General features: G+C 50.0%; 4 protein-coding genes and 1 long non-coding RNA gene across 16 annotated transcripts; 3 read left to right on the top strand and 2 right to left on the bottom strand.

Moving 5' to 3' along the window:
* The first annotated feature begins 13,243 nt into the window (after positions 1–13,243).
* PLA2G3 (phospholipase A2 group III) lies at positions 13,244–19,130 on the top strand. The gene is made up of 7 exons (XM_008543495.2): positions 13,244–14,265; positions 15,245–15,377; positions 15,636–15,770; positions 16,060–16,358; positions 17,033–17,162; positions 17,271–17,387; positions 17,988–19,130. The coding sequence occupies exons 1-7, from the start codon at positions 13,752–13,754 to the stop codon at positions 18,199–18,201; spliced, it is 1,542 nt and encodes a 513-aa protein (XP_008541717.2). The 5' UTR covers positions 13,244–13,751; the 3' UTR covers positions 18,202–19,130.
* A 110-nt stretch (positions 19,131–19,240) lies between these two features.
* On the bottom strand, positions 19,241–29,392 carry INPP5J (inositol polyphosphate-5-phosphatase J). 4 transcript variants are annotated; one of them, XM_070628491.1, is made up of 14 exons: positions 29,360–29,392; positions 28,647–28,845; positions 25,879–27,029; positions 25,394–25,510; positions 25,168–25,276; positions 24,848–24,964; positions 24,388–24,563; positions 23,839–23,950; positions 23,589–23,698; positions 23,264–23,447; positions 20,672–20,809; positions 20,434–20,511; positions 20,202–20,306; positions 19,241–20,005 (listed from the first exon to the last, which is right to left on the bottom strand). In XM_070628491.1, the coding sequence occupies exons 2-14, from the start codon at positions 28,827–28,829 to the stop codon at positions 19,499–19,501; spliced, it is 3,087 nt and encodes a 1,028-aa protein (XP_070484592.1). In that variant the 5' UTR covers positions 28,830–28,845; positions 29,360–29,392; the 3' UTR covers positions 19,241–19,498. The 4 variants fall into 4 exon arrangements, with proteins under 4 accessions (XP_070484592.1, XP_070484591.1, XP_070484593.1 ...); XM_070628490.1 differs by lacking the exons at positions 24,848–24,964; positions 29,360–29,392 and adding an exon at positions 24,965–25,080 and having other exon boundaries at positions 24,388–24,666; positions 28,647–28,898; XM_070628492.1 differs by lacking the exons at positions 24,848–24,964; positions 29,360–29,392 and adding an exon at positions 24,965–25,080 and having other exon boundaries at positions 28,647–28,827.
* A 6,987-nt stretch (positions 29,393–36,379) lies between these two features.
* On the top strand, positions 36,380–38,970 carry SELENOM (selenoprotein M). Its single transcript, XM_070628503.1, has 5 exons — positions 36,380–36,625; positions 37,847–37,882; positions 38,086–38,120; positions 38,476–38,554; positions 38,634–38,970. Exons 1-5 carry the CDS (start codon positions 36,506–36,508, stop codon positions 38,790–38,792), a joined length of 429 nt encoding a protein of 142 aa, XP_070484604.1. The 5' UTR covers positions 36,380–36,505; the 3' UTR covers positions 38,793–38,970.
* A 169-nt stretch (positions 38,971–39,139) lies between these two features.
* Positions 39,140–61,636, bottom strand: SMTN (smoothelin). Of its 9 annotated transcripts, none has more exons than XM_070628496.1 (21): positions 61,171–61,636; positions 59,308–59,438; positions 54,522–54,670; positions 54,039–54,132; positions 53,868–53,946; positions 53,690–53,787; positions 52,489–52,809; positions 52,328–52,400; positions 51,661–51,732; positions 51,062–51,580; positions 50,696–50,868; positions 47,480–47,632; positions 47,317–47,392; positions 46,033–46,197; positions 45,877–45,939; positions 45,595–45,661; positions 44,517–44,690; positions 44,201–44,318; positions 43,452–43,603; positions 42,329–42,493; positions 39,140–39,442 (listed from the first exon to the last, which is right to left on the bottom strand). In XM_070628496.1, exons 2-20 carry the CDS (start codon positions 59,356–59,358, stop codon positions 42,349–42,351), a joined length of 2,742 nt encoding a protein of 913 aa, XP_070484597.1. In that variant the 5' UTR covers positions 59,359–59,438; positions 61,171–61,636; the 3' UTR covers positions 39,140–39,442; positions 42,329–42,348. The 9 variants fall into 9 exon arrangements, with proteins under 9 accessions (XP_070484597.1, XP_070484598.1, XP_070484596.1 ...); XM_070628497.1 differs by having other exon boundaries at positions 44,201–44,315; positions 61,171–61,585; XM_070628495.1 differs by lacking the exon at positions 42,329–42,493 and having other exon boundaries at positions 44,201–44,315; positions 61,171–61,585.
* On the top strand, positions 61,469–117,268 carry LOC139084685 (uncharacterized). Its single transcript, XR_011542252.1, has 3 exons — positions 61,469–61,574; positions 84,853–85,085; positions 116,351–117,268. It is a non-coding gene; the product is annotated as an uncharacterized lncRNA (long non-coding RNA).
* Positions 117,269–134,939: the final 17,671 nt, after the last annotated feature.

Consider the following 134,939-nt stretch of genomic DNA (forward strand, 5'->3'; position numbering starts at 1 on the left):
TCCACCAGCTGAGGAATGGATAAACAAAATGTGGTACATCCATACGATGGAATATTATCCAGTCATAAAAAAGGAATGATGTACTGATATCTGCTACAATACAGATGAACCTTGAAAACATTAACTGAAAGAAGCGAGTCACAATAGACCATATATTGCATGATTCCCTTTATATGAAATGTACAGAATAGGGAACCCTGTAGACACATAAAGTAGATTAGTGGCTACTGAGGGCTGGGGGAGGGAGGAAGGCAGAATGACTGTTACTGGTTGTAGGATTTTGGAATCTTTTTGGAATGATGAAAATGTTCTGGAATTAGGCAGTGGTGATGGTTACACAACTGTGAACATACTTAAAAACCATTAAATTGTACACTTTAAATGGATGAATTGTATGGTATGTGAAATTATATCTCAATAAAGCTGTCACAAAAGAAAAAAGGTCAGGTGGTGCTGTACTTGTCTGTAGGCTTGATTGCGGCTTAAGGCTCTGCTTCCAAGTGGCTCACTCATAGGGCTGTTGACAGGAGGCCTCAGTTCCTCACCACATGGGCCTCTTCACAGGGCTGACTAAGTGTCCTCATGCCGTGTCAACTGGCTTCCCCAGACCAAATGATCAGAGACAGAGCAAGGAGGAAGCCACAATGCCTTTCAGGACTTAGTCTCAGAAGTTATGTCACTTCCACCATATTTTATTTGTTGGAAACAAGTGACTAAGCACGAGTCTAAGTGACTCGTACTGAAGGGGAGGGGGAGTAGGCGCCATCATTGGAAGGGAGGAGAACCCAAGACTTTGTGCATATCTTTAGACCACCACAGCTTCTTTTTTTTTAAAGAGAGATTTTATTTTTCCTTTTCCTCCCAAAGTCCCCCCAGTACATAGTTGTGTATTTTTTTTTTTTTTTGAGGAAAATTGCCCTGAGCTAACTACTGCCAATCCTCCTCTTTTTGCTGAGGAAGACTGGCCCTGAGCTAACATCTGTGCCCGTCTTCCTCTGCTTTATACATGGGATGCCTACCACAGCGTGGCTTTTTACCAAGCCTTGCTATGTCCGCACCCCAGATCCGAACCGGCGAATCCCGGGCCGCTGAGAAGCAGAACGTGCGCACTTAACCGCTGTGCCACTGGGCTGGCCCCATAGTTGTGTATTTTCAGTTGTGGATCCTTCTGGTTGTGGCATGTGGGATGCCGCCTCAGCATGTCTTGATGAGCAGTGCCATGTCCGTGCCCAGGATTCGAACCGGTGAAACCTTGGGCCGCCGAAGCAGAGCGTGCAAACTTAACCACTCGGCCACAGGACTGGCCCCCACCACAGCTTCTAATGTTGCTCAATTAGGTAGAATGGTTTCTGTAGTCTCCCTGACTCCCCATCTCTCCGTCTCTCTTCTATTCCTAGTTTAATAAGCTATCGAATTGAATCTAATGGGTCTCTTCCTATCTACTGATACGTCTAGTTTTAGACACATTTGGGTCTCGTTGTTTACTCCCTTAGACCTGCGGCTGAGCTTAGTTTATGCTAGGTGTGCTAGGGCTGAACTCCTACCTAGAAATCTTATGAGGATGGTCTTGCACCCACAGATTCCTATTCCTTAGCCCTGGGATCTCTTGGATGAAGACTGCCTCCTGGGCTTCCTCTCCAGGTCCCAGGTTCCATCTGCCCCATTGGGTTTCCTGTCCCAGTCTGCAGTGGGGGCTGTCCCAGTCAAATGGGGGGCGGGGAGTAAATTCCCAGGTGTGGCAGCCATCAGTTGCAGCACCTTCAGCCTCTGCAGCACTGGAGTGGATGCCACTGTCTTTCTGGGCAGCCTCCAGCTAATGACTGGGCACAGCTGGGGCACTAGAGCCTGGCCATTTCTGCCCAGCTGGGGCTCTTCTATGGGCAATCTGCACCTGAGCTCCCTGTTGGCTGACTGAGACTTTCACAGAGCAGCACTGCGATGTGAGGCTTTTCTCACCCAGCCCTCCTTCCCTTCTCCTCTGTCCCCATACATGTCAGATCTGCAATGGAATCCAAAGGCTTTCCCTGCCCAATCCTGCTTCCTCTCCTTTTATCTTTCACAGGCATTTCCTCCAATAAATCTCTTGCACTTCTAACTCCATCTTGGTGGTGGCGGCTTTCTAGGGGACCCAACTGATACGCAGGCCCTGGTTCCTCCGGCTGCCAGATCCCTTACCCCTGGGGATGAGTTCCCTCTCCATCCCCCATCTTGTGCATGCTCTCTCCTCTCCTCCCTCTGTCCAGGGCCTTACACAGTGCCTGGCACATAGTAGACACTCAGTAACTGTTTTTGAATGAACACAGAATGTTCTGGAGCTAGGCACTGCCTGCACCATTCTCCTGGCACAGAGAGCTTCAGAGAGCCCTCTGGGTGGGACCAGGAAGGCTATCCCCAAAGAGCAGAGGGAGGGGACCCTCTGGGCAGTGGGAGGAAGGCCGTGAGGGAGGCTTTGGGGGAGCCAAGAGTCTCCCAGGGCCAGAGGAGGCACTCTCCACGTTGCCGGCACATTAGGTTCTTATCGTTCCCCGGGATGGAAATCAAGAGAGACAACAAACGGGAGTAGAAAAGTAAAAGTTGATTAGCTTGTGCACAGGAGAGGCACAAGGGAGTTGGTGTGGAAAGGAAAGGGTCAGGTGACCAGCTCGTTAGGTAAGAGGATTGTGGGGCTTTTATTAGGCAAAAGCTGGGGAGGAGTGACTTGTCATGGCCTGTAGCGGTGGGGTTGTGCTTGTGCCTGTGTTGTCATGTAGCATGCTACTGCATGTGATGCATGTGTCATTAGCATGCTAGATTTCCACCCCTGGGTGTGATGCTTACTATGCTAATGGGGCTAGGGTCACCTGCAGTGGACGTCTGGGTGCTAGGGCACATGGGTAAACCCAGGGAGGTCTGGAGGCTGCAGAATGTGGATCTTGGTGGGCTCTATCTGATTCTCCTAGCTTGCCAATTGGTTAGGGGCCTTATCTTGTTAGGCCAGGGGCCTTGCAGATGGCCCTGTCTCTTCCTGTCTCACCTACATGCCAGGGGAAGTCTGACCTGGCTTCTTTCCTGTTCTGTTGTATGACTCCCCACAAGTCACTTCTCTTTTGGGGCCTCAATGGGATGAGCAGCCCTACCCTGCCTGTCTCCTTAGGGAGGGGCAGGGGTTGTAAGCATGAAATGAGGTCATGGCTGGGAAAATGTGAACAGGAAAGGGCGAGGTACACAGGTCTTGGGCCTGGGGTCAGGGTGTGGAGGAGAGCAGAGAGGTAGGAAGAGAAACGCATGAGGAGAGGAACAAAGAAAAAAGAATGAGAGATAGAGAAAGAGGGAATGAATGAGAGGGAGAAGAGGAAAGGAGGAGAGAAACCAAAAAACACAAAGAGACAGAAAGACAGAGGAAAACTGAGAGAGAGGGAGAGAAAAGGAAGAGAAATTAAGAGAGAAATGGGAAAAAGAGGGAAGGAGAGAGTGGGAAGAGAGCACAGAGAGAAACCCATAGAGATGGAAAGGCAGAAAAAACGAGACAGAGAAATAGGGAGGGAGGTAGGCAGAGAGAGATTGAGAGAGAGAGAGTAAAACAGAGGGAAGGGCAGTGAAAAACTGTAGAGAGAGACAGAGAAAGAAATGGGGCAAGAAAATAAAATGAAGAGTTAGAGTCAGAGAGAGAGAGGGAGGGATGGAAGACGATGAGGATCAAGGCTGCCCCAGGGCGAGAAGGCCAAGGTGTCCTGCCCTACGTATCCATCTGTGTCATCCTCCTGGAAGCTTAGGACATCCTGACCTGACTCGTATCCAAAGTTATAGGACCACCCAATAACCAGACCCCCACCTGCACTGATACCACTTTAATGACTTTTTTTACATAATCTTTCCTTTGTCTTATAAGAAATAACTCACATACCTATGCCTTATAAGTTTAACCCTAACCCTCAACCCATTGCAGCTCTTCACTGCCCAAGAGTCTTGTACTCATGCTATTCCACGCTATTCTCTGAATAAAGGAGCACCACTGCCAGACCTTGAGAGTCCAAGAAATCTTTCTTTCGACTCCTCGACTCACCAGGTCCTCATCATTTCTTCTGGTGGCCCATATGGGGATCTTGCTTCATTGGCTTGTGAGCTTAAGTTCTGGTAAGTGCACTTTTCTTCCTTGTGCCTTCCTCTTTTTCAAGGATGGATCTAAATTCACTTCTCTTTCTGGAACCTTCTCGGACAGCTGTATGAATCCAGGTTTGCTGCCCATGGCTACTCTATGGGGCAAATCATGGCATTCAGCCTGAAAAGAATCAGTACCTTAAGCCTGAGGGTGATGAAGAATGAATTAATCCATTCCTTCCTAATCCTATCTCTAATATATAAATTTTACATGGGCAGTGGTTGACCACTTAAGTCATTAGGACGGTCACCAATCTCCAAGACTCCTGTGGCAGGTTTCTTTTCCTAAGGCTGGATTGGTATCCCTCCCTATGGCTCCTGACCACACTCCAAACCACGGGAAAATCCCAAGTGGGCCTCTGGTTCAAGGAAAGTACCAAACTCTAACCTTTGGTTTAGTATGGGAACACATTCTTGGGAGAACCGCTCCAGGACACAATTGGATAGAAGTCCCCTGGACCGGTGGAAAATTCTTCTCTGTTTATCTCTATTCTTTTCTCTCTGGGATCATTCACCAGGCACCTATTACTGCCAGGCATAGTAGGGAAGATATACAAGGGATGCAATGCAGGGGGAAGCCCCCATCACCCCTTCCTACAGGAACCCCACAGGAGGAACAACGGGTAGGATGCTGCCCTAGGTTCAGGAGCGATTTTCAAGGTAATGGACCCTTTTCTTTCATCTCTCTTAGAGTTACAGAGGCCATTTTGGTCTCCTTTTGAGCTTTTCCACTGAGAAACAAAGAAATCTTTAAAGAGTCAAAGGCTCCACCCCTTGGAGCCCCCACTTTGGTTTCTGGGCCTGATCACTCCAGTGACCTCAAGTGGGGTGCCCTCTCTTGGCGGTTGAGTTGTTGAGTATTTTAGTCACCTACTGAGTCGGTTATGAGGATAGGAGACCTGTGATTCATTCTGTGAACAGTCCTGCTGGGGTTGTGTGTCCCAGCATGGAACTGTTGTGTAACTCTTACCTTGATAACCATTGGGGAGAGGCCATGAGGGCAAGGCCTGATCTCTTCCTTTCTTTGTCTGTTTCATTCATCACCTCCTCTGTTGTCACCAAGTCAAGGTTAAGTTCAGGCTGGACCTGAGCAGAACCTGGACTTTCTGTAAGTTTGAAAACTTGAAAAGCTTTGGCCAGGGACTTAACTCTCAACCCTGGCACTGGGAGACCCAGTCCCCAGCCAGCTCCAGGCCTTTGCCTCCTGCATCCCTGGCTTGCCTTGTGCTGGCTCAGGGACTAGATGCCCAGGCGGGGTGGGACTTGACTAAATCTTATAACTATGTTGACACCTGCAGTCGGGCTCTGCACCCTTTCTCCAGCCACAGTCAGTTAGACACTGGCTTTACCACCGTGGGGAATGCCCCAAGCATCCCCAGAGACTCACCTCTTGGGTGCATTTTAATTAATTGGAAACACTTTCAATTGGATGGGTTATGCCCCAGAAACTCCATCTGGGAGAAAACTTGAGGGGTTTCTCTGTGCCTTTGTGATATAGTTAAACAGGCAGATCAACCCATAATGTCATTTGAGTTAAAACCTAGTTCCTGAGAAACCAAGAGCAACTGTCCTTGGAAAATCCTTGTAAGACTGGAAAAGCAGCTGTAGAGGCAGTTCAGGTTCCACCCACTTCCCTTATCTCAAAGAGCATGCAAATCCTCTGGGGACTATCTAGCCCATCACTGATTTCTAAGACCGAGGGAAAAAAAGGGAAAAAGGAAAAAATGGCCATAATTGTGCCCTTGCCAAAAAATCTAGCATCTTGAGTGTCTTCTCCACAAGTATTGGTAAAAAGGCTTAAAACAAAATTTGTATTCATAATTAGGGAGCTTTATATTACTGTACCTGATTCATGGCAGTAATTTTAAAACAACAGTAGTGGAGATTCTGTGTATGTGTGTTCATGTATGTTATATGTGTGTGGTATTTTGCCTCTGAATGGTATGACCAAAACTAAGCGCTCTGTTTAATTGCCTTAAAGTAAGCGCTTACATAAATTCTAAATGTAGTAGAAATTAACCCAATGTCTTTCAAGTTAACATGATAATCAGTTAACCCTTGGTAAATGAAAGCTTGTTTTAAGTTTGTTGGTTTGATTGAAATAGGCATGTTGTCAGAGTTGTCGGTATTTGGATATGATGCAGGCATGCAACTTGGGTTGACTAGTCAAATAAGCTCACGTTGTCAGAAATTCATCAGCAAAATAATAACTTTAAATGATGGCTAATTTTGTCTAATGTCTCATGAAGTTTTCGTGGGTAATATGAACATAATTGTTGGAAACAAATAATTTAGATAGATGAAAATGGGTAAGAGTCTGTGGGTACAATAACTGTTTTATGGTCTGTATACTTGGGGGAAAAAAATAGCTTCCAAATTCTTTTTGGTAACAATCTTGAATTTTGCCAAGTTAAGTTAAATGATAAAAATCTGTTGAGTATCTGGGCCATTTTTGGATAGAATGGAACACCAAAACATTATTGCTGAACACGTCTAGGTTATCTGCTTTTGGCTTCTTATTGCAGAGAGGCTAAAGGATGTTTGAGTCTATTAGTAAACATAACTGTGTTTTACTACTGTGAAGTAGCATGTTTCTAGAAATTATGAAAAGTGTTTAGGATGCTGATATAAAAGACAGTTCATAATTGCTTAGTTTTTCAGTTTTTAATAGGTCTGTTAAGGGTCAAAAATTTTAGGGGCCAGCCTGGTGGCACAGTGGTTAAGTTTGCGCGTTCCGCTTCGGCGGCCCGGGGTTCGCCGGTTTGGATCCCAGGTGCGGACAAGGCACCGCTTGGCACACCATGCTGTGGAAGGCGTCCCACATAGAAAGTAGAGGAAGATGGGCACGGATGTTAGCTCAGGGCCAGTCTTCCTCAGCAAAAAGAGGAGGATTGACAGTAGATGTTAGCTCAGGGCTAATCTTCCTCAAAAAAAATTTTTTTTAAATTAATATATGTAGTTAAAGCTATTGGAAATTAATAAGGAAAACAGCTCTGTATACAAGGAAATTAAAATGTATGTTTTCAGTAAAGAAGGTATAAAGAATGGAAGTGTTCTTGTTTGTTGGGTTAAGAAAGATAAATCTGTCCTAAAGTACTAGAAGGGGATAGAGCAAGCATGGGACAAATTCTGAATGTAAAAAGAAAGTTGTAGAAGGTTTTTTTTAAAAAAAGATTTTATTTTTCCTTTTTCTCCCCAAACTCCCTGGTACAGAGTTGCGTATTTTCAGTTGTGGGTCCTTCTAGTTGTGGCATGTGGGATGCCGCCTCAGCATGGCTTGATGAGTGGTGCCATGTCAGCACCCAGGATCAGAACCGGCAAAACCCTGGGCCTCTGCAGCGGAGCACACGAACTTAACCACTCGGCCATGGGGCTGGCCCCAGAAGGTTTGTGAAAGAAATTCAAAAAGGAGTTTTATGCTGGTCAATTAGACTAAGATTAAAGTAAGTCCAATTAAGTAAATGAGTTTTAATGTTAAAATAAGCTGGTGCAAAAATTAAAATTGGGTTTTCTCTCAAAGGATAATTTTCTTGAACTTTTGGCCTGCTCTAAGTCTAGCTAAAAGACAGACAATCTATGTTTTGCTAAAATAACTTCCTGTGTTCAGAAGGACTGAGGTCTCTGAAGATTTTTTTGACTGTTTCTGTTGTCACTTTGAATAGATACCCGAGCATTGTTTTGCAGTGAGCATTGTTTCCTATATGAAGAAGTGTTTTAAAATCTTTTGATATTTTTGACAAGCTTCTCAGTCAAAAAAAAATTCAAATCCTGGGGTCGGCCCCGTGGCTGAGTGATTAAGTTCACGTGCTCCGCTTCAGCAGCCCGGGATTTTGTTGGTTCAGATCCCGGGTGCAGACATGGCACCGCTCATCAGGCCGTGCTGAGGTGGCATCCCACATAGCACAACCAGAGGCACTCACAACTAGAACATACAACTATGTACTGGGGGGCTTTGGAGAGAGGGAAAAAAAATTCAAATCCTGAATGAAGGCTTTCTTTTGACCTGGTAGAAGGAAGAAAATATCTATGAGGATTTTTTCAGAGAGCCCCTGAGACTTCTCAAAGAAATTTGCTCTCTCTTCCTCTAAGAAGAAGATACTAAACTTATTAGACTTATTTGGTCTGTTAAATTACATGGGAAGCATTGTCAAATAAGTGATGATAAACTTTCTTAGGTGGTATTACATGGGTGAATGTCATTGATATAAATGTTTTAAAATTATATAGCATTCCTAAAATTCTGATCTGTCCTGTTGTCTGCCATAATTCTAGTTATTATCTTGATGTTGCAAAAGTAGCCAACTTTATTTGTTAATTGCCCTTTTGAGTCTTGTGTCATTTGCAGATAGTTGCTGTTTTACTCTGATGCATTTTGCTTTCGCATATGTTTCGTCTTCAGAGAAATCCCTGGAAAGGATTCTAACACAGGATTCCAGAATACAGGTTTCTGATAAACTTTCAGATTGTAAAACTGAACTGGGTAAGAAATTACAGAAATCTACAGAGAAACTGATGACCTCATAAAACTGCTAACAGAAGATTAAGATCAAGAATCTATTATACAGGTCTGTATGAACCGATGAGGATGGTCATAATTTTTATGACTTTTTTTTTAAAGATTTTATTTGTTTTTTTCTCCCCAAAGTCCCCAGTACATAGTTGTATATTCTTCGTTGTGGGTCCTTCTAGTTGTGGCATGTGGGACGCTGCCTCAGCGTGGTTTGATGAGCAGTGCCGTGTCCACGCCCAGGATTCGAACCAACGAAACACTGGGCCGCCTGCAGGGGAGCGCGTGAACTTAACCACTCGGCCACGGGGCCAGCCCCTAATTTTTATGACTTTTGTTTGAAATATTATTGAGGGGCCAGTGCCATGGCCAAGTAGTTAAGTTCGAGCGCTCCAGTTCAGTGGCCCAGGGTTTCACTGGTTCGAATCCTGGGCATGGATATGGCACCGCTCATCAGGCCATGCTGAGGCGGCATCCCACATGCCACAACTAGAGGGACCCACAACTAAAAATACACAACTATGTACCGGGGGCCTTTGGGGAGAAAAAGGAAAAAGAAACCCAATTTGCTTGGGACTGACTGGGCTAGACGGCCCAGCATATGTTGGTTAGCCCCTAACGGCACTCAGTGGCTATGTGGCTCCAACTTATGGCCTTGGCTGCCACCTGGATGGATTGGACGATGCACCCTAGGCTTCATCTGGATGCAAGGTAGAACTACATTTACTATATCTCCTCCTGCTAACCTACCCAACATATAACAATGCTGGACCTGTTCTGTCTTCTACTAGTACGATCACCTTGCCTCAATTTCCCTTCCCCAATTAGGAATCAAAAGTGTAATCTGGCACATGGAAGCCCTAAACTAATTTCCTATCTGATGAGTTACCAAATTAAATCTATGTCTGACCCTACCTTATCCCTAAATGATTGGTTGGACTCCTGGTCAGGTACAGGTCTCTGGACTACTATCAAAGCTTTATTCATTGGTTTAATCATATTGCTAGTATTTCTTATTATAATTTGTTGTCTGTTTCGTTGTTTGTCTTCCACATGTCAACAAAATTTTGCCTCCTGGACCACTTCTCATCGAATGATTCTCTCATCTCCAGAGGATCTGTACACCTTGTCAGCCTAGGACTCCGAGGGTGCAAACTTCTGGTCCGCTGAACTTCCTGCCTGTACCCTTATGGCCTCATTTATTTTATTTTATTTATTTTACTTTATTTTATTTTTAATTTATTAATTTAATTTAATTTATTATTTTTTTTGAGGAAGATTAGCCCTGAACTAACATCTACTGCCAATCCTCCCTTTTTTTCCTTTTTTTTGCTGAGGAAGACTGGCCCTGAGCTAACATCCGTGCCCCTCTTCCTCTACTTTACATGTGGGACGCCTACCACAGCATGGTTTGACAAGCAGTGCCATGTCCGCACCAGGGATCTGAACTGGTGAACCCCAGGCCGCTGAAGCAGAACGTGCGAACTTAATGACTGTGCCACTGGGCTGGCCCCTTTGGCCCCATTTAGGGACAGCTCTATGACCTTGTACAGCCAGAAGTAGTTATAGAAGATTGACCATCATCCATATCCCCAAAAGATTTCGAGGCCAAATGGGTTCTGGGGGGATTTTATGATGTGGATCAAGACTGCCCCAGGGAGAGAAGCCCAAGGCGTCCTGACCAACATACCGATCTATATCATCCTCTGGGAAGCATAAGACGTCCTGACCTGATTCGACCTGATTCATATCCAAAGTTATAGGACCACCCAATAACCAGACCCCCACCTGCACTGATACCATTTTAATGACTTTTTTACATGATCTTTCCTTTGTCTTATAAAGAAATAACTCGCATACCTATGCCTCATAAGTTTAGCCCTAACCCTCAACCCATTGCAGCTCTTCACTGCCCGTGGGTCCCGTCCCCATGCTATTCTCTGAATAAAAGAGCACTGCTACCAGACCTTGAGAGTCCAAGAAATCTTTCTTTCAACTCCTCAACTCACCAAGCCTGCATCAGAAGAGACAGGAAGAAATTATGAGAATCAGAGTCAGAGAGGGAAAGAGACCAGGAGACAGAGGGAAGAGACAGAAGCCAAAAGGAGGCAAGAGTGATGGGGCTGATGGAGGGAGACACAGATAGACAATTAGACAGGGTGGGAGAGGGAATGCTTTCTCCCAGGGACCTCCACCCCTCCTCCCCACTGGCACCCACTGTGCACCCTGCCCAGCCCCAGACGGGTGGGGACCAGAGGAGAGCCTCAGCCCCTCTTCTGTCTGCAGGGCCCAGATGGTCCTGTCCTGTCCTACTGGTTTGGCTCCTGCCATCCTCCCTCCAAGACCTCTGAGGGCCACCCGGTGGGAGGCAGGGCTCCAGAGTCTGCCTTATAGGCTGGCTGACGTGGCCACTGGGTGAAATCTGAAAGGAACTCAGTGACACTCTCTTTAGAGGCCTGCACAGGCCCCAGCCTGCCTTCCTTTGTGGCCCAGACAGGACAAGAGCTCAAAGGTCAACTGCACTGTACCTCTCACTGTACCAGCCCAGAAAGGGGCAGGTCACACTGTCAGGCAATGGTCTAGCCAGGACGAGCTATCGCAGATGCTGCAGTCTGAAGACTTTGGGACTTGCTTTCTCCTGGGTAAACTGCTTCCTGCCCAGGGATGTCTTGAACCTTTAGTGACAATGTTTTGGACGCCAGACACTGTGCCAAGAGTCTTGCCCAATGACAAGAGATTTTAACAGTGAGCTATATGGAGTAACTTTTCAGGTTCAGAACTGATTTGGCTTGAACTAAAAGGCCTAATTTATGGCCTGTCAAACATACATTGTACATCTGCTTTAACCATTACAGTGAAGAATGCACTCTCTTAAAATAAGAATGCATACTTCCCCTCATACGCCATATTGGCAAGCTGGATTAGTCCCTTTCTTGACATCAAGGTCATGTTGACCTGCTAATTTGCAACTAAATATTTCTTAGATACTTTGAAGAAAATGTATCCTGGGTGTGTTTAACGTATGTTCTTTGTTCCAAAAAGATGTAAGACTGTACCAAAAACTATGCTTCTCCAGAACACTTTCTAAGGTCTTCCCGGGTTATAATTCTCACTCTGGCTCAAGTAAGACTCACCTTATTTCTCTTCTCTATAGAATAGTTATTGGTTATTTTACATTGACACCAACATCCTGTGACATGACTGCCATGATTATGCCCATTATACAGATGAGAAAACTGAGGCTCAGAGAAGTTAAGACGTCTAAGCATGAGGTCACACAGTACTGGGACCCAAGATAGGTCTGTCTGACCTTGAAAGTTGGGTTCCTGCCGTGGCATCTCCCACCTCCCCGCATTCTGGGCAGGGAAGGGCTCTGTACTATGGAAGAGGGAGGGGCAGAGGTTAGTGGTCTTTCCTACAACTGGGGAAAGTTATCAGAATGATGGTCTCCAAATATCAGAATTCTTCTGAGAGAGACCCATTTGTGTTCAGTTGCGTCCCTGCCTTTGGGGATCCCAGGTCTCCCTACTCTTCCTGCCCCTACTTGCTCTACTCCACACCCACTTTCCCAACCTCTAGAGAGAAAGAGTTCGGCTCCCAGGTTACCCCACCCTCTCTTTCTCTTCTCTTCGTTATCCCCAGCTGCGACCTCTTGGGCCACAGGCCCAGGCTGATTCTGAAGCCACAGAGATGGGCCTGCACACGCTGCAGCGCCCTTCTCCCTCCTCTGCAGAGTGGGCCCCCCTTCTCCAGCTTTGCCTCACGGGGGCTCATCCTCCTGGAAGAGACTCGGATGGAGATTTCGGAGGGTCGTGAGGGAGCGGTAGGCTGGCGGGCAGATGGACAGACAGACAGAGTCACTGTTCTGGCCAGCTCTGACCTCCTAGCAAAGTCCCCCAAGAGCTGCACTCCCAGCCTCTAACATCTCCCCAGCTGAGGCATGAGTGTCACCGGAGGTTTCTCACGCTCGCTGACCCTTGATTTCTTCATCTGCACCATGGGCGGCTTCCCAGGATGGCTGGAAGCTGAACGATACATCGACTTTGACACACAGAAATGTGCTGAGTGCAGCCCCTCCCTGATGGAGAGACCACCCCTGTCTCTTGGAGGAACACATGATGCCTGCTGTGCCCCCCAGGTGTCTATAGTCCAGGGATGGAGGTGGCCTGCTCTGGCTGTGTCTCCACCATCTATCACACCAGGAGGGTTGCTGCTATGCTTGGAGTCCCAGGAAGTGGAGCGCCCTGCAGCACTGTCCCCTGCATATGCTGAAAGCCTTTTTAAGAAGCAGGACTCAGGGGCCAGCCCAGTGGTGCAGCGGCTAAGTTCACACGTTCCGCTTTGGCGGCCCAGGATTCACTGGTTCAGATCCCGGGTGCGGATGCTGTGGCAGCATCCCACATAGAAAGTAGAGGAAGATGGGCACGGATGTTAGCTCAGGGCCAGTATTCCTCAGCAAAAAGAGGAGGATTGGCAGAGATGTTAGCTCAGGGCTAATCTTCCTTTAAAAAAAAAAAAAGAGGCAGGACTCAGGGGAGCACCCGAGGTGGCCAGAAGCCTCAGGAGCTCCCAGGGGTGTGGCCACACAGCCCCAGCCCTGTTCTCACCTCTTTTACCCAGCTCAGGTAGACGCCCATGGCCCGCTGCTGGCTTCAAGGAGGTGGGTGTGGCAGCCACTGCTGGGGTAGGGGGATGAGGATGAGTTCTGGGAGCCTCCTCTGAGCCCCTGGACCCTCTTCCCTCCCCTGGGAGACACAGATATCCCCCCAGCTCCCACTCCTAGAGCCCAGGGCTTTGGCTCCCACAGGCCCTGTCCAGGCGGGGTGGCAGAAGGTGACTGGATGGCTTTGAGTAAGACAGGGTGAGTAGGGGCGTGGGCCTTGGCAAGTGCACTCCTCCTTGGCCAATCAGCGGGCAGCCCAGCCGGTGGATTCAGTTACAAGCCCGAGATCACCCCATACTCCAGCCTCTTAATCACTCCTCCCAAAGCTCCATTCATTGGCCCTGCCGCACTGGGTCTGCTGGGCACTACTTCCTCTCAGCTGCTGAACTGCTGCCTTGGGTAGGGATCCTGGGGCCTTTGTCTGACTGGGCTGGGCAGGGTGGAATGGGGGTTCTGGTGGTGCTGTTGGGGATGCTGAGCATCCAGGAGGTGGCTCTGAGGGGCTCCCCTGCCCTCCATTGGGACAGCACCTCCTGCCACTTGGCCAGGCCCATCCCCGGCAGCTTCTTGGGGTCCCTGAGCTTCCTGGGCAAGGATGCGCATGGACTGGCCCTGTTCCACGCCCACTGGGATGAGCAGGGGAGGCTGCAGGAGTGTAGCCGGCAGGATGAGCCGGCGCTCACGGCAGCCTTCAGTGCCCTCTGTGCTGGTGAGATCACCCGGGGCTCCTTCATCCACACCCCTGGACCTGAGCTGCAGAGAGCCCTGGCCACCCTTCAGAGTCAGTGGGAGACCTGCCAGGGGTCTGAGGAGAGTCCACCAGGGGCCAGGCAGAAGCGAGCAGCAGGGCAGAGTGGAGCGCCTGTCGTGGGGCACCAGCGGGTGAAGAGAGGCTGGACCATGCCTGGCACGCTGTGGTGTGGAGTTGGGGACTCTGCCAGGAACTCCTCGGAGCTGGGTGAGCCATGGGAGTGTGGGCTGGGGGGCTGAGCTGGTGGGAGTGCAGACTTTTGCCCTGGCACGCACCCTCCCAGGTTGTGTGTCCTTGAGGGAGTGACAACCACTCTGAACCTCAATTTCCTTATTTGTACAATGGGGGTGGGCATAAGTCTCATTATGGGATGCTTAAATGAGGTCATAGATGGGAAAGGCCCTACTCAAACCGAGGGAGGGGACAGGCTGGGGTGTGTTCAAGGTTGGCAGAGCCAAAAACTCGCTACCCACGAGGCTTTATGGGCACAGCATGCCCAGTGGAGGGAACACTGAGACCCAAAGGGCTGGGTTCAAATTCCACTTCAGCACGTCCAAGCTCTCTGAACCTCCTTTCATCACCTATACAATGGAAGTGACACCTCCCTCACAGCGCTGCTCTGAACTTGGGTGTGGGAAGTGCTGGGCACTTGGGAAATGCTCAGTAAAAGGGCACTACTGCTCAGTGGTGAGAAACACGGATGGCTTTTTTGCACTCTTAGTACAGCTGTCTGTGTATATGCTTGGAGGGTTGGGGGAGGACTTGGCACCTAAGTGGCAGCAGGTTGGCACCGTGGCAATGCCTTATTGTGTTGGCAAGAAAGGTTGCACCTTGTCTGTCTGCCATTCCATTTCACATACATTCATCGCTTTGCAGTCTTATTTGGCGCGTGAGCTTGGGAATACTGGAGGCAGACTCCGGTTCCCCCAAGGAAGACCTTTCCATGGGCAAGGGCTTCTGGAGGAGGGGGTGCCTGGCACTTGGAGTTGTCTAGCAGAGGCTGCGCCTGGGTGCTCTCTTCAAGCTGTGAAACTCCCACAGAGAAGAATGACTGGCCTGAGGTCACCCAGGGCATTTGTGTCAGGGCTGGGGCGAGAACCAGGTCTCTGATCCCGATACCAGGTGGGCATAGCTGGCGGGTGGTGCCCAGGACCCTGCTGAGTTGTGCCCCCTCTGCTCCCTGCAGGGGTCTTCCAGGGCCTTGATCTCTGCTGCCGGGAACACGACGGCTGCCCACAGACTGTCTCGCCCTTTCAGTACAACTATGGCATCCGAAACTACCGATTCCACACCATCTCCCACTGCGACTGTGATGCCAGGTTGGCGGTGGGCAGGGGGTGCTGGGGGTTTAGGCATGAGGCAGAGTTACCCAGTTCCTGGGTGCAGAGGCGGGAATTCCAGAGAATTCTAAAGGACCAGCCAGCCTGGATCCCACTCTGCAGGTGGGAAAGCTGAGGCTTGAGAGGAGAAGGGACTCTTGGACCCCAAACCACCTGGCTGGTAGTGACTGGGTGGACTGGGGGAGGAGCTGGGTGGCCTTCTGTGGTCCGGGGACCTGAGTGCTGGCTCTCGGGCAGGTTCCAGCAATGCCTTCAGAATCAGCGAGACTCCATCTCTGACGTTGTGGGCGTGGCCTTCTTTAACGTGCTGGAAACGCCCTGCTTCGTTCTGGAGGAGCAGGAGGCGTGTGTGGCATGGTACTGGTGGGGTGGGTAAGTGGCTGCCCCCTTCAAGACCCTTCCCCACCAGAGGGGAAGCCTGTGTTCCAAGCCTGGGGAGGGAGACCTGTCTGTATGTCTGTCCTCCAGGGAATGTTGCCTCGTCCTCTGCGTCCTCTCCTCAGGGCAAGGACCAGGATGCGTGTCCTCCCTGGGTGCCCTGCACGAATCAGCGGGATGAGGGATGGGAGTGGCAGAGCCTTGGTCTCCATGAAGAAGAACTCAGGGGCTTCTGGGACCAGGGATTCTGGGTTACCAGTTGCCACCCATTGCCACCTCCCAGGTGTAGAACATATGGCTCCCTACCCGTCGCCCGCCTCCAGCCCAGGACCCTCTACAATGCCTCCTGGAGCTCCCCAGCCACCCAGCTGACTCCCAGCCCCCAGAACCCAGCTCCCAGCAAGCGTCCATGGAAGCAGCACCCTCGGAAGCGGCCACCACAGTGGAAAGAGTCCAAAAACCCCAGCAAAGCCAACACCACAGCCCTCCAGGGCCCCATGACCTCCCCTAGGCCTGATATGGCCCCCACTGGGGGCCCCCATCCAGGCCTCCAGGGGCCATGGGGTGGCCTAAAACCTCAGGGTGAGCTCAGAACCTAACCTTAGCGGTCCCTGATGTGAGGAGGCGTCCCTGCCTCTGTGAGGGGTGAGGGTGGGGGGCGTGCATTCCTTCCCTTCTTGCTCTGAACTCCTCCTGGAGCTTCCCAACTTCTCTCATCAAATCGTGCTACAGTTCAAAGGATTTTCATAAGCCCCAAATTTGACTATGTCACTCCCCACTGAGCCCCGACTATGGCTCCTCTTACCTCAGCAGACATTGCCCCAACACCCAGGGAGCCTCAGGTGCTGGTCCCAAAGGCCCTACTCCCCAGTTTCACAAACTTCATTTGGTTCCTCAAAAGCAGCTTGTTCTCTCCCACTTCTGGGCCTTTACACATGCTGTTCCTTCTGCCTGGAGCACTCTCCCCTCCTCTTCCTCTCTCCCAGCCTCCGCTTAGCAACAACTGCCTCCAGGAAGCCTTTCCTGACCACTCTCCACACTCTGGGCATCCCCCATGGCAGTACAGCCATGTGTGTGTGTGTGTGTCAGTGTGACTCCCACGTGTACATACTGAGGGCATGAATAGCACGAGTTGGAGGGAGACTTTGCATGTGTGAGTGAGCACGGATGCCAGCGTTTCTTCTGAATGGCAGTGGGCACATCAGTGGGGCCTCCCTGGGGGACTGGGCTCCCTTCACCACCACACCTGCCCCCAGGTGCCCGCTGGGCCTGCCGCAGCTTCCGCCGCCTAGAACAGTGTGAACGCCAGATCAGGCCTCAAGAGACCAAGTTCCAGCTGCTCAATAGTGCCCACGAGCCCCTCTTCCACTGCAATTGCACACGCCGGTGAGGCCCATTTGTACCCTCAGGGGTGGGCTGCCTGTTGCCAGGCACTGGGGAGGGCCACTTGGCTGGCAAGGCCCTGCCCTAGCCTGAGCCTGCCTCTACCCTCAGTCTGGCACGCTTCCTGAGACTCCACAGCCCACTTGTTGGCACCCACATGCTTTGGGAGTTGCTGGGCATGACCTGCTTCAAGCTGGTCCCTCCACTGGACTGCGCTGAGGGCAAAGGGTAAGCAGAGCCAGGAGGGGTGGGGGATTTTCCCAAGGGGTGGGTTGCCTATACCCTCTTTGTGCGCCTGGCCCAAGGAGTGGGGGAAAGGGTTGGGGACCTCTGAGCTCCACTGTCATCATCCCCTACCCTCTGGTGCCCTGGGTTCAGCTCTGCAATTGGCCCATGTGAGTAGCATATTGACTCTGTCATTTACTTCCGAGGTGACGTTGCAAGTTGAGTCACCTCGCCACAACACCATTTCCCCATCTGTGAAATGGTTGTAGAAGCCCAGGAAATGGTGTGTGTGATGCATGTAGCCCAAGGCCTGCCGGGCAAGTGGCAGTTGCTTAACTCCTCCTAATCCACAATCTCACTTCCATTCCGATTCTCAAAGTCAGCCCCTTGTTACTTTTCCTATTTCACAGGTGAGGAAACTGAGGCCCAGACTGACTCAAGTTTCCGTAGCCAGCTAGTGGTTTATTCTTCCCCCTTCTAGGTGTATCCCACCCCTCCCCAGCCCCAGCCCTGCTCCTCTCTGGGCCTTGACCCCGCTGTCTGCAGACTAGGGTGGGATCCTTGGCAGCGACAACTGCCTGCCCTACTTTTCTCTTCCCACAGCTGTTCTAGAGACCCTAAGGCCATCAAGGTCTCAGCTCGGCACTTGCGGCGACTTCAGCAGAGGCGACTCCAGCTCCAGGGTGCAGGCACAGAAGAGGCACCGGCATGGCTTTCAGAGCACCCAAGGGCCCCCACATCATTCTATGACCGATGCCTGCAGCTGATGCAGGCAGCCCGAGGACCTGGGGGGCAGCAGAAATCTTGGAACCAGTGACCTCAGTTCCAGCTCTCCTGGGCAGCAGACTGGACCTTGCCCTTGGCTTTGCCAGGCCCTCAGGTTGGCCTCTTTTCAGTGTGTTAGACTGAAGCTTGGCACAGGCTCTGTGGACAGCCAGGACACTGGATGGGGAAGGCAGGGGAGCAAGACCCAATGCTGGACCATGTCTCCTGCTGCGCTGGTTGATCTTGGGCTGGTGACACAACCCCCTCTGTGCTTGGATGTGGTGTCCAGCAGGCTCATTCTGATCCCCTGGGCTTAGGCCTTGCCAAGGAACTTCACATCCAGATGGGAGCGGGGAGGGGGTAGCTTACTGCAGCAGCCCAGCAGAAGTACCAGAAGGAGGTACACGTATCTCCATGTTGCAAAATTAATACATGTCTCAAGGACCTGCCCAGGGGAGTCCCAGCGCCTGCCTGCTGAGGCTTGGGGCAGCAGGTGGGGAATGAGGATGTCACAGAAGTGCCGATGTCTGGATCTAGGATGGAGGGGCGCTAGAGGGGCTCCCCACTCCCCTCCTCCTGGGGGATTCCTTCTCTTAACAGCTGCTGTGCCCTTCCTGGCCCATTTTTTTCTGCTCTAAACCTAAATTCTAATCTCTCCCGTGCCTTTGAGCAGGGGACCTCCCTCTCCCACTCTGAGCCCTAGTTTCCTGCTCTGAAAAATGAGCGTGTAAACAGGATCTACCTCATAGGGTTCTTGAGGATTACGTGAACCAACACACGGATAACGCTTAGCACCCAATAAACGTTTCCTCCCTCCAACACACAGCTAAACTGTGCTAGGCATCTGATTTTGAGAGGCTCACATAACCTCTTGGAGGCCTCAGTTTGCTCACCTGTGAAATGGGTCTAAGAATGGCACTGACCTCAACACCACAACTCAGGGTCACGGTACAAATTAAAGGAGATTGCGTGTGTAATGTATACAGCTAGTGCCTGGTAATTGTCACATCTGTCATCCTCTCGCCTCTTTAGTCCCTTCCTCTGACTATTCCCACCCCCAGACTGCTAACAAGTTAGGAAGGAGTCAGGAGTGAGGCTGGAGAATTTAATTCCTAATCGATGACCTCCAGGTCGCGCCCCAATCCCAGATGGGGGCTCATATAGGGCTTTGCTGATTGTCACAGTTGAGGTGCCAGGACCGAGTTTGGAGGACCCCAGTTGGCCACCCCTGGCCAGGACAGAGTGGCAGGTGCGAATTAAGCTGGAGTAGCAGCAGGAGGAAGGCAGGTGGATTTACAGAAGATTGGGGCAGAGTGGGGGCCACCTGGGCCCTCCTGTCCACCCCACCCTCAGGGCCCCAGGCCCCCTTCCTCTAACCCCTGCCGGCCCTGGGGGCTGGGAGACAGGCTGTCGGGGGCTGAAGCCTCCCGATCAGGTCCCCAGGGGCCGCCACCCCCAGGGTCTACAGTCTCCAGGCGCAAGGCAGGCAGCAAGCCCAGGCTTCGAGGCACAGATGACGGGAAAGCCCAGGTGCCAGGCAGCCCAGAGGGCCCCTCCTCACTACTGCCCCAGCTGCTGCCATCACTGCCCGTGTCAGAGGCCACCCTGGGCACACAGCGGCTCTGCGGCGAGGGGCTGCGGCTGGTGCCACGGCGTTCGCGGGATGAGGGTCGCAGGGCGAGGCCAGGAAAGCGGGCCAGGCCCGGGCTGCGGCTGCGGTGCCGTTTAGACTTGCCAGGGCTGGGGCTGCGGGACTTGGGTGCAAGCAGCTCCAGGGTGCTGTCATCCTCATCCTCCGAGCTGGCACCTGAGCTGTCTGTGCTACTGCTGGCCGACTCTGAGGTAGGCAGCGAGATCTGGGGGAAGACTGGTCACTGAGGTGCCTTGCTCCCCAACCGGCCATGGAGGCCTCTTGGAACTACTCCAACCCTCCCCACCGGCAGACCCAGGAAGGCCAGGCTACTTGTAGGAGGTCACAGAGTAGAATGTAGAGGATGTAGCATGTGAACAGGGTCTTATGGCACCCCCGACCGTGCAGTCTGGCCTACTCACCTGGAAGGGCTCAGTGACCCCAATGAGGATGCTGTGGGTGTGGCTGTAATAGCCCAGGATGAAGTCTCCATGGCCCTTGGGTAGCGACTCTTCACTGAATGTCACCTGGTGGGCCCCGGGGGTACAGGCCCAGGTTGGAGTAAGGGAGGCAGCTTCAGGACCACTCAAACCGAGTCCTGAGTCCCTAAGGCCAACGGGGACTTCTTCCCACTCTCCTCCTCCTGTTAAGTACCTGGAAGATGTTCCCGTCCACATCCTCGTGTTTGGCCCAGACATAAGCCACATAGTCCTTGCAGTGACGGAAACCCACCTGGGGAAGAGGAATCAGGGTTGTGACCCCTAACCGCTACCCTGAGGAGCCTTTTGGTGTGGAATCAAACTCTGCAGAAGCCAGTGATCCCACCTGGGTGCCCGGCTGCTCCTCCAGGCCCTTCCTTCCCCAAGTCACTGCCCACCCCTGCCCTTCTTACCCGGTACAAGCCGATCCAGTCCCAAGAGCTGCGGGCGAACACTGTTTCCATGCGGTACCTCACCACAGCCTGCTCTGGCCGCACCCACTCGTCTGCCACCTCCAGCCGCACCAGTGGCATGTCATCCCTGAAGGCGAACTGCCCAGGGGCAGGGGGCAACATCAGGGGAGGCCCTCTAGCATCCCTTGGCCCTAGAGCCCTTGGGCCTGAGTCAGCACAAACTGGCTGAGATGAAGGGCCTTTGAAGCCACTGTACAGACTGGGAAACTGAGGCAGAACAGGTCTAGGATAAAAGCCAGGCTTCCTGCCTCCCAGCCCAGGGCTTTTTCTGTCCATAGCCTCCTGAAGGAGTAAGTGAGAACACAAGGTTTGAAGCTAGCAGACCATGGGTTTGGCCCTGCCTCTGCCATTAACAGGCTGTGTGAGCCTGGGTGAATTTCTCGACCTCTCTGAACGCCAGAGCTCTTATCTATAAACTCAGATGATCTTATTTAATTCTTGGGATTATTCAGCAGATTCAATGAGACACCATTTGTAAAGCATCCCATAAACTTCCCAGTACACAGTACATACTCAGTGAATGATTCGCCTATATGCTTGCAAGGGACACAGGTAAAGTCCCATGATGCACTGGATTTTCTGGTGTAAGCTGAACAGCCCCTGAGCTGACAAGAAGAGCCCTGGTAGAAGGCTAGAGACCTCAGTTCATTTCCAGGTTTTGCTACTAACGTGCTGCATGACCTCAGGTAAGCCCCTAGCCAAGCCAAGACCCAGTTTCCCCACCTATACTAAGGGGCCACCATTACCTTGTTTGTCATCGGTCCACGAAGACAGTTATAACCATGAGTATCCTCTTCCCAGGGTCACCCCAGGCCGATAAAGGGGTCAGCCATGTGGGTGGTGTTGCTGCGGTGGCTGGGGTGGCAGGTGGCCAGGGTATTGGTTCCACCTCTGTCCCTCAGGGAAGGACAAGGGTGGTGCCAGCCTCAGGCTTTTGTCTGCTCCCCTTTCATCTGGTTTCAGGTTTCCCTCTGTCCTCAGCTTCTAAGCCAAGCTTCTCCAGAAGAAACCAGCACATCCCCTCCCGCCCCTGGCTTCCTAACAGTGGGTCTGGACAGGGTGTGCTCTTGGAAATACCCTTCAGGGCCTTGCGGGGTCAAAAGTTTCAGTGAGCCCCCTTCTGACTGTGTTGCCTTGGGTGAGAGACTTAAGTTCTCTGAGCCTCAGTTTCCCTCACCAGTAAAACTGGGAGGAGAATTTGGACATCTCAGGGCCTGCTAAAGCACTCAGAGGGATGACATGTGAAGTGCCCCGCACAGGACCTGGCACGTAGCAGGTGCTCCAGAGGTCACGTTTTGTGAGGGACAAAGTTCAGGGTAGGTCGCCCAAAAGGAGTGGTTCTCCAGGTGAGGTCTCTGACTGAGGGCTAAATGTCTCACCCAAGCCTTTTACCAAAGCTCACAGGAGGCCAGACATGGGAGATTTCCATCCCCGGCTGAGGATATTGGCCAACGCCCCACCGACTGACCGTGTGACAAAGTTACCAAGGAAAACACTCTCTGGCCTGCAGGGCTCCCTCTTCTCAGATCAAGAGAATCGGAGAGCCCAGGGTTGGGTTTCAGAGTTGAAAAGATGGGACCTACCCAGGCCTGCCCCTGAGCCTGTGTATGACTTGGGGCATGTGCCTACCCCATTAGGGGCCTCAGTTTCCCCATAGAAAAACAGAGAGTTGGACTACATGGTCTCTCAGGTCCGGTTCTGACATTCTGGGATTTCTCCTTTTTACTTTGTCAACCAGGGACCTCAATCTAACACAATGCTAAATTATAGTACCTATTTAGAGTTAAGCTTTGTATTTTTTATTTATGTACTCTGTGCCCCCCCCCACCATTACTACCCTCTCTAATAGTGCCTGGCACATGGTGAGATGGTAAATAAATAATGAATGGATATGAATGAATGCTACCTGAGGTTTGAGTAAATGTTTTGATTTTGCTGGTCTTATTATCTATGTGAATTTTTTTTTTTTGAGGAAGATTAGCCCTGAGCTAACATCTGCTGCCAATCCTCCTCTTTTTTGCTGAGGAAGACTGGCCCTTAGCTAACATCCATGTGCCCATCTTCCTCTACTTTATATGTGGGACGCCTACCACCTGGCTTGACAAGCAGTGCGTAGGTCTGAACCTGGGATCTGAACCAGCAAACCCAGGACTGCCGAAGTGTAATGTGCAAACTTAACTGCTGCACCACCGGGCCAGCCCTCTATCTATGTGAATTTTAACATAAATTGCCCTAAACCTTTCTCAGAAGAAGGGAGTTAGAGATTAGCGGAAAAGGCATGGGCTCTGAAGTTAGACTAGCCTGAGTTCAACTCCTAATTTTTCCCTTTACTAGCTGTGTGACCCTGGGCAAGTGATGCTGTGTCTCTGAGCCTCAGTTTCCTCATCTGAAAATGGAGATCATAACCCACTCCCACTCTGCTATGATGAATGGACGCTGCTGAAGGCACGTGCAAAGGTTTCTGGTGGAGAGTGGGATGCTGAGCTGGGCTTACATGGGGATGTCATGAGGGGAGATGAGGCCAGGACTCACTTGCAGAATGAACTGGGCAGCCACGGGCTTGTGGTCACTGACTGTGTATTCCATGTGGCTGCGGTAGCTGTGCTGGGTCACCTGAAGCCGGTGGCTCTCCCGTCCTGAGGGGCTGGGACCCCCACCTGGAGGCTTGACCTTCCATAGGATACGGTCTGTCCAAGCTGGCTTCCGCTTCTTGGCACTGCAGTGGGCAGGGGTAGCCCCAGTTTCAGGGGCTGGGGCTCAAGGCACAGCCCCCAGCCTTGGCTTCCGCCCCTCTTCCCAGTCTCCTTTATCCAAAGACCCCAACCCATGTCCCCACCTCATCCAGCCCTGAGCTCACCTGGTATCATATTTGTTAGTACCCACATCAAACTTGAAGGTAGGTGCAAAGTTGAGGGGCCCTTCCTGGAAGCCCTTCAGGATGGGCCAGGTGTTCTTGGCCATGTTGAGCTGTGAGAGTCCAGGAGGGTAGAATTGGACAATAGCTTGGGCAGGCCAGGTGAGGGCAGGGACCATAGTCTAGGGAGCAGGTGTTCCTGGGGCATGCTCTGTGTGCTTGGGGTTTTGGGGTGCAGATTGGGATTCCGCACCTGGTCCTTCTCCCAGAGCTGATGGAGTTGGTCACTGTCGATGGCAAACTTGACAAAGTGCAGGTCGTAGCTCTCGATGCGGAAGTTCAGGTCTCCGAACCAGAACACAAGGCTGTTTGGGGGAGGGGATCAGCAGGGTGGAAGAGCCCAACCAGATCCTTCTCCACCCTTATCCGACCCAACCCTACTGGCTGCCCTAGGGATGATGCAGTGGGAGGGTGGTGGTGGCAGAGCCGTCAGCCCTCCAAGAAGCAGCAGGGGAGGCGAGGGCCAATCTAAAGCAAATTTAGGTTCCGACCCTTAGCAAGGCCCTGCCTCTCAACAAAGCTCCACCTTGCAGGCTTCCTCCTGCACCATCAAATTAACTAGCATTCTTGTTCCTAGATGTAGTTTTGGGGCTCACCCACCTCTATAGGCCCCTCCCTACAAGGCTCGCCCAGGCGGATACACAGCTCTTTGCGGCAAGTTTTCAGAGACTATAGCCTCTGAGACCCACCTCTCCTTCACTAGCCCCGCCCCAGCTCCATTCGGCCCCGCCCCTGCCCCTACTCGTGATCCAGGATGCCTTGCGCGCCGGGCCCCTGGAACTGCTGGAGGCTGAGGATGGTCTGGAAGTTGTCCTTGCGCTGCTCGGCCTTGTCCATGTGCGCTGGCAGGTGGCAGTTCAGGAAGCAGAGCATGTGCCCGAAGGCTGCCAGTCGCACGCTCACTCCACCTTTGTTGCCCTTGGGAAGCAGTGTGGGCGGGTCATGGGCGTGGCCTAGGTGAGGCGGTGAGACACTGGGCGGGGCGTGGAGAGGTGCGGGGCCAGCCAGCCAGAGGAGAAGCCTGGAGAGGGGTGGGCTCTAGGAAAAGGGAAAGAACACGGACCGACAGGAAAGGGGCGGGGTACTGGATGGGGTTGGGGAGAGGCGGGCGTCAGAGTAAGGGGTGGAGCGTTGGGAGGGGACTTTGCCAGTGCGTGGGTCCGAGTCCGGGGGACTAACCTACGGACCCCTCCGGTGCTCACCCAATAGCCACCCAGGCCAGTGCGCGTGCAATCGGTCTGCACGTTCCTCAGGAAGGGCAGGTGGTAGTACTTGGCGAACAGCAGCAGGATGACGCCCTGCATCCGCACAGTACTCACCTGCGGCAGGAGGCGATGTGGCTGAGGGACAGGACACAACTCCCCCGCCCCCGACTTTTCCGGTCCTTAAGGTCTGCTCCTCCATCCTCCCATTTCACGCACCCGGCAACAGAAGCCTAGCGGGCCCCACAGTGAGTCAAGGCAGAGCTAGGGCCAGGAATCCAGGGGGTCTCCGTCCGTCCAGGGACTGAGAGAGGCGTTACCAGCACGAAGTTGAAGGGCCCCAGTGCGTCCATGAAGAGCTCGCTCCACTGGTCTGTGAAGAGCGCGTCCTTGAGCCGCTTGTTGATCATGGAATTCACTTCCTGCAACCTGGTGGGGGAGGGGGGAGGAGGGGAGTTGGGGGGCGCCCTAGAAGCCCCTCCCGTGAGTAAGGGTCTAGGAGGCACGAGGGGCTCAGGGCGGGGTCCACGCGCCCTGCCTCCTTACCCTATGGCAATCATGTCTGCCCCGTCACTGTCATCGCTGCTGCTGCCCAGGTGGAGGAGGGAGGTGACATCGTCGGGGGGCATGGCAGTGCCCACATTCCACGTGACCACAGTGATCCTGGGGGTAGGGGTATAGGAGGGGTTATTGCTGGGTACTACTCTGTCGTCCTCAACCTCCCTCCCACAGGGCTCTTTCCGGGGACAAAAACTGAGGCAGCTGTGGGTGTAAACCCTCAGAAGGACCCACACTGGGCCCAGTATTCCTCCTCCTAGGCTCTCCCTGGGGAGATCAATTGAGGTAAGGGTGGGTAAGTCCCTTAGGAGGGGATGCTGTCTTCTGAGGGTCCCAGACTGGTGGTCCCAGCACCTCCAAAGGTACTTCCTCAGAGAGGTAAACTGGGGCAGAGTAGGGCAAGCCACCCTGAAAGGATGGCTCATCTTAGAGCTCAAGCCCCAGCAGTCTTTCTTAGGAGAGGGCCCCCTTACCGGAAGCCGGGGTCGCTCTTGCAGGTGGGCTGAGCTGACCAAGAGGAGGATGACGAGGTGGATGTAGAAGGGGAGGTGGTGATCAGGGTTGGGGTTTCTTGAGGCTGAAGGCTGGGGCTCAGGTGCCTGCCAGGCCCTGCACCCTGGGTGCCAGCCCTGGGGAGGGCCATCTCAGGGGCTGAGGGGACACCGGGGGAGCGGTTGGGGGAGCGGCTGGGGGAACGGCTGGGAGAACGGGGCGGCTTGGGCAGAGTTGGAGGAATGGTTTGGGTTGAGGGGGCCCCTGGCCGGAAGGTGGGGGACAGAAGTCCTGGGGAGCGAGTGCCAGGCTCTGGAGGGCCCTGGCCCACATCCAGGGGCAGGGTCTGGGGTGGCCGGGGCAGGACGGGATCCTCAGGGCTGCTGCGGGGGGCCTCAGGCCGGGCTCTGAAGGAGGGGGAGATCCGGGGATCCGGGGGGGCTTGGATCAAGGATCGGGAGCCCACAGGACCAGCTTCCTGAGCGGGAGGCTGGAGATGCCCTTCAGAAGAGGGGAGAGTTCTAGGCGCTGGGGCAGCCCTCTGTTTATCTGGTGTCCATCCCACGGAGGCTGGGGCTGATGTTTTGGATGCTGGAGCCAGGGCCTGTTCCTGAGAGGGCAACAGAACTGGACTGGGTGCTGGGGAAGAACTGGAGGGGGGCTGTGGGGGCTTTTCCTCAGATGCCAGGGCCAGGCTCAGGCCCGAAGCGGCCAGTGCTGGCTTGGGTCCCACGGAGGCAGGTGGCGCCTGCTTCTGGTCCCTGGGCCCCATGGTGACTAGGGGAGGCCTCGGCCCGGCTGAGGCAGACATCACCAGCTGCCCCAGGGATGTCGGAGCCAGGACCGAGCCTGAGGTCGTTGGAGGAGGCTTCGGCCCAGCCGAGGCAGACATCACCAACTGGCCCACAGATGTTGGAGCTAGGCTGGAGCTGCGGCGGGCAGGAGCTGTTTTCTGTCCTCCAGGGGTAGACAGTGGAGCCAGGATGGGTCGGGGAGATGCCAGAGCCAGCCTTGGGCCCTCTGAGGAAGGTGGCATCGCTGCTCGTGGCCTCACAGGTACCAGAGCCAGCCTTGGTTCCGAGGGCACTGGGGCTGCATTCTTCTTTGCTGGGCGCTGAAAACTTGAATCCACCTTGTAGAGGACAAGTCAAAGAATCAGGGTAACCCGAACGAGGGGGTCAGGTCTTGACTTCCAAATAGACCCCAGCAGACTCCATCTAGCTAAAAAGGGAACATCTTCCCAAGGAAGTTCTTCCTAATTTCTCCCCTCAATCCATTCTGCTTCCAATCATCTTCTCTTTTGGAGGAAACAGGACACAGGCCCCTATTCTCTCCCTCAAGTCTGATGCCTCTTTCACAGATGGGGAAACTAAGACCCCCCCCGACTCAAATGAGGCAGAGTGTGAACCTGACCCCATGGGCTGTCCTTTTCTTCCTGGCTGGCACTCACTCCCTGGCCACCCTGGAGCCAGTTTCCCTGGGCAACCCTCCCTGCCGTCCCCGCTTCTCCCCTGGCCAAGGGCAACTGACCTGACACCCGAGATCTGCCCACCCTGGGTCCAGCCTGTTGAATACCCTTCCCTTCCTCCACCATGCCCAGGACCCCTCAGGTTGCTCCTCCCCCTTCCAAACATCCCAAACTCCTTGGCCACAGCCCTCCCTGACCTCCTCACTCATTCCTAGAGCTCCAAGCCGGAGCAAGAGTCCGGGGCTGAGCCTGGCCATGTGGATTCCAAGCCCAGTTCTGTGTGACCTTAGGCAGGCACCTCTCTGCCCAGGGCCTCAGTTTCCCTGTCTTTAAAATGAAGGAAACTGCAAAAGGTCGCTGGCCATGCCTGGTCCCTGGGAAGACTTGGTCTCATATTCTCTGCATTTATGAGCCCCACGTTTGCTCGGATTTTGCTTGAGCCCCGTGGAATAGTCCCTTCTCACCAAGTGTGATTCTAACATTCAGAGGAATTCCAGGGTTCTGTTGATCCCAACATCGCACCTCTCTGTGCCCAGGTTGTACCCTCTGACCCTCTTCACCCTCTCCCCGACCTGTGAGGACAGGCAAGCAGGGATCTCCTTTTGGTCCAGCAGGTGGAGTGGGGGTCACGGTGCCCTGCAGGGACCTCCTCTCCCTTTTCCATTCCTCCCCTGTTTCTGATGCCCCTGCCTCCAGAAGACAGGATAGAGTGTCTTTTGCCAGGGAGGGCAGAAGGTTTACACTCACTCTGGGTGGCCCCATCCCTGCCTCCAGAGGTGCAGTTCTGTCTGCATCCTCTGTCCTTCTCAGTTCAGAGAACCTGAAACTCAGCTGTTTGAGGCAGCATTTTGGGCATCTTCCTTGGCTCCAGGTGTCCCACACGGCACTCCCCCCATCAACCACCACACCGCCTCCAGCACTAACAACTTAGACATCCCAGATGTCACAGTTTTAGTCTTCAGGGACAAGCCTCCTCATTTTGCGTTGGCTCAGAGAGGACAAGCAACTTGCCCAAGGTCACACAGCAAAGCTGGAGCACAGCTGGGTCCCCTGACACCCAGTCCACCCAGCCTGGGGGCTTCTGGAGATGGCTAACTCCATCACTCTCTGGGTGTCCTGTCACTGCCCCCTCAGCCCCCAAGGTGCCCTGTTTGCCAGCCCTGCTTTGTGGGCAGAGGAGAGTGCCAGCCCCTCAGATAGGGGCACCAGGGTGCCTTCGGTGTGTGTGGGGGTGTGGGACCAAGGATCAGGAATGTGGGGGCTGGGTTTTCGGAGTCTTACCTTGGAGGGTGCCCCAGTTTGGGAAACCCCATGGGGCATGGGCAAGGGGCCCAGGCCAGCCCGGGTCCCTTGCCTCCTGCGGCTACTGCTGCTCTGGCCCTCCATGTCTGCAGCCCCCGGCAGCTCCCGGGCTCCCAGGGCTCTGGCTCCAGCCTCTCCGCTCCCGGGAACCAGTGATGTCATCAGCCGTTTCAACCTGCTGAGAATTTAAAGGCACAGACGCCCACTTCCCAACCTAGAGATGGCCAGGGCCAGGTGGCCTACCCCCTGGGAACCCTTCAAGGTGGCTGCTGAGGCTGGAAGGGCCATGGGGCGGGGAGGAATGTGCCTGTTAGCCTGGCCAGGTCCCAACTGGCAGCATGGAGGAGGCTGTCTGTCTGTCTGCACCCTCCTACCTGTGGGCCTGGCCAGCCCTTGCCCAAGGGAGGGGCATTGACATACCTGAGGGTAAGCTAAAGGTAAGTAGCTCAGAGGTCATAACCCTCTTCAGGGCCTCAGAGACACCTGAGTCCCTGCCCTGATCCATGACCTTCCTGATGCCCTGCCAGCTCAGAGCTTGCCATGGCCCCCACCCTTGCCCCATTTTCAGGCCTTGGTGCCCGCTTCCCGCCTGGCTGTATCCTTCCCATCTCAGAGCCAGACACTCAGGCTCCAGCAACTGGAGTCTTTTCCCATCTCAGCCACAGCACTGGCCCCTCCTCTTCTGCAGATACCTGCCGCCTGCCCTCAGATGTCCGCAACCAGGCCCTTCCCTGCCCAGCTCCTCTCAGCTTTCCTCTCTCCGTACTTACTGGGTGTGGTTTGGGAGAGGGACTTTCTCAAGGTCACCTGGTGAGCTGGGGAGGTCTCCTGAGTTTCAATGAGGAAAGGGACCTCCCTCAGTGACCCAAGACCAGCACGAGCCAATTGGGGTATCTGGAGGAAGGGAACTGGGGTGGAGAAGGGCCCAACAGTAGGGGAACAGATTGGCAGGAGGGTCAAAAAAGGCCTGGGAGGTCCTTTGGCCAGGACCCAACACAAGGTCTGGTCTGCAACAGGCCTAGGGAAGTGTTTATTCAATGAATGAACGAATGAATAAATGAGAAGAGTGAATGAGTGACAAGTTCAGATATGGCCAGGGAGGGCTGTGGGCCCCCTGCTTCTGCCTCTTCTCCACTCTCATTCTTATCTGCTAAGCAGTCCCTGAAATGCCAATCCCTCCAGAATTGCTGGATTGCTTAGAGAGGATTGACCCTGCTCCATTTAGGCAGAAAATGTTTAGAGTTTTATGTTCAGAGCTCCCTGTTGGCCAACAGTCACCTCTGTATCCTCTTGGGCCTGCGTGGTCCCCTACATGAAAGTCATGTGGATGATGCCTCAGTCCTCTCTCCTGGATGGGCTTCCCACCTCTGCTTGACTGTCTCAGGGTCTAGTCAGTGTTTCTGGGCCAGCATTTCTGTGAGGCTGGAATTTGCAGGGGTGAAGACCCAGACCATATTAGAGCCCTGGAGTAGAAAGGATTTTGGACAGTGATTGTGGAGGTTATGATGGTGGTGATGAGGAAGTGATTGTAGAGGTGGAGATGATAATGTATGTAATTATGATGGAAGTGAAGGACTGAGAGTGATGGTGGAGGTGATGGTGCTGGCAAAGGTGGAGGTGATAGTGATGGTTCTGATAAATGGAGATGGTAGAGGTAGTGGAGGTGATGATGATTGCAATGGTGGAGGTGCTAACAGAGGTACAGATGGTGATGGTGGAGATAGTAGAATGAAGGGGTGGTGGTAATGGTGATGAGGGTGACAGTAAAAGTGGAGGAGCAATGAAGGCAGAAGAGGTGGTGGGGGTGTTATGTTGCTGGAAGAAGAGGTGGTAGAGGAGTTGGAGGTGAAGGTGGGGTGGTGGTGTAGAGTGGACATGAGGGTGGTGCTCTGGCCACCAGAGAGTGAGGGAAAATTTGAACTTGCGCAGCCCTCTGACTTCTATTTTACAGCTGAGAAAATGAGACCTCCAACAGTACCCGGCTTCTGATACAATCCCGGAAGGAGTTGGGAGCAGATCCAGGCCTCCAGGACCAGTCCTAGGGCTCAGCTATCTGAGGCTGGGACAGGGCATCAGTGCCCTTTGGAAGCCAGGCAAATGTCATGCAAGTGAGTGTATGGAGGGCTCCTCTGCCCCACCAGGGCAGCCCAGGATTTCCCGTCATCTCCCCTCCATCCACTCAGACGCGCAGAGTCCTTTGTTCTGGAGTTGCCACTGATTTACTTGGGAGGTCACTCAGATTTCTGAATTGTGTAAAGGAGATAAAAACAGTAGATACCTCCTAAGATCGCTGTGAGGATTCAATAAGATAAGACATATGAAGTGTTTAGCACACAGCCTGGCACAAGCAAGCTTTCGGTAAGGGCAGCTGCTCTGGTCGTCATCATCGTTGTTGTCATCATCATCATCATCATCATCATCATCACCATCATCATCAATCATCATCTACTCCAACCTTCCCATTTGGTGGATGTGGAAACCGAGGCCCGGTGTAGGTACATTCCTTGGGGGAAGGGGAAGGGGCTCTGAGACCCAGACATGGCCTTGCCAAGGGAAGGGAGCAGGGGGCGGACCTGGGCTGAGAAGGGAGCGTGTTAAGAGCTATATTTGAGCTCCTAGTGTGATGACTAAGGAGGTTGATAACAGGCTGTGGGGCTGCAGGCCGGGGGCAGCTGCCAGGGAGAACCGCCCCCCTGGAGACGGCTGTCTCCGGAGGCCCCTCCTGGCTCCCTCCGTTCCCTCGCTCCAGGGGGTGAGGGGGTGTACTGAGGCAGAGGGTACAGTCTGTCCAGCCTCCTCCTGGAAACTCTTGGTGTACCCTTCAGGCTGTTTGGGCCAGGAAGAGGAAAGGAGGGGGCTAGTGGTTGATGGATTATCTCAGTAACCCTGTGAGGTTGGTAATAAGATTCCCATTGACAGAGGAAGAAACTAAGGCCTAGAGATTACACAGCTGGTAGGAGACAGTGCAGAGGGTTCCCAGGGAGATAGTGGATAATATTCCCCCACAGAGGTGACTGTTGAACCCCTTCTTTGGCGGAGAGTCTGTGTAGCCACACTGAAATAAGGAAAACTGCCCTGGGAAGCAGAGAGGGCAGTAGGTGCAAAGGTATGGTGTGTGGAAGGTTCCAGCTGTGAAAGGATGCAAAGTTTGGACACGTGCCCTCGTGGCCCTTTGGCTCAGAGTAAATCCACCATGAGCAGGAAAGAGAGAGAGACTTTCTCCTTCCTCTTTCCTCCTCCTTTCCCTTGATTCACCTCCCAGAGGCATCTGTGGATGGCAATGGTACAGAAGGGTCTGTCCTCCTTCCTTTCGCTCCCCAGTCACTCTGACCCATGCCCATCATGAGGGAGGTCACACTGTGGGCACTAGCTGAGAAATGTCTCAAGATGTAGAGGGTGCTACAGGGTATTGTGGGAAGGTGGAAGAGGTAAGCTTTAGGGAGGGCTTCTGGAAGAGAAAGTGCACAGGCCCTGGAGGAGCATTTCTCCTTCTAAGACTTCACTCCAGGGTTCCTTATTGGTACCAAGTGCCATATGTTATGGCACTGTCCCCTCGTTCTCACCCTCTGGGGTGGGTGTCATCCTTACCTCCCATTCTGCCCCTGAGGAAATGGGCTCATGGAGGAGGAGTGACTTTCCCAAGGTCACACTGTTGGGGCTGAGCTCAGGCATCCCTCCTCCCTGTCCTCAGCTCCTCCTCCCCCCAGGCTGCCTGGCACCCGCTGTCAGCTGCTCTGAAGTGAGTGGCTATTTTTATTCTGGTGCGAGGGGATCTCGGGCAGCAGAGCCATGTAGGTTAGAAGACTCTAGGACAACCAGCTTTAGCAGGCAAGGGGAGGCTTACTGCAAGGATGTAAGCTTGCCTGGGGGCTCTCATTCGCAGGCCAACATGCCCTGGGCTCCCATGTCTCCAGAAACTTCTTTACTGGAGCTCAGAACAGAGCATTGAGCCAGACTAAACCTGGGCCCTGATCCTGGATCCAAATTAAGCCCTAATCTTGGTGTTAACTGAGCCCTGATCCCATGCCAAGACTGAGCCTCTATCCCAGCTCTATCTATTGACCATTAAGCCCCAACTCTAGTCATGAACTGAGCCTGATCCAAGCCTGACTAAGGCTGATCAACTTGAGACCTTGATTCTGGACCCAGACTGAGCCCTGATCCTAGCCTAAGACTGAGCCATAGTCACAGACTGAACTCAAACCCTAGTCCAGACTAACTCTTGATTTTAGACTGAGCCCTGAGCCCAGGGTTAGACTGAGCTCCAAGTCTAGTCATTAACTGAACCCTGAACCTGCTGGCAGACTGAGCCCTGATCTTGGTCAGAGACTAAACCCTGAGCCTGATCATTGACTGAACTCTGATACTGAACCCGATCATACTGAGCTCTGACTCTGGGTCACACAAAACTCTGGTCAGACACTGAGCTCTGATCTCAGACTATGCACTGAATCTCATCCCAGACTGATCCTTGATCCTGGTCACAGGCTGAGACCCAATCCCGATCACTGACTGAGCCCTGACTTCAGCCCTAGACTCAGTTCTAAATCTGGTCTTAGGCTAAGTGCTGACCCTGACCCTGTCTGAGCCTGACCCCATCACAGACTAAACCTCAAACCCAGCCCTACCTGAGGAAGGCTGCTGGCCTAGATTATAAACTGCCACATAAGGGCATGGATTACGAGCAGAGATCTGTACTGGGAGATCCTGGGCCTCCCATGGCTACTGATGCCAGAATGTTCCCGGTACTGTTGTGGCCACTGTCTCTACCACCAGTTCCACTGGATGACTAGTCAGCCCTCAGCAGCCTAGGCTGTGGCCCCTCGAGGCTGCAGAGTCCAGGTTAATGCAATGAGAGTGGTTTGGTGGCATCTGTCCAGAGAATAATGTGGGCTCATGGGGTACTGAGGTTTGGCTCTGGCAGCAGGAAAACCACAGCCTCCGTGGGGTCCTCTGGCTTCAGCCATTCTCAGGCCCCTGTTGGGGTGTGGCGTGGGGTAGAGGGAACCTGTGGCATATATTCCATTATTTTTGTAAACAAAGTTTATTGTTTGAGTTTAGGTAATACATGTTTATTATAGAAAATACAGAAAAAAGTGTAAAGGAGAAAAAAAATTCACCAATAATGTCATCTACCAAGAGATGCCCATTTTGACTTCTTGGGTTGTTTCCTTCTAGATTTTGGTTTTTGGTCTAGGCATATATATGTACATATACATATGTGTGTGTGTGTGTATATACATATATATATATTTTGGTAAGGAAGATTGTCCCTGAGCTAACATCTGTTCCAGTCTTCCTCTATTTTGTATGTGGGATGCCGCTGCAGCACGGCTTGATGAGCAGTTTGTAGGTCCACACCTAGGATCCAGGCCTGCAAACCCTAGTGGGGCCCGCGAACTTAACCACTATGCCACTGGGCCGGCCCTATATATATATATATTTTATAAAATTGGTTGGCTGTTGCCTCCACAACATCTGTTGCAGCCCATATCCTTCTAGGCAGGCTTCAGGAATGGGTCCCAATTGGTTAAGTCAGTGAGCAATTCCCATTTCCCTAGCCACATGTTTGGATCATGGATGGACCAGTGAGATAAAAGGAGACTTTTGCTGAGAGCTTTCGGGAGAGAAAGTTTATTTTCTCTCCTGAGGAAGTCACCAAAAAAGATTTTCCCTACAATTAGATATGAATAAAGAAGTCTGTGGCCCTGGTTACTGCTGGCAGCCATCTTGACATCAAGTAGGTAGCTAGCCTAATGATAAGCTGATTCTGTGGAAACCAGAATGGAGACAGATCAGGTCTTGGTGACTTTATTAACTGGATGAAACCTCACCTGAAGCCCTTGCCGTCATTGGACTTTTTGTTATTTGAGTGAACAGATTCCCTTCATTGTTTAAGCCAGTTGAACTTGGGGTTTCTGTGACTTGCAGCCCAGAGCATTGCAACTCCCAACTGATATTACTGTCTCATAGCTTTTATTTTTTTGATATTTAATGCCATAACTATGAACATTCTCCATGTCATTCAACACTATGCTACATCACTTTAAACAACTGCATGGTTTCCTATCCTATGGAGGTACCATCATTTATTCACGCATCATCTGCTGCGACATGCTTAGGTTGTGTGTCCAGTTTTTCACCATGATAAACAGTGTTTTGTTTTGTGTTAGATTTTATTTTTCCTTTTTCTCCCAAATCCCCCCAGTACATAGTTGTATATTTTTAGTTGTGTGTCCTTCTAGTTGTGGCATGTGGGACGCCGCCTCAGCGTGGCCTGATGAGCGGTGCCATGTCCGCGCCTAGGATTCGAACTGGCGAAACCCTGGGCCGTTGAAGCAGAGTGCGCGAACTTAACCATTTGGCCACGGAGCCAGCCCCACTAAACAGTATTTTGATAAACAATCTTGACCTAACAATTGGTCCCCTCTTTGATGATTACTTTGGTTCAAGTTCTGAGAAGTGGAATGACTGGGTCAAAGAAAGGTTTTTAGGGTTTTGATTTATTGAGTCAAATTGCCCTTCAGAAAGCTTGGATGAATTCACACTTCCACAGCAATAAACAGAGTTTTACACAGAGCCTATGATGTCAATAATTTAGAGAGAACCAATTATATTTACAATATTTACAGAGAATGTATTTATATGGAATATTAAATAATTAACAATTTAATTAAATAATAAGTAAGAGCTCTAAGTCTATAAATCTTTACACTAAAGTCAGCAAATGTGAACTAGCAGGATACCCGCAAAGGGCTCAGTGCAGACCTGACTTAACCATTAGGCTCAGTATCAAGGGCCTACGATACTTCTAGGGGTCCACGAAAATGTTTTAATTTTAATTTCTTTTAAAATTGGGGGAAAAGAATGAATATCTAATAGTAATGAATCCAGTCAGGATTGTATTCATCTTTTTATTAAAGCAGTTGTAAGATCCCATTTTTAATATATTTTTTTAATGGAGGAAGGGGCCCAGAAAGGCAAAAATGCCTAGGGTCCATGAAAGTCGTAATGCAGCCTTGGTTTGATGTTGAGAAGGATTCTGAGTCCCAGTCTAGATTCAGTGGGAAAGAGAACTGCCATCAATTTGCTGTGTCTGCCTTAGGCTTGAAGATGCGGAAGTTGCATCCTGATCTAGTCATCTTTCGTTTGCTGAGATGAGCACAGAGACGTTTCTGGTTCAAATCCCAAATCCACAACTTAATCGGTTTACCTTTCTGAACCTGTTTCCTAACCTACAAAACGGAGTCCTGGGGCCTTTATGAGGTAAGAAATGAAATAATGAAAGCTGACACTGTGCCAGGTACTGTTCTAAAGAGCTTTACGTGTATTAACCTTTTTATCCTCTCAGCCCCTACAGAGTACTCATATTTCTGTTGCCACAATGTGTGCTCCAGGGCATTGAAACCCAGATGAGAATTTCATCCAGAGAAATAAAAAACACAAAGATTCCCCAGGCCTCAGTTTCCCCATCTTCAAGCCGAGCGTCTGCCCTAGAAGCTCCCGTATCCGTCCGCAGTCGGCCCGCGCCCCCTGCCGCCGTGAGGGGGCACTGTCTGGCCGCATCTTGCCGGAGGGTCCACGCTCTCGGTCGGCAGAGGGAGCGTGGACACCCCCGCGACTGCGAAAGAAAAGGCCTGAGGGCCAGACGGGAGCCCGAACGCGCCAGGAGCAAGCGGGAGGCCCCCACGCAGGCCCCGGGGCGGAGACCGAGCGCTGGGGGCGTGGGCCCGAGTGGGGCGGGGCCTCGAGCGGGGCGGGCCAGCCGCGGGCCCAGACGTGGCGCAGTGGCCGGGCGATTCACCTCTAGCTCACGGATCATCCTCGGCCCGGTACCCATGCACCTCCCGCTGCCTCCGCCGCCCCTACTGCTGCTTGTCGCGGCAGTTGCGGCTGCCGCCACCACCTTCCGGCCCGACTGGAACCGTCTGCACCGCCTGGCCCGAGCGAGGGTAGAGGTAAGTGAGCCTGCCCCCAGCCTGAGGACCACCACCCCTCACCCTTGTGGCCCCTTAGCCTTGGAATCACCGCCCGCTGTGGCCCCAGGACCCTGTCGACTCCGATATAGGCGCCGGGACCAACCCTCCCGCTCCCCAGCCTCAGGATGCCCAGCACCCACCGTGCGATCTTGCGGCCTGGAAATCTGAACCCATCCCCCAGTTCCCCATCCTGTCGGACAGCAGGCCCCCAGACATGTTGGCCCTGTCCCCTGACTCTTCACCCTGCCTATGACTCTCCCAAACCTGCTTTCTGGAGCCCAACTTCCCATCCCCCCCAGCACTCCACTTTTTCCTGGAATTCCTCCCCCACCCCAGTTCCGGTTGGTCTCTCTCCCATTGCCTGTGGCAGGGAAGACCTGGGCGCCAACCCCCCCCCCCCCATGTGAAAGCCAGGGAACGGGGCTGGGAACTGCATCACCCAAACTTCTCAGCAGCCCCCCACGCTCCCCCGCGAGGAAATTACCCGCCAGAGTCCTGTCTTGTTGTGTGACTTGGAGCGTCGCAGATCCTCTGTGGGCCTTAGTTTTCTGTCTGACAGAGGAGAGGGAGGAGGAGGGGGGACTAGAATGGGGGGTCCTGGGGTCTGGACTCCTGCTGGGAGGTGGCTCCCCCTCAGGGAGTCCAGGGAGGGGCCCTCCCATCCTCCCATGATGAGGAAGCAACCTGATGGTCTGTAGGTCTGGGCCGCAGGTGGCAGGGAGGGCCAGCTCTGCATGGGATGGGGCAAGGACCAGATGGCAGGTGTCTCTAATGGGGCCCTCAGGGCAGTTGTGAGCTCTTTCCGTCTGGTCTGCCTCCGCCCTGAGGTTCTAGGGGCCAAAGGCCTGGCCCAGGTCTCTACTGCCTGAGAGGATTAGGGTGATCATTTCTCTTGGGCGTTGGGAGTGAGTCAACAGTCAGTAAGGTGTGCAGGCAAGAGCCCCAAGGCTGGTAAGTGCCCTTCGGGTCTCTGGCCTTGCTCTTCTTTTCCCCTGGTGTCCCTAGGCCTCAGTTTCCCCATCTGTACAGAGTTCCCCCGTCTGCCCACAAGGGGCCTCCCATCTCCACACCTTGGGAACTTCTGTTCCAGGGTTAATCCACAGCCCCACCCAACTTGGGGATCAGCGTGAAATGGCCTTGAGGGTGTGGTTGGGACAGATGTGAGGGACTCCTGAACTATCCCATTTTGTCCCCCTCCAGACCTGTGGGGGATGACAGCTGAATCGCCTAAAGGAGGTGAGTTTGAAAGAAGGGGTCTCCAGCTCTGTTTCCCCAAGCCTTTTGGGGGTGGGCAACATAGTCTCAATGGATTGGGTGGGGAAGGATCCCTGGGCTGGGAGTCAGGAGCCTGCACCCACCTCGGTGTGTGACCTCACTGGGCTTCAGTTTCCCATCAGTACCTGGAGGGGTTGGGGTCTGATGCTCTGGTTCCTCCCTAGGTGAAGGCCTTTGTCACCGAGGACATCCCATTCTAGTATCCTTCTTGTGTGCCAGGGGAGGGAGAATGGGGAGAGGATCTGGGAAAATCTCCTTCCACTTAACTTCGAACATAGGGATGACATGGTTTTCATCTGACAAGTGGAATTGATTGGTAGTGGCTGCCCAGAGAATTCTGAGGTAGTCTTGGGTAGGCAAGAGAAATTGACTAGTGATGACAGACACAGGAAAGAGAGGAGGGCCCTTTACTTCTTTGAACCCTAATTTCCTCACATGTAAATGGGGATCCCTGCCTTACCTGGGCAAACGAGGCAGTGCTGTTCACATTAGCAAGGCCCCGGGAGACCCCACCTGCCTCGGTCCACGGCTACCCACCTTAACACCATCTCCAGCCACAACCTGGTAATGAAACACCTCCCAGGGGCCGACCCAGAGCTGGTGCTGCTGGGTCACCGCTACGAGGAACTGGAGGTGAGACCTTGGGAGGGGGACAGAGGGCGGGGCGAGAGGCGGGGCCCAGCGCGCTGACCCCACCCCTCCTCCGCTTCAGCGAATCCCACTCAGCGAAATGACCCGCGAAGAGATCAACGCGCTGGTGCAGGAGCTGGGCTTCTACCGCAAGGCGGCACCCGACGATCCTGTGCCCCCCGAGTTCCTGCGGGCGCCCGCTAGGCCCGCCAAAGGGTCTCCGGCCCGCGCTGACCTGTAGGTCCGGAGCCCCAGCACCCCCCTGCCTGAGCCCTGGGGACAGAATGAAGCGTTCAGCGTCCCGGGAGCACCTCCCTCGCTGAGGGCCGACGCTCGGTCCCGGAGCCGGCAGGGATGGAGTTGGGGGTTCCTAACCCCCCTTCCCTCCCCAGCTCAACTAAATCCCCTTCCACCTTAAATTGAGACTTGACTCCTTCCTTGCTGCGGGCGGGTGGAGAATAGGAGCCTCCCGAATACCCCCAGAAGAGCCCCATACCCAAATGCCTGGTTGCCGGAGTGGGGACGGGGGCACGACTTGCGGGGCTGCAGTCCATTTAACCACCCAAGAGAGGCAGAGAAGAGTCAGGGTCGTTGAAAACCAATAATTTATCAAAACGCTGCGTGTGTATGCGGGGCACGGTGTCGCGACAGACAAGGCAGCGATGGGCAGGCGCACAGGGAGGGGATAGTGCCTGGATGGTGGGGCAGCTTGCCGCAGGCGGGCGGTGGGGGCGGGGAGGCTAGACATTCTTGCCGCGCAGGCGCAGCTCGTGGCGCCGCAGGTGGTTGTAGAGCGACTGCACATAGGTGAAGACGCACTTGGGGTCGGGCTTCTTGCCCATGATCATCATGTCATCCACCTCCACCAGGGGCACGCAGTCCACCAGCATCCTGCGGGGAGGGGGCACGGTGGTGCTTGTCAGCGCTGGCCCTGCCTCTTGTGGCGACCCTCCACCTGGAGGTCTTTTCACTGCCGCAGCTTGATGGTCTTTCATAAACTCCAGATTCTTGATTGACTGAATGGGGTAAAAGCCTTCCAGGGAAGCAGGAAACCCCAGGCCCCACTCACTCAAGCCTGGAGGCACCCCTGTGGGGACCGAAGCCAAGCAGGTGGAGGTGGGATGGAGGAGAGGAGCGCCGTGCCCCATCCCGGTCTGGGCAGGGTCCGTGTCTCTACCCCCAGCCCTGGGGAGGTCCTGACTCCCGACCTCGCCCGTGTTCTGGCCACCCTCAATGGCACAAGCCTCTCAATTGGGCCGTTGCATCCGGAGGGGGCGGGGCCGTTAAATCTTTCTCTGAAGCCAGGACCCGCCCAGTGACCCTCTGGGCCTGGGATTATCTACCAGCTGCCTGGCCTGGTACCTCCTGCAGAGAGGCCCAGGAAACCCTGTCCTTGCTCCAGGGGACAATCTTGCTGCTAGTGATGGAGGCCAGGGAGTGAGGGGGGAGGGCGGAGGAGGTGGGTAGCGGCAGTTCTTTAACCCTTACCACCCACCTCAGGTAGAGCAATGGAAGCAGATGATAGGACCAATACAGACAGGGCCCTCTACAACATGCTTAGGGGGTGGGACCACCCTTCTGTCCATCCTCCAGAATGCTAGCTGCACTTTACAGATGGGGAAACTGAGTCACAGAGCAGAGGAGTTGTTTGTTTCAAGCTCCACAGCTTAGTAGGTGCAAGGCTGGGCTTCATGAGACCCAGGCCTCCAGCCCTGGGTGTTGGCACCTACCTGGAGCCCCCTATTCCCCACTGCAGGAGCTCTCTCCCCACTCTGGGGTGAGTGGGCTGCAGCTACTAAGCAACTGACAGCCCTAGAGCTCTAAAGCTAGAGTGTGCTCCCTGGCTCCATTTCCCCTCCTCTCCCAGGGCAAGACCTACTTCTACTTCTACCCCCTCCCATCTGCCATGCCTGGCATATAGTAAGCATGCAGTCAATGTTGTGAAGTGAGTCTCCATTGGCAGGAAAGGCATAAGGGGAGGAATTGCTCCTGTTCCCAAGACACCCAAAGGCCCATGACTACCTCCCATCTTGTGCCTTCAAGGTCAAACCTGGGACCATGGCCTACTCCCAGCTCACCTGGACTCCAGGGAGGAAGCCTGTTTCAGTCCAGGCTGTACCCGACTTGCTCTGTGACTCAGTTTTATTGCGACAATATAGTCATTCTCTGCCTCATTTGAGACCTTGGAAATACTTAGGATGAGTGAGGGGTTCCTGACTCTGTTGCTGATGTACTACGTCCCCTTGGGGTCGTCTCTGCCCCAGACGGGGCTTGTTTCCCCAGCTATACTGTGGTGGGGAGGCAGCCTGTCTCTGCAGCTTCTTCCAGCTGTGGCTATCTCTCCAGGGATCCCAGCTTCCCTCCCCCAATGTGGAGCTCCCTCCCACCCCTGGTGTCTTCCCTGGAGACCTTATAAAGCCATTGTTTACACTGGGGCTCACGGCTCGGGGCTCCAGTGACAGGCCAAACACCAAGCAATTCAAGCAACAGCACGGCTGAGTCACACTTTCCAACTGGATCAGGGCCGGGCTGGGCCCCTCTCCCTTCAGGCCAGCTTGCTGGGCAGCAGAGCCTAAGTCCATATATGACCTGGAGACAGCACCAAGTCCAACCTCCCCTCACCTGCATGGCTTCTCTGAGTGTATGTGTGCATGTGTGGGCTGCCCCTCACAATGGCTCCAGGCCCTGAGGGACATCTGAGTGTACCCCTCATGAGCTCTGTCCCTGACTCATTACTTCAGGCAATCCCCTTGCTCCCTCTGGGCCTCTGTCTTTTTTTTTTTTTTTTTTGTCTATGAAATGGGTGGGAAAAGTGATGGGGCAAGGAAAAGAGCCACTACATGGGGAATCTGGAGTTCTAGTTTCTGGCCCCAGCTCTGACCTAAACCTCTTGGGACACTCTGAGCCACCTCTGTCCTTCTCTGAGCTCCTTATCTGTAATGGGCAGTTAGCTCAGGATCTGAATTCTCTACTGTAGCCCTGAGGTAACCACACAGGAAATACTACAGCTGGCTTGGGGATCCAGGACCCCAACCAGAAACATGTTGTTAAAGTGGCCTTGCTCCTGAGCTCCCCAACTTGGAGCATGGCATCACCAAATCCCCAGTGCCCAAACTGGAGGCCTGGGAGGCTTTCTTGACCCGTCTTCTCTCTCCCCAAACCGGATCCATCAGGAAGCCTGTCCCTCTCCTTAAGCTGCTCCAGCTGTCTAGTCCACCCCCTCCCCATCCCTCATCCAAAGGTTGTTCTAGAATGCTAACCAGACCACATACATCTGCCTGTTTGAAAACCTTTTATGACCCTTGTCCTTAAGAGGAAGTTCAGACTCCTGACTGGTCCCTTCCTCCCCCTCATACCCAGACAAAACTTCCTTTCCTTCCTGGGTGTGTCATGCTCTCCATCTCTCTCGCCCACAGCCCTGTGCAGAGGCTCATCCCTCTGCCTGGGACACCCTCTCCCTCCTTTAGCCTGAACTTGTTCAGATCCCAGTGTAGTCTGCCCTTTCTTCAGATAGCTGTCCTGGAGCAGCAGGCTGGGTCAGGTGCTTCCCCTGGGCTCCCTCTGTCTTAATCCTGCTCACCTGGGTTATCAATGCCCATTCTGGAGAATGGTCTCACCTGTTAGGCCCTGAACTGCCAGAAGACAGGGCCATGTCTGGCTCCCTCTGGCTCTTCTCAGGGTCCCCTGCTTCCCCCACCCACCTCCGGGGCCTCTCTTTCTGCCCCGCTGAGCAGATTCCAGCAAAGCAGGGCAGGCAGGCCAGGCGGCGTTTCTCACCGTGGGGCCCCGAGCAGGGGTTAGGGCTTTTTGGTTTTTACCAGCCCCTTCTGGACCAGACAGCGGTAGAACTCCTGGATGTACGTGTACACGCACTTCCAGTCAGGCTCTCGAAGCCGCACCATGTCCTCTGTGTCCAGGAGCTGCGGGCAGTCCGCATGGGTCCTGGCGGGGGGGGGCCGGGAAGGGGCAGGGAGGCGGGGCCCGGGCAGGGAAGAGGGGGAAGAGGCAGAGAAGAGAGAGGGGAGGAGAACAGAGACACACACACATACACACACACACAGAGACATGAGTTCAGTTACGTTCTCAGTGCCGCAGTCTGCCAGCCTCCCGCATGCCCCCTCCCCATCGTGGACGTGCCGCTCACTACCCATCACTAATGGTGTGCGATGCAGACAGGGGTGGGGGGGCCAGACCAGTCACAGGTGCAGAGAACTCTTTGGGCAAGCGGGAATGCTGGGTGGGGGGCAATGGCGTTGGCGCCAAGGTTGGAGAGGAGGGCTGTGCCCCAGGGAGGGGGGGTGAGGGAGGCGTGAGAGGAAGTGGAGGGAGGAGGAGGAAGAAATCTGAAGGGAACCAAAAAGAGAAACGGAGAGAAGGAAAGACAGATAGAGGAAGGTGCTGAGGGTGAGGTGAGCAGACGGGGCAACGATTCCAAAGTGGAGGGCTTGCTGATGTCCTATATAAGCCTCTGGCAACACCTATATAGGCTGGGCGGGCACGGTGCCCGGGCCAGGAGCCTCCTTTTGGAATCTCCAGCCGGGATCCCGTGGGAGCAGGAAGCTCTGGTGATAGTGGGAGGAGAACAGGACAGAGGAAGGGAGAAAGAGAGGGAGAAGGGGGCAGAGGGAGGATGGAGGGGATATGGACAGGGCCACCTGGTGGGCCTTGGCCCGGGCTGGTAGGCGGGCCTGCGGCTCCTTCGTTCCGGCGGGCACCTGGCATACTCAGCAACGAGTGGGTGGGGTGGAAGAGGACAGGGGCTTTCTGGGGAAGGGGGTCTCAGCCGCAGCCTGACAGTGCGGCTGGCCAGCTCCAGGGGGCCTCAGGGCACCTGGGCCTAGCCCAGATGCCCAGCCCCAGATGCCCAGCCGACACCAGCAAGGCTGGGGCCCACACTTACTCGGCGGATGAGAAGGCCACCTCGAAGTTCTGGCGCCGGTTCTGCGGGCTGAGCTGCCCGTAGTCAAAGGCCTCAGGGAAGAAGTTGTGCACCAGGGCACAGAAAGCCATCCCGTCACTCCAACTCGAGGAGAAGTTCTGGATGTCCACGTGCTATGGGTGGTGGGAGGACTGGTCAGCTCCCCCATACCTTCTACCAGCCACCGTTTTAGCATTCCAGACCTAGGGCAAGTGGGCTCAGAGAGGCCCTGTAGCTTGCCCAAGGCTGCACAGTGGGTGAGTAGTGAGAACACGAGCCTCCTTCAACTCAGTTTGTCAACTGCCATGTCTGCTACTTACTGCAACAGAGCAACCAAGAGGCCCAGCACCACCCAGCTAAAGCCATGGTCATGCCTCCATCACTCCTTCCCTTATATATAGAAATTTACCAGTGCCCCCCAAGGAGCAATGAGAAGGGGATCCCAAGGGTGGGGTCTGGCCCTGAACCGTGCCCACCATGCAAGGGGCCCTCAGGCTTTGCCACTTAATCACTTATTCTGTAATCTAGGGCACGTTATGTGTCCTCTTTGAGCCTGTTAGCTCATCCCAGACGAGGGCTTCCCAATTGCCCTGCCAGGCATGGTGGCTGTGAAGGGTGCGGAGGCGGGACGGGGGTTGGGGGTGGGCGGCTGAGAAGGAGTTCAGCCACGAGGGAGGTGCTGAGCTGTGGTCTGCGGGGTCCGCCAGGCAGCCTGGCCTCATAGAGCTCACCTCATAGCCACGCGTCTTGGCTCGGCACCAGTCCAGCAACATCTGCTTGATGCTGTTGGCGTTGGGGACCCCGAAGCTGGTGGAGCGCTGCACGGCTGCGCGGGGTCCGCCAGGGCTGCTGAGGGGACGGTGTCGGGAGCGGGGTCACAAGGGCAAGGGGGAGCCACCTCTGTCCGCCCACAGAGCGGGTCCCAGGCCCCGCCTTCCCTGACCTTCAGGCTCCACCCACCACAGCTCCAGCCGCGCCCTTCCCGTTTCTGGCCCCGCCCACCACTGCCCAGCGCGCTCCGCCCCTCGAGCCCCCGCTGACACTTACCCCGCGGCGCCTTCCTTCTCCAGCTTCTCAATCATGGCCTTGCGCGCCTGGGAGGCCGAGGTCTTGGGCAGGCTCTGCGCCTTCATCAGCTCTTTCTTCTTTTCCGCCTGGCGCTTCTCGAGCGCCGCCAGGCTGCCGGGCCGCGGGCTGGCCTCATCCTCGCGGTCGAAGATACTGGGGGTTGGGGGTGCGAGTGTTAGGCCGCTCCTGAGCCTCGACCCCCAATCGCCAAGGGAGAGGTCTTGTCGCGCTCGACACCCTATACCCTGCGGCATCTCCACGACCCGCAACTTGGGCCAGCAAAGGAGGCGTCATCACACCCATTTTACAGAGGAGTGGACTGAGGCTCAAAGGACAGGAAGATGGGAGCCAAGCTCTTTCAACAGACTTGGCCCCTGGGGAGTTCTCTGAGAAGGCTCACTGTATCATCAGGTTACAGGTGAGTTCAGATCTGGGCACTGTCAACCAATAAGGACGACGAGTGTAATAATAGTAATGGTAATAATAATAATAGCTCATGTCTATTGAGCCTTTCCTTTGTGCCACTTTAAACTTCACAAGAGGAGGGAGGGAGGGACTCTTATCATTTCCACTAAAGAAGAGGAAACTGAGGCCTCTGGCTTCAGATTTCAGAAGCCATGGGGGGCAGTGTAAGAACCTGAACGCAGGCCTCTCTGACCTAGAGTCCCCTCTGGTTTCCAGCCTGAGTGCTGATCCTACCAGCCCCACGTCCTCTGTAACACAGGGGTGTGTCCCTCCCTCATGGGGTGAAGGAGTAGCCCCGTGCTCTGTGACGTGGGACGTGGTCTGCAGACACTGGGAAGTGGCAGTGCCACCAGGCAGCTCAGTGTGGCAGGTAGGCCTCTCTAAGGGTTCAGTGCTATCACTGCCACTCAGAGCTGTGAGACCCAGAGCAAATCGCTGGCCTCCCCCGGGATTAGGTGAGATCATGAGGGGAGCAGGAGTGGTCTGACTCCCACCTGCCCCTCCCTGGCTGTATGCATATCACATCCCAGCACCTCGGTCTACCCCTCGGTAGAAGGAATGTGCACTGACGTCCCCTGTGGCCTGGGCTCACCTGCCCATCTTCTTGGATGATGAGGAGGAGAAGGTCTTGGTTTGCACCATGGTGCTGCCGCCACCATCTGCAAGAAAGGGGAAGAGGAGCAGGGTGAGGGCCTGGGCTGGACGTCAGGAGATGGGGTGGGGAGCTATGGGGCAGGATGGTGGTAGCCACAGGCAGAGAAGAGAAAGTGACTGCTGGACAGAGAGATACACAGATGAAAGTACGGAGAGAGAGCTTGAGGAAGAGCCTGAGGAGGCAGGCAGGCAGGCACAGGGCGACGCCGGGCGGCCTTACTCTCCGAGCGCCTCACGAAACTGGACTCCACGGTGGTGGTGCGGGCCGTCTGTTTGCCATCATCTGGAGGGGCAGGGGATGAGAGGAAGGGTGTGAGAGGCATGGGGGCCAGTGGAATGGACGTGTTCCCACCCTGAGCCCTGCTTGGCCCCTTACTGGAGTGGACGACCCGCTCAGTCTTGGTGACAGTGCTGACAGCTGAGCCGTCGGCTGCCCGCTGGCTGTGCCGCGTGGTGGTTTCAGTGGCTGTGTTGCCACGGCCCTCCCCTGGCCGGGCCCGTGCCTCTTGTAGCCGCCGTTCTCGTTCCTTGTCCCGCTGGTCTGGGGCAGGGGGTGCCCCATGCATGCCCAGAAGGGACACCCATCACCCACACAGCACATATGCATGGGCACACGGGGTACACAAGATGGGGTGGAGGGCAACTTGTTAGAAATACCAAAGACACAGGGACAAGGGTCTCTCTAGGAGTAGCTGGGGGTGAGGGGATAGCCATAGCTTGGCAGGGAGTAGGCGTGTGTGATGTGTGGTAATGGACTCGGCAGAAATGGGGGAATATGGAATAGCTGAACTCAAAGGGGGAGTATTTAGATCCAAGAAGGGAGATTCTATGGGAATGAGTAGCTGAGTCTGGTGGGAGGATCTAGATCTAGGGAGGGAGTAGCAGAGTCCAGGGAAGGAGAAGCTGGGTGAGGGCAGTAGTTGAATGGGCCTTCAAATGGGTTTCACTGGGGAGAAGAGCAGCTAGAGGAAGAAATATCCAGGTCCAAGCAGGGAATAATTGGAGGTATCTGAGAAGGAATTCGATCCAGGGAAGAGTAGTTGAGAAGCTGGCAAAGGGGGTAACTGAGCCTAAAGAAGTATGTGGGTGGGGATAGAGGCTGGGTGGCCATCAGTGGGCCCTGGAGGAAGCAGCTGGATTCAGAGAGGGAGTAACTGAGAGTATCTGGAGAAGCAAATGAATCTAGAATCTGAGGGAAAGAATAGCTGAGTTCAGGGAGGAAGTAGCTGGAGGAGGAAGTAGCTGTGCCCAGGGCAGGGGAAGCTGGGTCGGGGCAGAGGCCAAGGTGGTCATCAGTGGACCTCAAGGGGAGAGAAGCAGCTGGGAGAAGGCGTATCTGGATTCAGGGAAGGAGTAATTGACAGAACCTGAGAAGCAATTTGATCCAAGGAGGAGCAGCTGAGAGAGAGAGAGAGTAACTGGGTCTAGGAAGAAAAGAAGCTGATTGGGGATGGTAGCTGGGGTGGCCAGGGGGAGAGAAGCAGCTAGGGTGGGAAGCAGCTGGATCCAGGGGGAAGGGGCCAAGGAAACAGCTGGATCTAGAAGGAGAAGCTAGGGAGGGCAGTTACAGAGCTGGAGTGTCCACAAAGGGACCCCAGAGTGGGGGGAGCAGCTGAGGAATGGAGTAGCTGGATCCAGGGCGGGGCAACTGGCTCTCTACCTCTCTTCCTTTGTCGGAGCTCACGTAGTGCAGCCCGGATGAGCTTCCGCTCCTCAAAGTCTGTAGTTTGATCCAGCTGCAGATAGAGCCCCCGTCATTGCCCACCTGGTGCCTGCTGGTCCCCGTCCCCTGCCAGCCCCTAGCCCACCAGACCTGGCCATACCATCTTGTCCAGGACACTCTCATCCTCGATGGTCATCAACTCCTCAGCACGCAGTGGGCTCCGCCTCTCTGGTGCTTTGTCCACTTGGGTCTGCTTGGTGCCATTGGCTACTTCCACTGCTGCAGATGGGGGCTCTGCTGGCTCTGGCTCCATCTGTGGGGTGGGGAGAGGTCATGGACTTTAAGCAAGGGTATACATGAATCCAACCATGCCCCCATGGACAGGACCTGGGGCTGCTGGCACAGCCTTGGAAATAACCACTAGCCAGCCAGACTGCCTGTCCAAGGATGGCTATGTTGGTGTCAGGCTCAGGGCAGAGGAACTGAGAGCCTTGTAGGGCTTCCCATGTACCCAGAATTGTGTTAATACAATAAACAGGGGTAATAATAGTGATTGCCATTCAGTAGTGAGCATTAAGGATTTTACTATCCCTATTTACCAGAAGGGAAAATTGAGGTTCAGGGCAGCTGAATAACATGCCCACAGTCCTTCCATAAGTGTGATGCAGCTTGGGGTCTGAGCTGAAGGTATCTAACTCCTGAACTTGAGTTATTTCTGCTGCTCCATTCCCAGCCCCCTCCCAGGCAGGCTGTGCTCTGTCCTGCCAGTTCCCAAGGCCTGGGTCCTCCTGGGCCAGTGCCCAGGCAGCACATGCCCGCCCTCCCCCCTCAAGGGGGCTGGACCAGGGCCTATAGGCTCCTGACCAGGTGTCTGACTGGGGCTGTCCAGAGCCAAGTCCTCTCTGAAGCTCATCCCTGCTCCCTGCCCCCAACTGGGAACCACCCCCTAAAGGGCCTCCAGCCCCAACCTAGCCCCTGACCCCTCCTAGGGCATTTCCCCAGCCACATATAGACAAGCCACTTATAGACAAGCCCCCAGCCCAACTATCACAGCCCCGCCCCTCCTGGCAAGGCCTTTCTGTCTTCTGTAAGGGTAAGGAGAGCTGAGGTGGCAGCTGTTCAGGGAGGCTCAGCCTGGCTGGGGCAGGGGATGGGGGTAGGGCTAGGGGCTGGGCCCTGGCCAGGGGCTGCCAGGGCAGCCACCACGCGTGCCTCAGGGCCAGGAGCCTGGCGCACTCTCGCCTCAGTCTTGGAGCATTAGCGCCCCAGTCCCCTGTACAGATAAATAAACTGAGGCTCAGAGAAGGTGGGAGCACACCTAAGGTCACTCAGCAGAGGCAGAGCCTGGCTCAGAACCACCCCCTCCCCCAAGCCCATAGGGACTTACAAGACTGCTGCTGCGGGCAGGGCCGGCAGAGGAGCGGCGGCGGGTGCTGAAGGCAGGTGGGTGGGCCACGGGGGTCCCAGCATCCTCGGCCGCCTGGAAGAGGGCCTCAGGGTCTGCAGCGGCCAGGAGCAGCTCGCTGGGCTCCAGCTCAGGCTCAAGGTCGGGCACAAGTGGGACCCCCAGCCGCAGGCTCAGCACCTCCACCTGCCTGCCCAGTGCATCCAGCCGCCGGCTCAGTGCTGCTGTCTCCACCCGCAGCTCTTCAGCTGCCCTGGCCACTGGCTCCACGGCTGAGGCAGCTGCCTCGGCTGCCTGGGTCACTGCTGCCCGGCCTGCCTCAGCCACTGCCCGCAGCTCCTCCAACGCCAGGCCCAATCGCTCCTCGAGGGCTGCGGCCAGCTCAGACCCGGGCCCTGGGACCCCCGGCATGATGATGGCGGGGGGTCTATGGCGGGGTGATGATGGGAACAGTGGTAGGGACTGCTGCCTCTGGCTGGCAGTGTCAGAGTCTTTGCAGCTGGCCTGAGGGCGAAGGCAAGGGCAGTGGGCCTGCCCCGCCCCTGCTGGCCTCCCAGTCCATCACCCGCCAGCTGGGGCTGCAGCCCAAATAGAAACCTATTCTGGGCTCCCTGTGGAGGGGCAGCGGGGGAGGGGTGGCTTGCCCAAGCAGGCAGACTGCCAGGCCTGGCCCTGGCCCTGCAGAGATCACATACCCACAGTACAGCAAGGCTGCACCCGTTCTGAGGGATTACCAAGGCCAGGGCCCCAGGCCCCACAGGTGGGGAAACTGAGGTGGGGAGCAAGGAATGGGCCTGCTGGGCCATAATGTGCATTAGCTGTGAGGATCTAGTCTGGATCCACTCCTTTGCCCTCACGCCATGCTGCTTTAGAGAGCCCTGAACAGATGGGGGAAATGGAGGCACAGGAAGGTGGGACTTTGAGCAATCGGCTGTCCAAGTGTCTTGTCCCTGAGATAAATGTCTTCTGGCCCATCTAAGGTGCTCAGATCCAACCACAGACTCTGAGCAAGTGCATTATAGGCACATTATCTGCTTCCCCTTGCTTCTAGGTGGGGAAACTGAGGCACGTTGGCAGTATCAGACCTAGGGCTCACTCTGGCACCTCCCACCCACCCCAAGGGCCTCAAACACCCCCCTTCCTTGCTCCCTTGGCAGAGCGTAGTTAGTCCTGCTGTGTGTGGAGAAGCGTGCTTTCTGGCCTCCACCCTCTCCCTGTCATCCCTGAGAAGGCCCAAAGGTGGCTCTAGCCATCTCACCTTGGCCAAAGTCCCATTCAGTCCCTGGTGCAGCACAGAGGGCATTACCTGGGCAGCTGGTGGCCTGCTGGGGATCCCCGACTGAGCTCCCAACCCGCCGATCCCAGGCTCGGGAATGAATAATGGAAGGGTGCAGCGTATTCGGTTCCCGTGGCACCTGCTGGGCTGCTGCCTCACCTGACTGGTGCCCCTCTGCCTGTCTGTCCCCATCAACGCCCCCCCAGAGATGTTGACGCAGATGCTAATCACTAATCTCCAATCTCCTAATGGGCCAGGCTGATCTTGGATGAGCAGATGAGCAGCTCTGCACCTCGGGGGGTAGGTCCAGTGTGGGGTAGGAGTAGAGCACGGGGGCTGGCACAGGAAGAGGGCAGCAAGCCCTTACCACCCTCTCTGAGCCTCAGTTTTCCCGTCTCCTCATTAGGAATGAACCAACCAATTTTGGAGTAAGGATCAGAGATCAGCATGTGGGAAGCTTAAGGCCAAACAGAGTGAGTTTCTGATGCGTCTAGTGACTGATACGCTAGGGTCTGGCCTTAGCTCTGCCACCACTGGCTGAGGACTGTGGACAGCCACCTTCTCTCTGGGCCTCAGTTTCCCCGTGTGTGCTGTGGGGGAGGAATGGAATAGAGGAATCCTGCCAGCCCGACACCCTGAGGCAGTCTACATGAAGATGATGGATGGTGAGGCTGGTGGGGTGAGGATGGGCTCACCTTAATGCTGTAGCCTCCCCGGCTACCGGGGGAGGCATGGCTGAAGCTGGTGACGTGAGTGACACCGCCCAGCTGGGCCAGGGTCCCAGGGCTGCTGATATGGGTGATGGTGCTCTTGCCCCCACTGCTGGTGCTGAGGAGGGTGGGGGGCGCCCGCAGCCCCAGCGTCAGTTCTGGAGAGGAAGAAGAGCTGCTGTGAGGATCAGGGGGTCTGGGCAGTGCCGGCCAAAGTTGATGGCACCCCTTGCTCCCAGGGCACCCTTTGGAGATGCCCTGAGCCCTGGCCGCAGCACCTGTCCTATGTGCAGAGCTGGGCGGCTACAGACACTCATCCCCAGCAGTGGGGAGGCTAGCGGGGAGGCCTACCTGCCCTCTGGTTGCCTGTGGGCAGCAGCACCCGGCCCGTGGAGGCCTGGCCTCGGCCATCCTTGATCTCGATGGTAAATGTGGTCTTCATACTGGCCCCTGGTTCGGCAGTGCCGACGGCCACGGGCAGTGGGGCACTGGGCTCCTCTGAGCGGGCCACGGGCCCCCCTGCTCTGTTTTCAAGGGGCCTGGCAGCCAAGCCCCGCCCCCCGGGGCCCTCCTCCCGTCGGCAGCTCTGAAGCTGGGCCAGGGGCTGGGCTGTTCCTCGCTGTTCCTTGCTGAACCGGGAGGAGGTGTCACTTGGGCCCCGTGAGGAGCTGCTGGAGGAGGAGGCAGGGGTGGTGCTGATGAGGGAGGGGCCCAGGAGCCTTGCGGGGGTCGAAGAACTTAAGGCCGCCCGGGGTGGGCCATCCTGGAGCCCAGCAGCCATAGGAGAATCAGATGTGAATTTGCGTACGCGATCCCGCACGGAGCCAGCCCGCTGGAACGGGGAAGGTCCGCTGGCAAGGGGGGTGGGTTCTAGAAGGGATAGGAGGGCTGTCAGTGGCTGAGTGGGACAAGGACTGCCCAGAGCCTGGGGTAGTGGGAATAGGCAGTACCTCGGTTCTGGGCTGGCTGGCGGGGGCTAAGCACGGACAGGGAGCGTTGGCAGGGACGGGGTCCAGCCAGGTCTGGCAATATGAGGAGGCGATGGTGGCCATGTGGAAGAAGAGAAAGGAGAGTGGATGGGGGGCTCCACTCCTCATAGTCCTCTCCGCCACACCTCCTCAGCCTCCCAACCCCTTCTTGCACCCCGGTCTCCCCATTCCGTCCTGCACCTCCCACAGCTCCTAGCCTCCCCTCAGCTGCCTCTCTCTTATAGGCCCCTCCTTCCCCTCCCGCACTGACCCCAGGATGACTTGGACACTCCTGGGGGCTGGGGCTAGGCTTGGGCTGGAGGAAGGGTGCCTGGATCCTCCCTGCTGATGGGGATGGTGGACACCCCCGTGGCCAGCACTGCCCATGGCTCCAGCTGGGAGATGGGTGCACTCCCTTATTGGGGAAAAGAATGTGCCTGAGGCCCGTTGCCTTTCAAGGCTGCAGGAGGCCTCTGGCCATGGGTGGGGGGTGGGGACACCTCAGGGGCAATGGGAGGAGTGTTAGGGACTGCCTAGACCTGAGGAGGCTGGAGCTATCTAAGCACCAGAGCCCATTTTCCAGGCAGGGAAAGAGAGGCTGGGGGAGGGGAAGGCAGATGCCTGTAGCTACCCCTGCTGGGACCCTCACCTGCTCTCTTTGTGTCGGAGGGACCTTTGGTGGGGCCTTGGGCAGCAGGGGGCTCTGTGGGGCCAGGCAGGAGCTGCAGGGGAGACATGGCATGGGCAGGGCCTGATTCCCAGACCGAGGGGCTCACCTGTCTGGCATCCCTGCCCCTCGGCCAGACTCACCTTGTTGACTACCTGCCCCTCAGTGCTGGGGGCCACTGGTGGCTCCTGGGGCTCAGAGCTGGTGGCCCTGGGTGGGCTGGAGGGTGGCTCAGGGCTGTCCAGAGCCTCAGCGACAGGGCACTGGGCCTCAGCAGGCTCCAGTGGAGGTTCAGGAGAGGTAGTGGTGGGTGAGCTGTCGGGTGAGGCAGGTGGACTGGGTGTGTCCCCAGGTGGGACCCTCAGCAGGAGTGTCACTGTGGTCACATCCCGGCTGGTGCCTTCAGGAGTTGGGGTTGGCTCTGGGACCTCTGCCTGCTGTTCCTGTTCCTCTCGCTCCGGTGCCTATGGGGGACCCAGAGGATGCAGCCAAGGCTCCCCAGGCTGGCAGGTGCCCAGGGCAGGGCATGCAAAGCAGAGGGGCTGGGCATGGCTCCCTGCCAGCACACCTGCATCAGCATGGGCACCAGCACACCACAAGTGGTCTCGGATCTTCACTTCCCACCCTCTTGGCACTGCCTAATCAAGGGCAGTTCAGAGAGGACCAGATCCTAAATCCAGGGTTGGGGATGACAAGAGACTTGCTGGGGCCTTCCAGCCTTAATAGATCCCGGGAGGGAGACCCCTGACCCCTGGCATCAACCTTGGGGCAGCGGAGGAGTCCTGCCAGAACTGGGGACCTAGCGGCCTCTGCTGGCCACTTAGGGAACCTGCAAAGCCTGACCTGCTGCCCACACCCCCTGAAGAAGAGAGATGGCTCTGTGAACAGCGCTCCACAATCAGCTGGGGTCTGACACGCAGGCCCTGGTAAGCGAAGGTAAGGATGCAGGCTGTCTGCTGGGGAGGTACCAGGGTCAGATTTGCATTTCAGGGAGATTCCATTGGCTGCTGAGTGGAGGCTGGATGACCAGCATGGGGGTGGAAGTTAGGTGTGGAGGCAGAGAGGCCAGCAGGGAGGTCAACAAGGGTGGCAATGGGAGACGGACATGAACTTGGGAGCAGTGTAGACAGGCTGGCTTTGAGGGGAAGGCCTGGGTAGAGACAAAGTCTGGAGTGGGGGACATATGGCTAGAGGCCTGAAATAGAGCCCTGGTGTCCCCCAAACACAAGCTGGGGGGCCCCTGTCAGTCAAGTACCAGTCTAGCAAAGATACACGCATTCTGTGCTGCTGGCATCTGTGGGCAGAGGACACTGGTCCGCCCTCCTCCACGCCCACACCCCTTACCTCACACCGTTCCAGCCTGTGTGTTGCTCGCCCCTTGCTGTCCTCTCTTGAGCTGCTGTTGGAACGCCCGCTGTACAACCTCCCAGCCAAGGTGGCAGCTGGAAGGGAAGGGAAAAGTGTCAGGTAAGTGGCCTGGGTGCTGTGAGCAGCATGCACCAGGGCAGGGCAGGGCACATACCCTCAATCTCCTGGGCCCGGACACGGCGGATGGCAGCTCGGATCAGCTTGCGTTCCTCATACTCACCAGCACCTCGCAGCTGTGGGTGAGAGGCAGGTCACGGGTGTTGGGCTGTGGAGTCCAGGTCTTCACCTGCCCTGTCCCCATCCCCTGCCCGGGCCTGGGCCTCACCAGTGCTGTCAGCTCCTCCACATCACTCATGGACTCCAGCTGCCCCGCCAGCTGTGCCAGAGCAGCCCGCTGCTCGGCCTCCCGCTGCTGAGAGCTGCAGGAACATCATGACTGTCACCCCATGGTCAGATCATGGAGGACATGGGCTAAGCGTAGGAGCCAGGACAGGGTACCCAGAACCTTGGCAGGGGGGCATGTTGCTGTGCACACCCTCTGGTTGCACGCGGGCCCATGCATGCCCATGGACATGAGCACTAATACCACATGCTCAGACATGCTGTCCACACAGGTGTGGCCAGGACACCATGACTGGCATGTTGTCCCTGCCCACAAACATCCCTGTGTATTCCCGACGCATGCCTGTATTGCCATTTGTACACCAAGATGGGCAGCAGCCACACCCGTGCTCATGCCTGCCTGCAACACGAGCTGAGCCCTGGCACATAACTACCCCACCTGTATGTCCAACCCCCTGCCACTCACTGCAGCCAGTTCTCCTTGTTGTCCTGCCGCTCTGCACGGAAGCGCTTGGATGCTAGGGCCTCCTCCTCACGCTCCAGCTCCTGCCGCTGCAACTCCCGGATGGCCGAGCGGATGCGCCGCCGCTCTGCCAGATCCACTGTGACCTCCAGCTGCAGGGCAGGCGGGGGCGAGGGGCAGGTCATTTTGGCTGCCATGGGCGGAGGGCGGGCACCAGCTGCCTACGGCTCATCCTGGGGCACAATGAGTGGTCTGTCTCCACTCCCTCTGCCCCAAGTCCGTCATGTGCGTGCCGCCCACCAAGGGCCTCAGGGGAGACCCAGCTCATGGCGCCAGGGCTCCTGGACAGCCCACTGTGCAGTATGGTTCATAGAGTGGGTACCAGCAACTGCCCACCTGTGCCAGGTGCCAATCCAGGCACTCCTTCTTGCGACTTGACTCTTGCCCCTCAGAGCCCTTCATCAAACCCCTGAGAACCAGGGAGTCATGGCAGGAGGAGAAGGGAGGATACGCTATGGGCCCCTAACAGTGTCCCAGGGGAGGGAAGGGTGATTTGGACAGCTGGAGCCCACCCTGTGGGCAAGGGAGACTCCCATGCTCTAGTCCCAAAGCACCCCAGCCCCGCTGGGAGGGTGGCAGCCTTATCCACATTAGACAGATGGGGAAACTGAGGCATAGGCAGGGGTGCAGGAGTCTAGCTCCTGCTTAGCTAGGGGCTATTTTTTCCCCTGCGCTGGCCCAGCTCTAGCCACCAGTGAAGTGGCTGGAGCCCAGAGTGGAAGGGCCAATTCCCCCAAACAGACAAGGCAGCTGGCATTCGGGGCCACCCAGGGCCCTAGAGAGGAGCATCCAAGGGGATAAGTGCTCCCACCAGCTTCTTAGCCCCTCAGTCCTTAGGAAATTGGGGGTGGCTGGTCTAAACAGGTCCAGGAAAGGGCACCTTCTCTCGGCAGAGTCAGCCAATCCTGTTGCCTCCCCCACAGCTCCACCTGCCATGGAGCCTCTGTGGCTCAAGGGAGAGAGGACTGGCCCAGGGCCCTCAGGAAGATAATGGCAGAGATAAACCTCCAGTGTGGGTCTGAGTCAGATGGGAGCAAGTATAGGCAAGGTGATTTCCTCTGCCTCACCCCCCAAATCATTCGGGGGTGGGGGTTAGGGCCCAGGAACCCTCTACCCTTTTCCTTTTTAGCCTCCTCCCCGATCATTCCTTCCTGCTCCATGGGGGACCCATGTTGGGGGTGGGAGGGATAGTTTTCAGCAGGGATTATAGGCTGGCCCAACTCAGCCATGAGCTCACTTGTCCCAGTCTGAAAAAAGTAGGGAGAGCCCTGGGGGACAGAGCTCTCCAGGGTCCCTTCAGCTCTGCCTTCCTGAGGAGCTATGGGAGGGTCCCCTGAGGCTGAGGCCAGAACCCCTAGCTGGCTCCAGCCCCAGTCCAGGGCTTGCTGGGTGGTTAGAAGCATGTCCTTAACCTCTCTGTGTCTCGGTTTTCTCATTTGCCAGGTGGGACAATGGCCACACCTCAAGGCAGTGGGTGGGGATGGGGTCAGTGACTTGGGGTCCCCCTGAATAGCTGAGGATGCAAGAAGCAGCACCCCCCCCTCCCCCGCTTGGTTCCAGCCAGTCAGGAGGAGGGGGAGAGAAGTGACGGCAAATGAGGACAAGATACCCAGAGGCATCAGTAACATTTATTGAGAATCTGTATGCCAGATCCTATGCTGAGCACCCCACTTGTCCTAACCTCACAGAAACCTTAGGCACTTTATTACTCCCTTTGATGGATGAGGAAAGTGAGGATCAGGGAGGAGAAGTGATTTGCTTACCATCAAATGACCTGAGCCAGCATTGGAACCCAGGTCTGACTCTGGGGCCTGCCCTGGGCTGAGGATAGCTCTGTTACTGGGGTCTGTGTGTCATGGTGGGTAACCTGAAGACCCCGATACTGTGTTGGGGACCCCTCTAGCCCAGACTGGAGATGCCATGGGGCCCAAGGGGACCTGTTATAGCAGAGGGAGGGAGAATGAAGCTCACCTTCCCACCCCCCAGTCCTGGCCTTGCCTCAGGCCCAGAGCCCTCTGGTACACTTGGAGATTGGGGGCCTGAGGGGACAGCTGGTCCAGCCCCTACTGTACAGATGGTAAAGAGGCTCAGAGACTAGCCCTTTGTCTCCTGGGCCCCTCTTTCCAAAGCCCTGGGCTCCTGAGATGGGGTCCTCGTCCCTGAAAAAAGCGTGATGTGGGAACTTGGCCACCTTTACAACCCCTGGGAGCCTCAGTGTCCCCATCTGGAAAATGGGAGCTTCTGTCTGATCACCGCCTCCCCCGCTCCCCAACTGTAGGTGGGGCAGCGCTGGAGAATGGACAACCTCATTCCACTGGTCACCCTCCCGCATGACCCTTCCCTTTGGGCCTAGAGGCAAAGGTCCACCCACAGTGTCCCTGCTGTGTGTCCTGTGTTCCCAGCCCTCTCAGGCCCCACCGCTGTGTGTGGAGGAGGCTGTAGGAGGGAGGGAAGGAAGTACAAAGCACCATTGTCCACCAGGGGGAAAGGGAAGGGGATGGGGCGGTTTCCGAAACTGCCCAGTGAAATTCTCCCGGGAGGAAAGAGGGCGCTTCCTCCTCCTGGGGGGCCGGGCCTCCGGGTACTTCCAGCCCTCGCTGCCGGGGGCGTCTAACAGGCCCTGGCGTCTCCCCACCGGCACAATGGAGGAGACTTCCCAGGCCTTCGCTCTGTCCCAGCTCCTCCAGATGGGGGACCGGCCGGCAGTGGAGCGAGGCCTCGCCAGGGGGCGCTGAAGGCCCGCAGGCCCCCTCCCGCGGCCCCGCCCACGCCGCGCGCGCTGGGCGCAGAGTGGGTGCCAGACGGGAAAGCCGCCGCCGCCGCCTTCCTTAAGGTCCTCGGCTACAGAGCGCAAAGCGAGGTTCACAGCACTTAAGAAGCTACCCCGGGTCACCCAGCTAGTGAGTGTCGCAGCCGGAACTCGAACCTGGGCCCGAGGCAGGGGGCGTCCCCGATGTGGCGGAGGGGCGCGCGGCGTGCACGTCCCCAGGTGCCCCCGTCCCGCGCAGCCCCCCGCCCCGTCCTCAGGAATGTGCGGGAGCCGAGGCAGGAAGCGGCTACCGGGTCCCCGAATCTGCCCGACGCTGGGGCGCGGGCCAGCTTTCCCTTATAAGGTCCGGCCCCGCGGGGAGGAGCCCGGCTCAGGGCGCCCCCGTTCCTGCCACGAGGCCGGCGGGGGCCGGGACGGCGCGGGCCGGGAGCTTCGGCAGCGCCCGGGCGCAGTAATGGCGGGCGCCCGGTGGCGGAGGAACCAGTCCCTGGGTGGGAAAGACCTTGGGTGGCTTCGTGGTCTCGTTAGTCTTTTCCCAAAGAGGAGGGCAGGGGCAGGCTGACTCTCTAGTCTGGCTTCTTTGAATCCTTTTTCCAGCGCCCAAACCCCATATGAGGGTGGGGGATGGCAGCTGGAGAACCCTGAGCCTCAGAATGAACCCCTAGAGATGGGGATGCGCAGAGACCTGGCTTTCTCTCTAGAACGTTCTGCCGCTGTTACCCGCATTAGGATTCTGACCTCCTCAAGGGAGGTCGCGCTGACGTGGTGGGAACTCTTGGAAACGCATCCCCTCCAGGCTGCACACAGCCGGCTGTGGCGGTGGCAGACAGAGTCTCAGGTGCTGGTCGGAGGGCACACAGGCTGAGTGCCTTGGGTAGGCCGCCTGGTGACTGGGCTGGGCTGGCTGGCTCCAGCTCCTGCCTCCAGAGGAATGGTATGGGGGTGGGGTGGGTCACTTGCCTTCTCCTAGGGAAGGTAAATCTTTAATTTCCCCCTTGGACAAGGGTCAGGGGCTGGTGTTTGGGGCTCTGGCCCCTCCTCCAGTTCAGCTACTCCGTGTCCTTGCTGGTGGGCAAGTGCCTGCCCTTGTTGTGTTGCTTCATTGCCTCTCTGCGCGTGGTGGTGATGGGGGGGGGGCGGGCATTAGATAGGACGCTCAAGAAGCAGCTGAAGAAAGGGGATAGAGTGGCCCCATCCTTCTTTCCCCTGAAGATCTGGGCCCATGCCTTGTTTCGTCCCCATGCCAACTCTAGGACCACAAATCCCCCCTCCCATTTTATAGGTAAAGAAACTGAGGCTCAGAGTGGAAAGACGACAGACGGAAGTCACAGAGCTCATAAGGGCCCCCAAGGCCTGTCTCTCTCTATGGGCTCTTCCGACCTTGACTTTCCCAGGACTCTTGGTCCCCCATGTCCCCCTTTGGGATTGTTTGGATCCTGGCACACGCTCTTCCTAGCTCGGTGCCCTTGGGCAGAGGATTTCATCTCTCTGAGCCACAGTGTCCTCCTGGCTCTTGGAACTGCTGTGACCATTCTATGAGATGGTGTGTCCAGCACCAAGCCTGCCCCCTGCTGTGCCCTAGCATTGTTAATCATTGCTGCTACTATTATCATTGGGCCAGCCTCCAGGGGTGGGTGCTGCCCAGGCTGTTGCTTGGGAGAGGCAAATCCAGCCTCCCCACACCTGTGGCTGCACATGGGCGAGTCCTCAGCAGTTACTGTTTAAACAGGTGGTGGCACTGGGGGGCTGGGAGGGACTAGGCCTCAGCACCTGCCATGGACAAGCACATGCCACCCGTGCCCCTGCATCAGCCACTGGGAACAGACCTAACCCTGTTCCTCTGAGCCTTCCTCCTGCCCCCTCCGCCATCACCTCCTCTTGTCAGCTGAGAGGTAGCCTGGACAGGCCCTGCCTCTCTGGCTTGCCTGTTGTCACAGTAGGGATGATAGGGCCACTTACCAGCTTCCGCAGGGCTCCCTCATCCAGCCCAGCTAAGGCCTCGTCTGCCATCTCGCTGGCCCCTAGCTCCGTCAGTCCCCTCTTGGTGAGATTCCCAGTGCCCGTAGCACCTGATACCAGCTCAGGGAATTCTGCAGGGGATAGACATGAATCAGGCCTGCTGGGACCTCTAGAAACTCCGGGCACTTGGGCTCCGTGTCTCAGTTTCCCCCTCTAACCCATGGTCATCCATTGGTGTCCCGTCCTTGCTACCTGTGATGTGGCTCCTGGCTGGGAGTTGCCCTCTGCCCTAGGGTAGTGTGCTGGAAAATTAAACAAACCAAAGTAGGAGTGCCTGGTTCCAGCCCAGCCAACCCGACTGCCAGCCTGCTGTGTGGCCTAAACTGGGCCCTCACCCTGTTTAAGCATCAAACAGGGAGGGTCAGGACCTAGATTGAGAAGCCTGAGCCCAGCAAGGCTCCCCCAAGCTGTGCTCACCACCAGGGGGTGCCTGCCAGACTCCACAGTTTCCTGCCCCACCCACCCATCCCCAGGGCCTGTCCAGCTCCCACCCACCCCAAAAGTTCAGCCTCTGGCTGTGAGCTGAGCTGCCACTGCCTCTCTCGTTTTCCCAGGTGACTTAAGCCATCGGAGGTAACTGTCTTCCAGTTCTTGAGAAGAGCACTTTGTACACATCCCTCTCCACTCCTCTCTTTCCTGCCCTCCCCCTGATGCCAACTGCCCTGACCTCATGAAGCCAGGTGTCCAGGCACCTAAGTGTGCCACTTCACACACTTAGAATTCAATTCCCTAGCTGGTAGGGCCTTCAGAAGCTGACTCGTCCAAGCTCTGGACTTAAGCACACTGAGGATTGGAGAGGGATTTGTCACAGAGGGAAGAAGGATCCCAAAAGACCCAGAGGGCAGGGATAGATTTAATCAAACTTTTGGCTGCCTCTGGCTTCTGAAGCCCCCTTGCCCCATCACTCCCTCTTGCCTCATCACTGACCATAAACATGGCCCCCTAAATCCTGGCCCAGCCTCCTAGTGCAGCTCTTCCCTTCCTCTGCAGCCCTAATGTCTTTCTGGAATTTGAGGGCCCACTGCCTGACACACCATAGGTGCTTAGTTAATGTATGGTGACTGAAATGGCCCCAGGATTGCCCTCTCTCCTATTGATTCATCCCTCAGTCATCCCTTCCCCTTCCCCAGAACGGTCACTTGTCGCATCACCTCATCCGGTGAATGGGTCTGGGGGGATCCTAATCCACACAGTTGGGGTTTGTCAGACCCTGTCTGTTCAAGTCGCTGCTTGCTTTTCCCATCCCACTAGGCTCGGGCAGGTGTCAACCTCCCGACCTACCTCTGTTGGGCTCCTTGGCTCTTACCTACCTACTTTGAGATACCCCCCCCCCCCCAGCCCTAAGAGTGTCATTCAGCAATCATCAGACTTAGGTTCTGTGGACACTCATATTCCCCCATGTGTTCTGAGGGGCAGGGGTCCCTAATGCGCAAGCTAGGATGTCCAGGGGGCTGTGGGAAGCCTCTTTCTCCTCAGGGATTCCCGCTGCTGCCCCATTCCAGTCCATGGCTCCCTGTCACACAGTCTGGAGTCCCCAGAGATTGTGAGAGGCCTCAGAGGAATGTGGGAGCTTCCCCAGGGTGTCTGCCCCCATAGACTAGCGACCCTGGGGATCGTGAAGCCTCCTGGAGGTCCGTGGGCGTCCTCTCCCGCGGTCTCAGAACCTTGTCCCATGGCTTAGAGCGCCTGTGCCTGGGTGGGGGATCCTAGGTTTGGGAGTCCCAGAACCCACGTCCAGATAGCTGAGTTCCACCCCGGGACCCGTCGGGGGTCCTGGCGCTGCCTAGAGGCCCGCACACCCACCTCTCAGTCTGGCTCGCCCGTCCGGCGGGGGCTCAAGTTAGGTCACTTGGGGTCCGACAGATGGAGTAGGAACGGTCAGGCGGAAGGCGCCGCGACCAGGATCCCAGGCCGGCTCAGCAACCGTCCTCCGGATTCTGCTAGCGCCGCCCGTCCAGCGGCGCCAGCAGACTCGCCGGCCCCGCCGGCCCCACCCCGCGCCGCCGTGCCAGCCAGTCTTCGGGAGGGTCCCGCCCACCCTTGTGCCCCATTGGGGAAATTCAATTTGGTGGCCACGCCCCCGCGGGAGGCTACGCCCCTTGTGGGCCGGGGTTGTAGGGGATTGTAGGCTGGGGGCCACTGCCGCCTGGGCCTTTGGTGGTCCGGAGGGCATCGGCAGGAGGACGTAGCTTTGCGCCAAAGCTGGGGTAAGTGGCCCGGGGTCGTCCGAGTCGCAGAGCTTTCAGGACAGTCCCTCTCCGCCTCCCTCTTTGTTCGTAAGACCGTGTCCCCTCCCCCGACTCCGCCCCCTCCTCACGTCAGTGCCTGGGTTTGGCCGGCGCCCCCAGGCTGCTTTCGGGACACCTGGTCTGGGCCACCTACCTCAGAGCAGGGACTAAGTGACTGGCAGCACCTTGACCCTATGTTGGAGAATCTCAGGGCCCATCTCAGATAAAGCAGGATCAATCATGTAACACATCTCCAGCTGACACACCTTTGCACAGACATTGGCTCATCCGTCATGCTTCTCCCTTCCAAGCCCTTCAGGGTCAGCATTTAGGAGCACCAGAGTCCTAAATAGGGAGTAGAGTCCGGACTTTCACTCAACAAATGGAGGAAATTGAGGCCCAGAGAGAGCCAACATGCCCAAGACAACACAAGGAGTCAGCCACGGGACCCAAGAGCTCAGACTCACTAGGGAAAGCCGCTCCACCTCCCGCGCTGGAGGTCAGGGAGCCCCCCACAGGTCTCCATGGAGACCAAAGGGAGTTGGAGTCTGTCAAATAAAAACAATAATACTATCAACTCGTTTATTTTATACTTGCCATGTACCAGGCATATAATCTCTATAACAACCGTTTGAGTCGAGGATTACTGTCTCACTTTACAGATAAGGACAAGAGCTGATAAGTACTGGAACTGTGACTCATACCAGCACCTTTTAAGTCCAGAATCTGTGCTTTTGGCCGCTATGATGTGAGGTGGTGGGGAAGTGGTTTCAGCCTGTTGCCCCAGCAGAGCCTCTCAGTCCTTCAGTCCAGATCCTCTGTGACCGCCCACTCACCCCACCTCACCGCCATCTGGAGAGAGAGCCCCATCCACTCCAAGACTCTTAAAGGTGTCATTTCATTCCTACATCCCTGAGAGATGGTCCCATTTTACACGTGGGAAAACCAAGGCGCAGAGAGAGAAGAGACTTCTTAAGGGCACACAGGAGGAGGAACGAACAGAACCTAGTTTGCAGATAATAGTTCAAGGTCCCTTTCTGCTGGGCAGACCCCATCTAGGTCCTCTCTACTTCACCTAGGCACCATCTCATTCTCCAGAACGAGGGTCGGCACCCTTCAAGGCCGAGTCGGTCCTACTTCAAACCTCGCGCGTCTCTTGGAACGGCCCCTTGGGGTGGGGCACACCTGGGCTTCCTGCGATTCTCAGGGCCTGCCTGAGTGGCGGCTGTCGGCTCCAATGAATGGCTTGCTTCGTGCTATCTCCGCCCTCGCAGGCTGGGAGGAACCGCACAGGTGAATCTGTGCGTGCGGACTTACTGTAACGCGCACGCGCTAGGAGTTCTTAGCGGCCCCGGAAGAGATGTATGGGTCTCTCCCCGCCGTCAAACCTTTGGGGCTGGGGTGCTCCTCCAGAGCTGCCTGTCTGCCTCTTTCCCTTCCTCCCTGCAAGGGGCGAGGCAGGATGGTGGTGGTGGTGAAACAAAGATCAAAGGGCAGCCGGGTGGTCCTGGGGAAGCTTGCAGCCACAGCCCAGGAAGGAGTAAACATCCCCGGGGGGGGGGCGGGGTCGTAGTATTTACTGCCTGTTGTATGTCAGACACGGGATTTACCCTATTGCAGGTTGAGCACTGTGCCAGATAAGTATTATCAGGATCAGGAGGAAGCTGAAGCACAGGGAGGTGAAAGCACCTTGGGCTGGTAATTGCATTCAAACTTGAGTGGAATTCTGCCCCATTCTCAGAGGAGGTGATGTGCAAACTGATCCTTGAGGAAGGGTGCAAAGAAATCCATCTCACAGAGAGGGGGGAAAAGCATGAAAATGCGTTCCTGGCAGGGGGACAGAATGAGTAAAGGCTGGGAGATTTGTAAAAAGGAGGAGAGATGGGCTGTGGATAGCAGGAGATGGAGATGGAGGTGGTCCCATCTGTGAAGGGCCCTGAATGCCAGACAAGCAGGGTGAACATACCGTGTGGGCACTGGGGAGGCCTGGGCCTCAGTTTCTGCATCTGTGAAATGAGGGGATTGGACTGGCCCCCTTCAGGCCTGACCACGGTAAGGGACTAACAGGAAGGGTCTGGATTCCTCCAGGTCCCACTGTGGACTGGGAGAGTGGAGAGCAGTTGGAGCAGCTCAGGGGCCAAGGGTAATATTGTGCTCCAGTGCCGGAGTCTGAGAATAAATATTTTACCAAGCTGGCAGCGCCAGATCCCTGAATCACCCTGGCTTCCCCTCCCCCCCAGCCAGGGTCCTGCAGGGAAAGCCCAGGCCTGGGGTCAGGAGGCAAGAGGGGTGATGGTCTTTGCCCTGGCTCTGTCCTGGGCAAAGTTTTGGTTCTCTGAGAGGCTCAGTTTCCTCATGTGCACATGGGGGAGTTGTGGCCTGAGCTCTTAAGCCCTGTCCCCCAGACTAAAACAACATAAAATTCCAGGATTTGCAGGGACACCCCTCCTTGGGATATGCTTACAAGTGGCTGTGAGGCCAGCCAAGGCCAAGACCTTGGGCCTCTGAGAGAGTCCGGGGGCCGCTGGACCATGGGAGGAATGGAGGGGTTAGAGATGGGTCAGGGTTGGGCCTTCTGTTGGGGTCTCATAGCCTAGTGGGAGTAGGGGGAGAGATGTATCTGGACTCTAAAAGTTGTAGAGAACAAAGCTCTCACTTGCTGTTTGGCATGCTGAGGGGATGGGGAAAGGCAACCTGGAGAAGGGAACAGCATGAGCAAAGGAAGGGAGGTAGGACTGTGAGCACTTGGTTGGGGAAAAGTCAGGCAGGCGAGGCTGGAGCATGGGGTCCCTAGAGGAGGAGAACAGGTTCTTGCTGGGTTGGCTGGATCTAAGGGCTGTGACCCTCCTCCTCATGGGCAGAACTGGAGGCCCCTCAAGGTCATGGCCAGCAGCCCCAGGAGTGGAGCTGGGGACCTGTTTAGCAAACCAGTTTGGCAAGGCTGTCTCCTCTATGATGTCATCAAGCTGCTGTGTTCTCTAAATGACAGTGCCAGATAGACTTCCGGCCTTGGAGAAGAAGGGCGCCTGGCCCCAGGTGCTGAGGGATGGGAAAGGAGTGACCTTTCAATGTAGGAAACTTGGAGGCAAGTGGGCCCTGGGGAGGAGAAGGCGGTGTGAGATGCCCACCAGGCTGTTATCAGCCCCAGGAGACCAGCCTCCTGGGCAAAGGAGAGGGTTCTGGATGGGCCAGCCTGGACTACTTGTGACTTCTAGGGTTCTCTGATGCCTGACATCGTCTAGGCTCATGACAGGGGTCCTGTGTAATTGCTGCCCAGTGGGTTGGGAGCCTGGCTCCAGATCAATTTTTTAATACATGGGTGGCGATTTTATTATTACCATGACCCTCACAGCTTGAGCCCTGTGAGGTAGGACCATCATTATACAGATGAGCAGACAGGCTTAGTGAGGCCAAGCCATGCCAGCACCTCACACAGGATTTGAACCCAGAACCCTGTTCTTTTTTTTTTGGTGAGGAAGAGTGGCCCTGAGCTAACATCTATGCCAGTCTTCTTCTATTTTGTATGTGGGATGCCGCCAAAGCGTGGCTTGATGAATGGTGTGTAGGTCCACGCCCGGGATCTGAACCTGTGAACCCTGGGCCGCCGAAGTGGAGTATACTAACTTAACCACAACGCCACCAGGCCAGCCCCTCCAGAACCCTGTTCTTAACTATGGTACCCTACCATCTGCCATTTGAGATCTCTGCCCATGGGGGGCCTTGTCATATTTCTTAACTAGTTGTGAGCACAGCAGCTGAATCTTGGCATCACAGAGTCCTAGATGCCCATCCTGTGGTCCAAATAGGTAATCTGAGTCCCAGAGAGGGCAAGGGACAGGCTTCAGGTCACACAGCACGTTGACGGTAGAGCCATTCTGTGCCCCAGATCCCCAGCTTCCCAAATTCCTTTTTCCCCCTCAGAGCGTGGCACAGCCAAGCATGAAATAACAATAACTGACACCTTTTGAGTGCCTACTGTGTGCCACTCACTCATTTAATCATCATCACACCCCCATGAGGTAGGTACTAAAATTATATCCATTTTACGGATAAAGAAACTGAGGCCAGAGAGGGGAAGTCACTTGTCCAAGTTGACACGCATTTTGGTGGTAGGGCTGAGATCTGAACCTAGATGTGTGAGCCTTTTTCCCTTGGTGGACCCGGTAGGCTTCATCGGAGGCATGAAGACCTCTAGACAGGAGGGCGGATGGCACCTTTGCAGGCTTTGGAGGCGAGCAGTGTCCAGTTCATAGTTTCCAGGCGGGCCTGGCCTCCCTGGGGCAGGCAGAAAAGTGCTGAGACTGGGAAACGCTCTGAACCTTCCCAGAGGAGGCGGCCACGGTGGGAGGGAGCGCTCGGTGCAGACCTCAGAGCCAAGTGTAGACGTGGCGGCTGGACCCGCTGCAGGCGAGGGAGGGCAGGCGGGTGGGGCCCAAGCCCGAACTGGCCTCCCAGCAGTATTCCCAGCCATCCGCCAGCCAGGCCCGGCCCTGCCCGCCCTTCTAGCTCGCCATCTGGATTTGAGATGAAGACGCTGGGCCTAATAATAGCTGAATGGCAGCAAAGGCAATGCCTGGAGCCACAGCCAGAGGGGGGCTGGGGTCCCTCATCATCTCGTGCTGGCCTGGTACAGGTTTCAGAACTTTTAAAATAATAGCAGGTGCTTATGAAATGCATACGCGTGCCAGGCATTGTGCTAAGGCTTAGCCCACAGTAACTCATGTATTCCTCACGACCATCCCAATGAGATAAAACTGTTATTAGCCCCATTTGATGGATAGAGAAACTGAGGCACAGAGAGTTAAGCAACTTGCCCGTGATGATTATGGCAGCCTCCAATTGCTAAGCACACACATGTCCATCCTGAGCACTGTGCTAAGCACTTTCTGTGTATTTTCCTATCTGAGAAAAATACAGGAGGCATTATAGGCAGCTCATCATTTATTTAGATGAGGGAAAAATGGGACCCAGAAGGAAAAGGGACTTGCCTAAGGTCACGTGGCTACGAGGAGCAGAGTCAAGACTCAAACCCAGGACTCTAACTCTAGAGAGGTTAAGACCTTGGCTTCTGGAATCAGACAAACCCGAGTATGCTGGGGACATCGCTGCTCCTTAGCTGTGTGGACTTGGCAAGTCACATCACCTGCCTGTGCCTCTGTTTTCTCCTCTGTGAAATGGGCGTTTGGTTGAGATGATACTATCACCTGCCAGCTATTAAGCCCACCTTGGGGACAGCAGGTCATTGACGTCGTGCATTTACATTGTGCATTCCCTCCTTCAGTTATCACAACAGCCCTCAAGGTGGGGATTCCTCTTCTCCCACACCTGTTTTATAGAAGAGACATGTGAGGCTCAGAGAGGGAGAGGATTTGTCCAGGACCAACTACAAGTGAGTCAGGACTTGAGCCCAGTGCCGTGTTTCCAGAGGCTGAGCTCTTGTCTCTTTCTTGACACTTTGCATCCTGATGCTGAGGCACAGATGGGGTGTGGGCTGTGCCTGGCTCACACAGCGAGGTACGTCTCTAGGGCCATCTGCTGTGTGAAGGCCAGCCCCACTCAGCTCACTGCAGTCACAGCTTCTCCGGGCTTGGAGCAAGATGTTCTCTAGCCTCAAATTTCTGAAGAGATGCCCTGTTCTTCCAAAGCCTAGAGCAAGATCCAGATTTTTGGGACCCTTCTCTGGGATGCCAGGGTGCTGGATTGCAGGTTCGGCTGGCAGAGGTGGGGAGGTCTCTTCTGGCCAAAGAGGACTAGTGGTGGAGTCATGAGGGAAGCTTAGGGCTTGCAGTCTTCAAGTTTTGCTTAAATCCTCATTCTTCCATTCACTAGCCACTTCCTCTCCCTGAGCCTCAGTTTCTTCATCTGTCAAATGGGGGCACTAATGTCTCCTGTAGTAGATTGTATGCAAAAATGACTTGAATGCTTTGCCTCCCTGTATGCAAGCCCCTTTGCAATGTGACTTTGGAACCCTTCCCATCAGGAGAGAGAGTACTTCCTCTCCCCTTGAATCTGGGCTCAGTCATGTGACTTCTTTTGGCCAGTAGAATGCAGCAAAGGTGACATTGCCAGTTCCGAGCCTGGACCTTAAGAGGTCTTGTAGCTTACGCTCATTCTCTTGGGACCCTCCTGGCTGTCATGTGAACATCCTGCTGAAGGATGACAGACCACTGGAGCAGGAACGGGCTGTTGAGTTGTCGTAGCTGAGGCCATGCCAGTCCGTCCCTGGCTGATCCAACAGCTGACCACAGATGAGTGAGTAAGCCCCACTGAGACCAGAAGAACCCCTAGCTGAGCCCAGCCCAAACTGCCAATCCAGTGAAATCACGAGCTAAATAAATGGTTGCTGTTTTAAGGCATTAAGTTTTGGGGTGATTCGTTATGCAGCATTGTTGGGTAATACGCAGTTTTATTCAGTGTTATTGATGGTAACTGCTGTGACAAACCGAAAATCTCAATGCCTTAACCCAGTCAGAGTTTCTTTCTCACTCACGCACAGTCTTATATAGGCCAGGACTCTCCTAACCCATCTTCCTTGGAAGGCAGCTCTCTTTCAAGCAGTGACTCCCCCAGGCCCTCCCTGAGATTCATTCCTGAACCCTCTGCATGTGGAAAGGAAGCCTAAAAATCAAAAAAGGCTCACCATCTCTTAATTGCCTTGGGCCAGGGGTGACGTGTGATTTCCTTGGCCAGAAGGTAGTCACAGAACCCACTAACTGCAGGGGAGGATGAGAATGTGCCCTTCCTGTGTGCCCAGGATGAGGAAACAGGTTGGAGACCACAGAGCATCACTTCTGCCACATTCCTTCCCTCACCAAGCTGCCATGAGGGGTCAGGCAGGGAATTAACATCTATAGCAAACTGACTCCAGCATCTAGAACAAGGTGGTTTAAATAAGGGGCAATTTGTAGGTGAAGAATCTGAGGCTCAGAGAGGTTGAGGAATTTGCCCCAAATCACACAGCGAGCCAACTGAGCAGCTGTTTGTGGTAGTGAAGGGCTCAGGATAGATCTGAGATTGGACAAGTCTAGCTGCAAATCCCAACTCTGTCACTTTCTCACTGTGTGACATTAGGCAAGTTACCCAATTTCTCTGGGCTTCAGTTTCCTTATCCACAAAATGGGGAGAGAGGAATAGTTCCCACCTCATAGGGTTGGGGTGAGCACTGAGGAGCTTGTGTGTGTCAAGAGCTTAGCTTAGATCCTGGGACCTGGGACCTGCTTAATAAACATGAGTCACCCAGGCAGACATGATGCTATTTCTGATCTTCCCTTGCCAGGGTCAGCAAATTTATTATGTTTTGTACAAATCCTGTCCCTTCCTCCTACCTCTTGTGGTGTGAATGGTTTTATTTGCTTGGTTAAGAGAAGAAAATTTTTCCCTGGTTGGATACTAGTCAGTCAACAAACCTTTACAGGCAAAAAGCCCCCAACAGCAATGACTGTTCTGCTGACAGAGGTCTGAAATGCCTCCATGCCTGCTTCCTTTAGACTGAAGCTTGGCTCTGTGAGGTGCATCCCCTGCCCAACCCACCTCTAGCGTTGTCCCATAGCTGGGAAGGGGACAGGGCCAGAGGGTCTGGAGCTAATGGGCTCCGGCTGGGGAAGGGCCAGGTCCAGAACAGATCCTGCTGGGTGTGTCGTCTGTGCAGTCTGAAAATTTCTGCCCACCCAGAAGGAAAGGTCCAAGATGGATGAGGGGTGGGTTCCCCTCCTTTCTCCCCCTTTTAACCCACCTCTGAGTCTCCCCTTGCAACCAGCCAGAGGTTCGTGAGCATCCGCTGACACTTGGTAGGGCTCATGGAGCTCACAGTCTGGAGGGCAAGACAGACTCAGCAAACAGCACCCCAGGTAAAGTTACCATTACAGATTAGGTGAGCTCTGTGAAGGAGGAGCCACGTGGCGCTGTGGGAGCATGTACTGGGGGTCTACTTTAATTTTTTTTTTCTTTGTGAGGAAGATTCGCCCTGAGCTAACATCTGTGCCAGTCTTCCTCTATTTTGTATGTGTGACGCCTCCACAGCATGGCTAATGAGTAGCGTAGGTCCACACCCATGATGTGAACCTGCACACCCTGGGCCCCGGAAGCAGAGCACATGGAACTTTAACCACTTGGCCACAGGGCCAGCCCCCCTAAATTATTTTTAAAGTTTTGTCTTGACAAGATAATCCTGGGAGGTCAGAGAATCTCTGGTCTCTCATGAAATAATTATGCTCAGATCTGGAAATTTGCTAAACAAAGGACTGAGTTGGTCTTGGGGTGAGGGTGGTGTTCCAGGCAGGAGGAACAGGCTGTGCAAATGCCCTGAGGGAAGAACAACCTCTAGGATTTCATGGAGGACCAGTATGACTGGAGCTTGAAGGGTAAAGGAAGGAGTGGGGTGTGAATGGGAAGGGAGAGGGGAGCAGGGGCCAGGCTCCCCGTGGGCAGGACTGGCTACATAATTTGTGGGGCCTGGTGCAAAATGAGAACATGAGGCCCCTTGTTCAAGAATTATTATGAATTTCAAGATGGTTACAGTAAAGCATTAAACCAAGCATGGGGCCCTGTGCAACTGCACAGGTCATACACCCATCAAGTTGGCTCTTCCCATGGACCATAGTAAGAAGGAAGACTTCGCTGTGAGGGCCGTAGGGAGCCATGGAAGGCTTTAGAGCTGGGGTGATAAGATCTGATTTGCATAAGCCATAGTTGCTGTCTTACTACACCACACCTGGATGGTATTTGACTTTCTCCTCTCTGCACATGTGGTCTGATTCATTTTCCTAAAATATTTTACTCAGAATGTCACTCCCCTGCTCAAGAACCTGCAGTGGCTCCCACCTCCTAATCAGATCTAGTCCAAACTCCCTACCTACACACTCAAGGCCCTTCATAATTTCCCCTCACCTGATTTAGTTAACCTGATGTCAACATAGGCTGTGTGCTGCATGCCACAGATGATGAATCCAGACCCAGGCTTGAGACTGCAGAGAAACAAAAATGCGTATTGCCATGTGAAATTTCCTGATTTTTAAATGTTAACGATGAATTCAAAAAGCTATTAAGAAGCTGTGCAGGCCAGACACACATGTCCATGGGCAGGACCTGGCCCACCAGGCAGCCCCGGGGTGCGATTGGGCTTGGTGAGCGCCTAGAGGTGAGCGTGATGAAGACGAGTCAGGAAGGACCTAACTGCATCCTGGATCCTGGAACACCCTTGCCCTGGCAGAGATGTGCCCTAGGTGGAACTCACTACCACAGGCACACATTGAGCACCTACTGTGTGCAAGGCTCTGGGCTAGGTTGGGGATACAAAGTACACTGTGAGGCTGCACCCTCCTCCAGGGCAGGGGTGGGCCAACTACAAGACACCCGGGCTCCAGTCCTGACTTGCCCTCCTGCAATTGCTCTGTGTCCTTGGGTTAGTGTGGTGTAGTACTAACTTTTTTGAGGAAGATCAGCCCTGAGCTAACATCTGCCGCCAATCCTCCTCTTTTTGCTGAGGAAGACTGGCCCTGAGCTAACATCCATGCCCATCTTCCTCTACTTTATATGTGGGACGCCTGCCACAGCATGGCTTGCCAAGCGGTGCCGTGTCCACACCCGGGATCCGAACGAGTGAACCCAGACGCCAAAGCGGAACATGTGCACTGAACTGCTGCGCCACCAGGCCAGCCCCTAGGAAACAATTTTGAGCGAACTAAAACAACGAGTTTGAGGGTTTCTCTCTTTCTACCTGGAAATTTTTATAATCTTGATACCACTTCTGATCACCTTCCAACAAAGTCCCCTTTTGCTCAGGGTAATCCAGGGAGGTTTCTAGTATTTGAAAACGACCACTCCTAATACCCAAAAGAATTTTGCCTCCAAAAGTAGAGAAGGGCTACTCTTCCTCAGTCCTACCCCTTACCTTTGACCAGTTCTTCCAGCCCCAACCATCACAGCCTGGTTAGACCCACCTGCTTCTTAAAGGGACAAAGTCCCTTTTGGGAGACTTCTGATCATTTAAATCTCCTTCAACAACACAGGAGTGGTGTTCAAACATTACCCTGGGAATTCTTCTTTGCCCTCTCTCAATATTTTCCCAGAAAGAGAGCTGAGGCTCCTTTCAGAGCGCCAGTCCCTTGTTCCCCTCCCAGCCCCTCAGCTGTCTTGTGCATCAATTAGCTGGTGACTAATTGCTCCCTAATTGCAAAATGACTGACCCACCCACACCAGGGACACGGGGCCATGGGCATCTTCCAGGGAAAGGTCTTTTGTGAGTCCCGGTGGTTCACTTGTTCCACAAATGTGGGTTGAACCTTTTCTTTAGTGGCAGCTCTTGTTCCAGGGCCTGGGGACTCAGTGGTGAGCAAGAGAGACAGATTGTCCTGCCTTCAAAGAGCTCAGTCTAGCGGGAGCCAAATAGCAACAAATAAATCATTTCCGATAATAACTGCTATGATAAAAAAAAAATTAGGGGCTGGCCCCGTGGCCAAGTGGTTAAGTTCATGTGCTCCGATGCAGGGGGCCCAGTGTTTCGTTGGTTCGAATCCTGGGCGCGGACGTGGCACTGCTCATCAAGCAACACTGAGGCAGCGTCCCACATGCCACAACTAGAAGGACCCACATCGAAGAATATACAACTATGTACTGGGGGGCTTTGGGGAGAAAAAGGAAAAAAATTAAATCTTAAAAAAAAAAATTTAAAAGGATAACACAGTATAGACTGCCAGGAGCTTCACATATGGGTGCCGGGAAGGCTTTCTACGGAGGTGACATTTGAGTTGAGACCTGAATGGTAATTAGGAGACAACCAGAGTGAAGATGAGGAGGAAGCACGGTCCAGGGAGAGAGCACAGGCCAGGGCAGAGGTCAGGTGGGAGGGACCAACGTGGCCTGTCTGAGCAGCACTCACTGCATCCACTCAGCCCCAGGGATTCAGGAGTCAGCCATCAGGCCGGAGCTGGTTGAGAACGGAGCAAACACCCCTCCCTGCCCTGTTGGCAGAGACTGGGGGCGGGGTTTACTCCTCCTGGCTCCGCCCCGAGAAGGAGGAATTATCCATCTAATTGGTCAGATTCCAGGATCCTGATTGGTCTTTGGTGGTAACCCGGGGCTCTTTCTTCAAGGTCCCAGACTCACAAAACACCCTCCCCCCTTCCCCGGGGGCTTCGAACAGAGCCCCTTAGAGGGTTCACTTTAAAGGGAGTGGCTGCTGTGCTCTGGGAAGCAGTTCCTAAAAAGCTGCCCTTGGGGCACAGGATGGGAACTGCAATATTGACTTGTGTCTGTAGGAGTTCCAATGTCATATTTGATCTTAACAATGATTTCGTACAAAGGACCAAAGAGAAACAGCCAAGCAAGGAGGGCTCCTGCCTCTAAAAAGGGTTGAATTTAACCCCAGGAACAACTGTAACGCTAAGTTTAGTGAGAACTGCTACTTAACTCGTACCTCCCTCTTGGTTCATTAAACTCCTGTTCTCAAATTAAAAGTGCTGTTGGGTTCGGAGGTTGGGTCAAAGGTGAGCTCATTCATTCACATTATGAAGTTGTTAATTTGAAGTGTGCCCATGTTAGATCTCTCTGTAAGACACAAGTATCCATCTGGGCTGTTCAATACTCTATGGGGTTCGAGAGTTTCCTTTTTAGGGCCAAAGCATTACTGGAGGTGGGCAATTCCTACTGCTCTCACGTATTTCTGCCATGGGAGAAAGGATCTCCCGCCTGTCACCACAGGTCCCAGGCATCACTCGGCACCTTGAGGCAGCTCCCAAAATTGCAGACAGAAGCTGTAGAAGGAAACTGTCAGTCTCTATAGGGCTTGCCTTGTGTCTCCAAAACTTATTAAATGACATCACAAGTAAGGCTTGGCAAATAGGATGTGGGAGTCCGGCCAGTGAGGGCAGACAGGAGCCTGAGGGCATGGATGCAGGAAGGATGGAGATTGAGACTGCCAATAGGTGGAGGTGAGGACAGAGCTGAGCACCTCGGAAGGAGAATGAACAATACTAGTTAACATTAGAGAACACTTTTCACAAGTGTGGTCCTCTTTTATCCTCAGAACCCCTGACTGGTGAGATATAATTATACTCATTTTGTAGATAAGGATCCTAAGGTCCAGAAAGGTCATGGAGCTACACATAACCAAGCCACGCAGCTTAGACTGGTGCTTAGTGAGTGAGCAGTTGACATTTATGGAATAAAAGTAGAAAGTGTGCATTTGATAGCACTTTTTAAAAGAACTGTAAATGATGAGAAATTTACATTATTGCGTAGTCTTAAGTGTCTCTCCACAAGACACTTACTAATTTCAAAGGGGTGCTTTACACCATAGAAACTGAGCTGACACCTCCTTAACCAATTGATCAGTGTTAACATCACCAGTAATAAATCACGTTGACAGACGCCAGCCTGGTGGCGCAGCGGTTAAGTGTGCATGTTCGGCTTCTCGGCGGCCCGGGGTTCGTCGGTTCGGATCCCAGGTGTGGACATGGCACCACTTGGCACACCATGCTGTGGTAGGTGTCCCACATATAAAGTAGAGGAAGATGGGCACGGATGTTAGCTCAGAGCCAGTCTTCCCCAGCAAAAAGAGGAGGACTGGCAGTAGTTAGCTCAGGGCTAATCTTCCTCAAAAAAAAAAAAAAAAAAAGTCATGTTGACAGAATGTAGCCCCTGTATGATGCACTAAGACGGGTACAACATCACTTCTGTGGGATTCTTGCCAAAAATGCATAATCTTGAACTTACCATGAGAAAACATCAGACATCCAAACTGAGAGATTTCTATGAAATGACTGATCAGTACTCTTCAGTGTCAAGGTTATAAGAGATAAGAGAGACTGAGGAATTGTCATAGATTGGAGGAGACGAAGAAGACATAACAACTAAATGCAATGTGGGATTCTGGATTAGATCAAAAGGAAAAACTCAAATAAGGTCTATAGGTTAGTTAATAGTGTTGTATTCGTGTTAATTTCCTGGTTCCGATCATTGTTAGGTAAGATGTTAACGTTACAGAAAGCCAGGTGAGAGTATAGGAGGTGAAGAATTTAGGAGAACTCTCTGAACTATTTTTGCAACTGTTCTATAAGTCTAAAATTAGTTCATAATAAAACATTTTTTAAACTATCAAATCAATTGGAGAATATGTGAATTATATCTCAATTGTTAAAAATTATAAAAATCTTGACAAAGTAAGGCATTAATATAGAGCTTCTTCACATGGGACCTTCTCCTCTACCAGTGCTCATTTTTCTCTTCTGATTTGAGGTGGCATTTAGAATCTCTGGATGTTCCAGATAGTCTTAGCTCAAATGCCATCTCTTCCAAGAAGCTCTACTTGATCTCTACAGCCAGGAGTCGTGACTTCCTCCCCTGAACTACCATGACACTTTTTCTGCACCTCTATTAGGGATTTATCATCTGCTTAGTGGACATCTATGGTATGGTCCACCCAGCCCTCCTGCCCAGCTCTTTTTCCCCCTTCTGAGGACCACCAGGACGTTCTCTCAGGAGCTGCCATGTTCTTACAGACCCACCCTAAGCCACAGTTGATTGGTCCAGGGGTAGAGCTCTGACTCAGCTGGGCCAATCAGACGCCTTCCCAGGTTTTTTTCCCTCACACTGGAACTGAGAAGTTAATTGGCTGTCTCTGGTTGCTGGCCCCAAGAGATGTGAAACATGGGAGCTGTTAGCCATCCTGTTCTCTGCCCCATGGAGGAACCCTGTCTGCAACTAGAGAGAGAAGTCAGCTCATACAGAGAGAAGCAGAAAGAGAGAGCTGATTCCATTTGTTTTTGAAGTTTTTTGTCCTTGCCAGAAGTGGTTAGTTGGTTGACCCCACTGTCAAATACGTAACCCCCAGAATCCAATCTCCCAATAAAATCCCCTTGCAATAAATCTTTATTAAGGTAGCCAGAATAGTTTTATGTGGCTTTCAACCCAAAGACAAAGAATACAACTACTCTGAGTTATTTGCATAAATGCTTTATCTCTCCCATTCATCTGGCAATTGCCAAATGCCCATTTTAGATACAATTCTCACTGGCCTGTGACTAGTGAGAAAACTAGGACAATGTGGTGAGTTACTTAGAAAGGTAATTTTTTTAAATTGCTGAATTCTGAGATTAGTACTTATTAAATTTTATGGTGACTTCTTTAATGCTCTTTGACAAATAACCAAATGTTGGCAATGGTGTGCCCCATTTGGGGAGAATGTTTTACTGGGAAGTGAAATCCCAGAGTCTGGGACGCGCTGTCCAGGTAATGATTCCTCTGGGACAGGGCCCTCACCTGGTTCCCTGCACAGCTCCTGGCACATGGCAGGGCAGGTGCCGCTGAAATGAGTGAGATGAGCTAATGGGTTTAGATCTGTTCTGGTCTCCTGCCTGTCACGCGGAGATGATCTGATTTTGAGCTGTTACAGCTTGTTCATTCACTTTATTCTTTTATGATTTTCAAAGGAAGCCTAATTTCTTTATTTGCAAAATGTCCCACTAGTCCTGCCTGGATCCACTTTCAAGTGGACCTCAGATTAATTTTCTCTTTTATCCTCACATCTGTCTAGGAATGGCTTGGCTAGGAGGAAGGGTGAAGGCTCTGCTCTCAGAACATGGTCAGCTCACTGTGGTGGGGAAAGAGCACTGGAATGGGAGTCAGACAGCACTGGTTTCTCCTCTGACTGGTTCCAAGGTCTCAGGCTACTGACTTTATTGCTCTGAGCCTCAGTTTCCCTGTCTATGAAATGGAGATGCTACCTAGCACAGGGCTGTTATGAGGGGCTGAATAAGGCTTTGGCAGCAATTTGGAAACTGGAAGAGGGGAGACAGGTGCCAGGTGTTACAGGCAGTGTTAGGAGATATTTGAGGGGGAAATGATTAAGTAATAGAAATGGGAAGGCAGGGAAGTGTAGGGAAGTTGTTAAGCACTTCCTAGCTGTTCCTAGCTCTATTACTTGAAAGTGGCCTCACCTGTCTGTGCCTCAATTTCCTCATCTTGAAATCCAGGTCCCACAGGTCCTCCTGATACCTCACACGGGGCACCGAAGTACACATAGAACTGGTTAGAGAAGGAGAGGCCATCCAGGTGGAGGGGACGGCATGAGCAAAGGCTTGGAGTTAGGAATTATTGCGGCGTGGATGAGAAACACTGGTCTCACATGTTTTGTTTCATGGCGACAATAGTAATACTTCTCTATCATGATGAGAATTAAGCGAGATAATGCGGATAGAGCACTTAGCACAGACTGGCACGTGGCAAACTCAGTAATGGTCCTTGTCCTTTCAGCCGTTGTTTTATTTTACAGATAAAGAAAACGGAGCCTCTGAGAGGTGATGTGGCTGGCCCAGTCACATAGCTATCAGAGATGGAGTAGGATTTGAACCCACATCTTGACTCTAGATGCCAGGCTCTGAAGAGGCCAGGCTCTGAACAACCGTACAGTCACCCCGTTATGGGGCCTCTGCTCCAGACCTCGGCTGCCTGCCTGACTCAGCAACTGTGGGTGGCCTCGCTTCTGTGCGTAGGCAGGAGAGCCAGCGAGAAGGCTCCCCGTTTCTTGGAAACCAAATATGGCCAGACCAGGCCCTCCAAGCTGACCCCTGAGCTGGGCTTGCTTCTGCCTGCTCATCTGTGCTGTGGGGCCCTCCCCACTGTGTAACCTCCTGGCTCTGCCCTGGAGGATGCTGGGAGAGCCTCCATTCAGACCCCTCTCCTAATAGGAGCTTGTTGAGCAAGTTACTGAAAGAGAACATGTGAGATCAGTGTCTCATCCATGTCACAATAACCAGCTCTTATGCATCCTTCAGTGCCCAGTGTGAGGTATCAGGAAAAATTACTTCCTGACTGGGTGACTTGGAGTAAGTCACTCATCTCATCCGTCCTTCCTTGCTTCCTCCCTCCCTCCCTCTCTTCCTTGCTTTCTCCCTTCCTTCCTCCCTCCCTCCCTTTGTGTCTCCCTCCCTCCCTTCCTTCCTCCATCTTCCTTCCATCCATCATCCATCATTCATCCATCCATCCAGTGGGCACCTACATGTGCCAGGCACTTTACATACAGTCTCTCCTTCCAGGCTAGAAGCCCCTTGAGGATTGCAAACCAGATGCCAAAAGATAACTGTTCAACCAATATCCATGGGCGAAGGCTTGCCTTCACTACAGGCTCTTATCATTAACACCCCCATTTCACAGTTGGGAAGACTGACACTCAGAGAGGAGAAGTCTAAAGGACACACAGCAGAGATGAGTGAAGCCAAGACTTGACCCCTGATCTATCAGGCTCTGGAGGCCAAGTTCTTAACCACTGGTCAGTACTGCCCAGCTCCTAATGGAGTGAGGGACCATGGTGAGGGTCAGGTTCTGGGGCAAGGCTGGGACCACTTCTCTTTCAGTCCTTGGTTCCCATGTAGTCCCCTTAACCCACAGCCTTTTGAGTTCTAAGGCAGCTGTCCCTCACTCCCTTCCCTACTCCAGCCCCTCCGCAGTCAGAGCTGGTCTGACACTTGCCAGGCTGGCTGGAAGAGGATGAATTCTTCCCCTTGCCTCCCCTGACTGGGCTTTGAGAGTGCCTGTCCCATCTCAGAGCCTACAAAGTCCTTTTCAAGGTCACTGGCATCCTCACCTCAGCTCTTTGGGGGAGGCAGGGCAGGGAGAGTCTTCCCCACGGTTTAGACAGGGGAACTGAGGCCCCAGCATCAGTCATAAGCCACATCAAGGAGTGCCCAGCTAGGCCTGGAATCTCTTGCTTTAAGGAACTGAGCATGGAATTGGCTGCTAAATCTTTCCTGAAGCCATGGTATGAGGTGCTTAGAGTCCGACAGATCCCAGTTCTGCCATTCACCAGCTGTGCAGCCTTGGGGGAGTCAGGTCACCTCTCTGAACCTGAGTGTTCTCTGAAAAATGGGGACAGTGCTAATATCGATTTGAGAGATGTTAGGCGGATGAAATGAAATAATGCTTGTGAAGCACTTAGCACAGTGCCTGGAACACAGTGGGTGCTCAGACAATGAGGTTATTATTAAGCTAGAACATCAGATCCAGAGAGTTATCCCGGCCAAGGGTAATGGTATATAACATTCCTTTATCACTGCAATGTGCCAGGCATGTTCATCAGGGCAACATATCTATAATTCAGTGCCATTTTACAGATGAGGTCACTGGGGCTCAGAGAGAGAAAGTGACTTGTCCTAACTCTCTGTCCAGAAGGAGGAAGATTCTGGGCTTGGACTCAAAGGTCTGTGTCCATAACCTCAGCTCTGCTCCACTGGGCTGGATTCTCTAACCCCATCACGCTAAGGCCCAGAGAGGGAAAGGAAGTTCTGTGGGGCCCCATAGCAGACCACGTTGGGGAGGCCTTTTCCATCCTAGCAGCTCCGCATGGGTCCGGGTAATTCTCCAGCCCTAGGATTAAAGCAGGGCCTGATGGACACATTCACAGTCCTTGGAAAGGTCCCGAAATCTGGTCTACGGTCTCAAGCTGGCCAGCAGATCCCATCTTCCCCAGACACCCCTCAGCCCCCACTCCACCCTGTGACCACTCCTTCCCCACCCACAGCTTTCTGCATGGGCCCCCCACCTTTTAAAGAAATCAGTGGAACCTTCTGCCAAAGAAAACTCGTTGATGCCCGCGAACCAGCCAGCTGGGGAGGAGGCTGCCCTGGAATGTCAGAGGGGGGTCACCAAGCTGTTTGTGAGCAGGCCAGCAGAGAAATGTGAGCAGCTCCCTTTTTTGGGGAAAGTCAGAACTCCTTCCGTGGGAAAGGATCCAGGGCAGGCCAGCTCAGAGGCTCGGGCCTCAGTTTCCCTATAATCACCACCATGGCCTTCATGGGGTAAGAATAACATCAGTTATTGATTCAACAACTATTGGTTAAGTGCCTGTGTACCAGGCACTAGCTGGCTGCTTGGGACAGAGTGTGTCATCGGGGGCCGACTTCCCAGCAGGAGGCAGTCTCTCAGCAACTCTGATGAGTTAGAGGCAAGCACCCCAGGCCCACAACCCCTAATCAACAGTCTTGTAGCTTGGCAGGTTTCAGAATTCGGGATTTTGGGGAGTTTTAAAAGGTAATCTGTTGGGGTCTGGGCACCCCCCCCCCCGGCCCCATCTCCAATCAAACATGTGACTATTGCTCTATCGAGAAGCGTGAGTATTGACTTTAAGTGGGGTAGACAAAGATTCTGCACAGCCTCAGTCCTTTCAGGTCAGATTTTCCCCAAAATGAGTTTTCTTCCAATATACGGAAAAGCCCTTGGTTGTCTGGGCTTTCTGGGCTGTGGAACTGAAGATAAAGGATTGAGGAGCTGATTCCTCTGCCCATTGTACAGATGAGAAAACTGAGACTCAGGGCAGGGGAGTCACCTACCCAAGGCCCTGGAGCAAGCAAATGCTGCAGGTGGGTGGGAACACAGGTCTCGGTGACTCCAGATTCAGAGCTTGTCACCACCAGGGATCCCGCCTGGGAGAGAAGCACAGGCTGAGTGGAGAAGGTTCCTTGGCCAAACCTCAGCGGCCCACCAGCCAGTTCCGCCAGGAAGGAGTTAAGCTCAAGCTGGGCCTCCGCCAGGCCTCTGCACCACGGCTCCTTGCCGGGCCTGCCTGTCTGGGGCCTGTTTACCAGGCTGCGCTTGCATCACCGGCTTCGACGTGCAGTGCAAACACACTCACATTCTTGGGTCATGAGAAATGCACAATTGCGGTGACATCATGCCCAGAGAGGAGGTTTTCGCCAGCCTCCCTCCTGCCCACAGTCAAAGCTGTTTAATTAGCACCCTTAACTGGAACACTTGTCTTCTTGTAAAAACCAACTGGAGAAACTCTTATGGGTGGGGGTGATGGGGGTTGGAGTGTGTGTGTGTATGTGTGTTTTAAGGGATAAAAATAGCTCATCTGGGACTCCTTTTGGGGTATTTGTGAGTATTAATGTACAACTGTTTATATGAAATCTATGTCACACTGGACATTTTCGTCTGAATTTGGCTTGGAGATGGGATGAGAGAAACCACCCATGTCTTTTTGTTCCCTCTAGTTTTTCCTTTTGGGAGGAGACACGTAGGCCAAGTAAGAGGGCCCTTAGAGACGATTTAGACCAACCCTTCATTATACAGCCAAGGAAAGGGAGGCCCAGAGAGGGGAGAGCCTTGCCTGAGGTCACACAGCGAGGCTCTGAGTTCCACACCCCTCACGTGCATTTGGCAGCATTGTCCTCAGTGCTCACTTCTGCTTTGTGAGTTGGTTTTTCAGGGTGTTAGAAAGAGAGATGCTTCTGACCAGAGCTTCCTGGCTGTGTTTTGAGATCAGAGTGGAGGTGATGGCAATGGTGGTGGTGGTGGTGGTGGTGGTGGTGGGTGTGGAGTTGGGGTGGGAACAGAGAAGAGTGATTGGGACCACAGGAGACCTCAACCTCACTGTCCCCCACCAAAAAGAACCTACCATAGGCTTTGAAACATCTGTTCCTCCCCCAGACAACCCCAGGGGTCCTTTACCTCCCCCTTCTCAAGAAGTCCCACACCCTCACTGGCCTCCTTCCATGATTATTGAAGACTGATTTCCCACTGAGAGGGGCTAGATTTTTAGCAAATGAAGATAGAAGACACCCAGTTAAATCTGACATTCAGATAAACAATAAATAATGTTTTAGTATAAATATGTCCCACGCAATACGGGGACATGGAGTTATCTGGCAGCACTGTTCTTCATCTTTATCATCATCCTTGTGGCGGACACTCTCAACTATCTCCTCAACCTTCCTTCTCCTTCCTCATTAACCGCACTCTGCTTTTTGTCTGGGGTGGCATTGTGTCCCAGGGGATGAGTCATGATTAGTCTAAGCTAGTCATGACAATCCTGTCCTCCTTTGCTTTCCCAGACTCCCTTGCGGTCAGGGATGATCTGGTGACTTTAAAATATGTCTGCACATTTTTCAACACCCTCCTTTTCAGAAGGTGGAAATTCATCCCTTCCCCGTGAATGTAGGCTGGACTTACTGACTCATTTCAAAGAGTGACTTCCCAGGCTAGGTCATAAAAACCATTGTTGCTTCTGCCTTATTCTCTTACATTACTCATTCTGGGGGAAATTAGCTGCCATGTTGTGGGGACACTCAACAGCCCTGTGGAGGGGCCCACGTGGGAGGAACTAAGTTTTCTCACCAATAGGCAGCACCGACATGCCAGGGATGTGGGTGGGCCACCTTGGAAGTGGCTCCAGCCCCAATCAAGCCTTCGGATGGCTGCAGTGTGGGCCAACATTTTGACTGTAGCGTGAACCAGAGAGATCCTTGTATTAATCATATTTTTTATTTTCTACATTTTATGATGTTTTGACATCTTTGGGGAGCCTTGGTGGCTGGGAAGAGACTGCCCTTCCCGGGGTTAGCCAAATACTAGAGACAGTAAACAGCTTGTTGGTGAGCCTACCTTTTATATACAAACCAAACAATCCTGAGTCCATACCCCCGACCACCTCCATATTTAACTCTCACACACTAAGCCAATATTTCCTCTGCCATAATCAACCCAGGGCCAGGTACCGGACAACTAGGGATAGCCTCTATACCCCAGAGCTAACTGGAATTATTCAAACTAGCCAGTCCTAAGCGTTTACCCTGCCCTGACTTGTCTTTCCCACAGAAACCCCAATAAAGGTCATGGCCTTGGCCTTCTCTCGCTCCTTTCTGCCTCTGACTAACACTGGTGCTTTCCCCTGTGGCCCTACATGGCACACTGTGCCTCCTGTTTCTAGAGGAACATTAAACTTCTTTCAAAGGCATTGACCCCTCCATGTCATCACACAGTCACCTTTATAAATTAAGACTCAGGCTAGATCACCCCTGAGAGATCCTGATCCAAAACCACCTAAGCCATTCCTGGATACATGACTCACAGAAACCTTGGGAGATAGTAAATACTTATTGCAGCAACTAAGTTTTGGATAATTTGTTTCACAGCAATGGATAATACAGATGGTCACGTGACCTAGTTCTGGCTAATGAGAGATAAAGGAAAGCAGGCTGAGGTATTTCTAGAAGCTTTCCTGATAAAAGGATCAGAAATGAGAGGAGAGCTCAGGGGTATCACCCTCTTTGAACAAGGATGATGCTTACAGAAGTGACAGTCATCTTGGGACCATGAGGCACTGAAATAAAAGGATAGAGGAGTGAAAAGTAGGAAAAACTTGTGTCTTTTATAACATCACTAAGCTGTGGAACAACTTTGTGACAGCCTGCATCCATATTTGTAGACATAGAAACAATAAACGTCCTATGGTTTAAGCCACTGTATCCTGCAACTTGCAGCTTAATGCATCCCTAACAGATATAATCAGCATGCACATTAGCGTCTCACTTAACTGAAGTAACTTATGCAATGACTTCACTTATCTAGAATCTGAAACGAGGCTAAAAGGGCAACTGAGGACCAAAACCAACACCACAATATCCATACCAAGCACCTTACTGTAAGGTAAACTTTCCTGGCCTTCACTCATAGCCTTTTTACTTGTCCTTTAGATACAATCCTAGCAAGCTTTTTGAGGGGATCTTCCCAGACTGTAGCTTGGAAATCAAATTCAATTCAATAAGCAATCACTTGCTGTGTGCAAAGCACAGTGGGAGGCCCTTCTGGGCACCAGGTATGCACAGAGGAGTTTTAAGCAGGAGAGCCACGTGATCCAATTGGCCAGGTAGCCTGGGCTGCAGTGTAGAGACTGGAGCAAGCCTGGAAAAAGAAAAGAGAACATTTCCTAGTGAGTGCCAATTTATTGAGAAATATATATTTAAAATTATTTTCCATGAAAAATTTCATCTATAAGACAAACCACTCTAACTCTTCTTAATTGTTGCTAATACTGGTTTCCAAAATACCCCAAATATTTGTCTGCTTTGACTTCCCGAGTCCCTTAAAAGTTTTCACGAGTGAAGCGGTGTGCCAGGCCTGGACCTGAGTTCTGAGGGCATGCAGGATGCAGCAATTCTAAGATATCCTGAAGCACAACTGGTCCGTCTCTATACTTCATAGAGGGAAGCTAAGGCCCAGCGGAGGGGAAGGAACAGCCCAGAGTGTCAAGTAAATAAACGAGTGGCAGAGTGAGGACAAGAACCCAGAACTCTGAACTTTCCCTTTCTCCAGGCAGTGAGGAAGGCACCCTATTCCCTCAAACCACTCGAACGTTTCCTCTCGTGAGGAGGAGAGCCTTGACCCAGTGCTGCGACCTCCCCCCGGGTCAGGAAGCTCTGCCTGCACAGCATTTCCTGCGTGTGGGAAAGAAACAGGATGAGCAGATAAATCCCCCGAGGCTTATTTTCAAGTGTGTGAGGCCTTCTGTTTGGTGAGTCTGCAGCAGCCCTGGCCAAGATGACCAACGGTGACGTGTGTTTCTAAAAGTAATCAAAAAGGATGACCGTGCACCCATGAAGCACAAGGCTGGATGTGGTAGAGGAGAAGAGCACGGGTCATTGTCCCTGCTCTTTAGGACTGCCTTGGTTTGACTCTTCCCAGAAGCAGACCCTAAGATAAGTATTTAAGTGCAAATAATGTATCTGGGAGGCAATTTGGGGAATCTCTGCAGGGGAACCGGGAAGTGAAACAGGGACGGGAAGGTGGCCAATGAGGGAAGCATTATCAAGGTGGCTACCTTGGTGGGAACCCAGAGTGCAACCGCGCTAGGGGACTCTCAGAGACAGTGTAGAGCATGCCTTAGTCATCCCAACAAAGGGGTGAGGGAGCTGGGGTGTCTATCCACCAAATCTCTGTCCTTTGTTGGTTGAGGGCTGTTTCTGGGGGCACCAACTCGGGGCACTTCTGGCTCGGCCGCCTGCAGGCCCAAGTTGCTCCTGAGGCCAGAACAACACCATTCACAGTAAGCAGGCTTTGGTGGGTAGAGGCGATTCTCAGCGGGGATATGGGCGGAGTCTGCTCTAGGGGCTGACCACTAATTGATTTTACATTCACAGGAAAAGGCAGACACAGGCCCAGGAGACATGTCTCCCCGTCCCTGGGTGAGGATGTGGAGGGCGTAGGCAGTGTAATAGTGGGGGCTTTTCCTGTCCAGGCTCCCATCTCCTCATGCTGAGAAATCACGTTGCCACACTGTTGGTAGAGTCAGCTAGTATGCGCAAACAGCCATGTCTTCCTCTTTGACACTCAGCTAGACTACATTTCCCAGCCTCCCTTGCAGTTAGGAGGCATCATATGATTAATTCCAGCCAATGAAATATGAGCAGAAGGGGCGTTTGCCTCTACCAGGCTTGGATCAGAAGAAACCTCCCACGCACTACCCTTTTTCTCTCCTTCTCTTTCTAAGGTGACCTTGGAGGCCTCATTGCAAGTGGTGCAACATCTTCAGTGATGCTTTGGAGGAAGACGACGTCATGCAAATTACTACACAAATCACTATTGTTAGTTGGGGTTGGCTCTAAAAAGGAAAAGGTTAAGGTGTCTTGAACACTTTGCCTGGTGATCCAGGTGAAGGTAAGAGCATGGACAAGGGCCCTGAAGCAGGAAGGAGGAACCCAAAGCAAACCAGCATGACTGGAGGTAATGAGCAAGGTAGAGTGGCATGAGAGGAAGGAGCATGATCTTGATGCAAGATGCATGGGTTTGTGGCAGGAATTTGATGGATAGGGACTGGACACTGCCTTGGCACCCTCCCCCCTCTCCCTAGGGGCAGAGCATCAATTTAAGAAACCAGATTGTAACCAGGAGGGGGTGAACCTAGAAACTCAGAATTTGGGGGGGTGGGGGTGTGGCTTGGATAGTCGTGGAGTTCAGTGGGCCCCATGCCTGGAGTCCCCTGTCCCAGAGTCAGGGCCTCCTGCCCTTGTCTGCGGTGGGGGAGGGGGTTTCTGTCTTCCAGTCACAGCCCAGCCTTGCCTCAAGGGATCATTCCCAGGTCACCTGACCCAAATTTGGTGAGTCGTGAAATCAGATAGCCCAGACCCTCTCTTGGGCTGGGTTCCTCTCATCCTAGACATATGACTCTCCAGTATCAGTACTATAGACTCTTCTTGTGGGATAGCCTGGGAACTCACCATACTGTTTTGTTAAACCTCAAATAACTGACTTAATAATGAACTGTTGGCCAGAGCTGCTTGCCTGACCTGGGGGACTGCCTTTTGCCTGCCCCACCCCCTCCCCCACAGCAGTGTCCTCTCGGGAAGTGCGGCTGACCCAGCTGCATCCGTGGGAAGGCCTGGCCCCCACACCTCGCCCGCCCTCCCGGCCCTGTTGAGGCCACAGGAAATGACCCTCTTAGCTGCCACGAGCTGTGATCCAGAGGACAATGACAGAGGGACGGAAGCCTGTTGGTCCCAGCTAACATGTCCCCTTGGGTGGATGCCAGCTACTTGAAACACAAAACTGAAGCTTTAGTGGAAAAATATATTTTTAAAAAACAAACAAACAATCCTTTGGGCTTTAGCTAACTTCTGAGGCTCTGAGAGGTTTTGTTTTCTTTATTTATGTGTGTGTGTTTGTGTTTCAAACATAGATAAGGCTCAGAGAATCAAAGAATCTATGGTTTGGATGTCAGCTGTCCCACCCAAGCAGCAGGCCCCCCTGTGGCGTCTGTCTTCATGTGGCTGAGCCCCACCTCTCCATACTGCTGCTAATCATGTCCCTTGGCTCTAAGCCACTGTCCTCACCCCACCTCCACTCACCACCTAGCAGATGGAGAGCTCTTCTCAAACCCAGATCGGGTCACCCCTGTTAGGGCTCTGCAGGCCAGCTCTTTCTCATTCTTCAGGTCTCAGCTCAAAGGCCACCTCCTCCAAGGGGCGTCCTGACCACTCTCTATGAAACAGCACCTCTCAATCGTTCCCTCTCATAGCACTCATTGCATTTCACCCCATCTGGAATGATCTGGTTTGTTTACACATACCTGGCGCATAGTAGGTACTCAGTGGATGTTTGTTGACTGACTGAATGTTTTTCAGTGGTTGTTGCATTCAAATTAGAGTTGGCTCAGAGAATCTATGTTTCATTGTATTTCAACAAGTATTACTGGCTACAAAGTGTGTGCCAGGGCCAGGAAGCAAAGCAGTCAGGAATTCCACTCATTCATTCCTTCATTCATTTGGAAGATAGAGCCCTAAGTAGATAGTGATTCAGTCTGCAGGGTAGGGGTTGGGGGGCAGAGACCCAAGAAAGCTTCATGGAGGAGGGGATTTGAGGTGGGTTTTCCATCAAAAGAGAAGCCAGGTGGGGTGGGGGAGAACGGTTCAGCATGAGGGAGCTGCCGGAGCTGAGGTTTGGAAATGCGAATGTGAATGTGTTTGGAGAAGGAGAGCTGTGGAGCATGGAATTTAATTTATCCCCTCTTCGGACCTCCAGGGAAGGCAGAGAACTGGTTTTCTGTGGGGCTGCAGGGGAGACACTCCACTTTGTTTGCTGAAGTGATGGAGGGATGGATGTGAAGGGCTGAAGGGAGGGGGTGAAGCTGCTCTGTTGCCATGGAGGCCTTGAATGCCATGCTAAGCAGTCTGGATTTTCATCTAGAGGCAACAGAGTCTAAGAAAAATAATGACGTTGAGAAGTCTATTTTAAGAACCTAGATGTCATTGACTCCTGAATTCTAGTTCTCTAGTGATGCAGGATGCTTCTGGAATACAGTTGCTTAGACCCCATCCTGGAAGAGTTTGATTCTCTGTAAGATGTAATTGGAGCATGGTCATCTGCATTTTCACAACCTTTCCACATGTTCCCATCATTCACCAGGTTTGGTGAGCACTAAGGCTCAGAGAGGTGAAGGTATTTGCCCAAGGTTACCCAGCCAGACAGTGGCAAAGGGGGCATTTGAGCCAGGCCCATCTGGCCCTCCATGTTTACCAGCTTCATCTGCAGCTGCCCTCTGGACTAGCTCCTTTCTCCAATTTTATTTTGCCCTGAATACAAGAATCTGAGCCATGGCTGGATCTGGCCGCCCTGTCCTCCCTTCCCCTCCCCATCCCCAGCCTCAAAGGTCAGGTACCTCCCAGCCTCCTGTGGGCATGTCCATTTATGGCTCTGTTGTTCCAAAATGTGGCCAAATTTATAAACTCCCTCTTCCCGGAGACACGAAACAATTTGTGCAGAGCGCAGTGCGGGGGCAGAGCTGGGAGCTTCGTCCGAGGCCTGGACTTCAGCCTGGGCCTGAGCCTGAGCCCAGGGAGCTGTGGGGTTGCACAGGCCTCAGTCTCTCCCTGGGCCTCAGTTTCTCCACCTTCAGAGCAAAGGAACTGATCATTCCTAAGTCCTTCCAGAGTTTACACACGTCAATTTACTGCCCACGACTCCGCCTCCCTCACTCCGTCAGCCCGGGATTGTAAAAGAAGGTCCCAGAGGATGGATTGCAACCTCCAGCCTCTCTCCTCTGCATTGCTTCTTTTCTCTCTTTCTTTTTTCCCCCCCGCTTGATTTTTTTAAATTAAAAAGTAAAAGTCCGCCTCTCCAGCCCTCCATTCCTGCTCTCCTCCCCAGAAGGATCTGTTGTCAAAGGCGTGGGGTGGCGCTTTCAAGACAGGAGTCTCTGCGTTTGTTTATAAACGTTCATGTTCCTACGGGAGGGTTTTATTTCACTTATTTTTTTTTTACCTAAATGGGAATTGTATGTTTTGTTTGACATCTTATTTTTTCTACTTAATGTTTTATCCCTTTTCCCATTTCTCCCTCATCTTTTTAAAGAAAGTTTGAGGTATAATTTACATACTATAAAATTCACCCACCGTGAATATATAGTTCAATGATTTTAAATAGATTTATAGAGCTTTGCGACCATCACCGCCATCTAGTTTTAGAACATTTCCGCCCCTGCAACAATGTCCTTTTGCCCGTTAGCAAGTCAGTCCCTGCCCTCACCCTCAGCCCCAGGCAACCACGGAACTTTCTGTCTCTATAGGTTTGCCTTTTCTGAACATTTCGTAAATGGAATCGTACAATACTTGGTCTTTTGCATCTGACTTCTTTTATGAGCATAACTGTTTGGAGTTTCATCCATGCTGTAGGCTTCACGTCATCCTTTATATGGCTAATATTCCATTGCACAGATGCGTTCCATTTTGCTTATCTGTTTACCAGTTGACGGACATTTGAATGTTTTCAGTTTGGGGCTATTACAAATAGCATTGCCGTAAACATTCACAGACAAGTCTTTATTTGGGCTTGTGTTCGCCTGTCTCTTGGGTGAATACCTCAATCCTAACCTTTTAAACTGCTGTGGCATCTTCCACCCGAAGGACGCACTCTGATGTCCTAACCTTTCAATGGATACTTCGTGTTTCCGAAGTTTTGCTGTCACCAACCGTGCTGCTCTGAGCTTTCTCCCTCTTTGGGCGTGTGTACAAGGAGAGAGACGGCTGGGTCACAGGGTAGGGACATTTCACATTTGTTGAATTGTTGCCAAGTGACAACATGACAGTCTTGCGTCCTCTTCAAAGGAACAGGAAGAGAAACAAAAGCCACTGTGAAGATATCACCCCCATACTGGTCCATTGAGCCTGAGGGACTAAACAAGGAGGAGAAAGGCTGCTTCGGGGGAAAAGTCTCCAGGGTGCAGACTGGGCAGTCACAGGATGGCTGAGACCAGGCAGGAGAAAGAAGAGGCTGGGATGGGGACTAGAACCCTTCCTCTCAAGCTTCTCTTTTGCAGGCCTGTAAGATAATGAGCTCTCTGTCACTGGAGGTGTGTAAGTGGAGGCTAGCCAGCCATTTGGCAGGGGCTGTAAAGGAGCTCTCGGAATCTGATGAGAAACCGAAACACATGGCTTCTGAGGTAGCAGTGTGGCCGAGGAGTTAAGAATGTGGGCTTCGCTGGCAGGGGCCCCTCGTTCAAACCTCGACTCTGCCATTTCCTAGCTCTGTGACGCTGGAAGAGTAAATTCAGCAATCGCAGCCTCAATTCTCGCAGCTGTAAAAGGAGAAGGTGACTCTACCTCTCGTAGTCTCTGGTGGGGGCAGGCCAATGACATCATGTGGGTGGGGCTCAACTGTCAGGCCTATGATTATGACTCCCTAAATCCTGTGATCGCGGGCTGTGCTGTCTGGGGACCCCAGGAAATGGGCATGAGAGAACAGTGAGGTGTGCCCAGTGGCTTCCAGAGAAGGAATGGCCTCCACAACCCTCACAGCATGGGACTCACATCCAGGCTCTCCCTATTTCCAGCCACGTGACCTCGGGCAAGGATTTAATCTGTGGCTCCATGTCCTCATCTGCACAACAGTAATAATACCAACTTCAGAGCGTTGTGGGGCAGCGAGGTTAAATTTCATGTGACAGAAAATGGCAAAATAACAGTGGCTAACCCAAGAGAGCCGTTTCTTTCTCTCACATAAAAGAAGTCTAGAGGTGAGCAGGTAAGCGATCCAGGGCTGGTGTGACAGCTCCATGGAGTAGTTAGAAATCTAGTTCCCAGCTCTTCTAACCTCTGAGTGTGGTCCTAGTCCTCATGATCCAGTAGGACAGCCAGAGATCCAGCCATCACATCTGTATTCAGAGAGCAGGATGGAAGAGGAGGGGACAAGAGGGCAAAGAGTATGAACCAGTCCTCATAAGAAGGTTTCCCCAACTGTCACCTGACAGTTCCACTTACGTCTCATTGACCAGAACTTTATCAAGTGGCTACACTAGCTGCAGGGGAGAGGGGAACAGATATTGAGTAGACAGGGAACAGCTCTGTCCGTTCCTTCCAGACCCCAGGTAACCACTATTCTGATTCCTGTCACCATAGATTTATCTTGCCTGTTCTAGAACTTTATACAAATGTCGTCACACAGAACCTTCTCTTGTATCTGGCTTATTTCATTCAACATTATGTTCATGGATTCCTGAGCTTTTTGTTATTTTTTTTTTGATCTCCTTCCTTCCAGAAGGAGATGTTCGTCAACATTCAGGCTTTCATTAATTTCTTCCATCATTGAGTCACTCATTCAACAAATATTTCTTGAGCCCCTACTGTGTGCTGAAAGCTGGCCAAACACAGTCACCCATGGCAAAGACTGGTGAACCCTGAGTCTCCTGAGATGTCCTCTGACCCAAATCTATTTGGGCTCCAAATTACGATGGTGACAGCCCTTCTCTGAACTCCCTCAGCACCGAGTAGAATCCCCGGTAGACAGAGGCCAAACAGCCTGGTGGTGGGGAGCTCAGGCTCTGACAGCCACAGACGGGCGCTTAGTAGGCGCTTAATAAACAGCAGCTGCAACTAGTTCCTTGGCATGGGAGCATTGTAAGGAGCAGAGCCTTCCTCTTTCCTAATCCTACTGGCCCTATAAGGTAGGTACCGTTATAATCTACATTTTACCAACGAGGAAAGGGCACTCAGAGAGGTGAGGTAACTCTCCCAAGGTCGCACAGCTGGTGAGTGGCTGAGCCAGGGTTCAAAGCCAGGCCTGTTGAGTACCAAGTCTGAGTTTTCACCTCTCTGTTCTGGGGAATCGGCTCACGCCTCCTTGTCCTTCCTTTAAGCCTTGACCCACTTGAGGAAGAGCCTAGAATCGCCAGGCACAAGGCTGCGTACTTTGCTTTGCCATTTCTTCCTGTCTTTCTCCCACTGTGGGGGTCAACCCAGGATGTTTCCCTGGCTTTGGATCTTGTCTGTTTCAGCTTAAAATCATATTGGGGGGGTGGGGTAGGGGGAGGCATAACTCACCAGCGGCTCCCCCTACCCTGTCCAACACCTTGGGCCTGGGTTCTAGAGGGTCTCCCTGCAATCTGTCGCCCTCCATCCTGCTTCCTGGGGACTGTCCATCTTGGGGCCCTGCTGGGCCCTCATTCTTTAAGCTTCTATCAAGTGATGCCAAACAGCGGCATTTTCCTAAGTGACATTTTTCTGAGTGATGGACATGAGATTATACATCTGGGCCAGCTGTTAGCAACGCCCTGACTCACCCAGCTCATTCCTGCGAGTGAACGAGCCTTTCCTTTTAACGGCTGGCTTTTAAAGGGCCCCTGCCTCTGTTTTTCCCAGCAGAAAAGGGAAAAAGGTGGTTCGAAGAAACAGTTAAGTTTTCTCCATGGGAGCAAATTTTCCGGGGAAGAAAATATGTCAATCCTATAATTGAGTGGCTTTCAAAAGATATTTTTTCAGCACATGAACCCTTTTGCAGACGCTGCTTAAGCTGGAGCTCAATGTACAAACAGTAAAAGTGGAGCTTCAGTGACAGAACGGGGAGGGGTGGGGTTGCCCAGTGACACAGCTTCCCTCGACACGCGCTTCTCTGTGGAACCTGCCACTGTGTGTGGAACCCGATCTGAGTAGCCCTGAGAGTCCCCTGGCCCAGGAGCCGGAACCCTGGGCCTGAGCCCCAGCGTCATCCTTTTCTACTCTGTGACCTCAGAAAAGCGAGCAGGATTCTCTGGACTCGGTTTTCCTGTCTGGGAGATGGCGTCGTTGGACTGCATATTTCCTAAACTTTTTTCCGGTTCTAAGATTCTGTTTACCAGGGAAAATTCAGTCTGACGTGGGGAATGGTTGGAAATGTAGACTTTTTGAAAACAGAAACAGAGTTCTCTTGTTTGAGGAGATCCAGGAACCAACCAGCGGCTGTAAAAGTGTTTTCCAAGTAGCGGTGCTGTGGGCCTCCTTGCGTGAGTCGATAGAACATGACCAACAGCATCATTTACTTCATTGCTAGAAAGCAGGTTAGGTCAAATCATGAGGCGGGACACTTTAAACTTATCCACTGCTGTGTGTCAGTTATAGCTCAATAAACCTGGAAAGAGACAGGAGTAACATTAAAATGTAAAAAAAAATTACTACGCAAGAAATACCACTCCCACAAATCAATGCAGAAAAGTCACTAATGCATGACCATATCTGGCGTGGGGAATGCTCTAGAAAAAAAAAAAGAAAGAGAGTAGGCTAAAGATGTTCCGTGCTAGCCCATCTGTGTAACTAATTCCTCAGTAACCCTTTCCTCACGCTCAGTATGTGAACTTGGTAAGTACTTGGTAATCAAGTCAAATTGAACATTAATATAGACGGGTTTTCAAAAATCAGACATACACGTACAGCTAGGATAACCCACTGTTCCACTTTGCTCAGACTGAGGGGTTTTTGGGGACACAGGACTTTCAGCGCTAAACCCAGGAAAACCCCGGGCGATGAGTTGGTCACTCCCTCTACATACAGCAGTTACTATGTGCCAGACACTGTTGCAAACATTTTTCACATATTAACTCTTTTAATCTGCATCACAACCCTGTAAGGTAGGCACTGGTATTATCTCCATTTTACAGATCCTCAGGGGAAACTAAAGCTCAGAGAGGTTAAGTGGCTTTTCCAAGGTCACACAGCTGGTTGGAGGCAGAGCCAGGATGAAAACCCACCCAATATTACATCACATGGTCTTGCGCCTAAATGTATCTTTGGCGAATCACACAGCTGTGGCCAGTCTGTGACCAAGCCCAGCTGGGCACTCCGGAGACCCAGGCCTGAATTATTGAAGGGTCCCCAGCTTCTCTGGGTCCTGGCTTCTAGCTTGGTGAAATGAAGGGGCTGGTCTGGAGCAATGGTTTCCCCCAATTTTTTAAGCAGTAGAACTTGTCAGACAATTGGAACCCAAATACATAAAACAGACCATAGTCACAAAATTTACATCTTCAGCGTTTAGCTGAAAATTCTGCACGGCGTACAGAATTCCTGAAACTCTGCCCCATAGCCTGAGGCTTCCAGAAGCAGAATGTGCAAACTTGGAGTTTAATTGCTCTCCAAGGACCTTTTGGATTTTAAAATTGAATCCAACATTTAATTCGAACATTTCATTTGTTCATGCTGCAAAAATGTTTGAGCTGCATAAGATTTGCCAGGCGTGGGTCTAGGCACCGGGGCATTGGATGAGCTAGACGGGGCTTTCTCCACGGTCGCACTTTTGTCACTTGGTGCTAGATAATTCTTTGTTTTGTCCTGTGCATCGTAGGATGTTTAGCAGCATTCCTGGCATCTACTCACTAGCTGCCAGTAGCACCTGCCCGTTTGTGACAGCCTAGAATGTCTCCAGACATTGTCAAATGTCCTCTTGGGGTAAAAATCAACCCTGGGGAAGAATTTCTGAGCTAAACTGATAAAGATCTCTCATCTCATGAGCTTATGATCCCTGGGGAGAGACAGACAAACACATTAGAAAAAAAAGAAAAGAGAGGCTGGCCCTGTGGCCGAGTGGTTAAATTCGCGCACTCTGCTTCAGCGGCCCAGGGTCTCGATGGTTTGGATCCTGGGCGCGGACATGGCACTGCTCATCGGGCCGTGCTGAGGTGGCATCCCACATGCCACAACCAGAGGCACTCACAGCTAGAATATACAACTACGTTCTGGGGGGCTTTGGGGAGAAGAAGAAGAAGAAGAAAAAAGATGATGATTGGCAACAGATGTTAGCTCAGGAGCCAATCTTTAAGAAAAGAAATGATCAGAGAACGAAAAATGTATGACAAAACTAAATTGAGGTGGTGAGATAAGTGTTACTGTGGGGCTTCTTCAGGTTGGGAGGGCAGAGAAGGTGTCTCTGAGAAGGTGATATTCGATCTGGAACCAGAATGTCCAGCGGGGAGGAGCCAGTCAGTGACGATCTGAAGGAAGAGAGCTTTGCTCAGAGGAACCAGGGAGAGCAAAGGCTGAGAGGCTGGATGAAACTTGGCTTGTTTAAGGACAGACTGAAGGCCTTCTCAAGTGTGGTAGGAGCATTAAGGATGAGGGGCAGAGGAGGGAGAGGTGAGCTGAGGAGGGTGCCGAAGGCACAGAAATGGGGAGGATCAGATCATTGAGGGCCTCATAGGCCAGGGGAGGGAGGTTGGATTTTATTTTTAAATATGAGCATCTGCTACGTGCTCCTGGGCTAGATGCTGGGGACACAAATGTGAATAAGACGGTGTACTTGTGAGCTCAGAGAGGATGAGGCAATTAATTCTATCTGGGGTGAGTCTAGGAAGGCTTCATGGTGGAGGTAACATTGGAGCTCACTTGGAAGAACGAACAAGAATCCATCATGTGATAAAAAAGGGGCAGTGGAAATTGCTTCCTGTGCCCTACGCAAGTGATTCTCTCCATGCAAGTTGTTAAATTGCTGACTCCTGGGTTCTGTCCCCAGAGGTGCTGGGGCCCAGGAATCTGTATTTAACCAGCATTATAGTGATTCTGATGCAGGTCGGTGGGGGGGGGGGGCTGCACTTTGAGAATGGTGCTCTGTAGCTTTTATGCCACTTGTGTAGTGCTCTTGACAAGTCTTATTCCAGTTGGAAAGCATTCAATGGTCTATTGAGTACCAGGACCCAGAGACAGAAGAGAAAATCAGAACCCCTCAGCCTCTGCCTCTCTACACTCCCAGAGACTCAGAGGGGATGAATGACTCCTTGAAGGTCACGCAGCTCAGAAGAGGCCCATCCAGACACTGAATTCAGGCCTATGGACCCCCAGTCCAGTGCTCTTTTCCCTCCAGCAGCAACACTCAAGATAGCCTTCCCTGGAGGAGATCTCTGCACACGCCATCCATGAAGCCAGTGTCCACCGATTTGAAAAGCAGCTCTGACTCACACCAGAGTGAGCTGCATGAAGTCAAGCGGGCGAGCCACCAAAAGCCTGGGGAGGAGAATATACACAAAGCACCACACATAAGGCAATGAATGCGTAAGTGCCCCAAAAGCTGGTTGTTTTCCTTCCAACTTGACACACATGGAGATGAAGGAAAAAAATCCCACAAAAATGTTCAGACCACAGGAAATATGTTGGCAACTGTCGGAGGTGTGGACAGGGGCTCTTGCAAGAACAGGCTGGTATGAGGCAGGCGCCAGGGACGAGAGTGGGCCTGACTGCCGGGAGCATGACTAAGAGCCTGCCTTCCCTGAAACCCAACCCCCTTTCCTTGTTAAACTGGGTGCCTTTGCAGCTGGGACCGCACCAGATCTGGAGCTGTAGCTGTATCAGTGGGTCATAAACATGTAATTGTGTAAGCTTGTAATCATATAACTGTAATTGTGTCAGCTTGTGTAAGTGGTAAGTGTGTAATTGTGTAAGTGACTAAGCTTTTGCCTAAAAGAGTAAGCGTGGAGGAGGGTAAGCAGATGAGCAGTAAGTGTATAACTGTGTTAGCATGTGAGAGTGTAAGCATGTAAGAGGTACATGTGCAAGGAGGTAAGCATATAGCATGTAAGGAGGTAGACAGATAAGCAGGTAAGAGTGTAAGCGTGTAATTGAGTAGGTCAGGGAGTAGACACATAATTGTGTGGGCAGGAAGCTTGTAAATAAGTAAACATGTAAGCAGGCAATCATATAAATAGGTCAGCATGCAAGTGGCCACATGTGCAAGCACGTGAGCACTTGGCCTGCTGCTCAAGGTGAGACGTGCAGCTTCTACACACAGCACTGATGTGTACCAAGGCTGTTTGCAGCATTTCAACCTGATCATGGTTTTGGCCTGTAATATGGTTAAGTGACAACATCTAAGTCCCATTCTAGAGTGTTCTCAGCACAAGATGGTCTTAGGTCGTTTGGGAGATTATTTCTAGCCATCATGCTGTCAGGTGGGGCATATAAAGCTTTGATCCGGTGTGCTGGAGGGCTGCATCCCCAGAGTGGTCTTAGGTGACCATGAAGTGATTTCAGGTGGTACAAGGATAAACGCATTTTTCTATCAATCTTAACCTGCGTCTTAGAGGAAAATTTAAAACTGGCCTTCCAAACTTACGATTTCATCATGGCCTTTGTTTCTTAGGTTGAATTAAAATTGGGAATACATGTATGTGAGTTTTGAAAAATTGAATTGACCCCACTCCACAGCTGGGTCCCCTACGGACAGCCTGATTTGCCAGTAACAGTGGCAGCAGCAAAGCCCTGGGCCATCATAGCTTCCATTCCACAACCAGGGCACTGGTGGGTGGTCTCATTCGTCCATACTGGCTGCAGAAGCAAAATCCTGTTTCCACGCTCTCTACCCAGTGGCACAGGGAGACCTAGGCCCAGAGGCTTCTACCAGGCCCCACCTCTGCCAGAAGCTCCTCAGTGACAGAAGGTGACCCAGAATAGCACCTCTTCCCTCACAAATGGCACCAACAGGGATTGAGCAGGATCCTTAGCATCACCAGAAGAATGAAGCAGATCATAATAGCACTGCAAGGGCTCAGAAAATTAAGCTGTCATTGGAACTAAAGCCCACAGAAGTAGGCTAGAGCCTACACCTAAACAGGGTGATTGCTAAAATATAAGATTTCCATAGGATTAAGAGTCTCCTAACATAATAAACAAAATCTCCAGGATGTAATAAAAAAATCACCTATTATACCTGGAAAATTACAACTTGAATGAGAAAAGAAAATTAACTGATGCTAACATTAAGCTAAGGTACATATTAGAATTAACTGACAAGGATTTTAAAGCAGCCGTCATAAAAATGCTTCAACTGGGGCTGGCCCGGTGGCACAGCAGTTAAGTTCACACGTTCCACTTCTCTGCGGCCCAGGGTTCGCCAGTTTGGATCCCAGGTGTGGACATGGCACCATTTGTCAAGCTATACTGTGGTAGGTGTCCCACGTTAAAGTAGAGGAAGATGGGCATGGATGTTAGCTCAGGGCCAGTCTTCCTCAGCAAAAAGAGGAGGATTGGCAGTAGTTAGCTCAGGGCTAATCTTCCTCAAAAAAAATAAAGTAAGAATCGCTGTATTAATAGTAGACAAAGTAGACTTCAGAGAACAGAAAATTGCTAGTGACAAAGAAGGACAACACATAATGATAAAAGGATGAATCCACCAAGAAGATATAGCAATCCTAAATGTGTGTGCACCAAACAACAGAGCTTCAAAATATGTAAGTAAAACTGATGGAAGTGAAAGGAGAAACAGACAAATCCACAGATATAGTTGGGAATTTTAACATATAATTCTCAGCAATTGATAGAACTACTAGGCAGAAAATCAGAAGAGATATAGAAGAATTGAACAACACCATCAGCCAGCAGAATCTAATGGACATATATAGAACACTCCTCCTAACAACAACAGAATATATATATTTTTCAAGTGCCTAGGAACATTCAGGAAGATAAATCATATCTTGGGTCATAAAACAAACCTTAGCAAATTTTTTAAAAATTGAGATCTTATAGCATATGTGCTCTGACCATAATAGAATCAAACTACAAACCAATAACAGAAAGGCAACAGGAAAATCTCCAATCTCTTGGAAATTAAACAACACACTTTTAAATAATCCATGGGTTAAAGAAGAAATAGCAAAGGAAATTTAAAACATATATATATATATATATATATATATATATATATATATATATATAACTAAATGAAAATGAAAGTACAACATACCAAAATTGTGGGATGCAGCTAAAGTAGTGCTGAGAGGAAAATTTATAGCACTAAATGTTTGCATTAGAAAAAATTAAAGATTTCAAATCAATAATCTAAGTTCACACCTCAAGAAACTAGAAAAAGAAGAGAAAAATAAACCCAAAGCAAATGAAAAAGGAAATACTAAAGATAACAGAAAAACAATAGAGAAAATTAATGAAACAAAAAGCTTTCTTTGGGAAAAATCAATAGAATTTACAAACCTCTATAAAGACTGACAAAAGAGAGAGAAATAATAAATATCAAGATGAAATAGGGGATATTACAACAGACTGTGCAGCTATTAAAAGGATAATAAGGGAATACTGCAAACAACTTTATACTATTGTACTTAGAAAAAATGGATCAGTTTTCTGAAAACCACAAACTACCAATACTCAGTCAACATTAAATAGATAATCTTAATAATCTTGTAACTATTAAAGAAATTGAATTTGTAATTTAAAAACTCTAAAAAAAATCTCCAGGCCCTGATGATCTCACTGGAGAACTTGACCAAACTTTCAAAGAAAAATTAACACCAATTTTACACAATCTCTTCCAGCATATAGAAGAAGGATCACTTCCTAACTCGTTTTGTGAGGCTAGTATTATCCTGATATCAAACACAGACAAAGACAGCTCAGAACAAAGAAAACTCCAGACGAATCTCTCTTGTAAACTCAGACACAAAAATTCTCAAAAAATTTTATCAAATCAAATCCAACAATGTATAAAAATAATAATATACCATGACCAAGTGGAATTTATTCAAGTTATGCAAAACTGGTTTATTATTTGAAAGTCAATTAATGTAATCCACTATTACATTTAAAAGCGATATGCTTAGGTATAAGTCTAACAAAGCATGAGCAGAATCTGATGAAAGTTACAACACTCTGAGGAAAGAAATCAAAGAAGCCCTAAATACCTGGATAAACATACCACATTCATGGATTGGAAGATTCAACATAGTAAAGATGTCAGTTCTCCCTAAATTCATCTACAGGTTTACCAAAATTCCTATCAGAACCTCAGCAAGTTTTTTTGTAGACAGAGACAAGCTTATTGTAAAATTTATATGGGAAATTTTTTTTCCCAAAAAATAGAATAGCCAAACAATTTTAAAAAAGAATAAAGTAGGAGGAATCGCTTTTCCCAATGTTAAGGTATAACTATAGGAACTGATAGAGGGATAGACACACAGATCAATGGAACAGAATAGAGAACCCAGAAATAGATCCCACAAATATGCCCAATTAATTTTTGAGAAAGGAGCAAGAGCAATCCAATGGAAGAGGGATAATCTTTTGAATAAATGGTGCAGAAATGGCAAAAAAAGAAAAAAAGGAAAACCTCACACAGCTTATAAAAATTAACCCAAAATGGATCATGGACTGAAGTGTAAAATATAAAACTATAAAACCTCTGAGAAAAAGAAAACGGGGGAAAATCTTTGGAACCTAGGGCTAGGCAAAGAGTTCTTAGACGTAATACTAAAAGCGTGGTCCATCCATTATGCTAAGTGAAATAAACCAGACACAGAAAGACTTACCACATTTCACCTATATGTGGAAGCTAAAAACGTCAAACTCATAGAAGTAGAGAGGCAGAAGTTACCACGGGTAATAGAAGCAGAGGTTACCAGGGTGGTGGTGGGGGAAATGGGGAGTTGTAGGTCAGAGTACAAAGTTGCAGTTATGTAGGATGAAGAAGTCTAGAGATCTAATGTACAGCAGGATGACTATACTTAATAATACTTTACTGTATACTAAAAATTTGCTAAGAGAGTAGATGTCAGGTGCTCTTATCACACACACACAAAACGGTAACCATATGAGATGATACATTAATTAGCTTCACTGTTGTATTCATTTCACTACATATATGTACATCAAATCATCATGTTGGACACTTAAATATATATAATTTTTATTTTAAAAAGCATGGTCCATAAAAGGAAAAATTGAGAAATTGGACTTTAGCAAAATAAAAACTTTTGCTCTGTGGAAGACGGATAAGAGGATGAAAAGACAAATTACAGGTTGGGAGAAAATATTTACAAACCACGCATTTGACAAAGGAATAGTATCTAGAATACATAAAGAACTCTCAAAACTGAACATTAAGAAAACCAAACAGGGGCCAGCCCAGTGGTGCAGCGGTTAAGTTCGCATGTTCTGCTTCAGCGGCCTGGGGTTCGCCAATTCGGATCCTGGCTGCGGACATGGCACCGCTTGGCAAGCTATGCTGTGGCAGGCATCCCAAATATAAAGTAGGGGAAGATGGGCATGGATGTTAGTTCACGGCCAGTCTTCCTCAGCAAAAAGAGGAAGATTGGCAGCAGATGTTAGCTCAGGGCTAATCTTCCTCAAAAAAAAAAAAAAAAAAGAAAAGGAAAGGAAAGGAAAGAAAAGAAAACCAAATAATCCAATTAGAAAATGGGCAAAAGACATGCACAGACATTTCCCTGAAGAAGATACACACGGATGGCAAATAAACACATGAACAGATGTTCAACATCATTAGCCATTAAAGAAATGCAAATAAAAGCCACAATGAGATATCACCGCACACGTATTGACTAAAACAGTAGTTATAGCACTAAATGCTGGTGAGGATGTGGAGAAACTGGATTGCTCATATTGCTGGTGGGAATATAAAATGGTACAGCGTCTCCGGAAAACAGTTTATTTTAAAACTAAAAATGGACTTACCATATGACCCAACAGTTAAAACTTATTTTCTTGCAGAAACATGTACACAAATATTCATAGTAGCTTTATTCATAATAGCTCCAAACTGGAAACTACCCAGATGTCCTTTAGTGGGTGAATGGTTACACGAACTGTGCTGATCCATACCATGTAATACTAGTCAGCAAGAAAAGAAACTATTGATACATGTAATCATTTGGGTGAATCTCAAGGAAAATATGCTGAGTGCAAAAAGCCTCAAAAGGCTTTTTGTACTGCATGTACTGCATGATTCTATTTATATGACATTCATGAAATAACAATTATAGAGATGGAGACTAGATTAGTGGTTGCCAGGGGTTAAGGATGGGGAATACAGTGGGTGTGGCTACAAAGGAAATCAGGAGGGAGTTCTGTGATGGTTCAGCTCCACATGCAATAAAATTGCATAGAGCTACACAAACTAGCACACACACACACACACACACACACACACACACCAGTGCATATATATCCCTGTAAAAATCGAAATGAGCTCTGTGAATTGCACCCACATCAATGTCCTGGTTTTGATACTGTGCTACAGTTATGCAAGATGTTGCCATCAGGGAAGGCTGGGGGAAGAGTGCATGGGTCCTCCCTGTACATTTTTTTGGTACCTTCCAGTGAATCTATAATTATTTCAGAATAAAATGTTTTGTTAAAAAAGCGAGTTGATTGGGGCTGGCCCCGTGGCCGAGTGGTTAAGTTCGCGTGCTCCGCTGTAGGCGGCCCAGTGTTTTGTTGGTTCGAATCCTGGGTGCGGACATGGCACTGCTCATCAGACCACGCTGAGGCAGCGTCCCACATGCCACAACTGGAGGAACCCACAACGAAGAATACACAACTATGTACCGGGGGGGCTTTGGGGAGAAAAAGGAAAAAATAAAGTCTTTAAAAAAAAAAAAACTTAAAAAAAAAAAAAGTGAGTTGATTTAAAGAAAAATATTAAGTAAACAATAAGAGACATAGACATGGCAAAAATCATAAAGGCAGTAATGCAAATGACTTTCATTTGGAACACATTGTACTGATGGAAAGGGCACAGGGCTTGGGATCCTGGGTTCAAATCCCGTCTCTGTCACTTAAGAGCTGTGTGACTTTGGGTCAGTCTTTGCCGCAGTTTTCTTATCTGTGAAGTGGGGAGAATTATGCCCACTTGAGGGGATTGTATGAGGCTCAGAGGTGAGGGGGTATTCTGAAATAGCAGGTTTGAGGGTGAAGGGGCAGGAACCATCATCTCAGGTGGAACTCCCCGCCTCACCCATATGTAGGGCAGGCCCCTAGGTTTGTTCAGCTCCAGTGAGGGAGCTGGCTTTGAGTCACCTGAGGCAAGTGGAAGGTATTCCAGGTGGCCAAGGTTGGGCATGGGGTAGCCTGAGAGAGAAAGAAGAGCGTGACTCTTCTGTCCCTGGGCCCAGCATCTCCTCAGACCAGTCTGAGGTAACTGAGAATGACTATGCCAGAGTAGGCCCGGGTCAGATAAAAGGACCAGCTGTCCCACCCCAGCCAATAACCAATGACCCTTTCCTATGTTTTAGGAAACTGTTGAGCCCACAGGCTGGCCTTGCCTTCTGCCTTCCTATCTCCAGCAAGCCACGGGAGGGAGGAAAGGGCAGCAAGGGCTGGCAGACTGAAATGCCTTTCTGCTAAGATCAGAAACAAAGCAAAGTTGTCCATTTTTGCCACTTGTATTCACGTTGTACTGGAGGTTCGAGAGAGGCAAGAAGGCAAAAAAATGAAAGAAATTAAAGGCACCTATTTGGGCACAACCAGAAGGACCTACAGAAGGACAGCAGGCTCTTCTTACTCAGTGGAGAAGGGCTCTGAAATCTGAGAAGGTTGCAGACCTCCCGCCTTGACAGGCAGGACCAGAGTGCTTCATCCAGAACCTGCTCAATGCTGAGGGCCAGGTCACAGGCCCCAGAGGAACAGTTTACCAGCAAAAGCAGCAGCCTTCTGCACCCACAACGAACTCACCAGGAGGCGCTGGGAGACAACATAATGAAGTGACATTCGCATCCTAGGGCTAGTGAAGAGTGGTCACCTTCTTTCCTTAAGTGAGCACAAGGCTGATCCTTGACAGGTTGATGCGTGATGCAATACCTACAGGCGCCAAGATGCTAACATAAATGAGAGAAGCCCATTGGCTTAAAAATAAATAAATAAATAAAAACCAGTGAAATAAAGGACAAAACCCACATGATCATCTCAGTAGACACAGAAAAAGCTTCTGACAAAATCCAACACCCAGTCATGATAGAAATTCTCAGTAAACTTGGAATAGAAGGTTACTTCCTCAATTTGATGAAAACCTATAGCTAACATCATGCTTAATGGTAAAAGAATGAAATGCCTTTCTGCTAAGATCAGAAACAAAGCAAAGTTGTCCATTTTTGCCACTTGTATTCACATTGTACTGGAGGTTCGAGAGAGGCAAGAAGGCAAAAAATGAAAGAAATTAAAGGCACCTATTTAGGCACAACCAGAAGGACCTACAACTAGAATATACAGCTATGTACTGGGAGGCTTTGGGGAGAAGAAGAAGAAGAAGAAGAAAAAAAGATTGGCAACAGATGTTAGCTCAGGTGCCAATCTTTAAAAAAAAAAATCCCAATTTTTTAAAAAAGGCACCTATTTGGGAATAAAGAAGTAAAACTGTCTTTATTCACAGACAACATGGTCATGCATACAGAAAATCCTAAGAAATCTCCCTCTCATCACACACACAGACTGCTAGAACTAATAAATAAGCAATGAAATCACAGGATACAAGGTCAATATTAAGAAAAAAATCAATTGCATTTTTCTACACTAGCAACAAATAATTTAAAAAATGGAATTAGGAAAATAATTCTATTCACAGTAGCAACAAAAAGAACAAAATAGGGGCTGGCCCCATGGCCGAGTGGTTGGGTTCACGTGCTCTGCTTTGGTGGCCCAGGGTTTCACCGGTTCGGATCCTGGGTGTGGACATGGCACCACTCATTAGGCCATGTTGAGGCAGCATCCCACATGCCACAACTGGAGGGACCCATGGCTAAAATATACAACTATGTCCTGGGGGGATTTGGGGAGAAAAAGCAGAAAAAATTTAAAAGAACGCAAAATACTTGGGAATAAATTTATCGAAAGGAGTGCAAGACTTGTACACTGAAAATTATAAAACATTGCTGAGAGAAATTTAAGAATATTTAATTATTTGGAGAGAGATTCAGTTCATGGACTTATTATTGTTAAGATGGCAATTCTCCCCCAACTGATCTATAGATTCAATACAATCCCTGTAAAAATCTTGGCAAGATTTTTGTAGAAATTGTCAAACTAATCCTAAAATTCATATGGAAATGGAAGGGCCTAAAATAGACGAAAGAATTTGGAAAATGAAGAACAGTTGGGTGACTTACAATACCCAAGTTCAAACCCAACTTGCAAAAGGCTAGATACAGATCAATGAAACAGAATCAAGAGTCCTGAAATAAAGCCTTACATTTATGGTCAACTGATTTTTGACAAAGTGTCAAGGTAAATTGATAAGGAAAAGGTTCAATAGATGGTTCTGGTACAACTGGATATCTGTATGCAAAAGGATGAATTTATACCCTTCCTCACACTGCACAGAAAAATGAACTGAAAATGGATCAGACATAAATTTAAGAAGTGCTACTATAAAACCTCTGAAAGAAAACACAGGAGAAAAATTTTGTAATCTTGAGTTAGGCAGAGTTCTTAGATATGACACTAAAATGATGATCCACAAAAGAAAAAATGATAAATTAGGCTTCAACAAACAAAAAGCTTTTGTTCTGTAAAAGACACATAAGAAGATGAAAATACAAATTACAGACTGGAAAGAAATATTTTCAAACCATATATTTGATAAAGAACTTGTATCCATAATATAGAAATAACTCTTACAACTCAATAATAAGACAGCATAATTTTAAAAAACGGACGAGAATCCAATAACATATGATAAGAATTATACACCAAGACCAAGTGGAATTCATCCCAGGAATGCAAGATTGGTTTAGCATCCAAAATTTAATTAATGTAATACACAATATCAATACAATAAAGAACAAAAACTACATGATCATCTCAATAGATGCAGAAAAAGCATTTGACAAAATCCAACACCTTTTCATGATAAAAAGACTCCACAAAGTAGGAACAGAAGGGAACTTCCTCAATCTGATAAAAAATATCTATGAAAAACCTACAATGCTTTCCCCCTAAGATCAGCAACAAGACAATATGTCCACTCTTGTCGCTTCTATTCAACATTATATTAGAGGTTCTAACCAGAAAAATTAAGCAAGAAAAAGAACTGAATTGGAAAGGGAAAAGCAAAACTGTGCTTGCAGATGACAGCATTTGTAGATAGAAAATCCAAAGGAATACACTAAAAAAGCTAATAGTACTAATAAACGATTTCAGCAAGGTTGCAGGATACAAGATCAATATGCAAAATTATTGATTGTACTTCTATACATTTACAATGAACAATCTTAAAATGAAATTAAGAGAACAATTCTATTTACAATAGTTTCAGAAGGAATAAAATACTTAGGAATCACGTAACGAAAGACACGTAAAACATACTCTGAAAACTACAAATCATTGTTGAAAGAAATGAAGGAAGATCTAAATATGTGGAAAAAGATGTCATGTTCATGGATTGGAAGACAATATTGTTAAGTGTCAAGAGGCTCCAAATTGACTTACAGAGTCAACACAATCTCTATCAGAATCTCAGCTGCCTTTTTTGTAGAAACTGGCAAGCTGATTCTAGATTTCATGTAGAATTGCAAAGGATGCAAAATAACCAAAACAATCCTAAGAAAGAACAAAGTTAGAGGACTCACACTTCCCAATTTCAAAACTTACCACAAAGCAATAATAATCAAGACAGTGTGTTACTGGCGTGAGGAAGAACACATAAATCAATGAACTAGAATTGGGAATCCAGAAGTAAACCCATGTGTTTATGGTCAACTGATTTTTGATTAGGGTGCCAAGGTCATTCCATGGGAAAATAATGGCCTTCAATAAATAGTGCTGGGACAACTGGATAGCCATATGCAAAAGAATGAAGTTGGAACCTTACCTCACAGCATATGTAAAAATTAGTGAAAAAATAGACCAAAGACCCAAATGTAAGAGCTAAAATTATAAAACTCTTAGAAGAAAATGTAGGGTTAAATCTTCATGACCTCAGATTTGGCAATGGGCTCTTAGATATGACACCAAAAGCATGAGGGACAAAAGAAATATAGATAAATAAATTGGACTTCATTAAAATTAAAAACTTGTGCTTTGAAGGACACTGTCAAGAAAGTGAAATGACAACCTACAGAATGGGAGAAAATATTTGCAAATCATGTATCTGATAAGGGATTGGTATGTAGAACGTATAAAGAACTTTTATAATTCAATAATGAAAAGACTAATAACCCAGTTAAAAAATGAGCAAAGAACTTGATTAGCCATTTCTCCAAAGATAGACAACCCTTACACCATGTGAGAACACGGAGAAGATGGCTGTCTATGAACTCACGAGACACCAAATCTACTGATACCTTGATCTTGGACTTTCCACACTCCAGGACTGTGAGAAATAAATGTTTGTTGCTACCAAGAAGTGGGGTGCTACTGTAACAAATACCGAAAAATCTGGAAGCTGCTTTGGAACTGGGTAATGGGTAGAGACTGGAAGAGTTTTAAGGTGCATGCTAGAAAAAGCCTACATTGCTATGAATGGACTGTTAAGGGCAATTCTGGTGAGAGCTCAGAAAGAAAAGAGAGGAGCAACAGAGAAAGCCTCAGTGTTCTTAGACAATACCTAAGTAATCATGAATAGAATGTTGTTAGAAATATGGATAGGAAGGGTCCTTCTGTTGGAGTCTCAGGCGGAAATGAGGAACGTGCTATTGGAAACTGGAGAAAGGTCATCCTTGTTATAAATTGGCAAAGACCTTGGCTGAACTGTGTTTGTGTTACAGTGTTTTGTGGAAGGTAGTTCTAGGGAGGGATGAAATTGGATATTTAGTTTAAGCTATTTCTAAGCTAAGTGTTGAAGATGCAGCTTGGCTTCCCCTGACTGCTTACGGTAAAATCCGAGAAGAGAGAAAAGACTTAAAGATGGAATTGTTAAGCAAAAATGAAGCTGAAGTTAAAGATTCAGAAAATTCTCAGCTTATCCACATTGCAAAAAATGAGAACACTAACCGTGTGGCCAGGTGACCGTTTGATAAAGAGATTAGTTTGGATCAGCCATCTCAACAGAAGCCAGGTGCTGCTCTTCAAGACAATGGAAGGATGACCCTCAGGCAATTCAGAGGCCATTGGGGATACTACTCCTATCACAGGTCCAGAGTGCGAGGGCCTGGAGGGCAGAATATTTTCAAAAGGTGGGGCCACCTCTCTGGTTCAGGTGAGGCAGCATGCTCCTGCCCAGTGCTTCAGGGGTGAGGACCCCTGCTGCGCTGCCCCCGGCTTGGGCTGCACCCAGTGGAACCATGGCCTAAACAGGGCCACCTGTGAGAGTCACTGGACCCTAGCAGAGAACTGTGGTGCAGGCGGGGATGGAGCCCCAGCAGAGAGCCACTGCAAGGATGTCCCACTGAGCCATGGGGTCGTGATGTCACCCCAGTGGGCCTGGAAGGCAGAGCATTGAGCCAAAGAGGATTATCCTGGAGCCTTAGGATTTAATGTTGGTTGCCCTGCTAGGTTTTGGACTTGCTTGGACCTGACATCCTTTTCTTCTTCCCTATTTATCCACAGGAATGGGAATGTCTATCCTATGCCTGTCCCACTGTCGTATCTTGGAAGCACAAAACTTGTCTGGTTTCACAGATTCGCACTGGAGAGGAATTTGCTTCAGGATGAATCATACCTTGAGTCTCTCATTTCTGATTTAGATGGTAATTAGATGAGACTTTGGTCTTTAGACTTTTAAATTGTTGCTGGAATGAATGAAGACTTTAAGGGCTACTAAGATGGAATGAATGCATTTTGTATGCAAGAAAGATATGAATTTTGGGGGTAAAGGGGCAGAATTCTATAGACTAAAATTTTGTGTTTCTCCAAAATTCATCTAGTGAAGCCTAATCTCCAATCTGATGGTATTTAGAGGTGGGGCCTTTGGGAGGTTTTTAGGTCATGAAGGTGGGGCCCTCATTAGCTATGAGCGGAGCTAACGTGCTTATAAAAGAGACACCAGAGAGCTCGTCTACTCCTTCTGCCATGTGAGGACACAGTGAGAAGACAGCCATCTACGACCCAGGAAGTGGGCTCTCACCAGACACCAAATACGCCATTGCCTTGATCTTCAACTTCCCATCCTCCAGAACTGTGAGAAATAAATGTCTGTTGTTTATTAAAAGAAGAAGAAGAAGAAGAAGATATATAAATAGTCAATAAGCACATGAAAAGATGCTCAAATTCATTAGTCATCAGGGAAATGCAAATCAAAACCATGGGATATTGCTTCACTCTCACTAGAATGGCTATAATTAAAAAGTCAAATAATAACAAGTGTTGGTGAGGATGTGAAGAAATCAGAACCCTCATACACTGCTGATGGGAATGTAAAGAATGCACCCCTTTGGAAAACAGTGATCATTCAATGTAGAATTACCACGTGGCCCAGCAATTTCACTCCCAGGTACATACACAACAGAAATGAAAACATATGTCTATGCAAAAATTTGCACATGAGTGTTCATAGCAGCATTATACACAATAGCTCCAAATTGGAAAAAATCTAAATGTCCACCAATTGGTGAATGTGTAAACAAGATATGCTAACAATGGAATATTATTCAGCAATAAAAAGTAATGAAGTCCTGATACAAGCTACAACATAAAAAATGTTATGCTGAGTGAAAGTAGCCAGACACAAATGGTCACATATTGTATGATTCTGGTTATATGAAATGCCCAGAAAAGGCATATTTATAGAGACAGAAAGCAAGTCAATGTTTGCCCGGGGCTAAGGTTGGGAGTGGAGATGACCACGAATGGTCACAGGGTTACCTGTTAGGATGATGACGATATTCTAAACTGACTGTGGTGATGCTTGCATAACTCTATAAAGTTACTAAAAAATCATTGAATCGTATGCTTATCTGCGGTGAATTCTAGATATAAATACCTCAATTAAGCTGGGGAATAAAACAACTGGCCAAGGGTAGGCGGTGGGAGGCATGGATTAAACAAGTTTGACAATATAGAGATAATTATTGCAGGTGGATGATGGATAATGGGGATGTGTGGTGGGATCCACTGTGTCCCCTGAAAAGATATGTTAAAGTCCTAACCTTGACTACTTGTGACTGTGACCTTATTTGGAAATAGGGCTTTGCAGATGTAATCAAGTTAAAATGAAGTCCTACTGGATTAGAGAGAACCCTAAATCCAATGACTGATGCCCTTACAAGGAGAGGGAGATTTGGACCCACAGAGATGCTCAAGGAGAATATGTCATGTGAAGACGGAGGCAGATATTGGAGTTATGCTGCCACTAGCTAAGGAACACCAAGGATTGCTGGGAATTACCAGATGCTAGGAAGAAGTAAGGAAGGTTTTTTTCTTAGAGTCTTCAGAGGGAGCATGGCCCTGCTGACAATTTTTTTTTTTTGAGGAAGATCAGCCCTGAGCTAACATCTGCTGCCAATCTTCCTCTTTTTGCTGAGGAAGACTGGCCCTGAGCTAACAACCATGCCCATCTTCCTCTACTTTATATGTGGGATGCCTGCCACAGCATGGCTTGCCAAGCCATGCCGTGTCCGCACCCGGGATCCGAACCGGCGAACCCCAGGCCGCCAAAGCAGAACATGGGCACTTAACCGCTGTGCCACTGGGCCAGCCCCTAATGCTTTTAATCCCCTCATAAAAATAAGAACGAGTAGGATAACAAAAGAACACCCTCCACACATACCCACTAACACACACAGCTCCTGTTTGGGCCAACTGAGATTTCTGCTGCTTGTATCTGATCCTTAATTAACACTGGGAATATGGTTTCTTAAGTGCCTATTATGTGTCAAACACTATGAAGGCAACTTCCAAACTGTATTTCACTTAATCATCATGAGGTAGGTATTATTCATAAGAATTTTTTTACACATGAGGAAACTGAGGCATGTTTGCATATGTTCTCTATTCTACCATGACCTAAGAGTTGTTTCGAAACTTGACAGATATCAACTGGTCAAAAGAATGGACCCTGGAATCAGATGGACCTGGATTCAAGGCTCAGCTCTCAAGTTAAACACTATATGACCATGGGCAAGATACAAACTCTCCAAGCCTCAGTTTCCTCATATGTAAAATGAGAATATCGGTGCTTAATTCACGGGGCAATTGAAGGATTAAATGAGACAGTGTATGTCAAATGCTCAGCCTGGTTCCCGTAGATGCAACTAGGAACTAGGAGATGCAAGCAATCATTATTGTTTTTTTAAAATACCACTGCCAGCTGCAAGGATTTGTTTCTTTAACTGTAACTTCCCCCAGCATGTTTAAAATTACTGATTATAAAAACCCAACCAACATCAAACTTTCTAGAAAAATCCCCCTGTGAAGAAATCTTTTGGTTTTCTTTTAAAGCAAATGAGTTATAACCATTGTTTGTCATGTGTACAAATGGCCCACGGGCTCTGTAAAATGCCGTGTTGCTGTCCTTGCTGGGGAGCACTTGTTGCCAGGGACAGCATTCTCTCCCCTCCACCACATGCTGGGGCAGGAACTGCCTGTCCACAGAGTCCTGGTCTTTTGAATGTTTCTTCCTGCCTGCCCAGCACATGGCAGCAGACAGCCACTGGGGTTTTTGTTTTCCTTCCAGTTCAATGCTGTAGGGCTGACTTTTGAGGGAATAAACAAGTCCCAGGACAGAATCTGATTGGCTCAGCTGGAATTTGATGTCCACTCCTGGCCCAATCAGCTGTGGTCTGGGGGGGTGGTCATCTTAGCAGGGGGCTCTTGAGCACTGACTCTCTGAGAATCAGGAGCATGGGTCACCAGTGGCTGACAGGGCCATCCTGCTCATGCATCCAGACAAAAGAGGCTGATATGTACCTGGTATTTCAGGTGATGCCAGAGATGACAGCCACGGCCCACTGGGGAACATCACCGGGAGATGCTGTTAATAATTTTCTTTTTTGGATATGCACCAAATTTATGAATGGCCACCTGTGGGGATTAGGACTTCAGGACAGAAGAGAAAGATCTTCACTTTCTACACCTTTGTGTTGTTTAAAATGTTTTTCTTTTTAATACACTTCATTTTTTAGAACCTTTTAGATTTATAGAAAAATTGAGAAGATAGTACAGAGAATTTCTACATACCCCACATCCAATTTCTTTATTATTAACACCTTCCGTTAGTATGATACATTTGTTTACAGTTAATGAACCATATTGATAAATTTTTATTAACTAAAATCTATAGTTTATTTAGATTTTCTTAGTTTTCACCTAATGTCCTTTTTCTGTTCCAGGATTCCATCCAGCAGACCACACAACATTTAGTTGTCATCTTTCCTTAGGCTCCTCTTGGCTGTAACAGTTTCTCATGTTTCTTGTTGATGACCTTGACAGTTTTCAGAAATACTGGTCAAGTATTCTGTAGAGCGCCCCACTATTGGATTTGTCTGATGTTTTTCTCATAAGACTGGGTTCTTGGGAGGGACACCAGTGAGACCTCCATTTTCATTATATCCTATCAAGCATACATGCTATCCATATGATTTATGACTGTTGTTGTTGACCTTGATCACCTGGCTGAGGTAGCGTTTGTCAGGTTTCTCCACTGTCAAGTTACTCTTTGTTCCCTTGTTCCATATTGTACACTTCAGAAGGAAGTCAATACGCACAGCCTATGCCTAATGGGTGGAGAGTTCGCTCCCCCTCCTTGAGAGTGAAGTATCTACATAAATTATTTGGAATTCTTTTGTGCATTAGTTTCCTAGAGCTTCTGTAACAAATTACTGCAGACTCGGTGGCTTTAAACAACAGAAATTTATTCTCTCAGAGTTCTGGAGGCCAGAAGTCTGAGTCAAGGTGTCAGCAGGTCTTGCTCCCTCTGAAGGGTCAAGGGAAGAATCCTTCCTTGCTTAACTAATTACATTTGTAAAGACCCTATTTTCAAATAAAGTCACATTCTGAGGTGCCAGTGGACATGAGTTTTGGGGGAACATTAATCAGCCCACTCTATTCTGCATAGGAAATTTGCCTCTTTTCTCCCCTTTATTAATTTATTCAATCATTTATATTGTTATGGACTAACAGATATTTATTTTTTACTTTGGGTCATAATCCAATACTAATTTATTCTTTTGTTTCAATTGTTTCAGCTTCAACCATTAGGAGCTCCTTCAGTTGGCTTCTGTGACATATCCTCATTAATTTTCTTTTAAAGCATTTCCTTACTCTCTGGCACTGGAAGATGCTCCAGGCTCATCTTGTATATTTTCTGCTCCAGTCCTAGAATCAGCCCTTTCTCCAAGGAGCTCTGGTTCCTTTTATTGGAGAATGGTATTAGAAACCAAGATCTGGCCATTAGGCATTCTCCTGGCTATTGGGGTGTCGTTTCTTTTAGGCCCTCTCAGCTGACACAGCAAAAAAAAAAAAAGCGCTTTTATTAACTCACGTATATATACATATCTATAAATTTTTGTATATGTAACCATCTATATCTATATTAAGCAGAGCATGAGTTCATAATGATGTATCCAACTCTAATCCATTATCACATGGATCACTCGATAGCCTCCTCCCCTTGCTTATCTGTAAACTCTTATTCCCACAGTGAGAATGTTCCTGGCTTCCGCTATCTGACATCCATTTACTAAATTGTTCCATTCCAGTATATGTGTATAACAGAATCAGAATTGTTAACCTGCACCCTCATAGGAAACAACATTATCAGTTAGAGTACAGTGCTTATGTGCAGTTCCTTTCCCCTTCAGTCTTACAGACTCCACTTATTCCAAAGATTTCCGTAGATAGCACCCTCATTCCTTCAGTGAAGTGGTTTCATATATTCATACGTTCATACAGTTAAATTATCTTGTCACAGTCTGTATTCCTTCCTAGGATCCACCAACTACCTAAATGATTTTTAAAAATTTGTGTAAATTAAGGTTCACACTTTTTGCTATATAGTCTACAAGCTTTGACAAATGCAATAAAGAATCGTATCCATCATTACAGTATCATACAGAATAATTTTTTTAAAAAAGATTTTAGTTTTCCTTTTTCTCCCCAAAGCCCCCCAGTACATAGGTGTATGATTTTAGTTGTGGGTCCTTCTAGTTGTGGCATGTGGGATGCCACCTCAGCATGGCTTGATGAGCAGTGCCATGTCTGCACCCAGGATTCGAACCTGCGAAACCGTGGGCCACCGAAGCAGAGCGCACAAACTTAATCACTTGGTCCCAGGGCCGGACTCCCAGAATGATTTTTTTAACTAGTTTAAGCTCATCAGTGTTTTGGATTTTTTTGGGAAGATTGGCCCTGAGCTAACATCTGTTGCCAATCTTCCTCTTTTTTGTTTTTTTTACTTCCCAAAGCCCCCCAGTACATAGTTGTATATCCTAGCTGTAGGTCCTCCTAGATCTTCCATGTGGGATGCCACCACAGCATGGCTTGATGAGTGGTACTAGGTCCGTGCCCAGGATCCAAACCGGTGAACCCCAGGCTGAGGCAGAGTGCATGAACTTAACCACTCGGCCACGGGGCCAGCCCCCAGAATAATTTTATTGCCCTAAAATTTCCCTGTACTTCTCTGTTCATCCTTCTCCCCGAACCCCTGAGCCAATGTGTGTGTTTTTCCCAACACTCACCAAGCAATTAACCTGGAGATAGGGTCAGATCCCACGGGTTGAGGGCTCAGTCCTGCAAGACTGCCCATCCCCAGCCCCAACACTTCAGATGCCAGTCGCATATCCAGGTTGACAGCGGTGCTTCCGATCTACCAGCTGTAGATCGAAGGTTCCCATGATCCCCTCCTAGGGTTCAGTTTCATATAGCAGCTCACAAAACTCAGGACATTTTACTTACTAGATTACTGGTTTATTATAATAAGATATAATTCAGGAACAGCCAGATGGAAAAGATGTACAGGACAAGGTATGTGGGAAGAGCCATGGATCTTCCATGCCCTCTGGGCTTGCCACTCCCCCTGAATCTCCATGTGTTCACCAATCTAGAATCTCTCTGAACTCCATCCTTTTGGGTTTTTGTGGAGGCTTCATTATATAGATGACTGATTAAATCATTGGCCATTGGTGATTAAACTCAATCTCCAGCTCTTCTCCCCTCCTCAGAGGTTGCAGGTAGGGGATACGGTGGGGGGGGGGGGGCCGTGAAGGGCTGCAGGGGTGGGACTGAAAGTTCCAACCCTCTGATCACATGGTTGGCTCCCCTGGCAACAAGCCCCTATCCTTTGATTGCCTAAGGAATTTCCAAAACCCAACTCATTGACATAAGAAAAGATACTTTCATCTATCTCATCACTTAGGAAATTCCATCCAAGGGTTTTAGGCTCTGTGCCAGGAAGAGTGAGGAAGACCAAAGATATATTTCTTATTATAAATCACAATATGACACCTGTCATCCATTGATAATTTGACTGTTTCTATAGTTTTGTGTTTTCCAGTTGGGATCATACAATATATAGCCTTTTCACACTGGTTTCTTTCACTCAATAATATGCATTTAAGATTCTTCTATGTCTTTTCACGGCTTGATAGCTCACTTCTTTATATTGCTGAATAATAGCCTACTGTATGGATGTACCATAATTTGTTTATCGATTCATCAGTTGAAAGACATCTTGGTTGCTTCCAGTTTTGGGCAATTATAAATAAAATTGCTATAAACATTTCCATGCAGGTTTTTCTGTGAGACGTCGTTGATCATTTTGGGGGGCCTTGGGATCCTGGTTTTGACCCCTGATGATCCACGTTCTCAGATGTAATACGAGAAACATCATTCACGGGTTTGCAGCTTTATAGTGGTGGCTCAGGGGTTCACAGAGAGACTATCCCTCTAGCTTAGAGAATCCTCCATTCCCAGCCCATGGCTTTGACCGCCCAACACACTGACAACTTGCTGTTTCCTGCTCCAGCCTTTCCCTAGACTGCTCCACTAATGTCCCACCGCTCCCTAGTCCTCCACTACCACCTCTATGAATCTCAAACTGAACTCATCACCTTCTCCCTCAGACCTGCACTAGGTTCCTTACTCACTCTTTTGGTGGGGGCTCCTCTCCCCCGGCACTCATGCCCTCCTCCACTTCCCCTCACATCTGGTCACTTATCCAGCCTGTGGATTCACCCTGAGGTCTCTTCCTCCTCTGTTCCATCGCCACCAGTGCTCCCTAGGAGAGATCTTTCAAATCTTCTCCCCACCCTTTGAACGTGGTACTTCAGACAAACCATATCATTTCATGCCTCTGCACCTTTGCCTAAGCCGTCCCCTCTACCAGGGTATGCCCTTCCCCTCATTAACTCTCTGGGAAATTCCTATTCATCTTTCAAAACTCAGGCATCTGGAAAGCTCTTTTTATCTTCTATTTATACTCTTGCTACTCAAAGGATGGTCTGCAAATGACTATACTTTTGGCGTCCCTTGGGAACTGGTAGACATGCAGAATCTCAGGTTTATCCCAGACTGAGTGAATCAGGATCTGCATTTTAAATGATCCCCAGGTGATTCGTGTGCACCATAAAGTTCCAGAAGGTTCTAGGCCACTGCTGACACTGCCCTTCCATTGTGAGATGAATTGCATTGTTTTGTAATTATTTGTGTCTGTTTTCGCCTCAAGACTGTGAGTTCCCTGAGGTCAGGGTGAGGGTCCACGCTCCATTCACGGCTCAGCCCAGGCTATGGCAACTAAAATGGAGCCTGGATATTGTTTAACCCTCAGTGTTCTTCAGACCCAGGTCTGAGCCCAGTGGCAAGGAGAGGAATTATAGAAGTGAGGTTCTTCTCAAATATTAGAACAATATCCTCACAAAGATACTGTTAAACGATACATAATCCCTTTTTCTCCTTTAGGATGAATTAACAGATGAATCAAATGGAAAAACGAACAAGGGCTTATGTACAAGAATTGATATCGACCCTGATATCAGTTTCCCCACATTAAACCCAGCATATCTGGGGTTAAAACCAAAACACTCATTCCCTGCTTACTCTCTGGCTTCCTGGCTCCAGAATCCACTATCCTCCATGGAGACAGACACCGTCAAGGACAAGCACCTGGACTATCTCCTCCCGCAAAGAGATATGGGCTGGTGGGAAAGCTGCTGACCAGCAAGGTCATGGGCTCCCTTCTCTCTGCAAGTGTCTCAAGGCTGAAGACAGGCTGGTGGGAAAGCTCCAACCAGCAAGGCCATATGCTCCCCCTCCCCTACCTAAAACCCCAAATAAAAACCCTTCCTTTTAGCTTTTCGGGGAGTTTGGGATTTGAGCATTAGCTGCCCTCTCTCCTTGCTCAGCGCTGTGCAAAAATAAAATCCCTACTTTCTTCCACCACACCCGGTGTCAGAGATTGGCTTGCTGCGCAACGGGTGAGCAAACTCACTTTAGGTTCAGTAACAGAATGTTTATCATTATAAAAAATTAGAAAAGAGTTAAATGTCCAATTATATGCAGCTGTTAAAAATGGTGTTATATGAATACATATTAATACTGAAGGATAATATGCATCATAAAAAGACTTATGAATCTTTCTTTCTTTTTTTTTTGAGGAAGATTAGCCCTGAGCTAACTACTGCCAATTCTCCTCTTTTTGCTGAGGAAGACTGGCCCTGAGCTAACATCCATGCCCATCTTCCTCTACTTTATACGTGGGACGCCTACCACAGCATGACTTTTGCCAAGTGGTGCCATGTCCGCAACCAGGATCTGAACCAGCGAACCCCGGGCCGCAGAGAAGTGAAATGTGCAAACTTAACTGCTGTGCCACTGGGCCAGCCCTCTAAGTTTTAGAAATGATAAATTATGTGTAAATTTAACGAATCCAAACAATATAGAACGATATGTGGGTAAGCATTAAAAGTAACAGTCTGTCCTGCAGCATGTATTAACTCATGAGCTATCATCCTCCCAGAATTTCTGGTCCACATATAAAGAGTGAAGCAATGTCTTATGCAGTGTGAGGTGATGGTTTCTAAAGTCAGCTCATAATGTAAAGTTTTATTGTTGTCAAAATTGTCCTTAAAATATTTCACATTTTGTACAGTTCAATAGATGTAGTGTGAAAATTAATAAACAGAAACCTCATTTAAAATAAAGTCAGGAGGTGAGAAGAGAGAACTCTCACGCACGTGCCACTCAACTACACTACAGACTCCAACATGAAGAGTGGCACCTCGTATCTGTGAGAGGAGGTGATACTGCTTACTGCCCCAGGAGAAGGAAGGAAGAAAGTCCACCTCGCCCAGCAACAGCTCAGCCAATGAGAGACGGCCATAACTCAGCCAATGAAAAGCCAGCATACTTGAACTCCTAGTCTCTTCCAGTACTTTTCCTTTAAGACAGCCCTTCCCAGCTTCATAAATGAACTTCCTCTGCTCTGTTTCTCTGGACTTGCTTGTGGTTCACCATAGACCACATGTCCCCAATTGCAACTCTTTGCTGTTCTCTAATAAACCCATTCTGCTGGTAAAATAACTGGCTGTTTATTTAAGTCAACAGTGGTCATAAGGTATACCATACTTTCTTTAGTCAGTCCACCTAGTTTTCCTACATCAGGAAACAGATCCCTTTTTCCAGGTGTGTATCCGTTTGCATTTAGGGGCCAAGTTGAAATATACATACATATACATATATCTTTATCTCTGTATCTATGTATCTCTCTCTCTCTTTTATCCGCAATCCCTTTGAGTTGTATTTGGGTAATTTAAATTGAACTCTTTTTTCCCCCACAAAAATTCGAGAACGTATTTTTCTGAAATTTGCTTTCCTCAATATTTTTCCAAGTCCCTTCACGTAAGACGACCTTAGTCCTTTCAATAGCTCCATTGTTGTTTACGGGGTACCATAATTCGACCACTCCATTCGCTTGTTGACGGACATTTCAGTTGTTAGCCATTTTTTGGTTTTGTGAGCAATATTGCCATTAATATTCTTTTACGTATATAATTGGTTTTCTTTTACAAAATAACTTTTCATGGTTTCAAAATAATGCATATTTGTGGTTAAAGTTTTAAAGAAAATTACAGAAAAGCATAACGCATAAAGATGAAAATTAAAAATCACCCTTAATTCCATCATCATGACAATTGAGTCTCAGTTTTCAAAATAAAATTCTTTTTTTCTTAAAGATTGGCATCTAAGGGGCCGGCTGGTGGCGCAGCAGTTGAGTGCGCAGTTTGGCTTCAGCAGCCCAGGGTGTTCGCTGGTTCGGATGCCAGGTGCAGACATGGCACGGCTTGGCAAGCCATGCTGTGGTAGGTGTCCCGCATATAAAGTAGAGGAAGACGGGCACAGATGTTAGCTCAGGGCCAGTCTTCCTCAGCAAAAAGAGGGAGATTGGCAGCAGATTTTAGCTCAGGGCTAATCTTCCTAAAAAAAAAAAAAAAGATTGGCACCTTAGCTAACAACTGTTGCCAATCTTCCCTTTTTTTTTTTTTTGGGTTTTTCTCCCCAAATTCCCCCCAGGACATAGTTGTATATTTTAGTTGTGGGTCCCTCTAGTTGTGGCATGTGGGATGCCGCCTCAACATTGCCTAATGAGCAGTGCCATGTCAGCACCCAGGATCCAAAATGGCGAAACCCTGGGCCACCGAAGTGGAGAGGGCCAACTTAACCACTCAGCTATGGGGCTGGCCCCCAAAATAAAATATTTATTTTACAAGAATTTAATAGAAGAAAAAGAATTGAAGTGAAACCAAATTCTCCCTTCACCTCCAAAAATTCTTCTATATTTAAAAAGAGGTTATGAAATAGTAAGAGAATGGGAACATTGTGTTTTTGGTTAAACTTTGTTTTTCTTAATAGATATAACTTTAAATTTCCATGTAATAAAACTTCGTTACCTGGTAAATGAAAATCAGAGGACAACTGTGATGGCTAAATAGACAATAAACACACACACATTTAAAAATTTATTGAAAGGAACAAAGTTTAAAGCCTGAACCCACTAGAAGAAAGTAATTGAGAAAGGCTGATCTTCAAGAAAATATCCATTAAAAGTGACAAATTGCTTGTAGGAAAAGAAAAAAAAAAGACATCCTGGGAAAATGCTTACACCTGCTATCTATTATAAAGTCAACAAAATTAATCATGATTCAGAATATTAATCTTACTCATCCCTCAATTTTTTTGTCTAATAGGGGTTGGGCACTGTTTCATGCTTGTTAAAAAATCAAAAGCCACCTTGCTAAGCTTTGAACATGCACATTCATGCACCTCTGCTCAATGCCTGGAGGCCCAGGGGAATCTTTTATAACGTGTTTTGGACTTGCTTGAAATCAGCTTCCTAATGTCAGTGACAGAGAACTTAAAGGTGACCCCTTCAAGGATAACTTGACAATCTGCTTTGTAAGCCAACTAGAGACCATAATTCAGAATCTTGCCTTATTTGGTGCACTTTCTTTTTCTCCCCTCTTTATCTATTTACTTTGATTTTTGCACAGAGAGACCTGTGGAACTTGCTCTTGAGTGACATGGCTCTCCCATGCCAGAAGGCAATACGTTCAGTTTTGTTTCTTTTTTCTTTTAAAGATTGGCACCTGAGCTAACATCTGTTGCCAATCTTTTTTTTCCTTCTTCTTCTTCTTCTCCCCGAAGCCCCCCAGTACACAGTTGTGTACTTTAGTTGTAGGTCCTTCTGGTTCTGCTATGTGGGATGCCACCTCAGCATGGCCTGACGAGTGGTGCCATGTCCGCGCCCAGCATCTGAACCTGGGAAACCCTCGGCCACCGAAGTGGAACGTGCGAACTTAACCACTCGGCCATAGGGCTGGCCCCTCAGTTTTGTTTCTGACTGCTATGTGGTGGCCATTGTTTCTCTCTGTTTAAATCATTGTCAGTTGTCTCAAATCATGTGCATTTTAGCTTGAGTATGATTTTCAAGCATAGCTTATGCCCCACTCCCCCTGGCCGAGTTTCTAACTGCACTGCCCTTGACAAAGAGCCTTTTGTCTTCACTTCATCTTTAAGAACTTCCAGATTTTCACTTAATCAATTTGTGCAATGACATCTATTTCATTCTTGAAGTTTTTGTCCCAGAGATCTCTAACTTCCAGTTGTACTTTTGACAGATTTATTGTAGGTCTGCTGCAAAGCTGTCAGATTGGGATTCTTTCAAACCTTCTGTCCACTGTTTCTTGTTTCCCGAGTCTTTGTCCTGGACTCCTTTATCAGCTTGTTGGATTGCTTGCTTTCAAATATCACATTTGCTTCACAGTATGTCTGGATGGGAACTTTTCCTTCAGAATAATCTTCCCTATACAAAGCTTCTTTCATGAAGGAAATTTCATTATTTTAACAACTGGCACCAGAAGTCATTTAAAGGAGGGGACTGTCTAAAGGGTAAATACATTGATAAGCTCTCAGGGATAGAAGAGTAGGGCAGGAGTGTTTGGATGACCAGGAGAAAAAGGAAATCAGTTACACTGCTTGTTATGAGACAAGAAGGGGAGCCCGTACTGGCTCTGAGAGAGCAGAGAACTGGGCGGGAGGTGGGGGTGGGGGTGGGGGTGTCTAATGCCCGATGTGAAGCGGAATATGTGCTGTTATGGTGTTTTTGAAAAAATATATCGACAAATTCTTTGATATTCCTCTCTTCAAGAGAGAGAACTTAATTCTCCTTCCCTTAAGTGTGGGCTAGACTTAGTGACCTGCTTTTAATGAACAGAATCAAGCAGAAGTAATGGTGTGTGATTTTGGAGACTAGGTCATAAAAAGGCACTGTGGCTTCCGTCTTGACTGCCTTTAAGAGGACTGACAGTTTCCACTTCCTCTTTCTTGGAATGCTTGCTCTGGGCGAAGCCAGCTGCTATGTGGAAGTTTATCCTGAGACTGCCATACTGAGAGGAAGTCCAAACTAGCCGTGTGGAAAGGCAGCGTCACAGAATGATGCCCAACCTACCTCCAGCTCTCCAGCTGTTCCCAGACCAGGTGCCAGAGATGGAAGTGAAGGAGCCATCTTGGACATTCCTGTCCCACAAATCACATTATGGAGAAGAACTGAAACCCCAGATGTAGTCCCAGATGTTCCAGTTCTGTCCAGCCATCCTAGGCACTCCAGCTGGTGTCCCGGATATCTAAGCACAGAGATGAACCATCCGTATTGTGCTCTGGCCAATTCCAACCCAGAGAATCATGACTATAGAAAATGATTGTGGTTTTATGCTACGTAGTTTTGGGGTGGTTGGTTATGCAGCAATAAACAACTGAAACAATCACATAGTTTATGTTAAACTAACTCAGGCATTCTTTAAGAAAAATCTTTACTAAACATCATATTTTCATTGTAGAAGTAACATCTGTTTGTTTTATCACATTCAAACACAGAAGTATTGTTTAGGGTTGGGACCTTGTCGTACTTATCTCCATAGTCCTTAGCTGGCACAGGGCCTGGACTTCCAGAGGCTTGATAAAGTTTACTGAATGAATGATTCCTGCCTTCTTTTTCTCATCTCCTTCCTTACTACCTTCCTGCTCACATTTAAAAGGTCAAACCGTAGCAGTTCTGAAATGGTGCTCCAGGAGTCAAGTTTCAGCTGCTCTGGGGGCCAGGGGAGAATCAGGCCTCCCGGATGGGGGGCTGGCCAGGCCTTAGGCAGAGGGGTGCTGCCTTCGCCCTATTCCACATCCCACTGAGCACCCCTGTTGTTTAGGGGTGAGGCTTTGGCTTATACAAACTCAACTCAGACAATAATCCCAAGGGTAGCGGCTTTGGGGATATGGCAGCTCAACTAGAATGTTATGAGGAGTTTGGAGGGGGAGAAATTTCTGGGTGACCAGAGGCTATCTGGCCGTGGGTATGTCCTCCCCTCTCTGGCCTCATTTTCTTCTTTATGAATCTCCTTTGCTAAAGCCCAGCCTGGGAAAAACCTGAGATCCTTAAAAGTGGTGTGTGGCAATGTCCCAGAATGCCAGGAACAAATTCACCCTCCTGATGCTTCAAATTCTTTAGAAAATGTGGGCTGATACTGTGGAAAGGGCAAGTTCCAAAACAGTGCGTACAGAGCATTCTCTGTTTGTAACTTTATCCAGCCTTTCTGCATAGAACCAAGTTGGGGAAGGCTGTCTGCCAACACACTATCTGTGATTATCTGAGGGAGTGGGAGGAAATGATTCCTGGTAATTTTTACTTTTGGTGTGCCTCCAAATTTTCTACAATGGACATCTATTACTTCTCATAATCTAGAAATTAAAAAAAAGTGTTTTTTAAAGCAAGCAGTTTAGCACATGCCCTTTGTTATGCTCGGTAAGTACACAACCTGCTTCTAGGTATAATTAAAAGAGGAGAAGAATCAACCATGCAGGCTTGTTCGTGGAACTTGTGGGGTTTCTAATATATTCGTTTTCCATTGTTGTGTAACAGATGACCACGATTTAGTAGCTTAGAGCAGCACATGTTTATTATCTCAGTTTCTGTGGGTTGGGAGTCTAGGCATGGCTTAGTTGAGTCCCCTTCTCAGGGACACACAAGGCTACAATCAAGGTGTTGGCTAGGCTGCATTCTCATCTGGAGGCATGAATGGGGAAGAGCCTGTTTCCAAGGTCACTCAGGTTGTTGGCAGAATTCAATTCCTTGTGGTTGTAGGACCGAGGGCCCCAGCTTCTTGCTGTCTTTTGGTTGGAAGTCACTCTCGGTTCCTAGAGGCCACCAGCAGTTTCTTGCCATGTGGGCTTCCCCAGTATGGCTACTTACTTCAACAAACCAGCAAGAAAACCCTCTAGAGCAAGCTTTCCCAGCAAGATGGGGTCTTATATATGTACAGTCATGCATCGTTTAACAATGGGGATGTGTTCTGAGAAAAGCATCCTTAGGCAGTTTTGTCATTGTGCAAACATCATAGAGTGTACTTACACAAACCTAGATGGTATAGCCTACTATATATCTAGACTATCTGGCACTAATCTTATGGGACCACCATCGTATATGTGGTCCGTCATTGACTGAAATGTCATTCTGCAGTGCATGACCGTAACGTAACATAATCACAGAGTGACATCCCATCACCTTTGCCAGATGCTGCTGGTTAGAAGCAAATCACAAGTCCCACCTAAAGGGAAATCTGACTCAAGGGGAAGGGATCACACAAAGATATTGTTATGGACTGAATGTTTGTGCCCCTCAGAATTCATGTTGAAGCCCCGACCTCCACTGTGGCTGTATTTGGAGATGTGGCCTCTAAGGAAGTAATTAAGGTTAAATGAGGTCATAAAGGTGGGGCCCTGATCTGATAGAATTAGTGTCCTCATAAGAAGAGATACCAGAGAGCTCTCTCTCCCCACCTCACGCACACACTGAGGAAAGGCCATGTGAGGACAGAGTGAGGGTAGCCGTCTGCAAGCCAAGAGGAGAGCCCTCACTAGAAACCAAATTGGCTGATCACTCTGATCTCAGACTTCCAGCCTCCAAAACTGTGAGAGAATAAATGTTTGTTGTTTGAGCCATCCAGTCTGTGGTATTCTGTTATGGCAGCCTGAGCTGACTAAGACAGGTGTGAACGCCAGGAGGCACTAAGCACGGTGGGGGCACCTTAGAGTCTGTCTGCCCCACTTAATATTGTAAGGTTGGCTGGAACTACAAACAGAAATTCCACAGAGAAATCTCAAAGCTTCTAGGTAACATGCGGAATATCAAAAAATGCAGATTCTCTCCAGAGATTTTCATTCTGTAGGCCAGTGTGGGCCCTGGGAAGTTTCAGTGAGCTCTCCCAAGGTGATTCCAATGTTGAAGCAGGTGGCCCACATTTGAGGGTTAGAGCCCAACAGCATCAAATTCCAGCCCTGCTACTTCCTAGATATGGGGCCTTAGATCAGTGACTCCTCCTTCCAGCCAAAATTTCTTCATTTGATATAACATGGCAAGCTATTAAAAGAAAATAAAAAACACCCTCTGGTGTTAGCAACTTCTCTGTGCAGCCCAGCCCTGGCAAAAGGAGGCTGGAATTACTGCCACATTTCCCCATTGCCCATGCCCTTACTGTTTGGTGTCTCAAGGCCATGGAAAAGTTTGAACTCAGAAGGGGGACAGGGTTTGAGGGATGTTCAAACATGGAGGTGACCTGGGTCTTGCTGAAACTTATGGGTCCTTTTGCAAGATGCAGAAATATACCACTGGGGGCTGGAGAACATGAGGGTCCAGGTGTAGATCTGAGCTCAGCTGGGGGACTGAGATAATGCCCAGTGTCCCTGGACACCAAAGGGAGAGCAGTCCTTGGCCACGGTGTCCATGAGCAGGTCGAGCAGCTTCCGTGTGGTGGCTGCCACGGAGGTGCTTCAGTTTTCTGGCATCATAGAGAGGCCACGGCTGGGAGTGGGGCTGTGTGGGGGCAAGTTGACACAGGGCAGTATTAAATGACCTATGAAGTATGGGGAACTTCTGTACTAGGGCTGTGAAATAAAATTCCTACCAGAAATGTGCCACACGAGATGATGCATGTAAACTGCACAGCACAGGCACAGACTAAGGGTCTGAAAAATGAAAGTTATTATTCCATGATGTCAAAATCTCCTGGTTTGAGTGTCTGTAATGCCTCTGGTTTTATTTATCTGCCCTCGTGGGTCCCCTTGCTTTCCAGGCAGAAAGAGAGCCATGGTTCGGAGGATGGGGCTTTGGTTAGAAACCTGAGGAGAAGGCCGCTTATAAGCTGAGGAACTCTGATTTTCCTCCTCTGTAATGACTGGAATGTTATGCGTATTAACTGAGTCAATAAAGGCAGAGGGCTTGGCTCTGTTTCTACCCCTAGTAAATGATTGTTATTACCCCGTATTGTAATAATCATGCGAATGCTGGCCAGAACTGGGAGACGGGGTGGCATGGACATGTTTCAGACTGTTAATCAAAGGGTATTTGAGCGAAATATACCACCAGGGCCAGATTCCCGGGCTTGTGACCTGTACACTCACACAAGGCCCCACACTTACATGGGCCCCATGCTCAGGAGAGACTCACATTGGGTTTAATGTTCTGGTGTCGCCATCTTGAAATTCTTAATAAATTTTTGAACAAGGCCCCGGCAGTTCATTTTGCACAGGGCCCCAAATTATGTAGCTGGTCCTGTAATGCCACATCTTGACTCAAATTCTTAGTAGCAATCTGCATGTGAAGTTTCCAAATTTCTTACAGCCTTTTATTTTGTATGGGTCTTGATATATCTTGAGTGCCTTCCTCCATGTGAAATTTCACAAGGCAGGGGTAGGAGAAGGTGGACATGACAGGATTAGAAAAAGGGGAAGGAGCCAGAGCTGGGGAGAGTGTGTGAGGATCCCCTCCATAGAGATCTGGTACCTACAGATGTGTAAAAGGAAGTGGTTTCCCCTACGGCCCATGTGTGAGGTACGTGGAAGCTTGACTCAAGTTTTTTTTTTTTTCTGAGGGAGATTAGCCCTGAGCTAACTACTGCCAATCCTCCTCTTTTTGCTGAGGAAGACTGGCCCTGAGCTAACATCCATGCCCATCTTCCACTACTTTATACATGGGACGCCTACCACAGCATGGCGTGCCAAGCGGTGCCATGTCCACACCCGGGATCCGAACCAGCGAACCCTGGGCCACCGAAGTGGAACGTGCAAACTTAACCGCTGCACCACCAAGCCGGCCCCAAAGTTTTTTAAGTGGAAGAAAGACCAGGGAGGAGAGGAACAAGGAGGGAGGGGAGCAAGCATGTTCCGCCTCTCCTTCTTAGGCTGCTAGGCCCAAGGACAAGTAAAGAAAGTCAAGCCAAGAGTATCTGGTTATCATAAACAAAGGTCCCCATAGGCGAGGCCAGGCTCTGGGGCACAGAATGCTATTATAGTGGTGCTCTTTGCCTTAAAAAAGGGAACTGGGAGAGGCATCCAGGCAAAGAGACATAAACACAGCCCGAGCCCTCGTTCCCTTTTTGGATGTCCCAGGCATGAGGAAACAGCAATCCATTTGGCGAAGTGCTAAGAACAACTTGGTATCAATCCGCTTTTCTGCTAAAGCCAAGGATGCCTGCCATTACAGACGAGTTTTCTTGAAACGTCTCCACATTAGTTTTGGATTACTGCAAGGTTTCCCATCGTTAGAGGTAATGAACAATCTCAAAGTGGTTGGGGGGCTTGCTTTGGGCCTGGAAGCGATGGGAAGAAGCTGTCTAACCACTCAGTCCCTCTGTAGCACCCTCGAGGAAGTTTGATCCTCTTCTGCCACAGGCTGCCTTTCATGGAGATCCCAGCCTGGTCCTGCCTGTGGGGCTGGCTTCCTGACTGTCTCAGCTCAGCGGTGGTAGTGACAGGTGTGTGTGTGTGTTTGTGTGCAGCCCTGGACTCTGATTTCATGCTTGCTTTGTCATATACTCTCCAAAATTTGTGGAATAACTTAAATAATTACATTGGAAAATTAACACTGTAAAAAACACACAAAATATACTGCAGTATAATTGTGCTGGTCACAAGAGAACCATAGTATTTATTTAAAAATGTTAATTCATAGAGCACTGTAAATGATGTGTTCTGAAGATGGGACATAAGTTGAATGCCACTTTGAGGACTTCTTTTTTTTTTTTGAGGAACATTAGCCCTGAGCTAACATCTGCTGCCAACCCTCCTCTTTTTTTGCTGAAGAAGATTGGCCCTGATCTAACATCTGTGCCCATCTTCCTCTACTTTCTATGTGGGACACCTGCCACAGCGTGGCTTGATAAGTGGTACATAGGTCTGTACTTGGGATCTGAACCAGTGAACCCCGGGTGCTGAAGCAGAGTGCACCAACTTAACTGCTATGCCAGTTGGCTGGCCCCGTGACTGTCATCGTCTTTTGAGTATCAGCAAATCTTTGTGACCAGAGTGAAGTCTAGGCTTGTTGGTCCTCCTGTCCCCCCATCCCTACCCCCTATCCTATCCCCAATCCCAACTCTGAAGGCTTTGAAGTCCTGGTCTGTGTATGTCTCCCAAGTCCTGGGCCACCCAAAACAGCATCTCGGCTTGAATACTTTCTTTGGGCAAACCGTCTTCTCCCCAGCTCCAAACAGTCCCAGCCATCTTCTGAACTTGAAGAATCAGAGCTCCTGTCCAAAGAGGCCAGGTGATTTTTCTCCTTTTGTTTTTTTTTTTTTTTTGCTGAGGAAGATTTGCTCCAAGCCAACATCTGTTGCCAATCCTCCTTTTTGTATATGAGCTGCTGCCACAGCAGAGCCACTACGAGTGGTGTAGGTCCGTGCCTGGGAACTGAACCCAGGCCACCGAAGTGAAGCATGCTGAATTTAACCACCAGGCCACAGGGGTGGCCCAAGGCCAGGTGCTGAGTCAGGCAAATGTGAATGGGATGTTTCTGTTCTGCTGCTGCTGCCTCAGGAGAATGACAAGGATGAGCCCAGGGCTCCCCAAGGCCCTTGATGAAATGTGGCTTTCGTGCATTTCCCTGACCTAACAACTAGGTCTGATTTCAGCTACTTTCTCTAACACTCCAAGGCCTGGCAGTTCAGGATGGCACCCTGGGATAAAGTCACAAGGTTTTCTGGGATATTCAGAATTATACCTGAACAGAAAAAGATCTTTTATTCTTACTGGTGTGAAGGACCAGGATTCTTAATTCTGTAGTTTAAACCTGTACTTTTTTTTCCTGAGGAAGATTCACCCTGACCTAACACCGGTTGCCAATCTACCTCTATTTTGTATGTGAGCCACCGTCACAGCACGGCCACTGACAGACGAATGGTGTAGATCCACACTGAGGAAGTGAACCCCAGCCACCAAAGCAGAGTGCACCAAACTTAACCTCTAGGCCACCGGGGCTGGCCCTGTAGTTTTTTAAAACAAGGAACGGTTGGGGTGCTGGGCCTCCATCGGATGCAGGGAAGCGGTGAGTTGCTCATCCTGCTGGAGCATGCCCAGGCTCCCGACTGGCTGCCTGCTCTGGTACAGATGAGGAAGGACATTTTTCTATCAGTGGGACTGGACATCCTTAATTCAGCCCTCTTACTACATTTGCTAACAGGCCAGCTGGCACAGGTGGCATCCAAGTACCTCAGCTCATGAGAAAAATGGAATGCGACATGTTTTGCTGCCACCAGCACTCCAGGATGATGGGGCAAATAAGGAATTGATTTTCCCTAGAAAAAAGAAATTAAATGATAGTGTGTGTGTCACTGACACTGGCAAATTGAGGTTACAAAGATGAAAGAGAATGGCTGACAGGCCGAGCTGAGAGGCTTCCAGGGTATTGTCACCCTAGTAAGATTATTACTAACAACTGTCATTTACTGAGGGCTTACTAGGTGCCAGGCACTGTGATCAGCACCGTGTGTTCATCACCTCTCCTAATCCTCACACACTTTGAGGTAGGGACAATCACCACTCCTCTTTTTAGTAGCTTGCTGGCATCCTCAGCTTTGCCAATGCAGAAACTTCCGTGGCTCAGTCTACTGGAGTTAACAGGGTCTAAGATTCTGCCTCTTACAAAATGATCTCATACTATTTTCTAAACACTTATTATGTGTCAGGTGCTGGTAATAAGTAGAAATGGAATGGTTTAGTCAGGATTCTGTCCATTTTATGAAAAGAGAAGACAACTCAAACTGAATAGGCAACAATTGGATTTATTGGCTTGCAAAATATGTCCAGGATTAGTTTAGTTTCAGGCATGGCTGGATCCAGGGGACAACAATGTCTTTAGCATTCTCTTTCTTCGTCCCCTGTGCTGGTTCCATTCTCAAATAGGCAATCTTGTGTTGATAAGGTGGTTTCCAGTAGTGTCAGGTTTGCAACCTTACAGTTCTAAATTCAGTGGATTAATAACGAAAGGAAATGCTTTTCTCAGTTGTTTAAACACCTCCACCCCCACCCCCATCCTCCAACCTTCCAGAACTGGCTGTTTGTATAAGATTGGTTTGGCTTAGACCATATACTCTATCCCAACTATCCTGATCAAGGGGCTGCAGGGCTCTGGTAGATCTGTCTGGGTTATGTGGTCATCCTTGAACCAGGGGTAGTAAGCATACGGGCAGAAAGTGGAGGAGGGCTGGAAACCCAGAGGACAATTGATGTGCAATTATCAAAAGAAGTGAGGATGGATACTGGGAAGACCAAAGCAACAGATGTCAATAGCAGTGGTGGTTCTGGGACCATAAAGGAGGGGCACGTAGCTAATAAAGAAAGGGGCCAATTTATTAATTTGTGATTTATTAATTTATGATATGCCTGGCTCATGACCCAACCAGTCATCCACCTAGGGCACCACCCTCTTGTCAGCAAGTCCGGCTAGGGGCAGGATGCTTCAGTAGTGTAAAATTAGAACAAATGGAATGAGATGTTCCTATTTAATATTTCCATCAAACTATTTGTGGGCAACTCAGGTTCTGCTGTGGGGAGAGAAAACCTCAAACACTAATTATGTGAAGAGGATGGAAGTTCATCCTGTAAACAAGGTTCAGAGATAAACAGCTCAGGCCTGCTATGGTGGTTCCACATTCACCACAAACCTGGGCTCCTCCTCACTTGTCGCTCCATCACCAGTGACACACAGCTCCTTCTCCTTCACGGTCCAAGTGACATGCTCAAGTTTCAGCGATCAAGCCACATTCCAGCCACAGAATGGAAGGAGGAGATGGGTGCACACTCTTTTAAGGACAAATCCCAGAGGTTGCTCATGTCCCATTGGCTAAAATTCAGTCAGTGGGTTATACCTATCTGCATGGGAGGCTTGGAATTGTGCTGTTTCTTCTGGGAAGAACCGATACAGGGAGACAACCAGTCTCGGTCAGAATGTGGCACCCTAACGGACAGCCCCTTCTTTGCTGTAGAGAGTGGCCTAACCAAAGGCTGAGGACCAGTCACCTGGAAACCAAGCACCTTCAAAAGGCAACCCTAAATATGTAAGACGTGTTATTCCTTCCTGCCCTCTTTTTTGATCATCACTCTTCTATAAGCAAATTCTAATTCAAAAAGGTCCAACTACAATTTAATTGCTTCTTTCTATTTTATCTTATCTTTTTGAGGAAGATTAGCCCTGAGCTAACATCTGCAGCCAATCCTCTTTTTGCTGAGGAAGACTAGCCCTGAGCTAACATCCGTGCCCATCTTCCTCTACTTTATATGTAGGACGCCTACCACAGCACGGCTTGCTAAGCAGTGTCATGTCCACACCTGGGATCTGAACCTGCGAACCCTGGGCCGCCAAAGTGGAACGTGCACACTTAACCACTATGTCACCTGGTCAGCCCCTAATGGCTTCTTTTTAAAGCAATTTTCTCTTAGAAATGAGTAAGCTCTTAAAAAAAAAGGCATGTGCTTCCCACAACTAACGAAACACTGCCAATATGTATTAAAGTACTAAGTTTCTCCAAACTCCTTAATTTAAACCATGATAGCCTGTTGTGTGTCTTTCTACCTTTCTTTCATGATCATTCATTTAGACACATTTGTAGGTTCTGCTTTCACAAAAATGTGTTCTCATGATATCCATTACTCTGTAACTTTGTATTTTTGCTTAAAAAATATATCACGGACATGCCACAGGTTAAGAGCTAGAGATCTGACTCATTCTTTTTAACAGTTGCATAATACTCCAGGGTATAGCTGCTCTATAAATGACTCAACCATTCCCCTTTGATGGACTTTCAAGTTGTTTCCATTTTTCTGCAACCACAGGCCATGTTGCAGTAAACTTCTTATACTGATATTCTTATATCTCAGTGCTTTCAGTTCTTTGAGACAGTCTTTGAAGTAGGACTGCTAGGTTAAAAGGTCCATCTAAAAATTTTAATCAGTATGGCCAGATTACCTTTTACAAAGATTGGAACAACCCACATTCCCACCAACAATAACGTATTCAAGTTTTCATTTACCCTAATTCCTGCCAATGCTGGAGGTCACTGCTCTTCTAATTTTGCCATTAAGTGACCAATGGTACCTTGTTGCTGCTTCGATTTACATCTCACTGATCACATGTACACTTGATCCTCTTTCATATGCTTATTAAAATGTAGAAGAGCACAATGCTTCAGAGCACAGACTCTGGAGTCAGAATACCTGAGTTTGAGTCATAGCTCAAGATGTGTGACCCTCTATTGTGTGACTTGGGCAAGTTACTTTATTTCTCTGAGCCTGTTTCCTTAGCTATAAGACAGGAATATTACCTGTCTCATAGGGTAGGTTGTAAGGATTAAATAATACTTGTAAAGCGCCTGAAATAATGTCTAGCACATAAGAAGCACTAAATAGTTAGTGATTATTACTGTTGATCTTTTAGATTTCTTTTCAGTTATCTATTGGGGTGACTATTTTGTAGTTATCAATTTGTAGGAGCTCTTTGTATATTAGGGATATTAATCCTGAATCTGTCACTTACATTGTAAATATTTCCCTAGTCTATCCAGTCTTTTACAGAACCAAGATTTATTTCCCCAAAATTTGTTTTATGTAGTCAAATATGTCTGTAATTTTTTTATGCCTTCTGGGCTTCCCATTTTGCTTATGATCTCCTAAGATTATAAAAATGGTCTCCTAAAAATTCTTCCAATATTTCACTTTAACATTTAAATTTGTATCCTCCAGGTATTTATTTCTGTGTATGTTGTGAGGTGGGGATTTGGCTGCTCTCTAGGCACCTCACTATAGTTCTATTTGTATAGTAGTCACACATAGCAGATTTAATTTAGAAACTTCATGGGAAGAGAAAATTGAAAGAAAATAAATTATAGTATTCACAGCAATAGGTAATTGAGTAGTTCTGAATTATCAATGGGCTTCAATTTCTTTTCTTTTAATGGAACCTTCCCCTTCTCTCTTTTTAAAAAAGTGGAACCCTTTTTACAAATGAAATATTACAGGAAACTCCAATAGACAAAATTGAGCTGTTCCTGTGTGAAGTGATGCAAGGTGAGGTTTGAGGAGTAAGATAACGCAGAGCCTTGTAAACAAGGATAAGGTTTCAGAATAAAAATTTAGGTTTCATTCTGATATAATAGGGGAACTATTAAAAGGTTTTAGGTAGGGAAGTGACACAATCAGATCAGCTGCTCTGCAAAGACTGGACCACAGTAGGACAACAGCAGAGGCAATGACACCATTAGAAGAGCATCACAACAGTCCTAGCAACAGATAGTTTCCTTGGACAAGAGTGACAGAAGTGGAGATGGTTTTCAGGTATATTTACATGATACAGCAAGAGAAGTTAATGACTAATAGGGATGTCTTGGGTGAGAGAGAAGAGAGGGAATTGTCAAGAAGATGCTCTGGTTTGAGAAACAGGGTAGAGGCTGGTGCCATTTATCAAGAAAAGGGAACAATGGAAGAAGAGTGGATTTTGAGGGTAAAACGATAGGGTCAGTAGGCATCTGCGTGTTAATCAAATGGGGATATCCAGAGGACAGGTGGACATTCAGATCTGGAACTTGGGAAATATATCTGGGCTGAAGATAGGAGTCTGGAAATCATCAACATAAACTTGGAAACCAAAGCCATAGGAATGGATGAGATTTTTCCAAGTCTCTAGGGCAAGAAGGCCTAAAACACAGGAGGGACACTGATTCAGTTGGGATTCTCTGACTGTTAGCAACAAAAATGAACCCTGGCTACAGGGCCTCTGCATGTGGTTCTACAGGGGATACCTTGCAGCTGTATCTAACACCAGCCAATATAATTTATTGGAAAAACATGAAGCAGTTCACAAAAATTAGAGCAGCTTAACATTCAAGAAAATCAGGAACTTGGGCAACTGAGGAAATCTCAGTAACAGGAACTCATATGCCTCTTACACATCATCTTCTGGTAGCTTGGGAGAGGGTTGGCTTCCCAAAGCAAACGTGAGGTGCTGTTCTCAAAGGAAGAGGAAAAAAGACACTGGGTAGGCAATTGCAGCTGTCTACTATGTTCTACCCCTTGGCTGCCCAGTAGATGCATTCTTCAACATGAACAATTTTATAAATGCCTCCTCCATTAAACATACTGTAGAAAATGGATTCATCTTTTCCCCAAGGAAGATAACCTAAAATATCTTCCAGTTATCACAGTGTCAAGTCTAAGATTTCTGGGTGATATTCATTCTCCTGTAGTTCTTAATGCTATCTTGATCATCTACAACTTATGATTTACTGGTATATTTAACCATCACCAATGCACCCATATACATTAGTGAGAGGACACTGCCAGCAGAATGGCTCAGTTCCAATCAAGGAGAGGTCTGATTGGACTAACTTGGATCATGCTCAAACTTCAGCCAGGAGGCATGAGGAGAAAAGTGAAATGGAGAAAAAAGGAGAGGGGGATAAGACAAAAAGGCAAGCTAGGAGCTACGGGTGGAGGTTATAGATTTTATTTCTACAAGTCACAGGGCTGTAGCTGGTACTTATCTTTTCCTCCTTCACTATACACTCTCTATTTTTTCTTCACTTAAGGGCTTTTGACTAAGGGAAGACCCAAACTTTCATTCCTGAGACATGGGGGTCAGGATTTTCCAAGTCTTTTGAATCCTCCCAGATATAAATACTCTGTTGTCAGTCTCTTTTCTGATTAATGCCTTAACTCTCACAAGAGATCTTAGTAATGCTGCAAATTCAACCAGCATTGTAATTTTCTAATTTGTGGAATCAATCTTCAAGTTCTAGTTTGGAATTAAGCACAAAGAGATTCATTCATCCTGGACACAGAAAGGTCCTGGATTGTATTTCATGCCTACAGATTAAGTTCCTGGATTTGAGCTTCGTTCTCTCATAAATTATCCAATGTAATCCAAGTGATCATCCTAATTTAATGATCTTGGCCTTCTTTATCCACTTCCAACTACCTAATTTCAAAAGCTACCTGGTTATCCAAATTTTGCCCTCAATAGGCATGTGATTCCAAATGACAAGGGAGAGTATCTTTACTAGCTGTTTTGCCACTATAAATTGCTCAATTCCCTACCCTAGGACATAGAGCAAGAGTTGTTGCTGCCTGTAATTCACTCTCAGTGCAAGAATCAATTCCAGATCCTCCATGTTACTGAGGGTCCAAAGCCTACTATTTAACTGTTAAAGATTTCTGTAATCATTGTCATTTGGTTGCAAGCAACGGAACTTTTTATTTGGCTGACAAATTAAAAGGGAACATTATTATAAGGAGGATATATGGTAGTCTACAGAATCAAAAGAAAATCTGGATGACCAAGCCTTGACAAGAGGAACCAGAGCACCTCTGGGGACGTCCTTGCACCAACTCTTATATGGTTTCCTTGGGACACTACCATCAGAATGACTCAGCTCCTACAATTTTGCTACCTCTGTTAAGACTCGAAGCTCTGGTGGGAGGGGATTTTTGATTGAACAAGCTTGGATCACATGATCAAACCTCAGCCAAGGGCGTAAGAGGCCAGAATATTGTAATTTACCATTCTACTAAAACCACAGAATGGGAAAGAGTTGCATTCCACAGGAAAAGTGGGGATCTATCATGAAAGGAAAGGGGAAATGATTTGGGAGAGGCAAGATCGATGAATGTCCACTAAACCAATACTAAAATGATGGGGAGAAGAAAAGAACCTATAACGCAGCAATAGCCAGGAAGAAAATTGGAAGTGTCACAGCATCTAAGAGAAGAGAACGGCAAGATGCTGGCTGGAGTTGTCTGCACTGCTTAAAGTTCAGATAAGATGTAATGGACTTAGCAATGAAAAGGTCATTATTGACCCTGCTTGAAGTGAGATCAGAACACTCAAGGATTTAACTTTTTCCTTCTGTCTACTGTGAACACTCCAATAGAGGTCTGAATAGATTAACATCAGTTGAGAACTGGAATAATAATTGATGAACATTGAAACTATGAAGTCCTGATAATTCAAAGACACTCACGACATTTAAAGAGAGATGTTTGAAAAATTAAGAAAATTACTGAGCTTTGAGTTCCTCAAACAAATAAAGGTGCAACAATCTGTCAGTTTGAGTAAAGGATGATGAACATGTTTATCAAAATATTCACTAATATAAAGACAAGTATTTTAAATTATTTCACAAAACAGGCTCAGTGTCAAGTAACTTGCCAAGGTCAAACAGTAAGGACTAAATTTAATTTTTAAAATTCTTTATTTTTAAATAAAGTTTAAAAGTAATGTGAGTAGTGTAAAATATTCAAATACAGAAATGTATAAAGTTGAAAATCTCATGTAATCTACACTGTTCAAAGAAAGCCATTAATAGACTTTTCTATGCATTATAAA

This window comes from Equus przewalskii, chromosome 7 (genome assembly GCF_037783145.1).
Source record: "Equus przewalskii isolate Varuska chromosome 7, EquPr2, whole genome shotgun sequence".
NCBI lineage: Eukaryota > Metazoa > Chordata > Mammalia > Perissodactyla > Equidae > Equus > Equus przewalskii.

Excerpts from the sequence above, each read along its gene's own strand:
- SMTN (XM_070628502.1), bottom strand. The coding sequence starts at position 59,358 with ATGGCAGACGAGGCCTTAGCTGGGCTGGATGAGGGAGCCCTGCGGAAG. Across the intron at positions 47,393-47,479 it reads AGAGTGTCCTGGACAAGATG|CTGGATCAAACTACAGACTT; the intron begins GTATGGCCAGGT and ends CTCTATCTGCAG. Across the intron at positions 39,443-43,451 it reads GTGGCCTTCTCATCCGCCGA|GATGCTGGTGGACTGCGTGC; the intron begins GTAAGTGTGGGC and ends CCCTCCCCGCAG.
- INPP5J (XM_070628490.1), bottom strand. The coding sequence starts at position 28,829 with ATGACATCACTGGTTCCCGGGAGCGGAGAGGCTGGAGCCAGAGCCCTG. Across the intron at positions 25,511-25,878 it reads AAGAGCGACCCCGGCTTCCG|GATCACTGTGGTCACGTGGA; the intron begins GTAAGGGGGCCC and ends CCCTACCCCCAG. Across the intron at positions 23,699-23,838 it reads AGCTCTGGGAGAAGGACCAG|CTCAACATGGCCAAGAACAC; the intron begins GTGCGGAATCCC and ends GGACTCTCACAG.
- PLA2G3 (XM_008543495.2), top strand. The coding sequence starts at position 13,752 with ATGGGGGTTCTGGTGGTGCTGTTGGGGATGCTGAGCATCCAGGAGGTG. Across the intron at positions 16,359-17,032 it reads GGGTGGCCTAAAACCTCAGG|GTGCCCGCTGGGCCTGCCGC; the intron begins GTGAGCTCAGAA and ends ACCTGCCCCCAG. Across the intron at positions 17,163-17,270 it reads CACTGCAATTGCACACGCCG|TCTGGCACGCTTCCTGAGAC; the intron begins GTGAGGCCCATT and ends CTCTACCCTCAG.